Source organism: Lissotriton vulgaris, chromosome 3_1, assembly GCF_964263255.1.
Source record: "Lissotriton vulgaris chromosome 3_1, aLisVul1.2, whole genome shotgun sequence".
NCBI lineage: Eukaryota > Metazoa > Chordata > Amphibia > Caudata > Salamandridae > Lissotriton > Lissotriton vulgaris.
Window position 1 is genome coordinate 61,047,436 of NC_141689.1, and position 144,179 is coordinate 61,191,614.

Consider the following 144,179-nt stretch of genomic DNA (forward strand, 5'->3'; position numbering starts at 1 on the left):
ACATCCCACTGTTCCCTATGGAATCTTCTTCGATACCGATATGCACACTGGGGGCTGGGTCCGAGGGAAAAGGCGTGGGCCAGAGATCTTTAATAGGACAGGCTTCCTCATGTTGGGGCCTTACGCAAGAAGGTTGGTTGGTCTCTAGTCAGTCTAGTTCACCTAACGCTGATTGGGGGTCGAACTGATTCCTCGGGTGTATTGTCTCATGGTTGTCGAAGAAATGGTCTGGAGTTGTAAGATAAGGACCTGGCCCACCAACTGGGCTACCATTGTACCTCTGTGGGCCAGAGTCTCCGCTATAATTTGATTTGCCGTGATCAGCCGCGACAATCCAAACACCCACAATGGCCGCAGGAATCCGTGCAGACCAAAAAAACTGCTGAAATCCAGCTGAGTGGCTGTCCGCTGGAACAGCAATCCGCCGAAACAGAAGCGGAGGCAGAGACCGCACACTGTATCCAGCCCCTCAGCAGCGAAGTCGGTGAAACAAATCGACCAGCCACCAACCGCTCCCACTCTCCCAATCAGTCCGCAGTATTCGCCACCTGAACAGGGACCGAAGGAGAGGAGCGCGTTGGTGCAGGTTGTCTTTTCACTTTGTTTTGAAAGCGCCACAACAGGTATCATAACCCATGCTTCTTTAATGTTGCTGTCTTGTTAGCTCTTTTTCGTTTCTGTGCAGTTCACAAATTATTGTTTAGTACATGACAGATAGAGAGAATTGTGTGTTTTGTGTGGGTTGCTAACCATAATTTCAGTGGTTTTGTATAATTGATCAGAAACATAAATTCATTGTTAACTGTTTGGTTGATTAATATTTTCATTCATAACTTTTGACACCTACGATAGATCTGTACTCAATTTTGCAAAATCTTGGCAAATTCAGCTAAGGTTGGGATATAAAGTTTTGTGCAGAAAGGTCCAAGAGAAAAAATGTTAAAGGGAGAGAAACAAAATTTGTTTTCCCATTTATCTTCAAAGAAAATTTGCTCCTGCCTAGAGGCCAAATCATTGATTTTCAAAATTGGAACAAAAATAGATTGCTACTTCTTTTGGTGTAACTCCATTCAGTACAATTTGAGGAATTAGCATTTTACAACATTCACAGAGCAGGCTTTAAATATTTAAGCAAGACAAAATTATCCTCTGCTAGAGTGTGTTTTTTTTATTCATGCTTTGTTTCCACACGTAAGTTGAAAAATACGCAGCCAACGTGTTTTCCCAGTACACGCCTTCTTCAGAGTTGTAAAGATGCCATAAATTCATATATAAATACATAGAAATAGTGACTTGGATTTAAACATAACACCATTCCAAAACAACCCACATAATTTTTTTAAAGGAGAGAATAAAAACATTAAAGTCTTCCAGACGGCATTATTAAAATATTACTGCACAACAAATACATATTCACAAACAGCAACCAAAATGCATACCATACAGACCAGAGACTATTTTAGATTGAAAGTTCTTCCTTTCTCTGGTTCTTGGCATGAAGCTAGGAATAATCATACTTTTTGCTTATTTTTCCTTATGGTGACCTTCATTTTAGAGAAGATCGGCTATCTGAATAATTAGGTGGTGATGTTGAACTGAAACATGAATAAAAAAAATACTCTAGTGAGGATCATTTTGTCTTGCTTATACTGGTCTATACAGTTACCTTGTTTAAACTTATGATTTTAGTTGCACCTTAAATATATATAAACAATTCTTATGTTCGACTAAATGGTGGATGGTCTTAAGAGATGACCAACCGTCTAGTTCCTTACACACAGTTTTTACATCAAGTAGTACAACATTGAGTCCCATGGCTGCTAGAATATGTTCAGTTTAAATGTTTAACACTTCGTCATCTTGGACATTTAGGATCCTCAGACCCTCCAAAATGCCAGAATTTAAAACAATAAGGGGATCCCTTTGGAGAAAGGAGCTAGTTCTTATGTTGTTTCTTGGATCCAAAACCAGACTTGGTACTGTAGATCCAAGCAATCACATTGACTGCTGCAAGAAAAACATGTATCTTTCTCCGGCCACTTGAGGATGTCCCCACATGGCACACACATTATAAAAATAAAAAGGTGTATATGGGAGCAGAGTGAGTACACCCTGACCCCTATGCCTAAATAGGGGGCAATGAAAGAGTGCCCCTTCAAAGGACAGTAAAAAATGTTGACTTGTGCAAACCTCTGTACCTGTTTGTGGAACTTCAATACTAGAGGCATGGCTAGCAACCAACATGGTAGCTTTGGGCCAACTCTCCTGGGGGTGATCGCCAGCCTGATGCCCATAATTAATTTCCCAGGATGACAGCCATAGGCCTGGGTATTGAGAGACGTGGAAGGAGACCAGGGGTGGCAGTCCCCACTTTGAGATGGTGCCTGGGATGAGGTGGGACAGCTGCCTACTTCCCCCGTGTGATGCATCCACAACTGGTGCCGGAACTCCTGGTGCCAGACACCAGGCCTGAGTTCTTTTCAGCAGAGGTATTGGTCAGGCAGCATCCTCAAGCTTTGTGGTGGGATGTGACAGAGGGGACACAGAGCCCACACCTGGAGGCTGAGACAGCAGACTTCGAGAAAGGTGCAGTCCATGGGTCCTAAGGACTGGACAAAACATATCTAACTACATATCAGGTTTGGGTCTGCAATTTTAGCTTGGGATGGGGGAGCTCCTTCACTGAGGCTGCTTCTACAGTTGGGAGGGCCACCTTGACTATTTGCTCACTGAAAGTCCTCCTCCATACTGGATGTTAGGCATCAGGGACTGGCACAACGGTAGGACCCTGCACGGATCCAACGGTCCCCTTTTTCCTGGGTGTGCGCTCGTCCTGAGTAGATGCAGTGGGGAGAGCCAGGACGAGTCGCCTTGCTAGATGCCCGACTGGATCATACAGATGTCGGTGGAGCACACGACTGAACCCCCGAGACAATTGACATTCTCTGGGGAAGTTACTGGAAAGAGGGGTGGGAAGCTGACAAGGACGGGAGAGTATAAACAACGAATGCTGAACACTCTGAAAATGGGAATGACCACATATGACACCTCCTTGGTGACAATTTTGAAGGAACTTACAGAGAATAACCTGTCAATTAGTGCAATGAACCCCACCATCTTGATAAATTCAGCCAAGTTGCTGTCCTTGAGGGGAGACATCAATGGCATTCAGGCTAGAATATCTAACGTGGAACATAGGCTGACAGGTATAGACACCAGGCAGAAATATATACCGGACTGGGGTCCAGGCTTGTGGTTACTCTGCAGGAAAACCATAAACTTGGAGGACAGAAGTTGCTGGAATAATGTCAGAATATCAAGGCTCCCACAGGGATTGAAAACGGCAATATGATGTGCTTCCTGGGTGTTGGACCCGGCCCTTTGGGCAGGTTCACCCCTAGACTTTTTGCTTTTTCCTAGCCTGTTTCTGGAACCTGGTGTTGGTGATTCTAGGCCTCTGCGCACTTTTTTCACTGTGGTACAGTGTAAAGTGCTGGAGCTCTCTGTATGAAGGGTGAGTGGCCTGCCCTCCCATAGGAATGAATGGGGAATATGTATGCCCATGGTAGATTCCTGATGCGTGGGGAGTGCAGGGTCGAGTTTGATATGTGTGAACTCGTGAGAATGAATGCTGCAAAATGATGTATGCAGCATGACTGTGTCTAGTCTAGAAGTACCACTTTTGGAAGTTGGCATAATTGTGTAAGTTGGTGCTAGCGTGTGATTGGCTGGTGAGTCTGCCCAGGAGTGCCTGGACCTGCCGGTGGATGGACTGTCCGGTTTGAGTAGGACAGGGTCTGCAGGGTCTGCAAGGCCCCAGAGGAGGGGGTCTGAGTTAGCCCTGGATGAAAGGCCCCTCTGCTGTCAGGGATGGGAGGAAAGAGCGTCTGGTGGTGCCGGGCCATGCCTGTCGCCCACCCTGCTAGCTCTCCTTCCTGACGGCCCACTGTCACCTCTGGCCCTGAAGCTGTCAGGAAGACGAAAACCAGAAACATTCCAGCACTCAGGGTCCCTTGCACGAAGTACTTCAAAGGCATTCCTGGGTATAAGAAGGAGCTGTGTCTCCCTCCAACTTGTTCTTGTTCTAGCTCTTGTGGCTGACTTGGATCTACCAGGGGTGGGCGCTGCCCAGCCCCTGGGTGCCTGGATTCCTGGACTCCTGGGGGACCCTTCTGCCCTGCCTGGGCTGAAGGGGGGACTTGGCTTTGCCCCTGGGGAAGCTCTGGGACCTTGGCAGCATGGAGAAGCTGCCTTTTCCTGGGGGAGAGCGCTGGAGTTGGTTCCTAGCGCCTGGAGGCGCTGTGCTTCGCCTTGAGCGCCTGGGAGCGCTCTGCCTGCTGTCTAGCGCTTTGGAGCGCTTCATTTCCCCCAAGCGCTTGAGGGCGCGTTTTCTGGACTTCCTAGCGCTTAGGAGCGCTTTCATGCTCGTTTATAGTGCTGGACGCGCTGAGGAGTCCTGTCCGTATTTACTTCATTAATTACGAGTGCCCACCTCGATCTGGCGCGGAGAGAAACCAACCACGAAGGGGCCGCGACCGGATTGGCTGAGACCCGAGGAGAGGCGCGCCCTGATTGGCCGCTGGCCCGGAGAGTCGCGCTCCGGTTGGTCGAGACGCCTGCAGAGGCTCTGGCGTCATTGGGGGCTCGCCGAAGGAGCCGCGATGGGATTGGCCCATCGCTCGTGACCCAGGGAAGACGAGGCGGCGAGAGAGAAAGGTGGAGGCCGGCTAACAGGACTCCCGTGTGCCGAGGGAGCCCTGCAGCGAGAGAAGAGACTGCCCCGGGAGCCTGGCTGGCTCCACTCTGCGTCCCGGTCCCGAGACGGGGGACCGGGCCAAGCGAGGAGAGTCTGCGAGGAGCAGGAGCTCCTCCGTTGCCGCCGAGCCCCGCCCCCGCCGCGCAGGAGACCCGGTGAGTCTGGGCGGAGGGCTGGGCAGAGTGGGGAAGAAGAGAGGCGCCGGGACACGTTGTCGGTGTTCGCGCCTAGTGCCATCGCGAAGCCGTGAAGGCTTCAAGGGCGGCCCCGGTTGGCAGTGGGTCGCCCCAACGTCCACGGAGCCCGGAGAGGCTCCCCGCCTCATGTGGTATTCAGAGCCCTGAGAGGCTCTGGGGGGCATTTTTAGAAGTTAGAGTCCCCCGTGGGGGACTCCACCGTGAACGACGCAGAATCAGGGCGATTGGCAGAGGGTCGCCCCACCGTGGCAAAGCCTGGAGAAGGCCCTGAGGGGGCATTTCTTTGTCCAGAGTCCGACGAGGCTCATGGGAGCACCAGTGTTTTAAGAGCCTGTGTGGCTCCAACGGTTGGCATCATTGCTTTAGAGCCTCTGTGGCTCCAACGTCTGGGGCATGTGCTATGCCCAGAGCCTGTGTGGCTCCAGCAGTGGCGCAGTTGGCGCATAAGGGCCAGTGAGGGCCCTGGCGCAGTTTTATTGTTCTCCAGGTGCCCAGCACTTAGTGGGCACCTGCTACGTTTAGGCTTTTTGGTACTTTGAGACTGGCGCTGCATGGCAGCGCACCCTGACACTGAGACTCAGGGCGTCTGAGCCCCAACAAGGCCATTGGCCTAGGGACTGCCACAGGTGGTGGCTTATGTGAGTTTGCGCAATGGTATGGTTATTGCACCTCTGAATGTGATCTTTTGCATCATGTGTTATTCCTGCACCTCTGAAGGTTTTTAGGCCTCATGTGATATTTGCGCTATGGTATTACTCTTGACACCTCTGAATGTTTTAGGCATTATGTGTCTTTCTCTTCTTGCGCTGCACCTCTGAATGTTTAGTCATCATGTGTCTTCTTGCGCTGCACCCCTGAATGTATTTTGATTGCATCATGTGCTCTGTCCTGAACACCGCTGAATGTGTAGGTCTATACATCATGTGTTTTCTTTCTTTACTACTCCTCTGAATGCATATTCATGCATCATGAGTAGTGTGTCCTGATTTATACCCCTAAGTGGATTTCATCCTTAGGTGGTTGTTCTTTCTAGTACAGGTGGTCCTAGTGAGGTCCTGGGTACCTGCGTGACATGCTCCTAAGGTGTTTAGAGTTGCGTGGTGGGTACTTACCTGTCCCCAGTAGTTACTGGATGTGATTCATAACTGTTACTTTGTGCTACAGTGATTTTATACTCTTTTAGTCTAAGTTCTGATAGTATTTCATTACTACTAAAGTGCTGATTGTGACAGTGGCCCTTGTGGCCCTGTCTTGTGAATAATCCCATGTGAATATTGCCCGTGCCAATTGGCACCATGTATATGTGTGATTTTATCTGATGTGCTTTTACAATACAAAAGGTATTTTTATAATAACCTTGTGTGGAGTCTCTTTTGTGGTGTACCTAGTATGTTGTTGCTATTGTGCGCTGACGCAAATGCTTTACACATTGCCTTCGAGTTTAGCCTAGACTGCTCGTGCCAAGCTACCAAGGGGGTGAGCAGGGGTTATCTTGACGTGTGACTTCCTTGCCCTGACTAGATTGGTGGTTTCTGCCTGGCTTTGGCGTCAGCCTTAGCCTACCAGAAATAGCCAGTTCTAACACTGGGACATTTTCTCCAAACACTTCTTACTGTGAATTGTAACCTACCCCTCATGTTTAAAAGTGCCCATAGGGTCAGATCGCATGGTCCCCCTCCTCAGATTGCCCATGTCAAGTTCTCTCCCTATGCCTTTGGCAGCAACTTGTCCGGAGGATCTTAGATGCAGATAAGAAGCACAGCCCATATCCCCATGAGAATGGCTAAATCGTTATCACACCGGATTTCTCATATGACACTAATAAGACGAGGAATTATTTTTTGATGCTCAGACTATGCTTTGAGAAGATTGAATTGAAGTTGGGATTTTTGGAACCAGTGCTGATACTGATGTTCCATGGCAGTAGAGCCTGTAAATATATGGACCCGGAAGAACTGGAGAAATGGTTTGACACCCTAGACCATTTAGATGCAAAAGAGTTGAAGGTTGCGTCCTCTGGCATCTCCCCCATTGGTCAGGAGGCTCACCGGGGAGACTCTCCTGGGGATGCATGAGAGGAACAATATCGACTGGAGGAGTTAACAGGGAAATGGGGCATCTTTTAAATCCTGATTCAGGGTTCTCAATACACATGACCGAGACTCCACCGAGCAATGGACGTATTGGACGCCTGCATGCTTCATGCTAATAAAAGTATTTCTGTTCCTGCCGTTTCTATCCCTGTGGGAGTAGCCATTTAGGTGTTTCCTCCATGTTGTTTGCTCCTTCGTTTTGGAGGGGAGCAGGATACTCTCCCTCTGATTTGCTTTCCAACGGCAGGCGATCTTACTTACCAGTGCGTGATTCTACAGGAAATTCATGCCTTCTAACCCCAACTGTACAAATCAGACCCTCCCGCAGATCCATTGGAAGAGGGTAGATTATTTGATGCACTGCTCCTTCTGCGCTTGTCTGCAGACCTAGTGGCCATGTCAGGTGATGTCGTTACAGAGGAAGACGTATTTAAATATACTTAAGGTTCTGGGGGAGAATGGTTTCCCAGGCAAATATTATAAAACAAATAAATCGCTGTTTTTTTCTCCCTGTGTCAGGTCTTCCAGGAATCGATGGCGGCAGGTTCTCAACCAGCAGATTTTTCACAGCCAGAGTATTGCTCATACCCAAACAGGGAAGAGACTCTCTGGACTGCGCTTATTATAAGCCCATCATCCTTAATGGAGACGCCAAGATTTTGCCAAAGGTACTGTTTATCTTAAGAAATGCATTGCCACCCTAATACAACCCAATGTGGGTTGTGCCTGGGAGGTCCTCACTTACGGCTCCTAGCAGATCTTATCTGGCAGGTGCAGGACAATGGGGACAAGACGGTGCTCATCTCCCTGGAACCTGTAAAGGCATTTGACAGGAAGGAGTGTGGTTACCTTCTATGCACCATGGAGCAGATGGGGCTTAGGAAGAAGTTGTTTGGCTGGACAAATTGTATGTACCAAACCTTGGAAGCAGTGGTAATATCTGGGGCCTATACATCACCCTGGTTCCCAGTGGAACAGGGCACCAGGCAAGGGTTTCCACTTTACCCTCTCTTATTCCTTTCGACATTCAAACCACTAGCTATAGCTTTTAGAGGATATCAGATTTCCGGGATAAGATCAGCGGCAGGAGATCTTAGGGTGTTTTTTTACATGGAAAATATTCTTCTGATACTGTCTAGGCCCGATGTTCAGCGGAATGGTTGGTGGCTCTGATCAAACAGTTCTTGACGTTTTCAGGATATCGGATTAACTGGCCAAATGTGAAGCCTTTCCCCTGATGTGAGCTGCTACCCCTGTGACACTGGAGACCCTGCCCTTTAAATTGACACACAAACAATTTAAGTTCTTGGTAACATTGGTCAACCAGAGCCTAGATAACAAATAGCAGGCAATTTGAAATGGTGGGATTAGTTGAATCTGTCCCTATGGTGGAGAGTGCAGATGGTGAAGATGAATACTGCATCCCAGATGTAACTATATTTTTTGGATGCTGCCTCTCCCATTTCCTGGTACTCATCTGCTACAAATTGACAGAAATATATGTGCATTTGTATGCGGGGAGGAAAGGCCCTGGCTATGCAGCTCGAAGTTATATACCACTTCACAAGCGCAAAGTCTCCACCTGCCAAATGCAGAATGTTACCTGCTGTCTATCAGGTTGATCATTCAGTGTACATGTTGAAAACATTCAAGAAATCAGCTACTGGGGTTGAAAGGGATTTAATGATATGCTACACTGGAGCAGAGGGGGTACAAATGAGGGTGAACTGCATTATACAATCTTTGAAACTGGCCTGGGAAAAGGCACACACATTGGTGAAGGGCTCAGCCATGTTGCATGAGGGAGCTACCCTATGGAGTAACACAGCCCTTCAGGTGGGAAAGATCTGGAGAAGACGTAATATTACAACAGTGGCTGATGTGTTACTACATGCCTTCTGTGAATACCTAAAGTCTTAAAGTTAGGATTTTTCTCAGTTTAGGAGTAGTAAAGTTAGGACTCCTAACTTTAGGACTCCTAAACTGAGAAAAATCCTAACTTTAAGACTTGGTATTCACAGAAGGCATTTAGGAGTCCTAAAGTTATGAGTCCTAACTTTACTACTCCTAAACTGAGAAAAATCCTAACTTTAAGACTTTCGGTATTCACAGAAGGCATTTAGGAGTCCTAAAGCTAGGAGTACTAACTTTACTACTCCTAAACTGAGAAAAATCCTAACTTTAAGACTTTCGGTATTCACAGAAGGCATTTAGGAGGCCTAAAGTTAGGACTCCTAACTTCGGTGAATATCGAAATGAGTAAGTGCCTTCTGTGAATACCAAAATGAGTAAGTGCCTTCTGTGAATACCAACATGGTAGTAAGTTTAGGATTTTGTCTTAAGTTAGTTCTGTGAATCGGGCCTGTGGACTCCTGACTACACAGTCCTGGAAATACACCCAGCTGCAAAGCACTTTGAGGGAAGCATTTTTTAGGGCGCTGTGTGTGATAGCATTTTCCCCCAGATATACCTACATGCACATGTGGAAGAATTGTGGGGCACTATTTCTGGGATCAATACCCTATTAATAGACCATGTATGTTGCTCAGAGAGTGGCAGAGGTGGTGGGAAAACCGATTAGATGTCGCATTTGAGGATAATGCTTGGGATGAGCTAATAGCTGATAATACTTGGGGTCTTGAGAGATTCAAAACAAAAGTTTAGCCACTTCAATATTTTGCACTGATGGCACTGGAACCTGGAGAAGCTCGCTAGGGCAAAAATGTGTTCAACATTATGGTGCTGGTGGTACAGGGCAGAGGGAGTGGACATTGGTCATATCCTATGGGTGTATTGAGAATAACTGGTGAAAGGGCTAAAACATTCCAGGGGTGGAATTGAGTGGGCGGATTCCATTTCAGGATTGGATATCCATTTTGCATGATTTCTCCCAATTACCCACCCTAAATCAATCAATCAATCAGCATTTTTATAGTGCAGCACTGTCACCCCCCAGGGATACCTTGGCACTGTGGTGCCACGCTACGATCTAAGAGCCTGTTCTTGATTTGTTCCTGAAGTCCTCAGGGACAGTGCTGTTCGAAGATGGAGGAGTATGTCATTCCAGGTCTTAGCGGAGATGTAGGAGAAGGAGCGGCCCTTGCTGCATCTGTGACAGATGTGTGGGGGGTGCAAAAGGGTTAGTAAAGAGGAACACAAGTGTCTTGCGGGTAGGTGGAATTTCAGTCATTGGATGATATAGGCTGATCCTTGATCATGCAGAGTTTTGCAGGATCTTGAACTGGCATCTCTTCAGGATGGGAGCCAGTGGAGCTTTCTGAGGTGGTGGGTAGTATAGGTCTATTTGGGAAGGTCCAAGTTGAGTCTGGCAGCAGCATTCTGTATGGTTTGGAGTCTTATAAGAAGCATGGTGGAGATGCTGGCATAGAGAGCATGCTGTAGTCATGGTGGCTGGTGACTAGAGTCTGAGTGACAATCTTTATGGAGTTAATTGAAATCCATCTGAAAATGCTGTGGAGCATATGAAGGGTGTGGAAACTGCTTTTACTTATTGTTTCATGTAAAGTTCTCTGTTGAGGACGATGCCTAGGTTGCATGCATGGTCTGTGTGTGTGGGGGTGTTCGTCAAAGTTTTGCTGGCCACCGGCTGTGGTCCTTTATGGTTGTGTTCTTACTGAAGATCAGTACTTCTGTCTTGTCGGAGTTGATTTTAAGGCAGTTGTCTCTCATCCAGTTGGCTACATAGGTCATGGCATCGCAGAAGTTGATTCTGGTGGTGGCAGGGTTTTCGGTGAGCAAAAGGATGAGTTGAGTGTTGTCTCCATAGGAAATTATGTTGAGGCTGTAGGATCTGATGATGTCTGCAAGGGGGGTCATGTTGGGTGTTGAACAAGGTGGGGATGAGGGATGATCCTTGGGGCACGCTGCATTTGTCCTTAGGTTCAGAGGTGAAAGGAGGCAGCTAGATGCTCTGTGTGCATTCTGTGAGGAAAGAGGCAATCCACTTGAGGGCGTTTCGCTGAATGCCATTGTTGTAGAGTATGTTGATTAGACTGTGATGGGAAACAATGTCAAAATCAGCAGAGAGGTTGAGGAGCATAGTCTCTCTTCGGTCGAGGAGGGTTCTGATGTCATCTGTGACAAGGATCAGGGCGATCTCAGTGCTGTGGTTGGCAGCGAATCCTGATTGGGAGGTGTCAAGTAGGTGGTTTTGTTCCAGGTATTCAGTAAACTGTTTGTTGATGGCCTTCTCAGGTACTTTGGCCGGATAGGGGAGCAAGGACTTCTGTCAATAATTTTTTAATTTGCTGGATTTCGGCGAAGGGTTTCTTTTGGAGGGGTCTGACTCCATATGTCTGGGAAGGCTGTTGAGGTGATGGAGGTGTTGATGACGCAGATGATGATGTTGTATTCCATGCTGATAGGGTCGGTTCAGAGGTTGGTGGGTGTCCTTGAGTGAATAGATAATATATAACATAATGGCTCTAATGGTCTGAGTGGTGAGAGGAGACCAATTAGTGATCATTCGGCTGGTGTGCACTGATTGGCCAAGGCTGTTGAAGTTGAGAGCCGTGGATTGGGGGTTGCAATTGCATATAAAATAGAGCGTTTTCACCCTTAACAATAAAGTACAGCGCCTTTTATGATGCACATAGCTTGACTAGTCCAATTCGCTTCTCATGAAGCAGCCATATAATTTAAGCGCAGCTCTCTGCACTTAACCATGATAAAACCTTAAGGTCCGAATAAATCCAATTCTCTACAGCAAGCTTTGTAGCTGCGTAGCTGTATCTCTGTGGGGGGGGGGGGGGTGCTCGCACTAGAGTGCTGAAGCATTTTCTTCCTTAGTAACTTTTCTGCTGCATACAGGAATTTTATAGGTTTGAAGATCGCCAGCAGCTGAGCATTGTTCAGAAGATAGTTAACAGTCCCTGGAATTGTCCGTAGACCTTCGTAATCTGCAATTGGCAGAGGAATCTTCTGCGGTTCCCGAGAAGAACAAGTCAAATGCAGAGCTGGTGCAAGCCACATAGACAACATATTTTAGCATCAGATGGATGTGCCCATTGAGGTAGAAAATCTAATGATGAAAAATAGCTCATCCGAAGTTGACAGAATGTCACTTTGTAATATTGCGAGAAAGGTTCAATTTTTGAAGACCTCTTCTGGTGGAGCTGGCCAGCTCTACGGCAGCTTGTTCTCTTCTAGTGAAAGCCAGATAATCTGAGGTAATGGACCCGATTTTGACCTTTCTATTCAAAGCTGCTTTAAACTGTAAATGCAGTAGACTCACAGATCTGCAGCTTCTCTGATCTCCAGAGCAAGGACCTGAGCCCAATCTTTTGAATGACGTTAGTTATAGGCAAGAGGGACTTCCATACATATAGGATTTTTTTGTGTTCCAGATTCTGCTGCACCCGCTGAGTGCAAAAACTTTACAATACAGGCTTTCTTGATATTCAGTTGATAGCTTAATGCAATTTCCCTCCTGAACTGTGGAGGGGACGTGTTGAATGGCAATGTAAACAGTGATCTAAATACTGCACTCTGAACAATTTAGAAAATGTCCAAATTCTCTGGCAAAGCCACTATCCGTATGCAAGTGTGGTAAATCAGTTTGGCAGAGACTAATTTCAGCTGTGTCTCAAAGGAGGACTGTTTTGTACTTTTAAAGATTGTTCAAAAAGCAAATTGTAAGTATGCCAATTTCAGTTTTAATGAGTTTAGATGTAGTGAGTGCCCTCCCTTGTTGTCCAACCAGAAGCCCAGATATTTGTATTTATTTGAAATATTCAGACAATGGTTATTAAGGTGCCAAAGGCCTCATTTTATCTTTTTCTGTCCAAAGATCAGAATGTTGTTTTTTCATGGTTAATTGTCATGCTTTTTGAGTGACAACGAGGCAATGATTATGTAAAACATCTAACAGCCTTTAAAGCCCAATCAGGGTTTGACTTAGGAGAAGGAGATCGCCCACGTAAAGAAGCAAGGTGATATGTTGATCTGCTAATTTTGGAGCATGGATGATTCCTAGTTTTAATGCAGGTACCAGGTTACTCATAAACAGATTAAAAAGTGCTGGTGCTAATACCCACCCCCGCTTGACACCTTGTTTCAGTCTTATCTTATCAGAGTCTGCTCCATGGGATCCCAGTTTTACTCTGGCCCATATGTTAGAAAAAAGCAAATAAAAGGAGATGATGGGTGGAGCAAACCACCGTGAATTAAGTAAGTGCCGCTAACTAGCTACAGCTTTCTCAGACCCTTTCCTGGATCTGTAGTCTTCTATGTTTTTTCCTTTTAGCCCCCTGGTCGTCAACTGCACGTCTAACTCATAGCCACTCCAAGCGGTTAGCACCCACTCACATTACTTTGCTGGCCTCTACCTATTTAATTTATATCACTTGCCTTGGCCAGTCATCTCAGTAAGTTTTAATTAAATGGCACAATTCATTTTCTTGAAAAAACACAAGCACAGTATTTGCTTGAAACACTGCGTGCACTTCAGATAAATTATCTACAAAATTAGTGGTCACTTATTCTCAATTTTTCCAACGAAAACCAGCAATTTTGTCAAAGAATACTCATACCACAATGGCTTCAAACAAATGACATATTTGTTGAAAATAATTCCATATGGTACACAGTGCTTTTTCATTAAACTCCTGTTTCACCATTTTTGATCAGTTTTAACTCTGCCGAACAGGATACCAGTTGTTCGTGTTCCGTTCTGTATTCCTCTGATTTATCGAGTGGCCCCCGAAGAAGGGACAACTCGTCCCGAAATGCATTGGGCTGCACACCCTTGAGCTGCATTTCTACAACATATAATTTGTATTTGGAAAACATGGAACATGGATTACCCCTAGGTCCCTCCTGTCCTCGTCCCCTTCATACTAAAATGTGAGATTAACCATTTCCAAGACAGAAAAAAGAAAGCAGGAATGCTGGTACGCCCCTCCCTATAGGGAGTACATAAGGATACAGTACCCAGCATGCCTCCTGTTCTTTTTTCTGTCTCCCGACAGTTTTTCTGCGTGAATCCAGGAGCCGGTTGGCTCCTGGGGCTTACCTGTTGCTGGGCTTTGGGTTGGGCTGTTCTTATGGGATTTCTCCCCCTGCCGGACTAGGGGAGTTTTCCTTTGGGCGCTTCCTGGCTGCTGCTGTTTTCTTCATCTGGATTGCTGCTGTTTCCTGGGATGGTGCGGGGCGTGTCTGGTCCGCGTTTCCGTGCTGCTGGGCTTTTCCGGAGATGCGGCTGTGCTTTGCTGTTGCTCCGGTGGTGCGGCGGCCCCTGTGTGGCTGGGTCGCTTCCTTTCGGAGTGTGCCTGACTTCCTTTGTTTGGGGCAGGCTTCGGGGATGATCGGCTGGCAGCAATTTCGTGGCAGTGTTTGCCAGCCCTTCCTGTAAGTACCGCGTAGCGGTTTTCTTTCTCTTTTATATGCTGTTTCTTCGTGTTTCATTCCCTGCATTTTGTTATTGCTGTGGCTGTTATACGAGGTGCTGCTGCTTGGGCTCGTGCTGTGTTCCTGTCTTTTCCTGGGTCCCTCGTTGACAGGCTTGCTTGCTGGCTTGCCTGGGGTTCGGCTCCTGCGGGTATCCTGCTGGGCTTGTTGGTTCTTCAGCCCTGTGTTGAGCTTCCTGAACTGGTTTCTCTTCGCTCTTCGCTCTTCCAGGGTTACAGCTTGTTTCTCTTTCCATCATGGGGAAGCATACCGAGAAGATCAGGCATGTGGTGGAGTCTTCCTCTTCTTCTTCTTCCTCATCCTCAATAAATCTTTCAATACATTTCTGGATTGCTGTTTTGCTGTGTCCTGGTGGTTTGTTGTTTGATGATGGCCGGTTACTGCTTGGGTATTCTCACATTTTAGTATGAAGGGGACAAGGACAGGAGGGACCTAGGGGTAATGTCCTATTACTTACCGGTAATCTTCATTACTCCGGTCCCGTTGTCCTCGTCCTCTTCATACCATCCCTCCCTTCCTCCCGGGCTTTCCGGCCCTCATCTTGGGCTTGGTGGTTCAGGAGGCATGCTGGGTACTGTACCCTTATGTACTCCCTATAGGGAGAGGGAGGGGCGCACCAGCATTCCTGCTTTCTTTTTTCTTTCTTGGAGATGGTTAATCTCACATTTTAGTATGAAGGGGACGAGGACAACGGGACCCGGAGTAATGAAGATTACCGGTAAGTAATAGGACATACACTGTCATAATATGTATAATGTAACATCATTGTAACCATTGTAATTTGTGATGATTACCATATGAAATTCTTTTCAACAAATATGTCATTTGTTTGAAGCCATTGTGGTATGAGCATTCTTTGACAAAATTGCTGGTTTTCATGACCACTAATTGTGTAGGTAATTTATCTGTAGTGCATGCAGTGTTTCAAGCAAATACTGTGCTTGTGGTTTGTTCAAGTATTTTTTGTGGGATGGGCAGCCTACAGATCTCTGCATAGCACACTATCTATGTTTAGTCTCTTTCTTGAATTTTTAAATTAGCAGGTTTAGACTGCTGTTTAAATTTTGGAGTGCACCATACACCCCTACTTGCTCAACAATTCCTTTTCTGCCTGTCCTTTATGTGATTCCTTTGATTCATTTTCGTGATTCCTCTTGTTATTTCCTGCTACATTGATTAACTACTACTATTGTGTAAATTGGACACCCTCGCAATTCTTCTTATTGTGCCTATTGCACTTTTACTCAATTAGTTTCAAATGAATTATTTATTTAAGCCTGAACCAGTCATAGGATGTTACAACCTTTGTTGTTCCATGATTAGCTCTACTGTAATTTGGTTTCTTGACTGGGTTCACATCAGCATCACTTAATTTAAATAACATGGAGCTAGGGACCATAAGCTAATTTAATATAATTTACCATTTTTATAGATTCATCTTGCTCACAAATTTCCTGATGATGATCTCTACTCAGTGAGATCAAAACGCTGTCGACCCCCTACAACAAGAGATTCCCTGTATTGTTAGAAAATGATTTGTTGGGTTTCTCTGCCTTATGTTGTCAATGCAATATATTTTTTAAGTCACCTTCACCCACCACATCACACTTGCTGTCAGTTTTTTGTGAGCACTTGAACTATTTTTATATTGCAAAAAATATCTAATAAAACATGTGTTGCGTAACTCCTTTGTGTCCCTACTAGTAACTGGCTTGCTGCTCCTTCTGGCATTAGTTACCCCATATGCCTACTTAACTACAGGAATATTGTTTAACACCTTTCTAATGCAACTGTACATGTCTATTTGGACTTTATTGGCCACTTAGTAACCTTTGTTTTCATAAACATATGACTTACCCCTGGTTCTAGTGTTTGGGTCCCCTTGTCTTTCTTACAACACAAGCATACTAAGGGCCACAAGATTATCAACAGTGCCAGACATTTTTATGAAGTCAGTTTAATTTAAAGGCACTGCCCATTCTTCTAGACCTTCCAGCAGGAGCGGCCTCAACATACAGCAGTGAGATATGACGATAGCTGCCCGGGAAGGATACTGGGTCTATTTTCTAAATAGGATGTAGAATCAAACCGTGCCAGGAAGTTGGAATAGATTCTCTAATTATACAGCAGCTCCACAGATCTTCTAGTGTTCTAGACCACAAATCAATGTCATATTTGTCAATCGAAGCTGGCATGCCATTGTGGCCTTGGGCACAGTCAGCTCTGCTTTTCCGAATTTATGTTGTTATTCTTTTAGTCTTAAAAGTTGTTGTATATTGGCAAAGTTTTGCATCTATTTCCGCAGAATTCTATTGTTCGGTCTGTTGTTAATCAATCTCTGTATTGTCAGGCAGATTACCTGTGACTTTGTGTAGATCAGTGACATATTTTGTCCAGTTCTCTGCAGCACAATGTTTCCATTTATCATTGTTGTATCTAATCCCCAATTCAGACGGTTTACTATAATCCAGAAGCATTTTGATTTTGTGTTTCTGCATGCCAGAAATAGTTCAGCGTGGAATGATACCTTGTACTTTTGTTCAGCTTGCTAAATTAGTTTTTTATACTGGCTACACAAAATATCTACTTCACCAAGCAGAATGGAGCTTGATCATTGTTTGAGGAAACGTAACTTCTTACTCAATGTTCTCTTCTGTCAAATTGATTGACCAGAACGTGTAATCCACACTCCTGATCTTTTTGGGTAGTAATGAGTTGGACAAGTGGGTAGGTCTTCTGTTAAACGTTCATTTAATGCTCTCAACAACATGGCCTCCAATGCTGCTAACAGAGTACGCCCAAGAGGGTCTATTCTTTGTGGCCTTGTGAACTCGGATTTAATCAGCCATTGAGTGTCCGCTAATTTTTCTGCAATACTATGAAGAAGGTTCTGTAGCAGATTTAGATTAAAATCTCTGGTTAGGAGAAGGTGGGCATTTACGTGTTTCACCTTGATGTCAGCCATCAGCTGCTCTAATTTCTTCACCCTTTCATACTTCCCAGGAGAAGTTGGATGTAGATACATATTCATAAAAAATACATTGCACTTTATGGAATTGCGTTGACAGTTTTTGATTTTAATGCATAGAAAATCTTTATGGCCAGTAGCATGCTCGGTAGCAGCGAAGTCTTAGCGAGGCTTCCCATTGCATTGCCCTTTGTGTGCGATCTGGTTGCAGGTGAGTAGAACTTACAGTAGCCCTTTATTGGTGTGTCTGTCTCTCTCCAAGACTCTTGAATGCATGTAATGTCATGTGAGGTTAAAAAAGATATTGCCTCAGAGTCATTTTGAAGATTTTCCAATCCTGCAACATTCCAGGACCCTAAGGTCATTGATGGCAGCTTGATTGTATTTCCTGATTCGGGCTTAATTTGGTTTCCACGATGCATGTCAGAGAGGTTTCAAGATGGCCAAGGTTGGTGCAAGCCGGACCCAATCCTCATAAGATTTTTCTGCAAGAGATGCAGTGAGTATGCACTGCGTTCCGGTCTCATTGTTCGTGGAGATCATGATTAATGATTGCAAATTGAATATTGATTGGTGCAAGTGATCAAAGAGGGCCTGCTGAATTTCCTAAGAGTGACTCTAGTTTATGAGCAAGTTCAATGCCTAGCTGTAGATAACCGCTTTCATGATTTAGGGAGGGCCGAATGGGGTCTGCTTCGCATTCATTCTTTAAAAGAGCTCATGGGTAGCGTGCCGTTTTAGGGATATGTTTTTTTGGCTTCAATCATTTTTTTTGTTTTATTTGAGGTATCCCTAGCTGAATCCTGATTGTAATTAAAATTGCCCCCAAATATTTTTATCGGACCCACCACTCCGCTCATCAAGTCATTAATTTTAATAATACTTTTAGAATCTTCTACTGTCAGCACATAATGATAAACGAGATTACAGATGTAACCATTTACCCTGGCTGTAATCCATATCTAACTAATAAAAGTCCCTCTGGACCTGTATAATGTCCCAGTCTAACCCTTGCCCCAGATAGATTGCCACACCCCTCACAGCCAGCCCAGCAAAAGCAAAATATGCCATAGTTCTGAGCGATTTATAATTTTGGGAAATTAGAGTTGAAATGGGTGTCTTGAAGAAATAATATTTGAGGTGCAAAAGCGGTAAGCCACCTAAGTAAAGCCCCATATTTTTTGCTATTCGCAACGCCATTTATATTGACTGAGATGATACGTACTTCTACCCCCTATTAAATAGGCAAAAAAAGATTGTTTTCCCTGCCATTTCTTCTTTTTTCCCCAGGAATACTATCCTAACTATGATTCTGCTTTTTTTTCTTAATATCCCTGCCCCCCTCCACCAACCCCACATTGACCCTCCCCATTTGGAGGGGAATAGCCCACTGTACCCGTCTGAATCTCCCCATCAGAGCACCAGAGTAGACCCTCCTACTGGATGCCATGTTGGAATACCCAGAGGGAGGAACTCACCCCACCTCGCACACAAAAAAGATACTAATCTATTTCTCCGGCTTTAACCCTTTCGATGCTGATGACGAGCTCAGCTCGTCATCACCCACGGGTGTCGTGTGCTGATGACGAGCTGAGCTCGTCATAGTGCCACTAAAATGGCATTTTCCAGCACTGGGGGGGAAAACGCCCAGCAGCGATGTGGTTAATTCAGTCTTTTCTCAATGTTTCCCTTTCTCCTCTATTTCTACCCCTTCCATCTCCTACCCTTCTCCTCTCTTTCACTTAAACTCCCGAAGTAGAAATAGCACCCTGGGCCTTAGATAGAGGAGATTCACAAATTCCTTTTGGGCCGTGCAACTGCAGAAGACATATCTGAAAATATTTGACAACATGATACTATGATTGAAGAACATTTTGAATGACCTGAGGTGACTTGTATGAGACAAATCAAAACAAAGTCATGGGGAATTCCCAGGTTGCTGAAGGTTTGGTGTGTCGAAAGAACTCGTTGTGCTCTCTAGGAATCTAAGGAAGTAGTCTTGCAGTATTTGGGCTGCGTGGGCTATGACTGAATATGGGTAAGATTCGTATGCCTTCATTAGGACATGATTTATCATAAATGCATAAGGGCATGAATCAGGAATATTTAATTAGGGTCATAGACACATTCACAACAGTGCCTTAAATATCTATTTTTTTGGGATTTCAGCAAGCCAAACCTGCGAGAATGTAACTATAGGTAAGTGTATGGTATTTACGGTACCATGAAGATCATGGTGCGATAAACACCAAAATCCGCATGTTATTCCCCATAAACTTGCAAAAAATGCAATTTATCACACCCAATAAGTAATGTATGCCAATGTATTGTTATTTCCTTGGTGTGTAAAAACAGGGCCTATGTATTCTGCTCGCTCTGTTTTTATTCTTGTAGGATTTGGAGCTACACAACCCTCGTTGCCTCCTTTCCTGCTGTAGCTGGAGACAAAGCAACACTCTAGCGTTGCTCACTGGTTAGAGGCGGCAGACCCGAGAGCAGAGGACGGCCCGGGACCAGGGTTCAATTCCCGACGCGGCAGGGTTGTGGACCAGGGTCAGCGGACTCGATAATTCTCACCTCGGTGCCTACTCTAACCAGGGATCACACTTGGCAACTCTGGGCATTAGCTTGCCTCATCTCCACAACGGCCCCCCACATACGCAGGGGATGCCTGGTTTCACCTTGGAGATACCCAGTAGGGCCCATCTCACAGGGAAAGCCAGGACGGGTTCCCCAGCGGTCTACTGCGCAGAGATACTCCTTCGGGAGTCAATTCTAGCGCATTACAAACCCACAACTAACTAGCTGTTCCCACCGAAGTTTTGTTGCTCTGTTTCTTCACAGCTGGTAGCTTCCTACCTCCCTCAGGGCTGACTGGCCTCTTGAGTGTGCTTGCGACACATGTTTGAGTGAGTGTCCTCGGACACTATGGCCAAGACCTTCGAGGTCTCAGTCACAATACGTGCCATGGACATTCTTTAATACGGCTCTCAAGCAAAAAGTTAGGGTCAGTCAGGAGATTATGGAAAGGTGCAAGGCATCCCTCTGCTAGCACTTTAAAGAACACTGGTGCCAGCCTTCAGCTCTGTGATGTGTAAGAAATATTATTAAATGATGAATCACTTGTTTTTAAAACCTCACGTAACCCTAATCAGGTGCCAGGGTAGACATCACAAAGCTCAATAGTGTGACAGGGAGAACAAGCCACAGGTCATTGTCTAAAAACCTTTTATGGCATCAGCAGACAAGATAATATCACCTCTCATCTCATACCTGCTGTGTTCATGGGTGAAGCAGCAGTGTTTACTTTCCATGTACATTGCATTAGTGAGTGATTCATTTGCAGAATTCTACCTTTTTGTTCACACAGATTGCAGCCAAAGAGGCAGGTGGTGCTGTTGTGATACTAAATAAGATGCATGCCCAGAGCACAAGCCAGGTGCCTGCCAAAGCCATCAGACAGATGACTCTGGCGGTCAGTTGAAAGGCCTTCTCCTTCTCCACACTCAGCAGTTTAGCACTAACTCTATGTTCACGTGGGAAGAAAAAACAGATGATATGAGGATTTTTTAGGGCAGCAAAAAATGGTTTGGATGAAAATGCTGCAGCTAATATTTAATTGATCTAAGTAACAATCCATCATTTGGAGCTCATGTGCGTCTTTACAGAAGGGACCCATCTATATCACTGTTGATCTCTGTGGAGAGGAGGGCTGCAGCCTTAGTTGCTAGGCCATGCATCACCAAACTTGGACCAGGGGCAAGCGTATGCTTACTGTGACCATGCGTACAAGATGCAGTGCGCCACTCACTTTTGACGAGCACTATCTGTGCACTTGTTTGATTACACTTGCATTAAGGATACATTGCTGTCTGAAAATTATTGCTTTTCCTACTATATGATCAATGCAGACCGCAATAATCATTCGTAGTGTTCTTTCCCTTCTTTTGTTCCTTTTTCGCAAAAAAAAGATGCATAGAAGGAGGAAGTCCATTGAGGAGAAGGCTGGAGAAAGAACAAAGAAAAGATTAAATGTAGGAGTAAAACACAAACATGAAATGGAAGGTGCACACAATTAGAGTCCAAAAGAAAGTAATGTATTAAATATCTTCTTCTTTATTTAATAGTTTTCATCAGACATAGGCACAGCCAACGCGTTTCGTTCCATTTGCCTTTAAGGAACTTCGTCAGGGCGAATCAGTATAGTTCGGAGCTGTCACACTTATCGGACAGAACCGTGACAGATGTCAGGTTCTCGATCCGATGATATTTAAAGTTGAACTTTTGCCCCACACTCCGGGACGCCGCAAGAAACAGGAATACGGAACACGAGCACCCTATTACAGGTGCTCGGTGGTTATTGCCACGTACACCGTGCTACATTGCAGACTGGTGTCGGTTACGCCTTCACAATACGCCCATCCCGGAGAACAAAATTACGAGGACCATAGGGAAATTCCCCTGGGAACTACTAGACTTCCAGTGGGGCAAAAGTTCAACTTTAAATATCATCGGATCGAGAACCTGACATCTGTCAATCTCGGTGAAATTCGAATATAACTTTAGGACACCAACTGGGCTGACTCATTTTCACCTAGTGTGGACATCGTCTTTACAAATCTGAAGGTCATATGACTCCGACCAACAATTGGTAGCTTCTGTTTAATCCTCACGGTTCTGTCCGATAAGTGTGACAGCTCCGAACTATACTGATTCGCCCTGACGAAGTTCCTTAAAGGCAAATGGAACGAAACGCGTTGGCTGTGCCTATGTCTGATGAAAACTATTAAATAAAGAAGAAGATATTTAATACATTACTTTCTTTTGGACTCTAATTGTGTGCACCTTCCATTTCATGTTTGTTTATCTCTGATCTATACACCTATTGGTAGCAGGTGTAGGAAGAAGTTTGCACCATCCAGAATTTAGAACGACAAGATCTGAAGTGCTTGACCTGGTCTGCTGCCTTGGTCTTTTGGAATTTTTTAGGAGTAAAACAATCAAGATATATAGAATAATTGTGAGGAACATATTGAGGGACAATAACAGAATCTGAACTCAAATGAAATAAACAGAACGTAATATAAAACAAAAAAGTTTCAACAAAAAACTCCATAAAAGAGGATGGAAGAAAAAAAAAGACTTGCACCTATCATCCACTAAACAAGCTTTTTTCTGTGAGATTTTATAAAGTGAGACATAACACCTGACATGGGTTCTGGCATAACGCATGGATTCAAAAAAACAACAAACATTTGGTTGGGATGGTGCACAAGTGGCACATACAAAGAAAAGTCTTAAGGTCCTGGAAACATCATCCTCGGAACAGAGGACAAGAGCATATCTGTAAACAGGCCCCATGCTATGAGGCTGCCTTTGACCAGTCCTGGCTTTTCATTCAGAATTTGAAGGGATTATAAAAGGGAATATCTGAAACTCTGAAGGATAAGAATAAGACACAAGCTAAACAAGGGAGCGAGTTGGATTGAACTGCGTTCTGAACAATAGACAGAAAGAAACAGGGTAATGCCTCTACAAGAAAAAAAAACTAGAACATGTACAAATGTGCAGTACGATAAAAAGGAGGAAGGTGTAAGAGTTGATTTTGATTTGGTAAAATGTGTGCTGAATATTTTGAACATTTCTGCACTAACACGAAAACACTGCACCTTTGAAATGTGTTGAACAATTGGACCCTACATGAGACTCAACTCCATATTGTTTTACAGTGCAGAAATGATGTGTAATTGTATTTCTCATTCCGATATTACAAGTAATGAGTGATGATGTTCTGTGTTGACAAGCTGTTCTTGAAGAACTCCTCCAGAGAAAGCCTTTTGCCACATCCAAAGCTCTTCTTGCCATTCATACTGTGGATTTATTTATTACAACACTTCCATCTTTTCTGTAACTAGATTTGTACTGCCGCATTCGATGACATTAGGTTAGAACTGGGTACATTTATTGGGTACATTTAATTTCAGTTAGGGGATAGTGCTAGACTGATGACAATATGTGACGTATAATTCGGAAATGTGATTTATTTAGCTTTCCTCACTTTATGGTCACTATGCCATTTTCGTTGACTTCTGTAAGTAATTTGTCTGTAAAAGCTGGAATATTTGGAGGTGAGTCACTCTGGTTGGTCCTAACTCTATAAGAACAGAAGTGTGTCAGTCTCTTCATTGATTTTGACTTAGAAATTCTTTTGCTTTTTGGTGAGACTCAACTTCATGTCAGACTTTACTGGAACTGATTCCCCCTTATGCTAATTCCCTACACTGATTTACTGTTCATTCAGACTAACATTATGTTTGCTTTCTGTATTGATCCTTAATTTAACCCCTCCCCTGCTGATGACGGAACCGCTCCGTCATCAGCTACAGTTGAGCTGTGCTGATGACAGAGCGGTTCCGTCATGGCCCAGCCGCCGCGCCTGCGCGGCGCTGATTTCGCGCCTGCGCGGGCGTTCTAATGAGCGGGGCGGGTCATGACGGAACCGCTCCGTCACCAGCATAGCTCAACCGCGGCTGGTGACGGAGCGGCTCCGTCACCAGCATGCGGCCGCCATGCGGCCGCCCCGCCCCTTTAGCGCTGCGGCGGAATAGCCGCCGCAGCGAAGGAGTTAAAAAAATTAACGTTATGTTCTGTAAATTCACTTGAATCCATACATTTTGATACAAAGCCCTTTTACTGACTATGCTCATTTGTTTGCTGTTAGAACCTCAAGAACATATGATGTAATGTGACCAGTGTGTTTCTCTTTGGGAGAGTAGTTGGCCAAACGGCTAGGCAGGTCAACCTCGAATCTGGGGAACCGGGTTCGAGTTTCGGCAATGACGCTGAACATCCTGTGATTCTGTGCAAATCACTTAATCTCCCTGTGCCTAACAAAAATGAATGTGTCCTCATGTAACGCAACTGGTGCTATGTAAAGCGCTCTGATACCCAACAACTTCAGGTCAAGTTTGTGCTATATAAAACTCCGTAAACAAAAAACACCATCTCTGTTCCTTTCTGTGTGCTTTATCTTAGATCATCTGATAAGATAGCATCAACAAAGGCAGCAGGGCACTAGAAGGCAGATTAAAAATGGACAAGCTGGCTAAATAATATTGTGCTCTGACCGGGGAAAGTAATTTATCTGTAATGCAAAGGAGATCACAGTACGGCTAGGGTCAGTTATTCCAGCAGCCTTGTGGGAGACACCAGATAGAAGAAGAACTCCAAGTAAAACCTTGTAAATTAACAAGCTCTAGGAAACACTGGCAACCTCTGGTATTGAGAACTATGATTAGCATATAGATGTAAGCAAGGACAAAGAGACCAGAGCAAGAGCAATAACATTTATAAAAAAGAAAAGGCATTGGGAAAGGTAGGGATAGCTTATAACAAACATGGAATGGTGAAATACGAATGGGATATAAAAAGAGTAAGCTAACCTAATTCACCAGGCTAACCTCGGAGGACCTGGCTTGGCAGTTCGGGCTGGACTGTTCCCATGGGGCACAGAGTCAAGACTGATTTGCATATGGCTGGGTTCAAACTGGAATGGCATGGTGAGCAAAAAACGATGTATTTAGGCCCAGATCGCTGTAGTGGGGTGAATGTATGACCTTGTTCTGCATTCTGTCCATCAACTGTTGTTTTTGCATTTGTCACCCCGAGTGGGATGGGTATGCTCAGACGTGAGTCCTGTGCTCTCCATGCCACTGGAATCAAGCTATCCTGGCTGATGAGGGCTAAAAGCCTAAAACCAGTCCTAGGATGCTTGTTTTCAGTCCAGGGAGCACTTGGCTTGGCAGTTCGGGCTGGACTGTTCCCATGGGGCACAGGGTCAGGACTGATTTGCATATCACTGGGTTCAAACTGGAATGGCATGGTGAGCACAAAACAATGGATTTAGGCCCAGATCTCTGTACTGGGGTGAATGTATGACATTGTTCTGCATTCTGTCCATCAACTGTTGTTTTTGCATTCGTCACCTCGAGTGGGGATCACCTCGAGTGGGGAGTGTATGCTCAGACGTGAGTCCCTTGCTCTCCATGGCACTGGAATCAAGCTATCATGGCTGATGAGGGCTGAAAGCCCGAAACCGGTCCTAGGATACTTGTTTCCAGTCCGGGAGGATCTGGCTTGGCAGTTCGGGCTGGACTGTTCCCATGGGGCACAGGGTCAGGACTGATTTGCATATGGCTGGGTTCAAACTGGAATGGCATGGTGAGCAAAAAAACAATGAATTTAGGCCCGATCTCTGTACTGGGGTGAATGTATGACATTGTTCAGTATTCTGTCCATCAACTGTTGTTTTTGCATTTGTCACCCCGAGTGGGACGGGTATGCTCAGACGTGAGTCCCGTGCTCTCCATGCCACTGGAATCAAGCTTACCCTGGCTGACGAGGGCTGAAATCCCGAAACCATTCCTAGGATGCTTGCTTCCAGTCCAGGGAGGACCTGGCTTGGCAGTTCGGGCTGAAATGTTCCCATGGGGCACAGGGTCAGGACTTATTTGCATATCGCTGGGTTCAAACTGGAATGGCATGGTGAGCAAAAAAACGATGGATTTAGCCCAGATCTCTGTACTGGGGTGAATGTATGACATTGTTCTGCATTCTGTCCATCAACTGTTGTTTTTGCATTAGTCACCTCGAGTGAGACGGGTATGCTCAGACGTGAGTCCTGTGCTCTACATGTCACTGTAATCAAGCTATCCTGGCTGACGAGGGCTGTTAGCCCGAAACCGGTCCTAGGATGCTTGTTTCCAGTCCAGGGAGGACCTGGCTTGGCAGTTCGGGCTGGACTGTTCCCATGGGGCACAAGGTCAGGACTGATTTGCATATGGCTGGGTTCAAACTGGAATGGCATGGTGAGCAAAAAAACGATGGATTTAGGCCCGATCTCTGTACTGGGGTGAATGTATGACATTGTTTTTCATTCTGTCCATCAATTGTTGTTTTTGTATTTGTCACCCCGAGTGGGACGGGTATGCTCAGACAGGAGTCCTGTCCTCTCCATGCCACTGGAATCAAGCTATCCTGGCTGATGAGGGCTGAACTCCCGAAACTGGTCCTATGATGCTTGTTTCCAGTCCAGGGAAGACCTGGCTTAGCAATTCGGGCTGGACTGTTCCCATGGGGTACAGGGTCAGGACTGATTTGCATATAGCTGGGTCCAAACTGGAATGGCATGATGAGCAAAAAAACGCATGGATTTAGGTCCTGATCTCTGTATTAGGGTGAATGTATTACATGGTTCTGCATTCTGTCCATCAACTGTTTTTCTTGCATTGGTCACCCCGAGTGGGACGGGTATGCTCAGATGTGAGTCCCGTGCTCTCCATGCCACTGGAATCAAGGTATCATGGCTGATGAGGGCTGAAAGCCTGAAACTGGTCCTAGGATGTCTGTTTCCAGTCCAGGGAGGACCTGGTTTGGCAGTTCGGGCTGGACTGTTCCCTTGGGGCACAGGGTCAAGACTGATTTGCATATGGCTGGGTTCAAACTGGAATGGCATAGTGAGCAAAAAAACGATGGACTTAGGCTCAGATCTCTGTACTGGGATGACTGTATGACATTGTTCTGCATTCTGTCCATCAAGTGTTGTTTTTGCTCCTGCAAGTTCTCAGTCAGTTCCCTATACCCAATACCCACAACACCTAAGCCAACAGCACCCCATGCACTCACACTCACAAAAAACAGCCACCCATTCACGCTCATACACACCAAACACCACCCACACATCATGCCACATTCTCATGCATGTTTGCAAAAACCCACTCACTCACCAGACACGACACATAGATATGGGATGTACTACATGACCATGCTCAAGAGCTGCTGTTTCTCACTGAAACAGGGGTAAACCCAACCTCTGCACAGGACATCACTACAGCTAACCCTGCTGGCTACAAGAATGCCAGGTAAGACTGTCATCACAAGCCTACAGCTTGAGTCACCATCACATTCAAAGATATCATCAGCTGCACCACCTACACGGACACAAAACCAGCTACATTCACATTCAAGATACACACCATAGCCAACTCCTCCCTGGGCAAAACCCTCATATACAGACCACTGGGACCCTGCACCAATTTCAACAGGGATATCACAGACTTCGTTACACCCCTTGCCATGAATGCCAGCACCTTCCTCCTCATGAGACTTAAACTTAATGGCCTTTCTAGAAAACCTTGCAAACATTGCCATCATCCAGCATGCTACCAAACTCACCCTCTCTGCCAGGCAGCTTTTGGATCCAATTTTCCCCTCAATCAGAAACATCATTGTCAGCAACTATGACCTAGACAGACCACATCCTTGTCAGTTTCAGCATACCCATTCCGCACTATCCCAGGCCTCCCTTCACCGGAACCATCTGCTGCTGCAAGAAAAAAGCATTACAGAAGGAAAATGGGCTTTCACCCCCTGCGCGCACCAGGCTAAGCACACCAGGAACTTGCCAAAAGCCACCAAGAACCTCAAAAGCTGGATCACTGCAAGCACAGGCATCCTGTCTCCCCTCAAACTCAACTCAATGCCAAGAGATCAATCACAGGGCACTTAGTATAGAGAGGAACTCACACCATAGCAAGCAAGTGGAGCACAAATGAAGAACATGTAAAGATATCATAGATGAAATCATCTTCAAATCAGCTGTAAGAAACTACAACCAGAAGAGATAGAACACCAATCACAGGGGCCGCATGTATCAACCAATTTAGCCTTCCCAAAGGGACCCATTTGCAGAATCGGACCATTTGCGAATGCAAAAAAGGCTATTTACATGTAACTGACCCTATTTCTTGATTCAGTAACCTGTTACCGAATCAATTGTTCTTTTTGCTTTTGTCACCCCGAGGGGGACGGGTATGCTCAGACGTGGTCCCAGTCTCTCCAAGACAATGGAGTCATGCTATCCTGGCTTATGAGGGCTGAAAGCCTGTAATCGGCCTTAGGATTCTTGTTCACAGTCCAGGGAGGACCTGGCCTGGCAGTTCGGGCTGGACTGTTATCATTGGGTGCAGGGTCAAGACTGATTTGCATATGGCTGGGTCCAAACTGGAATGGCATGGTGAGCAAACAAACGATGGCTTTAGGCCCAGATCCCTGTACTGGGTTGAATGTATGACATTGTTCTGCATTCTGTCCATCAATTGTTCTTTTTGCATTTGTCACCCTGGGTGGGCAGGAATGCCCAGACGTGGGTCCTGTACCCTCCATGCCACTGGAGTCAAGCTATCCTGGCTGATGAGGGCTGAAAGCCTGAAACCGGTCCTATGATGCTTGTTTCAAGTCCAGGGAGGACCTGGCCTGGCAGTTTGGGATGGACTGTTCCTATTAGGTGCAGGGTCAAGACTGATTTGCATATGGCTGGGTCCAAACTGGAATGGCATGGTGAACAAAAAACGATGGATTGAGGCCCAGATCTCTGTACTGGGGTGAATGTATGACATATTTCTGCATTCTGTCAAGCAATTGTTTTTTTGGGTGTGTGGGTTTATGAACCCATAGAGAGAATGCAGGCAAACGAGAATACCCCCAAATTCACAGGTATTTGAGGTATGTGTTAAAGGACTGTCTAAATGTAAGTAATGATAGCCCCATCCCATGTTTGGCCCGGTAGGAATACTCTTTCTAACTTAGACTTAAGAATACTTTTTGATTCTCCAGACAGTATTGGACCACAAACAAAAGCTGTGGTAAAGCAAAAATTCCGCTTGTATAATGGTGAGAGCTTTAGACTTTGTTTCATTATTGAATTACATACCAACCTCTACCACTTCTGGAATGGAGCCCTATTTAAAATGGATAATAAATCCAGAAAATAGATTTTAGTTAACAAGGTTAAGATAAAATACAATCCATTTATTAGTTTTTTGTCCTTGCACTGGATAATGGTTTGCATCTCTACCATGATACTTTTTGCACTCAAAACACTACACATTTTATGGTATTTGGCAATTGAGAACTGCACTTTGAGATGTTTTTTTTAAAGGCCAACACTGTACATTTCACATTTTACCAAGAAGTGATGAATTTTCAAAAATGTTTATCTTCTCCAGAATATGTTTTGCTGTTCTTACTTATATTTCTGCTGCTATCAAATTGCAAAGGAGAAATCCTTTATGAAATAGGAAATTTTCTTGAGCCTGTTGACTGGATGTATTTTATGGTAATTTTTAAGATCAAATAAAGATTATTGAAACAAAATGCCATTGCATTGATGGGTATTGTTATCGTCATGCGGGCACAGGTTATGGCATACATTGATGTTGTATTTATTGGTATTGCCATTGTCGAGCCTGCACATCTCATGGTATTCATTAATATCGTATTCACCCATTCTTACAATACTAAATCAGTCTATCTGGGCCTCCCAGCCACCTTCTTATGCAAGCTGCAGGTGATTCAAAATGAGGCAGCCAACATCATCTGCAAACCTCCATGACATGCCCATGCTTCCCCCAGCTTGAAAAATCTTTACTGATTGTCTATTAAGTTGAGAGTCCAATTCAATGTTGGCTGTCTGGCATTTAAAGCATTTAAAGCAACCAACAAGTTTACCATATACACTCCATGTCATGGTCTGGGATCACAGAACACTGTTTTCCCTGGCATTCCTCATTTTTCAATTCAGAGAAATTTGTAGGGAGGGGAGTTTTTCTGTCTTTGACCCTACCTCATGGAAGCGCTTTCTCAAACTGTTCAGGCAGAAACATACTCCCTTAGGTTTAGGAGATTATTTGTATCCTGATTATTTAATCAGGGCTTTGAATAATCTTGGACCTTTGTGATCATTTCCCCTCCCCAGTAAGAGTCCAGCACCATGAACTTTTGAGTGCAGAAGCGCTTCTCAATTTCCACATAACTCAACATAACATAAATAATGAAATGAAATGAATGAAATGAAAATAAATTTATAACGCGCAGAACTCAGCCCAATGGGCATCAAGGCGCCTAACATAATATATTGCATAACCATACACTGATTAATAATAGGCTTTCCCAAAATACCAGGTCTTGAAAGCTCTCTTAAAGAGGGGCAGGGATGAAAGAGCCTTGAGCTCGCAGGGGAGAGCATTCCATAGTCGGGGGCCACTGATGCAAAAGCTCTACCTCCCCATCTTGTCTTTTTAGTGCGGGGGATAACAAGGAGATTCAGTTGAGATGATCTGAGACATCTGCTGGGTATATAATTAGAAAGCAGAGATCCCAGTCCATCGGCCGGTCCTGCTGTAAGGGCCTTATGGACTAGGCAAGTAATTTTAAAAGAAATGCGTTGCTCAATGGGTAACCAATGAAGATTCTTCCTGGCTAACGTGGCGGAGGCGGAGCAAGGGAGGTCCAGAACAAATCTCGCTGCTGCATTCTGTGTTACTTGCAGGCGATGTACCAGTCCCTTGTTAATCTCAGTGTATAGCGCATTGCAATAATCTAAGCGAGATCCAACCAATGCTACCACTGTTTGTTTTCTTGCCTGCGGGGATAAGTAGTGAGCTATTCTGCGAAGGATTTTTAGAACTCCCCAGCAGTTAGCTACAGTTCTATTGATCTCTAGGTTCATGGCCAGCTCGATGTCAAAGATAACCCCCAGGTTTCTTGCTGACTGTGAAGGGGTCAGGCAGGTTCCCAGTGATGACGGCCACCATTCACTCGACCAGGCGTCCCTGTCCTTTCCGAATATCAGCACCTCGGTCTTGCGCCATTCAGCTTCAAGGAATTGACCGTCATCCAATCGGCAACTGATTGCATGCAACTCCTGAAGCTGAACGCTGTGGTGCTGACAGACCGCGACAGGGACACCATGATCTGAGTGTCGTCTGCATACGACACTACCTCCATCCCCTGAGATCTTACTAGTCTAGCAAGTGGGGCCACATAGATGTTGAATAGGGTCGGACTTAAAGCCGACCCTTGTGGCACCCCACATTGCAAAGACTTTACAGGGGAGAGGTATTTGCCCATTTGGACCCTCTGCTCACTAAGCTCCAGGAAGGAGGATAGAAGGTTAAGGGCGGGCCCCTCCACCCCCAGCTCCCTCAGTCGAGATGTTAAGACTGAGGGAGAAAGGGTGTCGAATGCAGCGGTCAGATCCAATAAGACCAACATCGTGGTCTATCCTTTGTCTACATTCATCCTGATGTTGTTGGTCACAACAGTGAGTGCAGACTCAGTGCTGTGTAGTTTTCTGAACCCATGTTGAGTCTGATCAAGGAATCCAGAGGAGTCCAGGAAGGTAGACAGATGATGGTTCAGGTGCATCTCGAGCATTTTGGCTGGGGCAGGTAGTAGAGAAATAGGTCTAAAGTTTTTTAGCACTGCAGGATCCAAAGAGGGTTTCTTAAGTAATGGCCTGACGATGGCCCTCTTCCAAGCCGAGGGGAATACCCTGTGCTCTAAAGCACTATTCATGACCTCCAAGATATGGGGAAGGAAGGTGTCCCTGCATTCCTTCAGAGTTTTAAGCGGACATGGATCCAAGGGAGAGGAGGTCTCTTCTCTGCTTTCTTATTCAAACTCTTAAATATACATTGGTGGAATACAAATGAGGACACAAGAAATTAAAAAAAAGTTGGTAGAATCGAAAATCAAGGAATGATTGAATTACAGTGTAAAAGAAACTAGTACTAAATTGTTCAATATCTCTTATAATTGATTTAAATGAAGGTCATAAATAATTTATATTTTTGGGGTTTAAATGTGCACACACATATTAAATGTGCATCATTGAGTTAATATCTAAGTTGTCCTGTTTAGGCTTGTATTTCACCATGATGCATAAATGCTGATTTCAATTTCAGCTAACTAGACATTTTTTGCAGGTATTCACAAGTTATAGAATAGATACATTAGTGCAATGGAGATAGAGACAAGTCTGAATAGAAGACCTTGACAAAGGAACATGGGGAACCAGAGGGTCAACTGAAAGTAAATGTAACCAAGTGATGTGTATGTGAGAAACTGATGTTGTTCCCATGTTTATTGTGTGACTTTTCCTCAATGTGACCATCTGCTACCTGAAAAACAGACTGAAACATTGGACACATGATGATACGTACAAAGGGGGTGTTACCTAGTGGACTTTATATGTTATAATATAGTGTTCACCTCGTCAGATTTGAGCAGCAGAACCACTTTTCTCAGAGATGCTGAAGGAGGTCTATTTAGAACTTACTCTGCCTTTTAGAGGTTTTGACCTCAATGCCTATGTGATCCCTACCTAAGTGTGGCATAGGCTAACACTTTTCTCTTGACCAGACTTCTTAAATGCTCACACCTTTAGATTTACTTTTACTTGCTTGATTCATATTTCATTTATGAAAATTCCCTTATTTTGTAGACTTTTTAGATTAACAGAACCATCCTCTTTGCCTGGACCTTAATAGCTGTGATTCTAGATTTACCAATGCACTGACAACAAAAACTAGGAATTTACTCTGAGCATCAATTACTTTTATAAAAAAAATGTAAACGCAGTTAGATTATTTCTTGTCTGCTTAATTATGGTGCCCTTAAACTTCTTCAGGAGGATTCTGTTGTTATAGTGTATCTTTATAGAATGGTGCTGTGAATAGTGTATTTGAACTTAATTTTGAATTTGTAATAAACCTACTTCACCAAGCCTACCTGTGCCTGGTCCTCATTGTATAGCCAAATGACTTGCACTGTTAATTCCATTAGGATTGATATAAATGCTAACTCCCATCACCTTTCAGTCGTAGAGAAAGGTCTGTTGGAGGACCAAGCAAGTGGCCCCAGAAAAGGCTGTATCAGTTCCATAACATATACCTTTTTCCAACATGGTCATATATATAGATTGCTATTGTATTTCTGTCTATTTTTATGTAGATTTTAATGTTGACTATAAATTTGCTCTTGGTACATGGGAACTTCATTCTTGATAAAACAATGCTGTTTCCTGTGGTTCAGGAACTAAAATTACATCCTTCTTCTCACAGAGCACAACGGGATTAGTGTGCTGTAGACATTACTGTTTACACTGTGTTAGACAGTGTTGTTTGAGAAAGGGTTCCTTATCAAATTATGGGTCCAACAGAAATGATGTAAATTCTCTATGTTTTAAAAATCTCCCTGGAAGACATCAATATACCTGGCCCTTTTAGAAATTCATGAAACATACATCCAGGTAAATAAGTATTGCATTATATGTCTCACTGGACAATGAGGCAAGAAGCAAAAATGTATCAGTAGGTGTTTTATTTCCATCATTATAAAATTATTACATTTATCAATCAAAATGTGCTAGTGAATATATAATTACACACAGTGAGAGAACTGTTGGACCCTGCCCATGCATAATAATAACAATTTCCTGCCAAGGTGTTCCTATTTTAATGGTTATAGCAGGTCTGAGCCATCTGCTTTTTCTTATTCTTAAGAACCAGAGAAATTCAGACCCTAATCACAATTCAAAGGTTCATTTATTTCACACATTTATAATTTATTGTAGAATAAGGTTATGTACATCGGAAAGAAAGTGTAAAGGATAAATGTGTAGGGGACTACATTTCTGCAAATCAAGGGCACTGATACCCTCTTTAAGGAATGCATGATTCCCAGAAACATTTTCTATGCAGCAGACATTGTATAAGAGCCTTGCGTCATATAAAGATCTAAAAGACACCATTAATGTAAAGATTAGTTTGACACACTTTGCAGGTTGGACATAGACAGAAACATCACTGATAGTGATATAACTGAAATGGTAGAGAGTGGAACACGTACTTTAACTATGTTTAGTTCAGATGGAATAGCCTTGTGAACAGTAGACACTGATATGTGTATGCAGAGATGTTTGTTTGAAGTAGCCTTGTCATTTGACAAACAGATCAGATCTCTCATATATATCTTATATTCCCTTTTTCACTGTGACAACATACAGTGTTCACAAATCTGAATCAGTGCTGGCGTATATTGGTAAATGTAGCTGTCTCATTGAATTTTAAATGCTGCGAAATACCCCCTTTCTAAGCTCATCGCGTCTCCTGGGCCCACATGCCAGAAAAAAATAAAATATTTTTATATACCTTAATATAGGCTGCTATAAATGAAGGACTTTGCTGCAGTAACAAATGATGGACAGAATGCTAAATAAATCATTCACCCCCAGCCAAGAGAACTGGGTTAAATCAATCTATTGTTCTTTTGGTCACTACACACCCCAGTTTGGACCCAGCCATATGCAAATCAGTCTTGACCCTGATCCTCATGGGAACAGTCCAGGACGAACTGCAAAGTCAGGTCCTCCCTGGACTGAAAACAAGCATCCTGGGACGGTTTTCAGGGTGTCACCGCTGTTCATCCAGGCTAGCTTGAATCCAGTGGCACAGCAAGCAAGGGACCCACTTCTGGGCATACCCATATCACTTAGGTCAAACATTGCTGTGGCAACAAATGATGGATGGAATGCTGATTAAATCAAACATTCACCCCCAGTCACCCTAAGTGGCTAAAGGTATGCCCAGGCATGGGTCCCTTGCTTGCTGTGCCAATGGATTCAAGTTAGCCTGGCTCATGAGGGGTGATACCCTGAAACCAGTTCCAAGATGCTTGTTTCTGTTCCAGGGAGAACCAGGCCCGGCAGTTCGGGCTGGACTGTTCCCATGAGGAGCATAGTCAAGACTGATTTGCATATGGCTGGGTCCAAACTGGGGTAGCTTAGTCATTCTTCAGATGTGATAGTTATATTGACTGAAACTGAATAGTAATATGAGTGCTTGCTATATGTTATGGGTGAGTTCATTTAATTGTATCCTATGCCCTTGTAGTGGGTCTCCGATCTGTGGTCTGGAAGACCATTCCAATCAGGTTGTGACCCACTTTAAGCATAAGGTCTATGGGAACACCATCAATAATATGGCTTTTAATAATGACTTTCCTCTTTGCCAGTGAGTGAGGCCTGGCTGCCTCAATTCTGTATCCAACTTTTAGAGGAGGTGGCAGCCGCCGTAATAATGATGTTATGTATATTTTTATAAGATTATAATTTTTTAATTTCAGAATGTCGAATTACACCTAATTGTCCGAGTAGTCATAATCCCTTCATTCTTATTTGCAACCATCAGCCGTTAATACTAAATAAGGCTCCAGAGGCATCCCCTATTTCCTTTTTGGCAAATAGCTGTCTTCGTATTAAGTGGGACTCTGTTAATCCATCACAGTTTTTAATGTCTTTAGTGTTGAAAAATCTAGACCAAATAAACAAGTGTTTATTAATTGACAAATCGTCAAGTTTTTCTAAAATATCTCATACAATCTCCTCAGCACTAACTTTGAAAGGCAATCTGTGTACACCTCTCCCACACAACTGGTTTAATGTAGCCTGTTCCAAATCCTGGAAGGTGTTGAGGCTGGCCTTAAAATCTTAGCTGAGAAATCGAGGGAATATTAAGTCAGCCTGATTGCTTTATAGCGCTACCCTTAGAGAGAACACATTTGAACTTGCATGATAAGCAAGGGTTCTAGACTTTTCTGGGAGGTAGTCAATTGTTTTATGTTTATATTGGGCCCTGAATCCAAGGTTGAATGCTTAATTCCAGCCAAAACGTGTGTTTCTCATTTTTCTCGAGTATTTACCTGCCAGAGACCAGTTCGACACAGAACCTAGCCCCTTAGGAACAAATAATGAATGATAGGGAGAGGGCCCTTGAGTTTATCTTCACCATCTGGGTTCACAATGTAGCTTTAGCCATTAGAAGGAGCAAAAGTGGCAAAGATCCTTGCCCTGATAGTGTTCCTGCAAAAAATTTTCAAAAGAAAATGTAGATTTATGGGCCCTTCTGATCATGAATGTATTCTGTGCTGCAATAACTGGACCTCTCATACCCACTTGGAAGGAAGCGGTTATCATTCCCTTCTTCAAGAAATTGAATAGATCCAGTCCCATCTGTTATCATCCAATATCTTTGTTGGACTCAACAATGAAGGTTCTAGGCAGGGTTCTTTGGCGAGATTGAAGGAATGAGCGGAGACAAATAGCATTATTTCAGACCTCCAGTACGGATTCACATAAGGGACCGGAACTATAATTCTGTGTTTCAATCTATTCCTTTTAATTGGTAAATATGTTCAAGCTAAAAACGCGGCATTGAACTTTGATTTTTTGGACTTGCCAAGTGCTTTTGACACCGTAAACTGCTCTAAACTATGGGATATTTTAGAAACTTTTTGGATGGTAAAACCATTAGTCATCCTCCTACGTTAATTACACTGGGACACCTTGGTAAGGATTCGCTATTTTCCCACTGGTGACTGCACATCTGCCATAAACTGTTGTGAGTGAGTTCAACAAGGCTATATTTTAGCTCCATTTTTTTTTACATAAACGGTCTTCAGGGATACCTTCTCCACAAGATATAAGATACTATGAGGGCGGAGAACAACCACATCCCCACACTACTTTATGCCAACAATGCATCTTTATAGCTAGGAATACAAATGGTTTCAGTGGCTGTTGGATGGTTTAATGGAGTTTCTGACCTCCCTAGACTTAAAAGTTGACCAGTAAAAATCCTTTACCTTAATCTCTGTGCCAAAAAGTACTATTTGAAAAAAATATTATATATAGGGTTCCCAAGTTTTAAAGGTGGACAATTTGAACTATTTTGTTCTACGATTTGATTCCAAGCATAAGTGGGCACCTGTGCTGTCCATAAAAGCACTTTATCAAGAGCCATTGAAGAGATTTTTGGCTTTGAATCATCATTGGGGCATAGACCAGTGAAAGAGATGATGACTTTGTTCCAATCTAAATGTGTCTCAGGAGCCTCTTATGGGGTGCAGGTGTGGGTTACTGTAATAGCAACAACGTTCAGAAACAATAAAACTGTTTTTGCACAGATTATTATCAGTTCCGAGTGGCACAGTAACTTTTTTGCTTCAAGAGTTGGATCCACTTTTGCTTTGGGTGAAAATATGTTAATCAAGTCAGTTTGTTCTAACTAGCAGTACAATTAGCGATTGCATGGCCCTTGATAAGGTTGTTCACATCCTGTGGCTATCCTATGTTTAGAGTACTCTTCTAAATGTGGGGGTTCCAGCATTGAATAATGATCCTGAACTATTAGGCCCCGTGGTGAAAGCTAGGATGGGGCCCTTTTTATCTACCATTGTCAGTGCTCTCACCGAGCTAATGCTTTATGTATGGCCTTTCTGGATGCATATTTTATTCTAGCGCATTGTTATGGGCTAGAGCTTTATTTATTGTTTGTTGATAACCATCAATTTAGACTTTACCGTACCAGGTTAGGATTGAGTTCTCAACATATTTCTTGCTTTCCCTCAACGTCCCCTTGGTAACCTTTCAGATCAAACTACAATGCACTTTATGCTTTTTTGATCTCTTTATAAATCATCCCTGTTTTTAGTGCCAATTTTATGCCACACAAATTTTAATTCATAAATATTGGGATTTGAGTATCTCCAGCAGTTAGTCCCAGGTAATACATGATGTGCAGTTATTAAATTTATCGGAAGCATACTTAGTATTAGGAAAAGATATTCTTGAGTTTCAGCAAGACTACTTGTGGCCTATATGTATGAAATGTTTTTGCCTTTTTTCATTTTCATTTGTAGGCTTTGTGGCATTTTAATGTGCAGGGTTCTATCATGAATTTTATGTGTTTTACTTGTCTTATTGATTAATTGTTGGTAAATTGTTTATAGGAAAACAGTTTGATTGATGAACTTTTATAGCATTACCTTGCAGAATAAAGAATGATTGATTGGACTGGTATCCCTTCTGAAGATTAACTGGAGTAAGCGGCCACTAGGGATCCAAACTTATTTGTGGGGTTATTGGAATGATAGCCTCATAATATATTGCAATCGAGGATTCCAATGATTCAAAACATTATTAACTAATGAATAATGGTGGAGACAGCTCCAAAGTACTATGGCAAGAACCAAAACCCCTGCTATTTACCCCTGCTATCTTGCTGACCCTCAAAAGGTCAGTTTTGAGCGGTCAGTTTGTTCTTACTCTCTGGAGAGAGAAGCCATTCCCCCACTCCCATGCAAAATAGTCCACTGATGAAATGTAGCGTTTGACCTGGTTACAGGTTCAATTTTATGAGATTGAGCAGGAAAGCAAAGTCTTAAAGGAGATTGTATACTTACATTGATTATGATCAACACTCACTGGTGGACCTAAGGGTTTTGAAAAAACACTTAAGGCAGATGTCAACCCAAAAGGAAGGACTGAAAGTGGTAATGATGAGATCCCACTGAAAACCTTTGTGGGGCCCTATTATACATAGGACACAATTAGCCTCTTTGTGCAATAGCGCACCTTCAAACAGGTGTGCCATTGTCAAACAGGGAAAGTCCGACCAATTAGGTTTAATACACTGCCCTCATGGCATCCCCAAACTCGTGCTGCCCTGGGGGCAGCGTTTTTCCGTGAAATACGGAGCGGCAAACAGATGTTTGTTTGAAGTAGCCTTGTCATTTGACAAACAGATCAGATCTCTCATATATATCTTATATTCTCTTTTTCACTGTGACAGCATACAGTGTTCACAAATCTGAATCAGTGCTGGCGTATATTGGTAAATGTAGCGGTCTCATTCAATTTTAAATGCTGCGAAATACCCCCTTTCTAAGCTCATCGCGTCTCCTGGGCCCACATGCCAGAAAAAAATAAAATATTTTTATATACCTTAATATAGGCTGCTATAAATGATGGACATTGCTGCAGCAACAAATGATGGACAGAATGCAAAATAAATCATTCACCCCCAGCCAAGAGAACTGGGTTAAATCTATTGTTCTTTTGGTCACTACACACCCCAGTTTGGCCCAGCCATATGCAAATCAGTCTTGACCCTGATCCTCATGGGAACAGTCCAGGACGAACTGCAAAGTCAGGTCCTCCGTTGGACTGAAAACAAGCATCCTGGGACTGTTTTCAGGGTGTCACCGCTGTTCATCCAGGCTAGCTTGAATCCAGTGCAAGGGACCCACTTCTGGGCATACCGATACCACTTAAGTCAAACATTGCTGTGGCAAGAAATGATGGATGGAATGCTGATTAAATCAAACATTCACCCCCAGTCACTGTAAGTGGCTAAAGGTATGCCCAGGCCTGGGTCCCTTGCTTGCTTTGCCAATGGATTCAAGCTAGCCTGGCTCATGAGGGGTGATACCCTGAAACCAGTTCCAAGATGCTTGTTTCGGTTCCAGGGAGAACCAGGCCCGGCAGTTCGGGCTGGACTGTTCCCATGAGGAGCATAGTCAAGACTGATTTGCATATGGCTGGGTCCAAACTGGGGTAGCTTAGTCATTCTTCAGATGTGATAGTTATATTGACTGAAACTGAATAGTAATATGAGTGCTTGCTATATGTTATGGGTGAGTTCATTTAATTGTATCCTATGCCCTTGTAGTGGGTCTCCGATCTGTGGTCTGGAAGACCATTCCAATCAGGTTGTGACCCACTTTAAGCATAAGGTCTATGGGAACGCCATCAATAATATGGCTTTTAACAATGACTTTCCTCTTTGCCAGTGAGTGAGGCCTGGCTGCCTCAATTCTGTATCCAACTTTTAGAGGAGATGGCAGCCGTCGTAATAATGATGTTATGTACATTTTTATAAGATTATAATTTTTTTATTTCAGAATGTCGAATTACACCTAATTGTCCAAGTAGTCATAATCCCCTCATTCTTATTTGCAACCATCAGCCGTTAAGACTAAATAAAGCTCCAGAGGCATCCCCTATTTCCTTTTTGGCAAAAAGCAGTCTTCGTATTAAGTGGGACTCTGTTAATCCATCACAGTTTTTAATGTCTTTAGTGTTGAAAAATCTAGACCAAATAAACAAGTGTTTATTAATTGACAAATCCTCAAGTTTTTCTGCAATATCTCATGCAATCTCCTCAAAACTAACTTTGAAAGGCAATCTGTGTACACCTCTCCCACACAACTGGTTTAATGTAGCCTGTTCCAAATTCTGGAAGGTGTTGAGGCTGGCCTTAAAATCTTAGCTGAGAAATCAGGGGAATATTAAGTCAGCCTGATTGCTTTATAGCGCTACCCTTAGAGAGAACACATTTGAACTTGCATGATAAGCAAGGGTTCTAGACTTTTCTGGGTGGTAGTCAATTGTTCTATGTTTATATTGGGCCCTGAATCCAAGGTTGAATGCTTAATTCCAGCCAAAACGTGGGTTTCTCATTTTTCTCAAGTATTTACCTGCCAGAGTAAGTTCGACACAGAACCCAGCCCCTTAGGAAGAAATAATGACTGGTAGGGAGAGTGCTTGAGATTATCTTCACCATCTGGGTTCACAATGTAGCTTTAGCCATTAGAAGGAGCAACAGTGGCAAAGATCCATGCCCTAATAGTGTTCCTGCTGATATTTTTATGGGCCCTTCTGGTCATGAATGTATTCTGTGCTGCAATAACTGGACCTCTCATACCCACTTGGAAGGAAGCGGTTATCATTCCCTTCTTCAAGAAATTGAATAGATCCAGTCCCATCTGTTATCATCCAATATCTTTGTTGGACTCAACAATGAAGGTTCTAGGCAGGGTTCTTTGGCGACATTGAAGGAATGAGCGGAGACAAATAGCAATATTTCAGACCTCCAGTACGGATTCACATAAGGGACTGGAACTATAATTCAATGTTTCAATCTATTCCTTTTAATTGGTAAATATGTTCAAGCTAAAAACGCTGCATTGAACTTTGATTTTTTGGATTTGCCAAGTGCTTTTGACACCGTAAACTGCTCTAAACTATGGGATATTTTAGAAACTTTGGGGATGGTAAAACCATTAGTCATCCTCCTATGTTAATTACACTGGGACACCTTGGTAATGATTCGCTATTTTCCAACTGGTGACTGCACATCTGCCATAAACTGTTGTGAGTGAGTTCAACAAGGCTGTATTTTATGAGGGCGGAGAACAACCACATCCCCACACTACTTTATGCCGACAATGCATCTTTATAGCTAGGAATACAAATGGTTTCAGTGGCTGTTGGATGGTTTAATGGAGTTTCTGACCTCCCTAGACTTAAAAGTTGACCAGTAAAAATCCTTTACCTTAATCTCTGTGCCCAAAAGTACTATTTGAAAAAAATATTATATATAGGGTTCCCAAGTTTTAAAGGTGGACAATTTGAACTATTTCATTCTACGATTTGATTCCAAGCATAAGTGGGCACCTGTGCTGTCCATAAAAGCACTTTATCAAGAGCCATTGAAGAGATTTTTGGCTTTGCATCATCATTGGGGCATAGACCAGTGAAAGAGATGATGACTTTGTTCCAATCTAAATGTGTCTCAGGAGCCTCTTATGGGGTGCAGGTGTGGGTTACTGTAATAGCAACAACGTTCAGAAACGATAAAACTGTTTTTGTACAGATTATTATCAGTTCCGAGTGGCACAGTAACTTTTTTGCTTCAAGAGTTGGATCCACTTTTGCTTTGGGTGAAAATATGTTAATCAAGTCAGTTTTTTCTAACTAGCAGTACAATTAGCGATTGCACGGCCCTTGATAAGGTTGTTCACATCCTGTGGCTATCCTATGTTTAGAGTACTCTTCTAAATTTGGGGGTTCCAGCATTGAATAGTAATCCTGAACTATTAGGCCCCGTGGTGCAAGCTAGGATGGGGCCCTTTTTATCTACCATTGTCAGTGCTCTCACCGAGCTAATGCTTTATGGATGGCCTTTCTGGATACATATTTTATTCTAGCGCATTGTTATGGGCTAGAGCTTTATTTATTGTTTGTTGATAACCATCAATTTAGACTTTACCATACCAGGTTATGATTGAGTTCTCAACATATTTCTTGCTTTCCCTCAACGTCCCCTTGGTAACCTTTCAGATCAAACTACAATGCACTTTATGCTTTTTTGATCTCTTTATAAATCATCCCTGTTTTTAGTGCCAATTTTATGCCACACAAATTTTAATTCATAAATATTGGGATTTGAGTATCTCCAGCAGTTAGTCTCAGGTAATACATGATGTGCAGTTATTAAATTTATCGGAAGCATACTTAGTATTAGGAAAAGATATTCTTGAGTTTCAGCAAGACTACTTGTGGCCTATATGTATGAAATGTTTTTGCCTTTTTTCATTTTCATTTGTAGGCTTTGTGGCATTTTAATGTGCAGGGTTCTATCATGAATTTTATGTGTTTTACTTGTCTTATTGATTAATTGTTGTTAAATTGTTTATAGGAAAACAGTTTGATTGATGAACTTTTATAGCATTACCTTGCAGAATAAAGAATGATTGATTGGACTGGTATCCCTTCTGAAGATTAACTGGAGTAAGCGGCCACTAGGGATCCAAACTTATTTGTGGGGTTATTGGAAACATAGCCTCATAATATATTGCAATCGAGGATTCCAATGATTCAAAACATTATTAACTAATGAATAATGGTGGAGACAGCTCCAAAGTACTATGGCAAGAACCAAAACCCCTGCTATTTACCCCTGCTATCTTGCTGACCCTCAAAAGGTCAGTTTTGAGCGGTCAGTTTGTTCTTACTCTCTGGAGAGAGAAGCCATTCCCCCACTCCCATGCAAAATAGTCCACTGATGAAATGTAGCGTTTGACCTGGTTACAGGTTCAATTTTATGAGATTGAGCAGGAAAGCAAAGTCTTAAAGGAGATTGTATACTTCTGTGACATCTTTCTCCACCTTTGAAAAAGAAGAACTAATTAACCAGATATTAAGAAAGGGGTATAAATGGACACATTGATTATGATCAACACTCACTGGTGGACCTAAGGGTTTTGAAAAAACACTTAAGGCAGAGGTCAACCCAAAAGGAAGGACTGAAAGTGGTAATGATGAGATCCCACTGAAAACCTTTGTGGGGCCCTATTATACATAGGACACAATTAGCCTCTTTGTGCAATAGCGCACCTTCAAACAGGTGTGCCATTGTCAAACAGGGAAAGTCCGACCAATTAGGTTTAATACACTGCCCTCATGGCATTCCCAAACTCGTGCTGCCCTGGGGGCAGCGTTTTTCCGTGAAATACGGAGCGGCAGCATATTTCACAGTGCAGGCAGCACTGTCCTGCACTTTAAAGAAGGGAGAGGGACCCCCTTGCAGGCTGATGCAGTGAGTGACTGCACCTGGTGGCAAGGAGATGTCTGGGGGGGGGTCATAGAACCTCCTTGACCCCCCTCCAGGGGGCTCCCAAAAGGACATTGTTGGACTTGGCCCTTTTCCTACAATATTTTTTTGCTTTTTGCCCCCCTAATTTGTGATGTCTCCCCCATGGTGAAGGTTACCGAATAGGCCATGTGTGGTGTGAGACGCCATGTTAATGTTAAATGTAATACAATGGTGTGTACATTTATTTTCCCCCATTGTAGACATGTACCCTGGTGAAATGCTGCATTTGTGTTTTGCATTTAAAATGGCTGCCAAGGCTATGCGTTGTGCCACCTGACTGCAGGAGGTTAGCAGTCTAGTTGTTAGGTACCCAGCCACCCCTGCATTTGGAGGGAAAGCCTGGCACCCAGGGTGCTCTACTCCTCCCCATGAGCCAGTTAGAACTAGTTTGCCTCTCTGAGGTGGGTTAGCGGTCTAGTTGTCTGGTACCCAGCAATCCCAGCATTTTGAGGGACCTTCTCGAAGCTTCCAGCCTTTCTGGTGTAGGGAGAGCAGTAGAGATGTGATGTGTAGAGACAGAGCAGGGACTGGAATGTGAGGGGACCTGCTGCCAGGGGATACCGCCACTTGGGCCTGTGTGCTGGACCCTGCACCCATCCAGAACCCCCCTACTGCCCCAGGGCTTGTGAAGCATCACTTCAGGAGTTCAGGCTGCCGTGTGGGAGGAGGGCCACGCTGCAGGGGGGATGGTGAAAGCCTACCACCCTGTTTTGATGATGCCCCCACTACCTGCTGATCTGGCCCAGTAGTGCCTACTGCTCTGTCCCCAGGGCCCCTAAAGAAGGAGGGCCCCTCTAGGTCCCTGGAGCTGCCGGTACCTTGCACCACGCCAGCGCTGCTAAGGTTTCATGCCAATGTTAATATTTTTATTTCAGCCATGGACTCACGGACTTAACCTTTCCTTGACCAGAGGGAGGGCTCCCAATCCATACCCCTGGAGGTTGATTACCCCGATGAAGAGGAAGAAGTGTATAGAGCGGTGACGCCAGTAGCTGATGAGGACACCATAGATAGGGAGTCCCACACTGGGTCCATCCTTTTCCCGGTCCCCAGAAGAGTGGGTAGACAGAAGGGAAGAAAGGGAGCATCGGCTGGCTCTGGCGAAGCTTAGGCATGCCAAGGAGTTAGCGCAGCTGTGGGTGGAAGAGCAGAGGCTAGAGATGGAGATGGTCCTAGCACAAGAGAGGATGATGGAGAGACTAGCTCAGGTGGGTACGTTGTCCCCTGGGAGTGGTTGTTTTTTTGGTCTGGATTCACCGGTGAGGGTGGGATCCAGTGGTGGCAGCGAGAATGGTTCCAGTGCAGGGAGTCCCACTTCCAGAGCCCAGGAGACGGCGCCTGATTCCCAGGAAAAGGGGGACGGGTTAGTGTTCAGGGGCAGGGGAAAGCTGTCCCACCAGTCCTGGAAGGAGTTTGCGGAGGATTGTTGGACTGCATTGGAAGAGTGGTTGGTGGATCGCACAGTGGATGATGGGGAAGGGTTGTTCCAGGTAGTCATCAAGGAGCGCCTGCTACGCAGTTGTTTTCCCCAGTTGCGGCACCACCTGCTGCAGTGTAGGTTCTCAGACCCCAGGGAACCTGCACGGGAGGCAGACCTCTGGGTAAGTGCCAGAGAGTCTGAGAGGGCATTGGGGAGTGATCCAGAAGGGAGTGGTGCAGGGATCTTTCGACCCAGCGAGGCGTGAGAGGTGAGGAGTAGCCCAGCTAGATCCCAGGATAGTGAGAGGGTTGTAGGTCCTCACATCCCATCTACAGGAGGGAGTGAGACAGGGAGGAGTCCCGAGGTGCCCCAACCGCAGTCACAGGGCCTGGAGAGTTCTTTAAGGGAACCCCAGGTTGGGAGCCTAGGCTGTCCCGATGTGCCTTCCAGTGAAGGGGATCCCCTTGTGTCAGAAGAACCCGGAGTATCTGTAATCGGAGCTCCAGAGGTTCGGGGGTCTGACCAGTCGTGGGGTTTAGATCCTGGACTGGGGTTCCAGGTTCAGGGGTTGCCTGACCTGGAGGGTGGGGTACCTGTAATCAAGGTCCCTACCGGTTTGACTCCCAGGGGTACTTCTCCAGGTAGGAGGGTGCAGAACTCTGGGAGGGGGTGCAGAGGGAGGAAGGTCTCTCCTCTGTCACCGGCTAAGCCCGGGTTGGGTGGCCAGGGACAGGGGTTGCCTGCCCTGGCGGGTGGTGCGACTGTAAACAGTGTCCCCCCGGAATTGACTCTCAGGGGTACTACTCCAGTTAGGAGGGTGTGGAACTCTGGGAGGGGGTGCAGGGGGAGGAAAGACTCACCTCTGTCACCGGTTCAGCCTGAGGGTTTCGACTACAGGTTGAGGAGAGAGTGGTTGTCTGAGGGTGTCTCGCGTAGGAGAAGAGGGCAGGAGCCCAGAAGGAGAGGTAGGGGGAGGAGAGCCTCCCCCCTGGTGGCTGGTCAGCCTGAGGGTTCGGACCCCAGGTGGGGAGACCAGTGGCAGTTTGGTAGTAGGAGAGTGGTCAAAGGGTACTACGGGCCAGAGGCTAAAGCCTCCCACTCTGTGAGAGAACGAGGGCCAGAGACTTCTGGATGGCCTAGAGGCCAGTCCTGGCCACATCCCACTAGAGAACACCAGTGGGGTGGTTTGGTTGGTAAAGGGAGGGTTGAGAGTGTGAACCATCGGGTTCCAGAATGGAGAAGAAACTGCAGGTGCTTCTGTAGTTGCGGGCCTGCGTCCACCTTTTTCCATCCCAAGCAGGAAAGCCCATCAAGGCAATGATTGGTCTACCCTGGATTTTGGCTGGGGGGGGGGGGGTTATGTTGGAGTTGGCCCTTTTCCTCCAAAAGTTTTCGCTTTTCGCCCCCCTAATTTGAGATGTCTCCCCCATGGTGAAGGTTACCAAATAGGCCATGTGTGGTGTGAGACGCCATGGTAATGTTAAATGCAATGCAATGGTGTGTACATTTATTTTCCCCCATTGTGAACATGTACCCTGGTGAAATGCTGCATTTGTGTTTTGCATTTAAAATGGCTGCCAAGGCTATGCATTGTGCCACCTGACTGCAGGAGGTTAGCAGTCTAGTTGTTAGGTACCCAGCTACCCCTGCATTTGGAAGGAAAGTCTGGCACCCAGGGTGCTCTACTCCTCCCCCTGAGCCAGTTAAAACTAGTTTGCCTGTCTGAGGTGGGTTAGCGGTCTAGATGTCTGGTACCCAGCAATCCCAGCATTTTGAGGGACCTTCTAGAAGCTTCCAGCCTTTCTGGTATAGGGAGAGCAGTAGAGATGTGATGTGCAGAGACAGAGCAGGGACACAAATGTGAGGGGACCAGCTGCCAGGGGATACCGCCACTTGGGCCTGTGTGCTGGACCCTGCACCGATCCAGAACCCCCCTACTGTCCCCAGGGCTTGTGAAGCCCCACTTCAGGAGTTCAGGCTGCCATGTGGGAGGAGGGCCACACTGCAGTGGGGATGGTGAAAGCCTACTACCCTGTTTTGATGATGCCCCCACTACCTGCTGACCTGGCCCAGTAGTGCCTACTGCTCTGTCCCCAGGGCCCCTAAAGAAGGAGGGCCCCTCTAGGTCCCTGGAGCTACCGGGACCTTGCACCCCACCAGCGCTGTGCAAAGAAGCGCTGAGAAGGGATGGAGCATCTTGGACCCCACCACCCAGGAGGTGAGGAGTGTTACCCTGGCGTTTGCTGCAGGGACTGTCTGCCCCCCTTTCACTGTGCGCTGAAAGTGTTGGACCTGGATGAGGCTCTGCGTGCCGAACCGCTATAATCCCGGAAGTGCTGTGCTGCAGAAGCCCTGGGTAGTCCTAAACTGCCTGAACTGTACTGCCCGCTGTGTGTGCCCGCAAAGCGCCGCTTCAATCAAGCGCTGGACTGTTGGAATCGCTGCCTGGCCCTGGAAAAGTGCTGCCTGCTAAGCCCTGCGATCTAGAAGTGTTGTATATGTAGCTGTGCTGAGGAGGAGCGCTGCCCAGCTGGAAGAGGCTGCTTTTGTGTTCCTAAGCGCTACCGCGCCAGATTCTGTCGCCTCTCCGCCTTGTAAATAGGGCAGGAGCCTACCCCCCCTCCGCTCGGGGAGCAGTGTCTGCATCTGTCTGGTGAGGCCTCGAGGCACATTGTCGGTGCCTGCCTCCCACCCTACTGCCCAGGAAACCCGGAGCGAGGAGCAGAAGTGTGGAGACATTGCCAAGAGCCCGGTGAGTGTGGGGCTCAAACAGACTGTGTTGGGGGGTGTATCGGGGCATATTGTCGGTGCCCAACCCCCAGTGCCAGCATTCCGTGGTGAACTGCCGCCCCCAGGAACAGTATTGTTCCCAAGGTGCCCCGCCTGGCAGCGGGCACCTGCAACGTTGGGCCAGTAGACCCAGGACAGAGTCTCGGAGGTGTGGGCCCCGGGTGGTTCAGGGACCTGCGTTGTGCCTGCAGTAGTGAGTTACCTGATTTCAGGCCAATAGGGGAAGTCAGGCTATCGAAGTTTAGCTGCAGATGGTCCTGCCTCATGTGTGATGTAGGAAGGTGGATATCTGACTATGGTTGCCCCCAACTGTTTGCCTGGTGTTTTGCTGGTTTTTCAACTTAGTTGACCTGGGACCCTGTTATTCAGGACCCCAGGCCCACTGCTCTCTCTGTAAAATGGATTCCATGTACTTAGGTGCATTTACCAATTAGTACTGGGCCACCTTATCAGTCCCTGTACAGCATACCTTAGGTATCCAGGGCATAGGTGTACCCAGGGCCGACCAGGGGCTGCAGCATGTATTATGCCACCCCTGGCTGGCCATCCAAATCTGACACAACTGGCTGCACGACAGCTGGGGCAAGGTGGTGTAATCACCCTTTGCTTTAGATATAGTATTCCTATATCTAACCCTAAAATGGACACAAGTATTCCTATCAGTCCCTCCTATGGCAGGCCTTATCAATCCTGAAGGCAGAGTGCTTGGAATTATGTGAGATGGTGCTCTGGCATGAGCTGATCCCGGTTGCAGCTTGCGGAACCAAGTCCTAATAGCTAATGGTTTATAAATATAAATTTTATGGTCAAGAAATGTTCCCTAACGTGTACCCCACCGTCTCCATGTACGAGCTTAAAGTGCATGTAACTTCCCTCCTGTGCCAGCTATGAAGACGCAAACACATTTGCGTCCAACGTTAACATGTCCTCTTTCAGATCCACCCTGAATGGGTTGAATATTCCGTTCCTAAATATGCCTTGCCACCGTCTTTGTATGGTGCACTTTCATGTGTTCCTGGCTCTGTGCGAGTTAGGCCCTGTTTTCTGTCATCAAGCCTCTTTCCAAAAGCATCTCTGCCTCCTGAAACTGCAAGGTGGGATGCCCCCACCCGTGAACTCTGTCCTACTCCCTGCGAGGCGAGCGGCGCCTGGCTCAGCCTGTCTGCCTGCCAAAGACAGTATTTTTCCTTCATGCTATCAGTATAACCAAGCTTAGCCTCCCGAAAACACATTCCAGTCCAGCAGAATAGATAAACAAACCCCGGCGGCAGAGCAAAGGGCCCGGCCTCTCTGTCTCCATGCAAGTAATTCATAGCTCCCGTTTCCATGGTAGGCCCATACCCCCTCGCTTTACCCACAGACACGTAGGCACATGTGCACGCACTCATAGTCAGTATAGGATAGCCTCTGTCCGAGAGACCTTTTCCTTCTAGATAATATGGTTCCCAAACATCAGATACCAGATATGATATAGGAACGAGTTGATCTGACATGCCAGACTTCTGTCTCTTTCCTCTAGTGTAAATGTAAAGTCCCCTGCACCCTCCAACATTCGTCAATCACACGTCATGCAGCTGCGCGCGCATCCTAGCTACCGATTTCTGCTGACTCTGCACCATTCTGTCATAGAGCCACCCATTTCTGACACTTACATGTGACGTTTCTAGAACACACCTCTGTGCACGTCTTAGTTCACGCCTTCTGATTACGTATTGTTAACACGTGTGTATTCTTATCTTGTTTCTCTCAGCTGTTACGCCTTCTGCATTGACTTCTATTGTGTATATTAAGTATAAAAGTAATGTAATGTCAATAAAGTATGCTCTATCCCTTCCTGCACCCCAGTGGTGTCAGGAACCCGATATCCGGTACCAGAACCATTCCTTTTTAGGGAATAAAACCCCTAAGAACTCTAACACCACGGACTCTGCGTCTTTCTTTCCGATTGAGTTATTTTTGTTTAAGTACTTACCTTTATAGAAATTAGGACGGTAAATCAAATATTTACCACATTATTTTGGCGCCCGAACAGGGACCCCTCCCCCACCCCACGCGCCGGTTGGTGCGTTGCAGCCTTGGCCCCCTGCCACAGTCGAGACGGACACTACGCGTACCCGCAGGATTTCCTGTATCTCCCTCAGGCCTACGGAGGTGACGGAGACTGCGATCAGCACCCAGACGAGGCGGTGAGGAGTGCGGAGGATCCCGACCAGAGCCTAGCCGAAAGAAGCAAGGTCCGAGGTGTCAAGAGGCCCACCAGTTCCGAAGTATTCACGTATTGAGTTGAGTCGAGTCCAGTCCAGTCCAGTCCAGTCGAGTTTTCCGAGGCCTTCTGTTCCGTGCTTCCCGGTGAGTACCGTTGCTGGGGACGCATCTAGACGGGTGCATTATTATGTATCCGGTAAAGACGGGTTTGGGTACACAAACACGGTCTGCACTGTTTTAGACAGTGTATCTGTGCTGTTTAGCAGTTCATCAAGTATTAAAGTTCCTGCACTGTTTTAGACAGTGTATCTGTGCTGTTTAGCAGTACATCAAGTATTAAAGTTCCTGCACTGTTCTCGACAGTGTATCTGTGCTGTTTAGCAGTACATCTAGTATCAAGGGTAGTCATACGTGTTCAAAATGTTTGATGTGATAAATGTCGTGGTATGAGTGGACTGTTTTGTGTACATTATTGTGTTTTTGTGTAACTAGCTGTGTTCAGAAGTAAGTAACAAATATCGAGTATCCAGCACTAAGTAACAAGATGCCGTTTTTCAATAAGTTAAGACAGATAGGAACTAGGAAAGGGATGCTAGAGGAAGAAATTCCTATCCCCCCTAGGGACACTCCTGGAAATTTTATGTACCATAAGCATGGCTTAGATGCCATACTGTACCTAGATTTATGGGCCGATTATACTAAGCACCTAGAAGAAAGACACAGATGGCCCGTTACAGGAACTTGGGATGCCGAGTGCATCCTGAAAGTAGAAGAAGCGCTATGGAAAAAGAAAGCCAGACAATCTCAGAAAGACGCCATAGAATTTTGGCGTAAAGAATCACATAAACGTGCCGAAAAAGCCCTCCGAAAAGAAGACAGACATAGAGAAGAGTCGGATAAAGTCCGAGAAAACGAATTAGTTAATGAAGGGATCCGAGTAAAAGCAGAACAAGTAGACCGCATGCGAAACAATCTTGTAAATGGCATGTACTTAGTGACCGAGGGTTCGCCTGAAGCCACTTCAGAAATACCGAAAGATCTGCCACCACCATTGGTTCCAACTAAAGTAAATCACAGGACTACAAAGGACATATTCCTTGCTTCCTATCTAGATGATGTAGCTCCCGCTTACACCAATCCACCTGCCCAGGTACCGCCTGCTAACGGTGACGGAGGAGGCAACCCACTCCAAGACAATGTCCCGCCCTTACCACAACAAAGTTCACCCGCCCGAAATCCTGTTCCACCTGTTCCTCCACCACTTCCTACACCTAAGATAAATACCCTGAATCCGTTTGGGCCTGACCCTGGAAAAAACACCAGTTCAGTTACTTACACAGACCCCACAGACAAGTCATGCTCAAGCCTCCGCCTCTGGAGGTGCGACAGGAGGTCACCAGACCCCGCCACAACCACATAGGTTAAACATAAGGGACATATTAAAGAACCGTACACCCCGAACCTCAAATTTCGACATGCTTAAAGAACCCCTTCCAGTTTGCAGATACGATCCAGTACCCGGTAAAGACGATAGGATGTTATTAGCATCTCTACGCTTACGAAAAGTTACAGATTACTTAGTGTTGTTCCCAGGAATGACTGAACACCTAGATAGAATATACAATTTTATCCAGACTGGGGAAGATCCTGACAGTATTAAAGAGGCCCTGGCTCACCAGAAAGCTGACACTCAAGGTTGAATATTACGCTTCTTCATAAACTGTCTAATAAGAGAACGAGACAGGCCTGGGGTAGACCAGGACGAGATGGATGCACTAAACAAATGGGGCCAGAACATAGCCGAGGGAAAACACGATAAACAGAATTGTATAGCAAGTATGTACAAAAAGATCAGGAAAGAAGTAATAGAGATACACGAAAGAAAGAAACAAGAAAGGGAAGCAGATAACAACCGGCTTGATTCCTCCGAGGAGGACGACCCAGAGGAATCCGAACAACAACCTAAAGAAATGATAGCGTACGTGGGTAAGGGAAATTACCTTAGGAAAGGTATTCGCCCAGAAAGCAAGAGAGTTTTTCTTTCCGGCCTATCAAAACCGAATTCTTCTGAATATCTGTTTCAAGATACCGATAAAATGCTTCAGGAACGAATGGGGTACCATGTACTCAATTCTATGGATGAACAAGAACTAGCCCGGTCAGCAGTACTATGGGCTGACAATCCTAGCATATACAATGACGATACAGTAGCACAGACATTTCTGAACCTTTCCCCAGACGAACAGAAATTAGCTGGTATATACATGATTCAGCATCTTCTCACGTTATACAGAAATCAACACTCGGACCCAGGTCCCTTACCTGATACATTAGAAGCACTACTTATGAATAGATGGAGAGGCTTAAGTACCAAGTTGATTCAAATAATTCTAGAGCAACGGCACAGATATAACGCTTTCTTAGGCCCTCAACATGTTTCAGCTCCGCCCCCAGAAAGAAGAATGTTTCATTTGGAGCATTTTGACAGACAGAATCCTTTACGAGAAGTACACCCAGTTATGGGTGCCGATAATACCCTGAAACGTGTGTATGTGTACACACCTTTGACAAAGTTAGAATTGTTAGAGATGAAGAAACTAGTACCCTGTCACGATAAAGACCCTGCAGGTTTTCACCGAGAACTTAAGGATATGTTACTCATGGGAGATTACACATATACGGATATTATGAAATTTTTAAAAGTACTGTTGCCCACTGGCATCTATGAGAAACTCAAAGAAAAAGAATGGGAGGTGGGAGATAAAAAGATTATATGGACAGAAATAGAAGACGAAGAAAAAATCCGTACTCCAGGGCTAGGCCTTGGGGAAAAAGCTAAAGCATTACCAGGATTAATAGTACAGGTTTTGCCAAGATTATTGACAACTAAAAAGGAAGACTGGGACGCGATCTCAGCCTGTAAACAGAAACACGATGAAGATACTAGTGACTTTTATTCAAGATTCGAGAAATGTTTCATTATTAATAGTGGCCTGAAACCAAGCAGCGAGTCATACCCACACCTGTTTGTAAGTAAATTAGTAGAGAATTCCCTAACCCAGGTTAAGAATCGGGTATATAAAGTCGAGAGTACATGGCAGGCAAATACGCCATCTCAGATGTTGCAAATGTTACAATATCATCAGAACAGAATTAGGGAAGAACAAGAACATGAACAGAGACGTATGAAAGACACGAAAATGGAAATACTAGTTGCCCAGTCAGTCCCAGCTGACGGTCAGAAAAAGGGTGGGACGCAGACAAATAATTCAGCAGCTCCTGTTAAAGGGACATGCAACTATTGCAAGCAGCCAGGCTATGTAAATGAATGTCCAGTCCTGAAACACAATATAGCGACAGGTAAAACTAAAGAAAGACCGCGTCAGCCTAGACAAGACCAGGTCCAGCCACAGATTTCACAGAACATACAGCCTATGCATGCTTCATCACACACCGCCCAGACCGTAGCGGTATCACAGCCACAGCCCATTGCCGCGACTTAGCAAGTTTCACAGCAAATGTACCAGTATGCCCAATCTGATTATCCCGATTATCAGCGATACACATGAAACAGCCTAGAGAGGGAGGTTGGCTTGCCTCTTATTGAGATTCCTGTAGATCAAGAGGGTCCTTATGTACATAGTCGAGTATTGGGAAAAGACAGAAAGTTTTTAATTGACACAGGGGCAAGCCGCACAACAATCAGCCATAATGAAGTCCCAGGGGCACCCCTCTCAGGCTCACAGAATGTTTCCCTTGGTTTTTCAGGACAGCCTATTGTAAATGAAGTGTCAGAACCCGTCCCCCTAGCAGTAGGTCCACTATCACGTGTTACAGACTTGTTACTCACGAAATCATGTCCAGAAAACTTGTTAGGAATAAAGACGCTGAAGGCTCTAGGAGCTGTGATATGTTGTTCTCCGGAAGGAGTTAGACTTTTTCTGCGTGACTTCAAGGGTCACTATGTATTTCGAGAGTTTGATGTCAGATTGAAAAATGTACCGAAACACCTGTGGGCACAAGGCCACACCGATGTAGGTTGCATGCACATTACACCATACCGTGTTACACTCAAACCAGGAGTTGTTTTACCCCGAATCAGACAATACAAGTTACCACCCGATGCTGTCGTGGCTTTACTGGAAATCATTGAAGAGCTCATTGCCCAAGGAGTGGTCGTAGAAACCGACTCCAATATCTGTAATTCCCCTATCATTCCGATTCTTAAACGTACTGATCCCAATGCACCGCCAGTATATCGGCTGGTGATTGATTTACGAGAACTGAATAAATGCATTGTTCCACAGTACCCTGTGGTTCCCGACATCTCATCCTTATTGACTGCTATTGATTCAGAAGCGACGTTCTTTACTGTAATTGACCTCAAGAACGCCTTCTTCAGTGTGCCCATTGATCCAGAGAGCCAATATCTCTTCGGATTCCGTTTAAATGGACGAAGTTTCAAATTTTCACGCGCACCTCAAGGATTCACAGAAAGCCCCAGCATCTACAGCCAAGCACTAAAAAGACAACTTGATTGTATCCAAATGCCAGTTAACACTGCCTTATTGCAGTACGTCGATGATCTGTTGATCACCGCACGAAGCGAACCCGAATGTGAACAAGCATCACTGATAGTTTTACATTTTCTGGCCGACAAGGGACACAAGGTGTCTCCTTCAAAGCTACAATTCTGTGTTCAGCAAGTTGTGTACTTGGGTCACTTGCTGTCCAAAGTGGGGAGACAGCTCACTCCTGACCGCATCCAGTTAATTATAAATATGCCACAACCCCAGACACAAAAGGAAGTGCGGGCCTTTATAGGCCTCACCTCGTACTGCAGACAATGGATTCCCCAGTATGCATTTCTAGCTAAACCACTCATTCAGTTGACAACACAGGAGGCAGCGACTTCAACTGCCCTTCCTTGGACTCAGGAACATACACAGGCTTTTGAGGAATTAAAGAAAGCTTTATGTCAAGCACCAGTTTTAGCGACACCATGTTACAGCAAACCTTTTACACTTTTTGTCACCGAACGTGAAGGTACAGCGTTGTCTGTCCTCACACAAGACCAAGCAGGTTCACATAAGCCTTGCGCTTATTTTTCGAGTACATTGGATTCAGTAGCCCAGGCACTCCCGGCGTGCTTAAAGTCAGTTGCAGCGACAGCCCTAGCAATCAGACAAAGCGATTCAATTGTATTAGGACATCCATTGACAGTACAAGTTCCACATTCTGTAGAGGTCCTTCTAAACCGAACCCAGACTCAACACTTGACTATAGCCCGACTGACAGGTTATGAATTGACGCTATTCCAGCCACACATAGAAATCAGACGCTGTAGCATCCTAAATCCCGCAACATTGTTACCCTCAATTATAACAGATCCAGCTCCGCATGATTGTATAGAGATCATTAATGCAGTAACAAAGCCCCGACCAGACTTAACAGATGTTGCACTGACAAACCCAGACCTGACACTTTATGTGGACGGTTCATGCATGAGAACAAGTACAGGAGAATTAGTGGCCGCGTATGCAGTGACCACTGAAACTGAAGTCAAAGAAACACATCGTATTAACACACTGTCCGCTCAAGCAGCAGAGCTTGTCGCTCTGACCCGAGCCTGTATACTAGCCAAGAACAGAAATGTTAACATATACACTGATTCACGTTATGCTTTCGGAGTCGTACACGACTTCGGAATGTTATGGCAAGAACGAGGTTTCTTGACTTCTCACGGAGCCAAGATTCAACACGGTCCCCTCATTCAAGCACTGTTAGAAGCAATACATCTGCCTTCAGGCATATCCATCATGAAGTGTAAAGCACATACTAAAGTTACTGACTCTGTTTCCCAGGGTAACGACCTGGCAGACCAAACAGCAAAACATACCGCATTGACTCACACCCAGGCAACTGATGTGACAAAGGCAATAGTACCGACACATTGTATGGCAGTTAGGGATCCCACACTAGATGTAATCGATATTCAGACACATGCCACTTCAGATGAAATTAAGAAATGGACTGAACTAGGAGGGGTCCAGACAGATCAGGGATGGATGACGAAGGGAAAATCTACATGGTTTCTCCCCGACTCTATGGTTCAAGTCATAATAAATACAGCACATAGTCCAGCACATCTGGGAGAAAAAGCCATGTTAGACAGTTTACAGAATCTCTGGTACAACAAACATTTACGAGCAGCAGCAAAACAGAAAGTGCGTACTTGCATGATCTGTTGTCAGTTCAATCCAGGTAAAAGCGTCCCTGTAGAGCAAGGTGGATTTCATCCTCCCGATCACCCTTTTGAAGTCCTCCAGATGGATTATATCCAGATGGAACGTTGTCGAGGATTCAAGTACGTCCTCGTAATTGTTTGTGCACTTTCCCGTTGGACAGAAGCATATCCAGTACCAGACTACACTGCCCCGACCACTGCCAAGCAGCTGGTTCGAGAATTCTTCCCACGGTACGGCTTGCCTCGTATCGTGTACTCAGATAACGGACAGCCATTCTCGTCCGAGCTCATGAAGCAGGTCTCACTCCTGTTAGGATACCAGTGGAAATTCCATTGTGTCCGACATCCCGAGGCAGCTTGCCTTGTAGAAAGACATAACCAGACACTGAAGACCCGTCTTGCTAAAGTTTGTAAAGAAAAAGGGGTCGACTGGATAGTCGCCCTGCCAGTTGCATTGTTCTATATGAGGATGGTTCCTCATTCGAGATCAGGGCTATCCCCGTATGAGGTGGTCTTCGGCAGGCCACCAAATATGTGGGGGACGCCCATGCCTAAGAAAATAACCGATGTTGATTGTAATATGCTGACAGATTACCTTGCCTCCTTGATGTCTGCACTCCAATCATGTCGTTCACAGGTTGCCGCAGCTTTTCCCGACAACACTGATGTAAAGCCACACGATGTCCGCCCCGGTGATACTGTGCTGATACGAAATTTCGACAGGAGGAGTCCGCTGGAGCCCCGTTGGCAGGAGCCGAAGCTCGTCCTTCTAACCACGAGGACCGCGATCAAGGTGGAGGGCAGAAAAGGGTGGATACATACAAGCCACGTCAAAAAATGTAATGAACTGCTGCTGCCAGAAACTGACTCTTCCACCCCCTCAAAGGACTGCCCAGATTCTAGTGACTTTAAACCTCCCATGGTAGAGAAAACTCCGCAAGAAGAATACAAGTTGAAATTACGGTCTAGCAAGTCAGACAGTTTAATTGTTTAAGTCCTCCCCTAGGTGAATCGGTTAAATAGTCTCTGACATGTATCCCCTAGACCCCAATAGAGAGAGAGATAGAGAGAAACAGATCAAGAAGCAACGCTACTGCAAATCTCTAAAAAGTTACTGTATTGTCACCTTATGGATTATGTTTTCCTTAAGTCTTACGATTATTGTCACCAGTATACTTCTGCATATATACTTTCCTATTGCTACACGTGCACATTCTTCTTCTAATGACACTGCCGAGCATTCTTTTAGCGAGTTACCTCTTCATGAATTGTCCTACCGACTTGCGCTGCGCAACAATACATTCATTAGTATGTTACACCACTCGCATCAGACCAGCAACGCTACAAATTGTTGGATATGTGGCCGACTCCCTCCCTACCAGAAATACAAAGGAGTTCTGCCCCTCTTCCCGTACCCGTTCACACACAATGGTTCATGTGGAGCCTGGTTTAGTTTGATTAATGCCTTAGATTCGAATTCCGTAGTTTATCAGGGTAACTGGGTATGGGGAAACCTGAACACAGTTCTGCATAGAGTATGTTATCCTGACAAAGAGGGAGTCCCCAAAAGAACAGGAACTGATCTAGAAAATGAAGTATATGGATTAGGAAATTTTACACTCAACCTCATGATTCTGAATGTTGAATCTGAAACCGAACCAGACTTGCCCACTATGTCAGTACTACCAGTCAAAGGTGAATTATGTATTAGAAAGAAGGGTTCAATACACCTGGGTCATAGTAAATGTACTACCGTGATCGAATTTAGTGATAAGGGCAAGTCCACATTCAAAGCTACACGTCATTCCTATTTCATTTGTGGTCAGACAGCATACATACGTTTGCCTCTAGATTGGGATGGGACCTGTTACATTGGATTCTTACTGCCACCTGTTTTCCTAGCTCCACCAGATTATCATAGAAATTCCCGTCTAGTTCACAGACCCAAAAGAGATCTCCCAATTGTCGACTATACGGAAACGGCATGGGAAAAATTCACAGATTTCAACAAAGGTTTCTTTCCCTACTTAGGGGCTATCTTTAATAGTAAGTCTATACACCACTTGACCAGAACTCTCGAAGCAGTAGTGAAAGAGACCACTTCCGCCCTAGATAACTTGACTGAGGAACAGTCTGCTATGAGACTTGTCGTTCTTCAAAATCGTCTTGTTATTGACGTCATACTAGCCGATCGCGGAGGAGCCTGTAAGGTCCTCGGGTCAGCTTGTTGCGTTTTCATCCCAGATAATGCTCCGTCCGTATATAAGGCTATTACCCGTCTCCATAAGATAGCTAGTCAGATACATCAGAATCCAGGCACTTGGACTTGGTCCGGTTGGCTCTGGACTACCATATCAGCTTGGGGTTGGAAAATACTGTCACTTCTTGGAACTATTCTACTTATAGTATTCAGTTGCTGTCTATGTTTACAATGTGGGCCGGCGATTTGCGGCTTGTGCGCCACATCCTGCACTCCCCATTCAAGTCAACGTTCTAAATCCCATGTGAAAAAAGATGAGCAGATGATGCTAACTACTCAAATAAATAGATTAATGACGATTGATATATCATGAAGGGTCCGTAGGGAACAAGGAGGGAATGAGGAAATATAAATTTTATGGTCAAGAAATGTTCCCTAACGTGTACCCCACCGTCTCCATGTACGAGCTTAAAGTGCATGTAACTTCCCTCCTGTGCCAGCTATGAAGACGCAAACACATTTGCGTCCAACGTTAACATGTCCTCTTTCAGATCCACCCTGAATGGGTTGAATATTCCGTTCCTAAATATGCCTTGCCACCGTCTTTGTATGGTGCACTTTCATGTGTTCCTGGCTCTGTGCGAGTTAGGCCCTGTTTTCTGTCATCAAGCCTCTTTCCAAAAGCATCTCTGCCTCCTGAAACTGCAAGGTGGGATGCCCCCACCCGTGAACTCTGTCCTACTCCCTGCGAGGCGAGCGGAGCCTGGCTCGGCCTGTCTGCCTGCCAAAGACAGTATTTTTCCTTCATGCTATCAGTATAACCAAGCTTAGCCTCCCGAAAACACATTCCAGTCCAGCAGAATAGATAAACAAACCCCGGCTGCAGAGCAAAGGGCCCGGCCTCTCTGTCTCCATGCAAGTAATTCATAGCTCCCGTTTCCATGGTAGGCCCATACCCCCTCGCTTTACCCACAGACACGTAGGCACATGTGCACGCACTCATAGTCAGTATAGGATAGCCTCTGTCCGAGAGACCTTTTCCTTCTAGATAATATGGTTCCCAAACATCAGATACCAGATATGATATAGGAACGAGTTGATCTGACATGCCGGACTTCTGTCTCTTTCCTCTAGTGTAAATGTCAAGTCCCCTGCACCCTCCAACTTTACGTCAATCACACGTCATGCAGCTGCGCGCGCATCCTAGCTACCGATTTCTGCTGACTCTGCACCATTCTGTCATAGAGCCACCCATTTCTGACACTTACATGTGACGTTTCTAGAACACACCTCTGTGCACGTCTTAGTTCACGCCTTCTGATTACGTATTGTTAACACGTGTGTATTCTTATCTTGTTTCTCTCAGCTGTTACGCCTTCTGCATTGACTTCTATTGTGTATATTAAGTATAAAAGTAATGTAATGTCAATAAAGTATGCTCTATCCCTTCCTGCACCCCAGTGGTGTCAGGAACCCGATATCCGGTACCAGAACCATTCCTTTTTAAGGAATAAAACCCCTAAGAACTCTAACACCACGGACTCTGCGTCTTTCTTTCCGATTGAGTTATTTTTGTTTAAGTACTTACCTTTATAGAAATTAGGACGGTACCATATACTCTTAAGTACATTATATCCTCGCGGTTATTTGCCAACTTTGGTATCGCTTTATCAAAACATGTCGAGTAAGGTGTCATACGAATTGGAATACTAACCCCTCGCCAATTCTGGCGATGGGGTTAGCATTCCACCCTTCTAGAGGGACACGACATGTATGTAACTGAGAACCCCGGTTAAAGCTAACTCGAGCAGCGTGGCCACGGCGGCGAGCGGAATGGCGGCTCCGCAGTGAAGCTCCTCCGAGCGGGCGCCCTGTAACGGCACACGGAGATGCAGACCGGTGTTCTTGAACGCTCCTTAAGCCTGTAAATGCCTCCGGACGACAGCGGACCACAGTAGAGCCATTTCCGAGCCGCTGGAGCGGCCGGACGCAGAGAGCATGGCGGAGGGGTCCTGAAGCCTCCGGGCGTCGGCGCCATCTTCCCTCTGCACTGGAGCGCCGGGTGAGTCCCGCTCTGCCTTAGCGGCCGCGGCTCCCTCCCCCTTCGGTAAAGCTCCCTTGCTGGGTTGTTGTGGGTGCCGCTGCCGCTGCGCGGTTCCTGCTCCCCGGGTTCCCTGATCCCTGGCTGCGGTCGAGGCCTTCGGCCCGGGCGTGTGAGGGAGCCGGGGCCTGGGGTTTGGGCTCGCGCGGCTCGGGGGGTGCCTGCGGGGCCTTGGTGGGGGGGGGAGGGTCGCGCGGCTGCTGGGGCGCTGGGAGCCTTATTCGGCACTGCCCGGTGGCACCGCTGTGCATCCGTGTTTCACGCTACTAAGCTGTCTCGAGGAGCTCGAACATATGTACCCGGTGCACACCCACGACTAAGGTGGCGACGCGCTGCACGTGGTGCCTGCTTAGAAGCGATCCGTTGCCCTACCTGTGACTGACCTGCGCCTCCTTGCACTCTCTCTCCTGATCTGGGCCCACACTACTTGCCTGCTGCAGTTGCCTGGGTGGGGGTTATACCCGACCACCTGCACTACAATTGATCCCTGCTCTCCGCCATTGTCGCTGCGTTTGCGACCCCGCCACACTGCTGCAGCCATGGGGAAGAAAGACCCGGCCCAGAGGACACTTAACTTTGACAAACCCCCACCGCCTGCTGCGGATCCCCCTCCGGGCGCGGCATCGGGTGCACAGGGAGCACCAGATACTGGCGACGCAACGTCCATGATGGCCGCCATGATGGGGGAGATGCGCGCCGGCTTTAAGGCGCTGGACACTCGCTTTGATAGTTTGGAAAAGAAACTGGCTGACATCGGCTCCACGGTGCAGGCTCCCGACCGGTGACTGGACCTAGCGGAATCAAGGGTATCTGATTTGGAGGACGGGTCATCCAAGGCTCTGAAGAGGCTGGAGCGGGTCGAGAAAATTCTCAAAGACGTGGCCATCAAGAATGAGGATTTGGAAGCGCGGAGCCGGTGCAATAATATCCGTATCCTTGGCGTGGCGGAGACAACAGCCACGGGCCGATTCGACACCTTTGTGGAGAAGCTCCTCATTGAACTGTTTGGCAAAGACACCTTCACGACAGGCTTCGTGGTAGAAAGGGCTCACAGGACTTTGGGGCCTAAGCCGAACCCGGGACTGCCTCCTCGTCCCATCATCGCCAGGATCATGAACTTTCGAGACCGCGACGCCGCCCTCCGGGCTGCACGGGTAATGGGAGAGGTGCAGTGGCAAGGGAGTAAGCTGCCCTTTTTCCCGGACTACACTTTGATGGTGCAGGAGGCGCGTCGGAAGTGCACCAGTGTTAAGGCGGCTCTCCGCAATCTCGGCCTCAAATACAGCATGATGTACCCTGCCCGGCTCAAAGTGGACGTTCATGGCAGGTTCCGTATCTTTGACTCTCCAGCTATCGCTCAAGACTTCTGCCGCTCCTACAAACAGGGGTCGGGTTCGGCCTCTGGCTCTAGGCCTACATCTCCGCAGCAGCCGGACACACAAGCTAGCGCAGATTTATTTGCTGACTCTGGCCGAGGCTGATCACCTGTGACACTCCAGCTGGGGTTTTCTGTTTGTTAACCGGGGTGTGTTGTTTTATCCGGATTTCCATGCTTGCTAATATCTCCAATTTTGTGCTTTTGGGTTGCCCGCTTGGGGGATGGCGTTGCCTCCCCCCATGGCGTATGCCTACGTGTTTTGCTCTTTTTTCTGGGGCGTATTACGCTTCAATTTGCAGAAATGTTCTGAAGCTTTGTATTACTGTTCATTGTTCTTCTGCACTGTTGCTCGAAACCTAGTTGGGTTCTGCCTCTCTTGGGGTGCGAGGAGGCTGGGTTGCGGGTGGGGGGGGAAATGTGTGTGTTCTTTCTGGTCCCCCTTTATTTTCTTTTTATTATTATTATTGTCTTTTGCTTGCGAGGCACATATTGTTGGTTGGTTACATCACTGTTTCTTGCTCGCGCTTTTTGATCTGACACCATGGCCCGGGTAGGCTTACAGGTTGGACCATCGGGGCTGACACTGATGACATGGAATGTTAGCGGGCTGAATTCCACCCGTAAAAGGAAACAGGTACTGCAATACGTTGAGAGGCATAAGACAGATGTCCTTTTGATACAAGAGACCCACATGACTCAGGCGGACACGTCATCCTTTGCTAGGGGCTGGGGTTCTCACAGAGTATTTTCTTGCTACAGCAGGTATGCGCGCGGGGTAGCAATTTTGATACATAAGCGGATTCCTTTTGTCTTTTTACATAGCAAAGCGGACAGCGAAGGAAGATATGCAATGTTATCTGGACAGCTGTATGGCCATAAAATTGCTTTTGTGGTAGTCTATGGTCCGAATGTCGACTCCCCAACCTGTTTTGAGGACCTGTACCTCTCCCTTTTACACTCTGACATAGACATGCTGGCGATGGGGGGTGATTTCAACATGCTGATGGACGCTGGTAGGGATAGTATGTCCCCCTCCCCTGATCGCAAACCACTCACCCGCGCAGCGGTGGCGTCCATATGCTCCCATTTCTCACTTCTGGACATTGAGGCCAAACTACACTCTACCTCGCCTGTTTTCACACATCACTCTGGCTACCACAATCCCAGCACCAGAATAGATTACTGGCTACTTTCTCCGGGATTAGCGGGTTGGGTCACGGACCATTGCACTCTTCCCCGCACCCTTTCAGACCATTCCCCCGTTGTCCTGTTCCTTGCAGTTCCTTGATTGGGTGGCTACGAACGGCAGTGGAGGTTCCCTGGGAGGGCTTTAACAGACCCGGTATTTGCAGAGGGGGTGCGTGCTGCGATAGAGGACTATTTTGAACTGAATACTGGATCGGTGACCACCTGGGCCACACTATGGGAGGGGTTCAAGGCTACCATAAGAGGGATATGCATCACTAAACATGTTGGGGCGCTACGAGAAATCCGTGCCACTCTGTCTCGCCTGGAGAAGGAGTTGTTGGCTGTCGAGCATGAGATCCTTACTAATCCCTCCCCGGGCCACGAGGCACATCGCCTCGAACTGCTCCTGGAGTTCAGAGACACGGCAGACAAGGAATTGAAGTATTCAGGCAAGTACCACGCGGCACGCCAGTAAGGTGAGGGCGATCGGCCAGGTAGATTGCTGGCTCAGCTCTTGCGCCCTCCCCGTCAAGCGACGTACATTACTGAGATAACTGATGCGCAAGGTAATCGCCAAGTCACTACCCCCGCCATTTGCGGTACCTTTTTGGCCTACTATCGGCAACTTTACTCATCTGCCCTTACGGCGGAGTGTCACGACCCAGGGCCATACATTAATGAGATCGCAATGGTGTACCTAGAGAGATACATGCAGGATTTTTTGGCCCATCCCATCACGCCGGAATTGATCACGGAAGCGATCAACTCCTTGAAAGGGCCCTCAGCTCCTGGCCTTGATGGCTTCACGGCTGATTTTTATCAAGAATACAAGGAAGAACTAGTGCCCATTCTTATGGAAGTGTACGCCGAGGCCTTAGACTCTGGCATTCTTCCTCCGACTCTTCGCGAAGCGGTCATAGTTCTGTTGCCCAAACCAGGATGCGACCCCACGGTCTGCAGCTCCTATCGCCCACTTTCGCTTCTCAACCTGGACTATAAGATCTTGGCCAAAGCGTTGGCGATGCGGTTAGCGTTGCTGGTCAACACCATTATATCTCCGGCTCAATCAGGCTTTGTACCCCAGCGGTCAACATCACTGAACCTACGCACGATTTTTTCGGTTCTCCATAGAATCGATCCAGCCACCCCTGCTGCCGCGGTCTTTTTGGACACCGAAAAGGCTTTCGATACGCTGGAATGGCCCTTTTTTCTTGATGTGATGCACAGGATGGGCATGCCCGCGATGTTTGTCGCGACAGTGGAACTGCTGTACACTGCTCCCGCAGCCCGCATTCGCATAAACGGCACCATATCCGACAAATTTACTCTATCCAGAGGTACCCGTCAGGGATGCCCCTTGTCTCCCTTGCTTTTTATTTTGGCAATGGATCCCCTGGTGCGACACTTACAGGAAAAACATCTCCACAGAGGGCTGCAGTTCCGCACGGGCCCTCTATTGGTCTCGCTCTATGCGGACGACATGGTCTTATATGTCCGCACTCAGGAGACCAATCTGCGACCCCTGCTATTTGAGATTGAACGCTTTGGTTAATACTCTGGCCTTAGGGTCAATTGGCACAAGTCACAGTTATTTCCCCTCACCCCCGCCACCACGCAATGGCCCTGCTCCCTCCCACTGGAGTGGTGTTAGGACTCTGTTAAATATCTGGGGATACACATACACCTTGATACCGTGTCCATTATTCGCTTAAACTATGGCCGAGCTCTTGATTTTCTGGAGGATAACACTGACAGATGGCTGCGTCTCCCTTTGTCAATGGCTGGGTGCATCGCTATTGTAAAGATGGTTGTTCTCCCCCGGCTTTTGTACCTCTTCAACAATATTCCAATTCCTCTTGCCAAGGTTTTTTTAACGCAATTACGCACTGCATTGCTGAGATTGGTATGGGGGCAAACGCCCACGACTGGCTTGGCGCACGCTAACACTACCGTACGAGCGGGGCGGCTTTGGGGTCCCGGATTTACACCTTTACTACCTGGCCGCCCAGTGCTCCTCTTGGTATTATCCTGATGCCAGGATTCCGCACTTGAGGCCTGAAGCTGACGCGGCGCTCCCGGTGAGCCTTGTGATGGTTCTTCCTAAGGGTCTCCCCCGTGAAAAACAGGACATACTCCCACTCACCACAACGACTTGGGCCTGGGACAAACTTCGGCGCTTGCTTCGCATAGATGCACTGTACTCCTCCGCCCTCCCATTGCCCAACTCCCACTGGCTCCCCATAATGGGCGAAACAGTGGTCTGTAGAACGCTGGCGAAGTTCCAGTTACACACGATTGGTGACCTGTTCCCCAATGGCCACGTATTCACTATCACTGAAGATCCCCGATTTGCAGACCGCACTTTCATGGACACATTCGTTCTTACAAGAATGCGAGCGATGCTGAGAGCTACCTTCGTCACATTTCCTCTCCCGCCTGAAGATACTCCGGCCCTTACACACATCATACAGAACACATCAGGGGCCCACATGGTGTCCAAACTTTACAAACTGTGCTTGCTTTCACTTCCCTCATCAGACGAAGCGGTCCGTACCGCTTTGGAGCTAGATCCAGGCACGCAGATCTCAGACGATCAGTGGGAAGCGTGCTGTGCCATGACCCGGGAGGTCTCCATGAATGCCAGACACTAGCTTATACATTTTAAATTTCTCCGTAGACTGTACCACACACCGGCGCTTTCACATAAGATCGACCCCACCAGACCCCACACCTGTCCTAAATGTGGCGCCCCCCAGGCTGACTTTGCACACCTTTCCTGGACCTGCCCCAAATTATACACCTACTGGGTTGAGATACACAGAACACTGGGTGAAATACTGACACTATCACTGACTGTCACGCCTGAGATTGCACTGCTGGGGTATGTGTCCAATTTCCCTCGAAAAACCCGCAGATTGGCTTCCATTTGCTTCCTGCTGGCCAAGAGAGAAGTGGCGCTGCTTTGGTGCTTGCGACGCGCTCCCACGGTTGCGTCGTGGCTTAGGAGCGTAGCATACTGCAATATGAACAGCGTGGAATATTCGGAACAGCTTCCGACCTCCTCCCGCCCCGTGGATATCTGGGGCACTTATCGCCATTATATAACTGAAAAGGCGAAGATAGCGCCCTCTCAATCCTTACATCCCAACACTCCGACCGGGGTGGGTTAGTTTGTGTGCTCTCCCTACTTGCACCCGCTTTGAGATTGCCCTCGAGGCGGCACACCTATTTTCCTTGTGAATGATGACCTGATTCAGGTGGGCAGGTGGTTCTTCTCCTTTCCTGGCACTGGAGCATATTCTTGCTGGGGCTGTGGGCAGTGGTGGGGTACGGATCCGGCCCGTTGTTTGTTCTGTCCCCTGACACTTGTGTTGGCTCTTGCTGGGTGCTTGTACCCTTACAGGATGGTGCCGGTCATCATCGCTTTTTGTATTGCCCTAGGATGGTTGTCACCGATAGTTATTTATTTATTTATTTATTTTATTTTTATTGTACTTATATTGCGCGCAGCTACCTGCAGTGGGTTTCCCGGCGCCAGGGACAGACTGAAGGAGAAAACAAGCCATTGCTGAGAGAAAAAGGGAAACAGAACAAAAGAACTTAGAACAGCAGAGTCTTCAGTTTTTTGCGGAAAACCAGAAGACTAGTTTCTGTTTTTAGCGCCAACGGGAGAGCATTCCACATCTTGGGACCCAGATATGCGAATGACCGGCCTCCCATTTTTGCCAGTCGGATTCTAGAAATCACAAGATTGCCATTATTGGATGACCTGAGGGAGCGGCCAGGCTGATATGGCTGGGCAAGATTGTGCAGGTAGATGGGAGCAGAACCCTGATGTATCTTAAATAGGAAGCACAAAGTTTTGAAGACCACACGATCAGAAATTTTTAACCAGTGAAGGTCACGCAAAGCCTGCATTGCAGACGTTCTCCGTGGAACATTGCGCAGCAGGCGAACAGCTGAGTTCTGTACGACCTGGAGTTTATTGATGGTGGCTTTATCTGCTCCTAGATAAAGCACGTTGCCGTAGTCGATACGGGACATCACAAGGGCCTGTACGACAGTTCTTCGAGTGGACTCAGGCAACATCCATATGATCTTCTGCAACCAGCGTAGAGTATTGAAACAGATTGCAGCGACCTTAGTTGCCTGCTGCCTCATCGAGAGTTTATCGTCGATCAGGACACCGAGGTTACGGGCAACAGGCACGAGGGTAGGCAGCAGACCCATATCACTGGGCCAGTGTCTAGAACCCCACAGATCTTTATGTTTGCCTAGAACGATCACCTCGGTCTTGTCTCCGTTGAGCTTCAATAGATGCGTTTGCATCCAAGCTGCAACATGAGAGAGGCCAATTTTAAGGGCAGAAGTGTCCTGAACCCTGCTGCTTGACAAAGAAAACACAATCTGCGTGTCGTCTGCATATGAGTATATAGACAGACCGGCGTCCTCTACAATGAAAGCAAGTGGTCTGATGTAAATATTGAACAACAGAGGGCTCAATATAGACCCTTGAGGGACGCCATAACCAGAAGAGTGAATCGCAGATTCAGCTTTGTTTGAGAAAACCTGAAAGGTGTGCTCATTGAGAAATGAGGCCACCCAGGCAAGCGCTGATCCAACAACACCAAGGGAGCAGAGAGACTCCAATAAGATGGAATGGGACACGGTATCGAAAGCATGTTATGTGCATTGTCTTATTAACTGACTTAAGCTGCTGTTCTCGCAAGATACCCCGTATGATTTCTGTTGTTTTTACACCTTTTTCTGTTATTTACGTGCATTTTGATTTACAGTGCATCCACACCTGTTGCCTTATTAGAAAAATAACACTACTGTATACATATTATCCCGCTATGCAATCTTACTGTACAGTTGCATGTTCAATTTGTATTGTTGATACCGCCACTTGCTCTTTCAGTGTACAAGATGTGTATCGAATTGCTGTCAATGTAGATTGCCTTACTGATCTCAATAAAGTGTTTACAAAAACAAAAAAAGCTAACTCGAGCCTCAGCATCACAAAATGGATGCTGCCACCACAGACACAAGTCTGACCTCATGCTGGCGGGAGTCCTTCCAGCGAGGAGAGCTTGGACAAAGGGTTTCCTGTCAGGGACGGTGCTAGCACCATCCTAGACAGGGTTTTGTGTATCCCAGTTAGGCAGGGCTGAGAGGAAGGTGACTGCAAGTGGCACCCCGGTGCTCACTGTGCATATGCCGGCTTGAACCAGTTCCAGGGGCACACCAGCCCCTGTGCTGGGGAAAGTCCGGACAAGGGAGAGGGGTGTAACCACCCCCCTCCTGGTCCCACCCATGGGCAGGACCTAGTCGCGTGCCAGCCCCCTTTTTTTTAGAATAAAGGTAGGAGCGGGCCCCCTTCCCAAATTAGATCATTCTGAATCTTGAACTACTTTCCACGAAAGGAACTCTTGACTTTTTCTGAAGACTCTCCCTTGTGGCTAAGGAGTAGCCACCCTGCACCCACAGGCACCATCTAAGCATTGCGGTTTGCTGTAAGTCCATCCTCCGGATAAAGACTGCCCAGCTCCACGAGACCCGGATTCCCTGGCATCTCTGACCTCTACCTACATCATCAGCCCAGCTGAGATTCGTGGGTGTGACGAGACCTGAAGGGACCGGCCATCTTCAAAACTGCACGACGCTTAACCAGCACAACCGCCGAGGGATCCTGGAGTGAGTGCTTTGGAGTTTGAGAAGCCCTAACCCTGAGCAGCTCCAGCACCGAAGTCCAGCCCCCCAGCATCCACGAGATCTGCGTGGGGCCCTTCTGCTCTTTGCTGCTCACCGCGTTGTCCGGTCACTTGCCTGCTGGCTAGTGACCCTCCTGACGACGTACCACGACGATTGCATCGCTGGTCTGGTTGCTCCAGACTGGCCCTTGCTCCCTTCCAAAAGAGGAGCACCCCAGACCCTCCTGGTCCACACCAGACGCCATCTTGACTCGACCGCGTGGGCTTGACTTTGCCAAGGTTTGTTGCCCCAGTCCTGTGTCCAGCATCGCCAACAGCAGATACCTTCGTGGGACAGCTCGCACCTCCAGCCTGGTCGCCGACAACGCCTCCTAGCCCGTGTGACTGCAGAGTCCAGCATCGCCCACTCACCTGGTCGAGGTGACTTCATCCGGTGCCATCCTGGTGCCCACCTAATCACTGGCTAGTGATTAAGAACTGAGTCCCCTCTACTTTCAGGTCATCTCCATCATCGATCCAGGCTTGGATCACTCCGAACATCTTCACTGGTCGCCTGCCAGCAACTTCTTCTTTCAGGCTCCATAGACTACAACGAGGATTCCCGATGTCTTTTGAACCCTATGCAGCTGAAGCCCCTGGGCTAGGTAACCCGAGCATTTTGGTGCTCCAACGTAGGTTCACTATCTAAGTGTCCAGATCCTTTTTTGTTTTCAGTCTATCTAGTCGGATTCGTCCGATAACACTAACTTTACGAATACTAGCATCCATAGACTTTGTCCCGCATCCCGCGTGAGAGTGCACACTCTGCATCCGATCTCCCTAGGCCTCCTGCTCCTAACTGTAGGGTTCAGTAGTGTAGTCCTAGCGATCCTGAAGCCTCTGGATCTTGTTACTTACCTGCTAGTATTTCGCATTCCACTTTTAGTGTATATGGTTTTTCGTGCCCCTCGGGCATTTGTGTAAATTGTGCGACTTAAAGTATTTTCGTAAGAGTTTTGTTGTGTGCTTAGCTCCCTGACTCATAAAGAGATCAGGGTAGACTTGTTATAAATAAATATCCTTTTATTTTCATAACAACTTGTGTGGTGTCCTTTCACTTGGTGTTCAAGGGGTATATGTGATGGTATACCAGCTGGCTTAACACGCCCTCTAGAGTTTAGCCTAAAGACTGCTCTTGTCCATGCTACTAGGATAGCTGGTCTATAAGGTTGACTTACAACCAATCATCAATAAGGGTCGTTTGGTATGATACACAGTGATCACTAGAATAGTGAGCACTATATATCAGGCCAACTTCTCACATTGGTGAGCAGCGGTTGGGATTTGAGCTTGCTGTTGTTTTACCACACGTATCCTAAGAATATCATTTGAAAGATCACATAAGTACCAAGGTACATATAACTTAGCTTAGAATACTCTGAGTTCTACTGAACCAGCTGTTGTAGTGTAACAGGGCTTAGCACACCCTGACTACAACTCTTAGCAAGGGATCAGTAGGCAAACAAATAGTATAGGTAAGTGCACCACTTACACCTCACTAGAAGCATGTCTAATCACGAAGAGTCTTCAGAGACTCCCCTTGTGGTTATTGACCCTCCACAGGTCATGTCAAGATATGCAGCTCTTAGCTCCGAGGAGATGAGACAACTGTGTACCTCCAGGAAGCTAAAACAGGGTTCTAACCCTACCATCCCATTTATGATAGGTCTCTTAGAGACTTATGATGCCAGAAGGGCCTCTAACACAGGCCCCTCTAATCCAGATGGGAGCATGCCCCCCTTAGAGGGAACCCTTGGGGACCCTGACCTCAACCTCAATGGAACAGGAAGTGAAGAGGAGGAAGAGGATCAGGAGTTGTCAGGGGATGAGGCAGACAAAGGTCAGGTAGTAGTCAGAAGGCTCACCAGGACCAACTTAAGTATGCATGAGAATGGAACTGGGGACCCCCCGGCCCACTCTCAGGCAGGCTTAACATTGGGAGTAGACGAGTTAGGTCTCATTCCAGAGGCTCTAACAGATATATTCGTACCAATGGCTCTCAGGCATCTTCTCACAGAGGGATGACATCCCCTCAGAGAAGAGAGCATGAAGCTAAGATGAGGGAAGTCAATCTGAGGATTGAAAGGGAAGAACTTGCCCTTGCCAATGAGAGACTTGCCTTTGCTAGAGAGCAGAAATTGAGTGGGGCAGACCCCACTGGTGGCAGCATTATCCCTAGAGATAAGCACAGGAGTTTTGATACTAGACACCTGAGTAAAATAGTGCCCCCCCTTTAAACAAATGGATGACATACACAAATGGATGACTGCTTTGGAGAGGGCCTGCACTGTCCAGTGCATCCCCCAGAGTCAGTGGGCAGCTATTCTGTGGCTCTCCTTTGAAGTTAAAGGTAGAGATAAGCTCCTCACTACTAGAGCTGAGGATGCTAACAATTACCAAGTCCTGAAGAATACACTGGTTGATGGGTTTGGCTTAACAACTGAGCAGTACAGGTTGCTGTTCAGAGACACCCAGAAAACTCAGTCTCAGGATTGGGCTGACTTTGTTGATTGTGCCACTAAGGCTCTAGAAGGCTGGCTATTGGGTAGTAAAGTTACTGACTTCACAGGATTGTATAATCTTATTATGAGAGAGCAAGTCTTAAATAATTGTCAGAACCAGTTATTACACCAGCACCTGGTAGACTCTGATCTGACCTCTCCACAAGAATTGGGTAAGAGGACAGACAAATGGGTCAGAACCAGGATTAGGCCTAAGAACCAGGGTGGTGACCAAAATAAAGAATCAACCAAGCCTCAAGAGAAGGGTGGGAATAAATCTTCTGATCAAACCACAGGGCCCCAAAAATCCTCTGAAAAGGGTGGGTCCCAAAATCCTTCCAATACCCAAAAGAAACCTTATTGTCATACCTGCAAACAGGTAGGCCATTACAAAACTGACAGCAGTTGCCCAAAGGCCAACAACAATAAGGAGAACATACCCCCAAGTAACACTCCCAAGCCTCCTGTTACTACTAGTAGTAATCCCCCAGGTGGTGGGAGTGCCCCCAAGAATTTGGGTGCATTTACTTTGGGAGTTCCTGGGGACTCTGGCCTAACCAGGTCCCCTGACTTAGATACTCTTGTCTGTGAGACTGGCATGGGGTTTGCCAACTTCACAGCTTGTCCCAACACTTTGGACAAGTACAGACAGGAGCCCCTCATCAATGGTTCAAAAGTTGAGGCCTATAGAGATACAGGGGCTAGCATCACCACGGTGACTGAGAGCCTAGTCCCCTCAAGGCAACTTATACCTGGAGCCACATACTAGGTAACCAACATTGATAGAGTGCAGAGAGATCATCCCATAGCAGTGGTAAATCTCAGCTGGGGAGGTGTCACTGGCCCCAAGAGAGTGGCAGCGTCATCAAACTTGCCTGTAGATTGACTACTGTGGAATGATTTAGAGATCTCAGTCTGAGCTGAGGTAGAGCAAGAAACCCATTTTAAAATGGTGAACCTCCATGGTAAGGTTAGTGGGGCAGTGATAGCCACAGCCCCAGTCCAAGATGTCCTCCCTGAACAGGTCAGGAGGGCTGTGCCAGTCACAGCCCAATCTCAGACAGATTCCTTCCCTGAACAGGTTGGCAAGGCTGTGATGGTCACAGCCCATACCCAAACTGAGTCCCTTCCTGAAAAGGTTGGTGGAGTTGTGATGGCCGCAGCTCAAACTCAGACAGATAATAGTGTTGTGATGCCTGAAACTATGGATCACTCCACTCAGACAGAGAGCATTGAGGAGGAAGAGAAATCTCCCTCCCACCAGACTTTAGTAAAAGGATCAGCCTCCTCAGGGAACTGATCTGACCCCTTGTGAAGAAACTGCCCCAGAGGTAGTCAGGCCTAGCATGGCAGAACCCCTGATGTCAGTGGACCCTTCCAAGGTGGGACCCAGTCTGGAGCAGGTAACCTCCCCCTCTCTACGCTGCCTCAATCAGCCCAGGGCTGTAAAGGTAAGGGAGGCTAGTGGTGGACCCCAAAGGGCCCCCTGTCCCAAAGAACTCCCCAATCAGCAGATTAAGGGCACTGAAGCTAGTTGTCCTATCCAAGTGAAAATTAAACAAACTCCTGAGGGATCCCCCTTAAAATTAGCTAGGGACCTCCCACAGATGGACACTGTTTGGCACAGCCAAACCTGGGGCCTAAAAACCCCAAACCTGACCTGTCCCTCCAGTAAGCCAAACAGAGGGACCCAGCCTCCAGCTTTAGGTAGCCAGAGGTTGACCCTGAGAGCTCACAGCAACTCAGTCCTGGAAAGAAAGGCACATATGGTGGATAGTGATTGGAGGAAGTTGAGCCCAACATTAGTGGAGTCTCACTTCAGTACTCCATCTCAGCACCAGCCTTTTACTTTGCCAAAACACACCACAGGTAGAGATTCCCTATGGTGGAGACCCTCAGATATCCTTAGGGTGAGGGATTGCTTAGTGGACCATGATATAGGGGGTAACCATGCCAGTGCATATACCACCTCATATGGCCACTCAGGCAATATAGGCTTACCTGGTCAAGGATAGCCTTATCTCCTTTCATTGGGGGGGGGGAGGGGGGGTTATGTAGGAAGGTGGATATCTGACTATGGTTGCCCCCAACTTTTTGCCTGGTGTTTTGCTTGTTTTTCCACTTAGTTGACCTGGGACCCTGCTGTTCAGGACCCCAGGCCCACTGCTCTCTCTGTAAAATGGATTCCATGTACTTAGGTGCATTTACCAATTGGTACTGGGCCACCTTATGAGTCCCTGTACAGCATACCTTAGGTATCCAGGGCATAGGTGTACCCAGGGCCTACCAGGGGCTGCAGCATGTATTATGCCACCCCTGGCTGGCCATCCAAATCTGACACAACTGGCTGCACGACAGCTGGGGCAAGGTGGTGTAATCACCCTTTGCTTTAGATATAGTATTCCTATATCTAACCCTAAAATGGACACATGTATTCCTATCAGTCACTCCTATGGCAGGCCTTATCAATCCTGAAGGCAGAGTGCGTGGAATTATATGAGATGGTGCTCCGGCATGAGCTGAGCCCGGTTGCAGCTTGCGGAACCAAGTCCTAATAGCTGTTCCATGATAACGCGTACCATATACTCTTAAGTGCATTATAATCCTCACGGTTATTTGCCAACTTTGGTATTACTTTATCAAAACATGTCGAGTAAGGTGTCATACGAATTGGAATACTAACCCCTCGCCAATTCTGGCGACGGGGTTAGCATTCCACCCTTCTAGAGGGACACGACATGTATGTAACTGAGAACCCCGGTTAAAGCTAACTCGAGCCTCAGCATCACAAAATGGATGCTGCCACCACAGACACAAGTCTGACCTCCTGCTGCTGGGAGTCCTTCCAGCGAGGAGAGCTTGGACAAAGGGTTTCCTGTCAGGGGCAGTGCTAGCACCATCCCAGATAGGCTTTTGTGTATCCCAGGTAGGCAGGGCTGAGAGGAAGGTGACTGCAAGTGGCACCCCTGAAAGAGGAGCATCCCGGACCCTCCTGGCCCACTCCAGACGCCATCTTGCCTCGACCGCGTGGGCTTGACTTTGACAAGGTTTGTTGCCCCAATCCTGGGTCCAGCATCGCCGACAGCAGATACCTTCGTGGGACAGCTCGCACCTCCAGCCTGGTCGCCGACAACGCCTCCTAGCCCGTGTGACTGCAGAGTCCAGCGTCGCCCACTCACCTGGTCGAGGTGACTTCATCCGGTGCCATCCTGGGTCCCACCTAATCACTGGCTAGTGATTAAGAACTGAGTCCCCTCTGCTTTCAGGTCGTCTCCATCATCGATCCAGGCTTGGATCACTCCGAACATCTTCACTGGTCGCCTGCCAGCAACTTCTTCTTTCAGGCTCCATAGACTACAAGGAGGATTCCCGACGTCTTTTGAACCCTATGCAGCCGCAGCCCCTGGGCTAGGTAACCCGAGCATTTTGGTGCTCCAACGTAGGTTCACTATCTGAGTGTCCAGATCCTTTTTCGTTTTCAGTCTATCTAGTCGGATTCGTCCGATAACACTAACTTTACGAATACTAGCATCCATAGACTTTGTCCCGCATCCTGCGTGAGAGTGCACACTCTGCACCCGATCTCCCTAGGCCTCCTGCTCCTAACTGTAGGGTTCAGTAGTGTAGTCCTAGCGATCCTGAAGCCTCTGGATCTTGTTACTTACCTGCTAGCATTTCGCATTCCACTTTTAGTGTATATGGTTTTTCGTGCCCCTCGGGCATTTGTGTAAATTGTGCGACTTAAAGTATTTTCGTAATAGTTTTGTTGTTTGCTTAGCTCCCTGACTCATAAAGAGATCAGGGTAGACTTGTTATAAATAAATATCCTTTTATTTTCATAACAACTTGTGTGGTGTCCTTTCACTTGGTGTTCAGGGGTATATGTGATGGTATAACAGCTGGCTTAACACGCCCTCTAGAGTTTAGCCTAAAGACTGCTCTTGTCCATGCTACTAGGATAGCTAGTCTATAAGGTTGACTTACAACCAATCATCAATAAGGGTAGTTTGGTATGATACACAGTGATCACTAGAATAGTGAGCACTATAGATCAGGCCAACTTCTCACATGTGATACCACTGTAGAGAGGGGGATGCCGGTCTTGGGTGCCTAGTGTTTTTATTTCACCGGGAGGTGCTTTTGAGCCCCTATTCGGTTAAGGCTGGGTGCTTAGGTCACTGCACCCCTACTCATGACTATTTGAGCCAATGTGGATGTGTGCTCTGCCATTCTTATGAGCACCGTGATTCCTGCCCAAGGATAAGGCTCCTGCCTGACGTCCAGAGGTCCCTCTACTGAGGTTGTAGGCCCGATGTCAATGGTTTGCACCTAATGTTTTATTGGAGGGTGTACTTACCGGCCCGGGGTGCTCCCAAGAGTTATGGAGGTCCCTGGTTTAAGGTGCTTTTAGGCCTGACAGGTTACAGATTTACCTCCCATGCTCAATGTTATGTTGATGCATGTTATGCTATGCCGTCCTACCTAATGTGTATCTTATGTCTAACGCTTGAGTTTACGCTCACAGTTTACTTCTAGGTGAGGCCAAGGATTAAGGCTGGAGTTGGTCCTGCGATATTGACCTTGGGTTTCAGCATTAGTATTTCTTTCCCTCAAGTATTCTACTAAGGTTTCATGCCAATGATAATATTTTTATTTCAGCCATGGACTCACAGACTTAACCTTTTATTCTTTCCCCCCTTTTCTTGTAAATAATCCCCCTGATATACTTTGCTCTGGCGCCAGTGGGCACCCGTTGTGATTACTGCTGGTATTGTGTTTTACCTTTGCAGGTTGGAGATAATATAAACCTTATTCTTTTTCCAACCAGAAGCGGTGTTGTGTCTGTTTTGTGGTGTGCCTGGTGTGTCGTCAGTGGGTACTGCGTGAATGCTTTACACTCTGAAGTTTGGCCTGCCCGCTCTGCTCCATGCTACCCCCTGTGGAATTGGTAACCCCATTTCTAACAGACATGCACTGTCAGTGCAACTCCTGAGAGCTTCTTTACCTCTGCACTCGTGTTCATAATACAGCGCGGGTGCACAGGTGAAAATATTCTCCCCCCACCCCAATGCAAATGAGGGAATGCCGTCTTGAGGTACCCCTCGCATAACATGTGCACCAATGTTATCTGTATTACAGAAGGGGCCGGCTCCCCACCTGCTCCCAAGCCGCACCTGGACACACCCATGGACCCTTCACATGCAACTCCTGGAAGTTTGACAGCACAAAAACCAATTCCTCACCCACTAACACCATACATAGACTCGACGCCAGGCACCTAAAATGCATCCTACTCAACACCCGATCGGTCCACAGCCACGCCATCAACCTTTGGAATCTACTTGACACCATCTCTCCAGACGTCGCCTTCCTAACAGAAACTTGGATGAACGCCTCTTCAGCCACAGACATCACCATAGCCATCCCGGAAGGCTACAAAATCATCAGAAAAGATCGCATCAACCAAACAGGAGGAGGCATCGCCATTGTCCACAAGAACTCCATCCGCATCTCAACCAGCTCGGACGTCAACCTCTCTAGCGCCGAACACCTTCACTTCCAGATCCACACCGACCCCAAGGCCACACTCAGAGGCACACTCCTCTACAGGCCACCAGGACCCCGTGCACAATTCACTGAAGACATCACTGACTTTATCACCCAACATGCCCTCTCCTCCGAGGACTACATCCTATTGGGAGACCTCAATTTTCACCTGGAAAAGAGCAACGACAACAACACCACCACCCTTCTGGACAATCTCGCCAACCTCGGACTCAAACAACTTGTTAATACCCCCACACACCTCACAGGACACACTCTCGACCCTATCTTCACCTCCAGCAAACACATCTCCTTCACTCACACCACAACTCTCCATTGGACTGATCACAGCTGCATTCACTTTGTTTACAATAAGACCACAACCCACAACCATCCTCAACCTACCCTGCGAAGAAATTGGAACAAAACCACCATCGACCAGATCTCCACATCGCTCCTTCAAAACCCCCCTGCCCACTCATCGAACCCCAACCAAACAGCCATTAACCTCACCCATTGGCTAACCAACACCGCCGACAACCTTGCACCTTTGAAAAAACGTCAAATGAAACTAGGCAGTAAACACGCCCCCTGGTTCAACGAGAACCTCAAGAAATCCAAGAAACTTTGTCGTTCTCTTGAGAAGGCCTGGAAAAAAGATCCAAACACCAACACCAAGGACGCCTTCAAAAACGCCACCCGCATACACCACCAATTGATCCGAACTGCCAAGAAAACCACATTCAAAGACCGACTAGACAAAAACGCCCACAACAGCAAGGAATTATTCAACATCGTCAAAGAGTTTACCAACCCCACTGCCAACTCCAACGACATCACCCCCTCTCAAACCTTTTGCGACTCCCTAGCTTCGTTCTTCCACGACAAAATCGCTGACATCCACAACAGCTTCAACAACCTACCCGAACACCAACTCACCCAACCCTCTACCGTACCTTCACCCCCCCTGAACACCCTCAATGACTGGAACCCAATCTCCACTGAGGACACCATCCGCCTGATGAACTCCATCCATTCAGGATCCCCCACAGACCCCTGCCCTCACCATATCTTCAACAAAGCAGACTCCATCATAGCACCTCACCTCCGAGACGTCATCAACTGCTCCCTCAACTCAGGCACCTTCCCAGAAAGCTGGAAACACGCCGAACTCAGCGCCCTTCTGAAAAAACCCACAGCTGACCCCACCGAACTCAAAAACTACCGCCCCATCTCGCTCCTTCCATTCCCGGCCAAAGTCATCGAGAAAGCTGTCAACAACCAGCTCGCCGCCTTCCTCGAAGCCAACAAATCCCTCGACTCCTCACAGTCCGGTTTCCGAGCCAAACACAGTACTCAGACCGCACTCATCGCAGCAACAGACGACATCCGAACTCTACTGGACAACGGAGACACAGTCGCCCTCATCCTCCTCGACCTCTCCGCAGCCTTCGACACAGTTTGTCATAACAACCTGTTACAAAGACTCAGAAACATCGGAATCCAAGGAAAAGCACTAGAATGGATCACCTCATTCCTTGCCGGAAGAACCCAGAGAGTACGCCTCCCACCATTCAAGTCAGAGGCCACTGAAGTCATTTGCGGCGTACCACAAGGATCTTCACTCAGCCCCACCCTCTTCAACGTATACATGAGCGCCCTCGCAACCATCGCACGCCAACACAACCTCAACATCATCTCCTACGCTGATGACACTCAACTGATCCTCTCACTCACCAAAGACCCTAACATCGCCAAAACCAATCTACATGAAGGAATGAAAGAGGTTGCGGAATGGATGAAGCAAAGCCGTCTGAAACTGAATTCAGACAAAACAGAAGTCCTTATCTTAGGTACCTCCCCCTCCGCCTGGGACGACTCTTGGTGGCCAGAGGCCCTTGGAAAAGCACCATTCCGACGGATCACGCACGGAACCTAGGTGTCATCCTGGATTCCTCACTCTCGATGACCAAACAAGTCAACGCTGTCTCTTCATCTTGCTTCAACATTCTTCGCATGCTCAAAAAAACATTCCGATGGATCCCCACCGAAACTAGAAAAACGGTCACCCACGCACTGGTTACAAGCCGCCTGGACTACGGAAACACCCTATACGCCGGTACCACCGCAAAAGTTCAGAAAAAACTCCAACGCATCCAGAACGCATCAGCCAGACTCATATTAGACATCCCGCGTAAAGAACACATTTCTGGTCACCTGAAAAACCTCCACTGGCTCCCCGTAAATAAGAGGATAACGTTCCGCTTCCTCACCCACGCACACAAAGCCCTTTACGAACTTGGACCCGAATGCCTCAATACACGTCTTTCCTTCTTCACCCCCCCCCCGCCAGCTTCGCTCTTCCAACCAAGCCCTCGCTGCTGTTCCCCGCGTCAACAAAACCACCATGGGAGGAAGATCGTTCTCCTACCTCGCGGCCAAAACCTGGAACTCACTTCCCTTGCACCTTCGCCTCACTCAAAACCACCCAGCATTCAGAAAGCAACTTAAAACTTGGATATTCGAGCAGTAACTCCCCACCCATCCCCAAGCGCCTTGAGACCCTCTGGGTATGTAGCGCGCTATACAAATTTATTGACTTGACTTGACTTGACTTGACTTTGTAATACCAAATGCCGTGGGGATGCTCAAAGCGGGCGCAAATGTACCTTGCGCCTCAGGACACTACTCTTCAGGCTCTAGTGTGCTGGAAAGTTTGGGACAAACTGATAATAATTCAGCATATCTATAAACGTCATATATTCTTCCTGTTTCAACAATGGAAAAATGCTCTGTAATGTTGTCATCTTGAAAGTCTATTGCTCTAGAAACTTGTTGAATCCTTTGAGGTCTAAACCTGGGTAAAAATTATTCAAAGGGATTTTGCACGAAGAAAGAAATAGAGTAATAATATCCTTGGCCCTGCTTTTTGAGGAGGATTAAGTGCTGCTTTGAGAAGCAATTTGTGGAATCTATACAACAGAGATTGCTGCTTTTGTGGATCTCTTAGGAGAGGAGTTCTCTTATAACACATAGAAGGAATTTTTAGGAGCTCTAGGCAGTACCCTTCTGTTGCCAATTTCACTGCGCATAGATCTGGGATTTACAGTTTTCAAATGCCCTTGATAAAAAAGCAGAAATCTCTCCACTGTAAGGCCCTGCCAATGGTCATGGTTCTGGAGGGTTGGATTTGTTGGGTAGGTACCAGGGTGCTGGAACCGGGTCTTTTCAGGAATTGGTGCCCCCGGCCGCAATCCCCTTCTCAAAAGGGCTGTGAGAGCTCTGTGGCACCATCAAGAGGAAAAGCTTACACCAGAAGCCTCTACCCCTGGGGAAGAACTTGACTGTAGTCACAGGAGGCTTCTGTTCAACTGCCCTCTTTTTCATTTCCTCTAGTTGCGAACTGAAGAGCTTGGAACTAGTATGAATGGCAACTTCAGTAACACTCATTAGTACAATACATCTGCTTTCGAGCCCTCATCCAGAGGTGACAACGAGTCGAAACCGCTGCCCCTGAAGCTGCTGCTGAGGCACATCAATTATCAACGGCAAATCAAATAATAAATCTGTTGCTCCATAAGACTCAGTCCCTATAAAGCATGTGCTCGACTGAAAAGACCGATACAGCAAGTCCCGGTCAGGAATTCCGTTTGCCGATGTCCTGCTTGCTGGAGCAAGGTGTTGAGGACAAGCAGAATACTGCTGTAAAGCGCACAAAAAGTTACACTATGCATATGATCTTAAATGAATAAACTTACTTGCACCAGCTAGGCAGTCAGGCTGCAGAAAGAAAATAAAAGGAAGTGATGTTATGGCCCCTCCCTTCTGTAGTGGTGGACATGTTGGGAGCAAGTTTCTGCTTAGCAAGAAAATAGGTTCAAATGGACAGAGATAAAATCTTGCATGAAAGATGTTATCCAGGGAAGATGGACGAGGATGCTTTGTGGATTGCACTTGATACACTGGGGTTCGCTGGTAACAAAGTAAATCTCCCTCTTCTTTGTGTTGACCAATTATTCCTGTGAGTGCTGGAAAGAGACATGGTGAGGATTAGGGACACAGGGGTATCTATTTATTTCCACAAAGCCCCCTGGCTTTACTACATCCCTTTCCTATGATGGGAAGTTATGTTAGTCTATTAAAATGAAAGTCTTGAATAATTTATTTTGCATATTTCATAATATATGTCATATGCATTGTCTTGCTTTCCTATATATAAAATATTTCAGGGACGCCTCAAGAAACACATATCACCCTTTCCGCCATCTTGTGTTAGAAGAAATCTCCCAGCCTTGTTTCTACATAAGAATATCGCAGGTGCATTTTTTACCACTAGGTTCGCCGACATGAATGATACAACATGACTGCTCAGATTCTTAAGACTATTTATGTAGGGTGGGTGTAACTGGTGTATTTCTCACTTTTGTAATTACTCATAATTACCACAAAATTACTCGTACTTATGCTTAATTGTATTAGAGGCATAATCCATAATTTAGAGCTATTTTCGTAGTGTAAAATGCCACCTTGGATTTAATATGGCTCGAGGATGCATTTTGCTTCAAGAAAACAGGACTAAATGATACAGGACATGAACAGCAGTGGCATATTGGTAGTTTACTACAATTTACTTTACAGGAGTGGACAAACAGCCCACAAGACACCAGAAAAATAATAGAAAATGAATGTGTAAAGGTGATCCGGCCTTGCATAAAGTGATACCCTTACGCTAAAAAATAGGAATTCAATATTTATGCCACCGTGGGAGGCAGATTGGGAGGTTTTGCTCCGCCGGTGCTTCACTTTTAGTATTGTAAAAAGTGATGCACCGGTGGCACAAGGGGCTTTTAAATAAGCCTCTGGGAATTTAATTAACACAGTATAAACAAAGGGGTGAGGGCAGCCCACTCTGGCATAGTACAATTCCCTTATCCAAAAGAGGGCCTTGTAGTCTTTATGATCCTCCATGAAGGCAAATCGGGGATTTGTACCCAATCTGCACCCTGCTGGGCTAGCAGAAAGCCCACTAAAGACCAGGGTAACTGTAAGAGAAAAAACAAGGTGACAGTGGCAAAACTTAGCATAGGGTCATTACCCATGTCAAAAGATGCAACACAGTCTTTCTTTCCTGTGAGGTGGATGTAGAACTTGCACCTCCAGGGGTATGGAGAGAAAGCCACCTTGAAACCATGGATTTCAAAATGGTGTCAAAACATAAAAGGATGTAGGGTACCTGCCATTGGGGCATATTCCCGATTCACAAGTGGCCATAAAATCTTTATCTTGTTCCCGTAGGGCAGATAGGAGATTTGTTCTGGTTGGAGAGGTTACCTGCAAATAGTGCCTCACAGGGTAGAAAGCCCACTAGACACCAGTGATGTTACATTTGGGAAAACAAGGCGTTAGAGACATCCCTGGCATTCGAACGTGGCCTACCCCAAAAAGTGCATTTATGTTGTTTTGCCTCATGGGGATAGATATGGCGTTTAACCTCGCTTTGCCACACAGGCAAATGAAGAATTAAGCACAGTGAATCAGAAGAAGAAAATTCTTTTAATGAAATGATGAGGAGGGGGTCTGCCTAATCCTGACATCAAGTCACCTCCTCATCCCCAGAGCCTCAACAATTTTCTGCTCCCCAGCAGTCCCCATCCCTATGGCAAGGAGAGGAAATGTTTATTCTTATCACCTCTGTTGGTGCATATGGACTAGTAGATGGGATGAATCATTCCAATTGCCATGCTAAATGGCTGCACTATTCAATCTCTGTGTTACCCATTAGGAATTCTTTGGGTACCCACAGATTCTGTATCTTTCCCTCACAGATATGCGAGGAACATTTTAGTTTTTAGCTAATGTTTGAGGCATCTTAAGGCTTTTCTGTAAGAGAACTTTGTGAGATGCATGCAAGTCACATCAACGTAGACCCCCCCACCACCCTTGACTCCTCACATATCTGGTTTATGGAAATGCCTGGGTTTGGCAATGGTCCACCCCTAACCAAAAATCCACAGCTATCCATAGTGCAAAAAAAGTGCTGATATTGAATGGAAACTGTTAGAACTGGCTATTTCTGGTAGGCTAAGGCTGATGCCAAAGCCAGGCAGAAACCACCATTCTAGTCAGGGCAAGGGAGTCACACGCCAAGATAACCCCTGCTCACCCCCTGGTAGCTTGGCACGAGCAGTACGGCTAAACTCGGAGGCAACAACATACTAGGCACAACACAAAAGGAACTCAACACAAGGTTATTTATAAAATACCTGTTGTATTGTAAAAACACATCAGATAGTATCACGCGATATACATGGTGCCAACTGGCACGGGCAATATTCACAAGGGATTATGTACAGGACAGGGCCACATTGGCCACTTTCAGAATCAACACTTTTGGAAATAGAATAAGTATAGCACAAGATAACAGTTATAAATCACATCCAGTAACTACTGGGAACAGGTAAGTACCACCTACGCAACCCTAACCACCTTAGGAGAATGTCACGCAGGGAACCAGGACCTTACTAGGACCACCTGTACTAAAAAGAACAACCACCTAAGTATCACACAGCCTTTAGGGGTATAAGCACAACACATTACACATGATGCATGAAAACACATTCAGCGGTGTAGTAAAGGGAAACACATGATGCCTAAAAACATTCAGAGGTGTAGGACAAGGGAAACACATGATGCATAAACCTACACATTCAGCGGTGTTCAGAACAAAGCACATGATGCAATAAAATACATTCAGAGGTGCAGCGCAAGAAGACACATGATGCCTAAAACATTCAGAGGTGCAGCGCAGGGAAAAGGAAGACACATGATGCCTAAAAACATTCAGAGGTGCCAGAACAATACAATAGCGCAAAAATCACATGATGCCTAAAAACATTCAGAGGTGCAGGAATAACACATGATGCAAGAAAACACATTTAGAGGTGCAATAACCAAACAATTGCGCAAAACTTACATTAGGCAAATACCATCACATAGATAAAAACATTGTGCCTAAATAAAATCACATACCAGCACCCATCCAATAAAGGGACTAAAATAGCCCTGTGTCCAGAATGTCAGGGCGCGCTGCCATGCAGCGTCAGTCAGGGGTGCGCCACTGGAGCAAAACCTAAACGTTGCAGGTGCCCACTACTTGCTGGGCACCTGAGAAAATCACAAGACCTAAACGGTGCAGCTGCCCACTAATTGTTGGGCAGCTGTGAATCATCAAAAACGGCGACAGGGCCCTCACCGACCCTTTGGCGCAAACTGCGCCAACTGTTGGAGCCTACATAGGCTCTGACCTAACTATCGTTGGAGCCACAGAGTCTCTAAAAACAACGGTGTCCCCCAAGCCTCTCTGGGCTCTAAACATCATGGGGCAGGGAGCCTCTCAGGGCTTTAAAAACAATGGCAGCCTGAGCCTCGCTGGGCTCGTGAAACAATAATATGGGCAGGGAGCCTCGGGGCTCCACTCAACAAATGTGGCCCGTCGTTGGAGTCCCTCCTGGACTCAAACACAGAAATGCCCCCGGAGCCCTCTCAGGACCTGTGCACACAGATGTGGGCATTGGAGCCTCAGGCTCCGCTGAAACGTTGGGGTGGCCCACTGCCAGCTGGGGCCGCCCTACCTCTGCTCTCGCCCCATGTCCCACTCTCCGGCGCCAACAGCAGCCGCACCGAGCCCCCCCAGCCCTTCCGACTCACCGGGCTGTCTCCTGGGCGGGGCTCCTAGGGGCGGCGGCCACTCTGCTGGGCGGCGGCTCTCCTTCATTCTCGAGGCTCCCTCAGCACACAGGAGCCCCGCAAGCACCACCAGCCTTCCTTCCTGGTGACGCGGCCAGCCTTTCCGGTCTCCCTCTCCACACGGGAGACCGGCAACGAACACCAAAGCAGGCTTCCCCCGGGCAGAGGGAAGCGGAAGTGACCGCCTCGAGGCCCCACCCACATCACCGAAGAATCTGCCTGGCTTCCTGCGCTGAGGGCTGTCAATGGCAGCGCGGCCCTTGGCAGGGAGGCGGGCCCAGCTCCTCTCTCTCGATCTCCGGGCCAGCGGCTGTGAAATCAACACGAGGCAATGCCGGGTGGGCACCGGCTTCAGATAACTAAATAAAAACGGGGTGGCACCCGTAAATTAACTAAATAAACAGAAAATAAAAGCGCTACCAAGCGCTAGAGGACCAACAAGGTCCCAGTGGAAATAAAAGTGCTCCCAGGCACTTAGTGCAGGGATAAAGCGCTCCCAGCGCTAAAGGCACACAAAGTCCTGCAAAGTCCTTCGGGGTCCAGGACCTCAATAGTCCAGGGCATAAGGTGGAGCCCAGCAGCTCCCAGAGCAGGAAAGTCCATCAGGGGTGCAGGGGCTGGCTAGGGCCCAGGGATTCCCCTGGGCCCAAGCAGCAGCACGCCCCAGGCAAGATTCAAGTCCAAAAACAAGAACAAATTGGAAGGGGACACAGCCCCTTTTTATACAGAGAAAAGTCTTTGAAGTCTTTGTGCAGGCAGTGTGAGAACCAGCTAGAACTGGTTATAGGGAACTCTCTTCAGTGTCAGGGACAGAGGTGACAGTCGCCCAGCGGGAGGTGGAGCCAGCATTGTGGTCAGGCAGGCACAGCCCTAGTCACTTCCAGGTGCCATCTCCTCCCACTTCCCTGGCAGCAGATGCAGCCTTTCATCCACGGGCTGACTCAGACACCCTCCTGGGGCTCCCCAGCCCCTGCCATCCTCAAACCAGACAGTCAATCCACAAGCAGGCCCAGGCACTCCTGGGCCAGGCTCACCAGCCAATCACACGCCAGACACAAATTACACAAATATGCCAACCTCTAAAAGTGGCACTTCTAGACTAGACACAATCATGCCACATATACCATTACACAGCATTCAATCTCACGAGTTCGCACATATCAAACTCGCCCCTGCACTCCCCACACATCAGGAACTACCATGGGCACACATATTCCCCATTCATTCCTATGGGAGGGCAGGTCACTCACCACACATACACAGAGAGCTCAAGCACTTTACACTGTACCACAGTGAAAAAGTGCGCAGAGGCCTAAAATCACCAACACCAGGTCACAGAAATAGGCTAGGAAAAAGCAAAAAGTCTCGGGGTGAACCTGCCTAAAGGGCCGGGTCCAACACAACCCCCTTCCAGCCAAAACGCAGGGTAGACCAATCACTCCACTGATGGGCTTCCTTGCTTTGGGCAACAAAACACGGACACGGACCCGCACGGCAGGAACACCCTCCGGTTTTTCACCACTCTGAACTCACCTGGTTACCTCCAAACCAGAACTCTCTGACCCAACTAGGATATCCCACTGGTACTCCCTAGTCATCCACAGCCAGGACCAGGCTCTAGGCCATCCAAATATCACAGGTGCTGTCCACTTCACAGAGTGGGGGGCAGTAACCCCTGGCACACAATAGCCATTCTCCACTCTCCCTCTCAGTGTAGCTACAACTACCACTGATCCAACAACCTAGGGTCCACACCCCCAGGCACACCAGAGGTCACGGGCAAGAATGCCCCACCCTACTTCTACTACTGGGTTTCCGCACCCTCACAGAGAAGCACTCACCAGAACACAATTCTCCTACCAGATCAGGACCTCACTCCATCACTGCTCTACCACCTGGAAACTATTTCACTTCTGAGGTACAAAGCACACAGCACAGTCCCTCTTAGAGCAGGTGGGGGGACACAGCACACAGCAAAGTCCCCTTTCAAGCAGGTGGGGGGACACAGCACACAGCAAAGTCCCATTTCCTCTACCTTAGTGGAAACAACAAACTGCAGGTGAGCCCCAGATCACACAGCAAGGGCAGCCCCCTCAGTCTCTTCAGCTGATCCACTTTGGTAGAGATTCCTCGTGACCTGGAAGCTTCCTAATATCCCAACCTAGGATCTAAACCCTCAGGTTGCACCGGGGTCAGAAGTACACCGTCCCTCTGCACCCCCTTCCAGAGTTCTGCACCCTCCCACCATGGAGCGGTACCCCTAGAAGCCAAACACCAGGACCGCCGGAGTTCTGGTTACAGACACTCCCCATCCTCCAGACACAGGAAGATCCTCCTCAAATGACCTGTATGTACAGCCTAGGCCCCTGACCTGGCGCTCCCTTAGGGAACCCTCCAGGCCCTGAGATAGGGTTTCGGGCCAACGTGGGACACACCATCCCACACTCACTCCGCCTCCACTGAGACAGGGCGTGAGCCCCTACACCCCTACCATCCTACTGGTACCTAGCTGGGTTACACATGAACCTCTTCCCCTACACAGGATCATCGGATACACAAGCCACTATTTTTAGAATCACTTCCTAATGCCTCTGCAAGACATCTAGCCAGACGTCCACCTTCCTGTCCAATGCCTCTGCAGGACCTCCTGCACACCACCAGAGGTACACCTCACGTGCAAGCTCCTTAAAAAAAAAAACTTACACCAACTCCTCCAGTTCAAGACACCACTCATCCACACACTCCCCCTCCAGACTGGTGAGACAGTTCCTCACTGCCTCTGACTCTCAACCTGTACCCCTCTTACTGAGCACCAGGCACCGTACTCTGGGAACTGGGAATGGGACTTCACGCACACTGAACACATTTAAGCTTCCACCACTGGATCCTACCATACTGTGGAATCCAGACACACACACTACACTCAGGTGATAACCCCCCTCCTGAGCTAGTCATTCCTCCTCCACACTCCCTCTCTTCCATCTACCCACACAGGGACAGGAACAGGGATGGGCACTGGACCCAGCAAGGGATTCCTAATCTATGGGAACCTCCCCCTCTACTGGCGTCCTGCCCTGTCAATTTCTCTCATCTGCCACTAACATAAAGCTCAGAAACACATTTGATAATGACACTCTTGAGGAAAAACAAAAATCAAAAACAATAATCCCAAACATGTGACTATCTGAAAAAAATTGCAGAGTTTTGTAATGTAGCCAGTTGTCGCTGTGGCACTGCGCAAACACAAGTCCAAATCCGCACCGCTGACCAACAATGTTAGAACTGGCTATTTCTGGTAGGCTAAGGCTGCTGCCAAAGCCAGGCAGAAACCACCATTCTAGTCAGAGCAAGGGAGTCACACGCCAAGATAACCCCTGCTCACCCCCTGGTAGCTTGGAACGAGCAGCAAGGCTAAACTCGGAGGCAATGTGTAAAGCATTTGCGCCAGCACACAACAGCAACAACATACTAGGCACACCACAAAAGGAACTCCACACAAGGTTATTTATAAAATAACTTTTGTATTGTAAAAACACATCAGATAGTATCACACGATATACATGGTGCCAACTGGCACGGGCAATATTCACAAGGGATTATGTACAGGACTGGGCCACATGGGCCACTGTCAGAATCAACACTTTTGGAAATAGAATAAGTATAGCACAAGATAACAGTTATAAATCACATCCAGTAACTACTAGGAACAGGTAAGTACCACCTACACAACCCTAACCACCTTAGGAGAATGTCATGCAGGGAACCAGGACCTTACTAGGACCACCTGTACTAAAAAGAACAACCACCTAAGTATCACACAGCCTTTAGGGGTATAAGCACAACACATTACACATGATGCATGAAAACACATTCAGCGGTGTAGTAAAGGGAAACACATGATGCCTAAAAACATTCAGAGGTGTAAGACAAGGGAAACACATGATGCATAAACCTACACATTCAGCGGTGTTCAGAACAAAGCACATGATGCAATAAAATACATTCAGAGGTGCAGCGCAAGAAGACACATGATGCCTAAAACATTCAGAGGTGCAGCGCAGGGAAAAGGAAGACACATGATGCCTAAAAACATTCAGAGGTGCCAGAACAATACAATAGCGCAAAAATCACATGATGCCTAAAATCATTCAGAGGTGCAGGAATAACACATGATGCAAGAAAACACATTCAGAGGTGCAATAACCATACAATTGCGCAAAACTTACATTAGGCAAATACCATCACATAGATGAAAACATTGCGCCTAAATAAAATCACATACCAGCCCCCATCCAATAAAGGGACTGAAAGAGCCCTGTGTCCAGAATGTCAGGGCGCGCTGCCATGCAGCGTCAGTCAGGGGTGCGCCACTGGCGCAAAACCTAAACATTGCAGGTGCCCACTACTTGCTGGGCACCTGAGAAAATCACAAGACCTAAACGGTGCAGCTGCCCACTAATTGCTGGGCAGCTGTGAATCATCAAAAACTGCGACAGGGCCCTCACCGACCCTTTGGCGCAAACTGCACCAACTGTTGGAGCCACACAGGCTCTGAAGCACTCGTGCCCCCGTTGAAGCCTACACAGGCTCTGACCTAACACAACAGTTGGAGCCACACAGGCTCTAAAAGCACCGGTGTTCTCCAAGCCTCACTGGGCTCTAAACATCATGGGGCAGGGAGCCTTTCAGGGCTTTAAAAACAATGGCAGCCTGAGCCTCGCTGGGCTCGTGAAACAATAATATGGGCAGGGAGCCTCGGGGCTCTACTCAACAAATGTGGCCCGTCGTTGGAGTCCCTCCTGGACTCATAAACACAGAAATGCACCCGAGCCCTCTCAGGACTCGTGCACACAGATATGGGCATTGGAGCCTCAGGCTCCGCTGAAACATTGGGGCGGCCCACTGCCAGCTGGGGCCGCCCTACCTCTGCTCTCGCCCCATGTGCCACTCTCCGGCACCAACAGCAGCCGCACCGAGCCCCCCCCCCAGCCCATCCGACTCACCGGACTGTCTCCTGGGCGGGGCTCCTCCAGGCGGTGGCCTCTCTGCTGGGCGGCGGCTCTCCTTCGTTCTTGGGGCTCCCTCAGCACACGGGAGCCCCGCAAGCACCACCAGCCTTCCTTCCTCGTGCCGCGGCCAGCCTTTCCGGTCTCCCTCTCCACACAGGAGACCGGCAACGAACACCAAAGCAGGCTTCCCCCGGGCAGGGGGAAGCGGAAGTGACCGCCTCGAAGCCCCGCCCACGTCACCGAAGAATCTGCCTGGCTTCCTGCGCTGAGGGCTGCCAATGGCAGCGCGGCCCTTGGCAGGGAGGCGGGCGCAGCTCCTCTCTCTCGATCTCTGGGCCAGCGGCTGTGAAATCAACACGAGGCAATGCCGGGTGGGCACCGGCTTCAAATAATTAAATAAAAACGGGGTGGCACCCGTAAATTAACTAAATAAACAGAAAATAAAAGCGCTACCAAGCGCTAGAGGACCAACAAGGTCCCAGTGGAAATAAAAGCGATCCCAGGCGCTTAGTGCAGGGATAAAGCGCTCCCAGCGCTAAAGGCACACAAAGTCCTGCAAAGTCCTTCAGGGGTCCAGGACCTCAATAGTCCAGGGCATAAGGTGGAGCCCAGCAGCTCCCAGAGCAGGAAAGTCCATCAGGGGTCCAGGTGCTGGGCAGGGCCCAGCAGCAAGCAGCAGCACGCCCCTGGCAAGATTCAAGTCCAAAAACAAGAACAAATTGGAAGGGGACACAGCCCCTTCTTGTACAGAGAAAAGTCTTTGAAGTCTTTGTGCAGGCAGTGTGAGAACCAGCTAGAACTGGTTATAGAGAACTCTCTTCAGTGTCAGGGACAGAGGTGACAGTCGCCCAGCGGGAGGTGGAGCCAGCATTGTGGTCAGGCAGGCACTGCCCTAGTCACTCCCAGGTGCCATCTCCTCCCACTTCCCTGGCAGCAGATGCAGCCTTTCATCCACGGGCTGACTCAGACAACCTCCTGGGGCTCCCCAGCCCCTGCCATCCTCAAACCAGACAGTCAATCCACAAGCAGGCCCAGGCACTCCTGGGCCAGGCTCACCAGCCAATCACACGCCAGACACAAATTACACAAATATGCCAACTTCTAAAAGTGGCACTTCTAGACTAGACACAATCATGCCGCATATACCATTACGCAGCATTCAATCTCACGAGTTTGCACATATCAAACTCGCCCCTGCACTCCCCACACATCAGGAACTACCATGGGCACACATATTCCCCATTCATTCCAATGGGAGGGCAGGTCACTCACCACACATACACAGAGAGCTCAAGCACTTTACACTGTACCACAGTGAAAAAGTGCGCAGAGGCCTAAAATCACCAACACCAGGTCACAGAATTAGGTTAGGAAAAAGCAAAAAGTCTCGGGGTGAACCTGCCTAAAGGGCCGGGTCCAACAGAAACATTTTCACTCCCCATGTTGCGTTTTGTAGAGAGGTACCATCTTTTAGTGTGAAATATATGGGATTGCCCATTGGGGCTTTATTCAAAACTGTGATGCTATGTATTTAACAACATTCCTGTTATGTACAATTTTAAGAGGAATGCTCATGCAATACTTCAAAGCAACCCACTAGTGTTTCATGAATTGCCTTTTTTAGTTATATTGTGCAGAGAAAAGAAATAAGGAGTTGACTGCCACAATTGTACATTTAGCAATATAGCAAGAAGTCTGTTTTCAGCGGTTAGTATGATTTCCCAATATATGTTGTGTAAATATGAGAACAAAATGGCAACTCGCTGATTGTGATCAAGTCTGTAGGTCGTGACAAAGATGTGCTTATATGCAAACACATCGATGTTATTTCTTCCGCTTTGTGAAGAAAATTCTTTTCACTGGAAACTATTCTAGAGTGCAATGGCTTTCTTCAATCTTGAGGTAGTAGATTCCATATATATATATTCACTTAAAAAGCAAAGGCTACAGGGATGTTATAGTGGGGAAATACAATGAAAAAACCTTAGCAATTCATTGAAAATAATTATTGCTAACAATGTCGTTATAGTTAGGTTCACATTTCACTTTTACAAAACCAGAGAAATTCAGCAGTTATAAATACCTCAGATAACTATAATGTCATTTGAGATGTTATCAGTGATGTCACTGACCATGTCATGACTGATGTAATATGTGAGGTCACAGGTTGTGCATTGCTGGGGTTAAGCTATAGTTAGCTCAGGTAACTATAACTGCTGAATTTTCAAGACAGCAGCTAAAAATTGTGGCAATCAAGTTTTGAAACTTTTGCAAAGATCCGTCAAACAACACCAAAGTTATTAACAAATGAAAAAATGCTCTTCCTAGGGAGACTACTTCCTAACTATAACTACCTGCCAGCGACCACCAGTAGGTAATATATATACATGGGTATATATATATATATATATATATCTAGATATCTAGATATCTAGATAGATAGATAGATAGATAGATATATAGATAGATAGATAGATAGATAGATAGATAGATAGATAGATAGATAGATATATGGATAGATAGATATAGATATGTGTGTGTGTGTGCATATATATGTGTATACAATTTCAATCAATGTGAAAGCTTATTATGCCTTCCAATGCTCTTTGCCAATATAATATTGAATCAAGAATAATCATATATTGATCAACAAGACATTGACATATCTCCTCTACCCGTATACTAATTCAAGATGAGTTTGAGAACCCTTGCACTAAAAGAGAAAATTGTGAATTGAAAAGCTTCATACATGATTCATTTTCAGATTATTTTAAGATTGTTATTATTTTTGTGGTTATCAATAAATAGGTGATAATAAACTCTGCTGCCTTGCTGAATATCAACATTTGCAGTGGAATCTTCTACTACAACGAAATGGCCTGTTTTTTATGTTAAGCACTTGAAAACAACCTGTTTCACATGATTTGTATATTAAAACAAGAAACATGGCACCGATCATACTGACATTGGGAAATGGCGTAACAGCCAAAACATGTTTGTCGTTAACATACTAAATTACTGAGAAACAATCCTCGTGAGTGTGCAAGCATTCTTCTCTCCCCTTCAGGAAATTCTGTCCATTGCTTGTCAGACCACCCTCTGCCAAACGACATATGTGTATATAAGTATACACATTTGTATGTGTAGGTAGATATATATATATATATATATATATATATATATATATATATATATATATATATATATATATATATATATATATATATATATATATATATATATATTAGAGCTGTGAAAAATCAAGATTTATCGTATGCCACAGCAAAACACCTTCTAACATGCCAGGATGGAGACCGGAGCAAGATGAATTATTTTGCAATAGATACAGTTGAACAACATGAAAGAATGGGAGACCAACGTAAAAACTGAGACAACTGGAATCAAAATACATAATACGACTACGAGCAAAAAGCCCCAGAGGCATGAACTTTGATGAAGAACTTTATGTTCACTTAGAATAAAATGAAGCCACCAAGCCCTAGTGACAAACAATTTGCAAAATATCGAAATGGATAAAAATTGGGGGATAGGGTACTATACCCAAAATACCATCAGAAATACTGAAAAGAACTTTAGGTTTATTTTCTTTAAACATGAATTTCCCTCATTGTACATATCCATTTTCCTTTAAAATCAATGGTTTGAGAGAGTTATGAAATACAAAAAATGTAATGGCGTATTTTCAATTGGAAATGGGTTATTGTCTAACAAAGGTGAACTGTTGTAAATAACTAAAAACTACGTATCCCAGAATTCATGGGAATAGTAGAAACTGAAAAGAGTATAAACAGTTGCAGTAAAGTAGTAGCACCTACAGTGAGCAAGGCCCTAAGGCTGAAACACATTGGTGTTAGACTGGGCACTGAAAAAAGTCAAAAAAACGTGGAGTTGCTGAGTGCGGCGTCTTTTGTGGAAAAATTGACTCTGGCCATTGGTCTGGCCCGACGTCGGCACCCGCTGTGGAGCGATCCTGCTAAAGACCACATTGCAGTAAATAGGATTACAGCAGGAAGCGCCCGTTTATGAAAAAACGCCATTCGAACATATCAAACGAACACTGAGTAGGCACTGAAACCCGTGCAGGGTCGAGCGCTGAAGGATGGGGCAGAGAGAGCCACCTGTACAGGAGCCTCCTCTCCGGGTAAGTGCCTACAGTTTGGTGACTGTTAATTTGTGGAAACTGAATGGTAATCGAAGCGTCTTGTCTGTGGGAAAAACTATAAACTGAATATCGCGGGAAAATTTAACTGAGCAATATTTTATCTCATACCACAAAAGAAACAGCTCCGCAAGTTACAAATTGGAAAATAGAAACATTGTGTCTTTTGTCCGCTTGCTAAGCTCACAACGTGTCTTTGGTCACACTCCTTGGGGCTACCTGCGAGGTTTGGATATATATAATATATTACCTACTGGCGGTCGCCAGTAGGTAGTTATAGTTAGGATTTTTTTCAATGTTAATCTCAAAATTCTATTTGGAATAACTTTGGCACCGGTTGACGAATCTGCAAGAAAATTTCCTCAAAATGGCCTCTTTGAGTTCCGGTCCTTCCCTGAAAGTTTGGGGGGGATGCGTCAAGCGGGGGCCGAGATAAAAGGGGGGTCTCAAAACACGTTTTCCCCATGGTAATTTCCATAGGGCGGTCGACCTCACCTTTAGCCCGAACGGCTGAATGGATTTCCACCAATCATGGCAAAATTGTAGGGACTGGTAGCCCGATGTGCCTTTGCTATGTCTCAAGATATGTGATCCAGTGGATTTTGAGTAATTTAGGTTCAAAAAAATATATATATCTGTAAGCGCGCCCCGGTACGCGCTCCGGGGAGCTCTCTGGGCGCGCTACGCGACTTGCGCACGGAAAGCTGATTGGCTTTCGGGTGTCTGTAAACATTCCAAACGGTCTGGAGCGGCCGCCATCTTGTGTCTCGGTATGATCGAGACACAAGAGGTGGCCAAAACAAAGGGGGAAAAGACCATTAGGGGGCAGAGTAGACCCCCCTGACCCCCTAGGTTTCATGTGGGGGCTATAAAAGGGCCCCGCGGGGCAAAAAAAAAAAATATTTTTTTTTTCGATTTGCGCGGGGGGGAGCGCCCGGTACGCGCACCAGGGAGCGCACCAGGGAGAAAAGAGAATGGCAGAGTTTTAAAATGTAAGTCATTTTATATAAATGGGAGGTAGTTCTGAAAAGAACTGTTTTTTTTATTCTTTCTGCTGTTTTATATTTTTTTTGGGGGGGTTTTACATTTTTTGTCTTTTTTTGGTTTTTCTGAATATTTTTTGTTTTTTTTGTATTTTTTAAAGGGAGAAACAAAAAACAGGCATTTCAAAAGGGCTCAACAGGAGAAAAAAAAAAGTGCAACAAATTAATATTTCCTTTGGCACTTGTGGTTTTCCCAAGCACCATTAATAAGAGTGATGCATTGCTCACCATAGCAAATCGTTTGACCACAAAATTTACAAACCATTTTAAAATTTGAAAAGTTAGTTTGTATGATGGAGCATGTCTCCCTAACTTCCGGTCCTGATGGGGTGGAAACAGTAGTTTGGGAGGTGCTGGCAGAAGATTGGACAGGGTTTTTGGCCAGTTCCCTGACCTCTGCCCTAGAATAGTTATTGGGATGCTTTCTAAGCATATGCCTGATCATTGTGTGGTTGCCGAAGGAGTATTTCTTGTTGGAATTCCCCCTTGACAGCTCCTGATGACAGATTAGGCAGGTTGCTTTAGGTGCATTTACATTTTTTTTGTCACTCGGGATAGAAAAAAATTGCCATATGATGTGCTCTTTTGGCTTGTAGGTTATGTTGTCCTCTCGGACGAATCTACTCTCCTCTTCGTCCTCATCCTCCTCCTGTTCTTGATCTCCACCACTGTGAAGTTGTGGAGGTCCTTGTGGTGGTGGTGGTGGTCCAGAAGATCCAGCAGCTGCAGCTAATGTAGCCATTTTCGACAGATATAAGTAAAGGTCTTCCTCTCTCAAAGCAAAAAGGTAGAATAAGGAAAAAAGGTGTGGGCTTTCATCATTTGGAAAACAAAATATCCTGAACCAATGAAAAGTGTTTATTTTAGGTCACATGACCAGGGGTTTCATCATTATGAAACCAAAACTGTTATGAACCAATGAAAAGTGTTATTTTTAGGTCATATGACCCGATGCGCTTACGCACCCGGGTCGCGTCACGTAAGCGCGTCGGAAGATTACGTTGCGCAATCGTATTCGCTCGAGTGCTTCCAGGTGCGCTTACGCCGTGCGTATCACGCTGACGCGGCTACACGATACGTCACGATCATGTTTTCGTTCGCCAAAATGGGGCTTACGGGACGCTCCCCGGGGCGTGCTCTGGGGCGCTTCATAATAGTACGCTTTCCGTTGCGCTCCGATGCAAAAAAACACTAAAAACAACAAATTAATATTTCCTTTGGCACTTGTGGTTTTCCCAAGCACGATTAATAAGAGTGATGCATTGCTCACCATAGCAAATCGTTTGACCACAAAATTTACAAACCATTTTAAAATTTGAAAAGTTAGTTTGTATGATGGAGCATGTCTCCCTAACTTCCGGTCCTGATGGGGTGGAAACAGTAGTTTGGGAGGTGCTGGCAGAAGATTGGACAGGGTTTTTGGCCAGTTCCCTGACCTCTGCCCTAGAATAGTTATTGGGATGCTTTCTAAGCATATGCCTGATCATTGTGTGGTTGCCGAAGGAGTATTTCTTGTTGGGATTCCCCCTTGACAGCTCCTGATGACAGATTAGGCAGGTTGCTTTAGGTGCATTTACATTTTTTTTGTCACTCGGGATAGAAAAAAATTGCCATATGATGTGCTCTTTTGGCTTGTAGGTTATGTTGTCCTCTCGGACGAATCTACTCTCCTCTTCGTCCTCATCCTCCTCCTGTTCTTGATCTCCACCACTGTGAAGTTGTGGAGGTCCTTGTGGTGGTGGTGGTGGTCCAGAAGATCCAGCAGCTGCAGCTAATGTAGCCATTTTCGACAGATATAAGTAAAGGTCTTCCTCTCTCAAAGCAAAAAGGTAGAATAAGGAAAAAAGGTGTGGGCTTTCATCATTTGGAAAACAAAATATCCTGAACCAATGAAAAGTGTTTATTTTAGGTCACATGACCAGGGGTTTCATCATTATGAAACCAAAACTGTTATGAACCAATGAAAAGTGTTATTTTTAGGTCATATGACCCTATGCGCTTACGCACCCGGGTCGCGTCACGTAAGCGCGTCGGAAGATTACGTTGCGCAATCGTATTCGCTCGAGTGCTTCCAGGTGCGCTTACGCCGTGCGTATCACGCTGACGCGGCTACACGATACGTCACGATCATGTTTTCGTTCGCCAAAATGGGGCTTACGGGACGCTCCCCGGGGCGTGCTCTGGGGCGCTTCATAATAGTACGCTTTCCGTTGCGCTCCGATGCAAAAAAACACTAAAAAAATTAAAAATATACAAAAAAAAAATTGCAAAATTGAAGGGACTGGTAGCCTGATGTGCCTTTGCTATGTCTCAAGATATATGCTCAAGTGGTTTTTAAGAAAATTAACTTAAAAAAATATATATTGGGACACATTGGGCTATATATATGTTAGAGCCCAAATGTAGCCCAAATGTAGCCCAATGTAGACCAATGTAGACCAATGTACTTATAAAGTGAGACTTATAGTTAGGAATTAGCATTTAAAAAATCTATTAAATTCAATGTAAAAACCATAGGTTTCACACCAGTTATAGTTAGGAATTAGCATTAAAAAAAACCTATGAAATTCACTGAAAAAAACAGGTTTCACACCAGTTATAGTTAGGAATTAGCATTTAAAAAACCTATTAAATTCACTGAAAAAACCATAGGTTTCACACCAGTTAAAGTTACCTGGAAATTTTACTGACATAAAACCATTGAAATTCCCACGTTATAGTTAGTTGGACTCACTATAACTTGCGCGTGCAATGCACTGCTGATGACGTCACATATTACATCACTCATGACATGGTCAGTGACATCACTCATGACATCACTGATGATACCATCCTTGTCACAGAGTGACAGACCTCCTTTCACTATAATGTAACCCTTGAAACACATATTCAAAAATACAAACTAACATTTTCGAAACAATGCAGATACCCATACCAGTTACAACAACCAAATCTATAATTCTGACCATTTCCGTGCTTCAGCAGCTGGAGCCCTCATCTCTGCTTGTTGTTATGGACCTTTTGAATGCCTCCTTGCAGGAAACTACTGTCCCACCAGACTGGAAACCTGCCATGGTGCTCCTTCTCCTCAAAGAGGCCAATGCTGACCCCGATTTATCTTCCAACTATCGGCCCATTTCGCTGTTGCCAGCCTTTTCTCAAATCTTAGAGAACCATATCCACGCACAGCTCTCTAATTTTGTTGAAACCCAGGGGTTTCTTCATCCCTCGCAATCTGGCTATGGAGCTGGTTTCTCAATGGAAACTACCCTGTTGGGGGTAATGGAAAGACTGCGCTGTCATCTGGATGCTGGAGACACAGTGGCCATCATTTTGCTGGACTTAAGCGCAGCATTTGACAGAGTGTCTCACACTATGTTAGTTAAAATTTTAAGATGATTAGGCATATGTGGCTTAGCTTTAAACGGGCTAACTTTTTTTCTTACTAATCCTACATTTCAAGTCTTCTCCCCAACAGCTAGTTCCGATATTCTCTTATAACCCCATGGGGTACCTCAGGGCTCCATTCTTAGCCATTTACTCTTCAACCTATCCGTCAGACCTCTAGCTGATGTTGTGGAAGATGCTGGGCTGTCCCTGTTTTCTTATGCAGATGACTCCAATATAATTTCTCTCTCTCTCCATGAAGAGTACGGTCGGGCCATTGCCCCTTCAGCTGGGCCTCAGCAAAATCGCATCATGGATGCAATTAAATCACCTCAAACTCAACGGTGATAAAACCGAGGTTTTGATACATGGGAAAAATAAGGATCTCCGGGGCCCTCAACACTGGCCCTGTGAGATGGGTACACTTCCTTTACCTTCCTGTCAAGTTCGCAACTTGGGCGCCATCGTTGATTACTCGCTCAGCATGCATCATCAAGCTGTCAAGGTAGCTGCCACATGCTTTACCATTCTGAAGTGGCTAAAAAAGATCATCTGGATGCTACCAGAGTCCACCCAGAGAACAGTAGTCCAGGCATTTATCACCTCAAGGCAGGACTACGGCAATGTTGTCTACCTGGGATCAAACAAGGAGGTGACACATAGGTTTCAGATGGTTCAGAACTCCGCCGCAAGATTACTTTGCCAGGTTCCGAGAGCCACCTCTATCTCTGGCCATTTACAAGACTTGCATTGTTTCAGGGTGGAGAATCGAATCAAGTTCAAAGCCCTGAGCTACATGTTTGAAATTAAAATAGGGGTTGCCCCTCTGTATTTGCAATCTCTGGTCCGTCCATATGTCTCTTCGAGATCTCCACTCATCCACTCAAGGGAAATTCTAAAATTAGACTATCTCATATGAAGGAAACAAGCTACCGGGGACCAGTTTCTGGCATTTCAGCCGTCTTCGGCCCGGCTTGCTTGAATCCTGATGGTGCAATGAGCAAGGGACTCACATCTGAGTATACCCTTCCACGCTTATGGTGGACAAAAATGATTCAGGAATCGTTTTTGGCCACTATAGTTGTGGCAGGGTATACTCAGACATGAGTCCCTTTCTCACTGCACCATCAGGATTCAAGCAAGCCGGGCCGAAGACGTCTGAAATGCCAGAAACCGGTCCCCGGTAGCTTGTCTCCTTTCTGGTGAAGAATTGGCATTGTAGTTTAGTCTGCCCTGTTCCCATGATGCACTGGGCCAGGGACAGACTGATTTGCATATAGCCAGGTTCTGAGCTGGGATGGTGCAGTGAGATAAATAACGGTGATGGATCAAGCCCTGATCTTTGGACTGGGTAAGAGTGGTCTGCTTAATTCAGACACTCTGTTCATCACCACCCCCTTTTCTGAACAGTTTTTAAAGTGACCGTGCCAATATTCAAAGTGCTTCTTAAGAAACAAGGGGGACCCAGCGGGTAGCTATGGACCATGGGTATCAGTTACGCTTTAGGAGACAAAGGTCCTTAGCATTTATGAAAGTAAAGAGCAATTATTATATAGACCACAATAGGCTGCTATATATTTATCTTCCTTGCCCAGCCAGACAGGGAATTTATTTATCAGAAGATAAAAGATAATCGTTTACAATACATTTCTACAGCAATAGTACATTGCAGTAAGACACACTCCTGTGCCGTACCGGGAGGAAAAGAAAAATAGAAAAGAGTGAAAGGGGTGTTTCAGGCAAAGGAAAAGAGCAGGCGGGGTACTGTTGCGAATCAAGAGTTTAACAGTATCGCCTGGAGTAGTACATACAACTTAAAATACAAATTGTTTTAATGTATGGCCACTCATAGGTGTCGACGTTTCGATCCCTCGCTCAATTATTAAATGGGATCATCTTCAGGACTTAAATAATAGTTTTGCCTGGGTTATGAGCGCCTCTTAATGGAGCTGTCGAGTTGCGAAGCTGCCAGCGTCACGGGGGCTTTTGGATAATGCAAAATGATGAGTTTGAATTCCTTGGGCTTGGTAGTTGAGGCCCGTGGAGTGCTTCCAGTTAAGACTTTCTCACGGCTTTGCTTGTTGCCGTGTGCAGGACCCGTGGGCGGTGTAAATGCGATCCTTGTGAGGATTATTGCTCTGAATGGAGATCAATACAAAATTGGGCGGGGAGGGCTTGATGGCCGTCGCCGCGGTGCGGTCACTGCCGTGAATGATCCGCAAGTTTTTTTGGATGCAGCCGTGGTGAATGCCGGCGTCCCAGATCCTACTGCTGGGACACCGGCATACAGTTTTTAAAGTGACCGTGCCAATATTCAAAGTGCATCATGGGACAGTACTTGCAGTAGACACAGATAAAATAATAGTACTAAAATTCTCAATATATAATAGTAGCCTCCAGACTTGTAATACAATGAGTTTGTAAGTAGCCTGAATATGTAATGAAGCAATTTATATATTCACTGAAAGAAACATAGGTTTCAGGTGTGTTTTAGTTAGCTGGGCATTTCACTCATACAACACCATTGAAATTCCTCTGTTATAGTTAGTTGTACTAACTGTAGCTCTCGTGCCCGCAATCCACTGGTGATGATGTCACATATTACATCATTCATGACATGGTAAGTGACATTACTGATGACATCACTGATGACATATCAAATGACATCACTGATGACATCACTCATGACATCATCCACGTGACAATCTGATACACCTCATCATACACTAGTATAACCTTTCATCACTCACTGTAAAATACAGAGTACCATATTTGAAATAATTGACACAGCAATACAAGTATCTAAAAACCCACTCAGTGATTCCTAGATCTACACACACATCTAATCAATTACCTAGGCCTGGGTGCGCAACAGAGGGAGTAGATGGGGTGCAGCAGACTGGATTAAAAAAAGGCGAAGCAGCGATTTAGGCGTACGCAGTCCTATATACCGTATCTTATTGCATTTGTATTTTTTCCTATAGCAGGACAGTTTTTATAGTCGGTCAAACGTCTGTCGCTCGTGATGATTGAAACCACATGTATCACTGCCCACCACTTGTTTTCTATAACTGGATGGAAAACATTACTACCCTGATAATACTTCATAAATCGAAGCCCATTAAACAAGTTGGAACTGTACAAATAGTTGTAGTGACACACATCGGAGGCAAAAAGGTGAGCTACGAAGATTTTCTCCAGTATCAACACTACCTCTCCTGCTCCATCTATTACTTTCTCTCTCCCACACTTCCAAAGTTGTTTTTTCTCTGTTTCTCTCCCTCTCTCTCCCATTGTTTCTCCTTTCAAGTTATGAACGCTGCTGTCCACTCTGCAGATAAATAAATCAAGGCTCAATTTAATACAGTCTGCAGTATAGAACCAAAGCAGAATACAAGGTGTGAGCTCTGCTAAAAACAGTGTTTGCAAAAGGTAAGCAGAGCGGCCTAGATACACAATGCCTCCAATTAAACGCGCTGCAAATAAACAATATTGTCCTGCATAATGACGTGATCTCTCACCTAATTCCGTCTCATCTCTGAATCATTTTAAAGACCTGCTGGACCATACTGTAGATCTGAACCAGTAGGAACTTCCCTACAGACACCTCTTCAGAGCGAGTCTGTGAGAGGGGTGGGATGTATCAGGCACACTGCACATATTGCCAAGTGTTATGTTAATTTGTGATCTTTGACCTCATTCAGTCACATCTCTGTCTCATTTTAAATACCATCTATACCATAAGATAGGCCTAAGCCTACAAGCAGCGCAGCCCTACAGACTCCTGTTGAGGGTGATTCTGTGGGAGGGGTAGGGTACACTACCCTGAGTGTGCATGTGAGAAAAATTGATCTTGCCTTTCGTAAAGATGTAATCTCTCACCTCATTCAATCACATAGATCTAATTTTAAAGACTCATTTTCATTTTTGTTTTGCAGGTTACCTATGCTCCTACCATTGGAGTCCATCTCACATTTTGTTCATTATACTGGTATGATAAAGTTACGTTTCTATTTATTTATTTTTGTTTTAATAAAAGTTAATTAAAAAAAACTGAGTGTATTCGTCCTCTTTTTCTGACAACATTTCACTAATATTTAGAGTGATAATCATATGCTTAGAGAAGATTTAAAAATCAAAAGTAGAAATGATGTTTATAACTAGAAGTATAATACTGAGGCTAACTCTTTACCATCTCTTTACCAGAGTCTGTAGCTGCGATTAACAGTTACTATGGAACATTTTAAAAAGTCCAGGACACTTGCTGTTTGGATTACCAACATTGTGTGGTGAACTTGTGACCTGTGTGCTCAGTTAAGTGTTCCATGAACTGTTACTATTGTAACAGGCAGTAAGCAGTTTGGGGGTAGGGTTGAAAGGTACTGGCTGTACAGAATCCGTTATATTTACCCAGGATTCTCTACATGACAGAGGGGAAAGCAAACTGAGACAGCAGAACACTATGTATATTACGAGCAAAAGAAGTACACAACTCTTCGAATTAACCTCAAGAGAGGGCTCGAGGAATAGCCACTGACGTTACAAATCCCCATGTACAATGTGCCTACTCTGTACTCAACAATTGGCAATTCTTTATCGATCACAATCACACACTGTTGCTTCACGATCCGCAGTGTGCACTTCATTAAATACTTTTTTTTAACATTTATTTTTATTGGTATTTTCAATGTAATTAACATAGGACATACAATGTCCAACATTTGGGCATTTCTGCCACATACAACTGAACTGCATTACAACACTCCTTATCCAGTAGGGTACTTCCTTACATACATATTATGTCACATATATAACAGTCTACTTCAGTCTTATTCCACTTGCTCTTCTAATCCTGATAGATAATCCACTAGATAATGCCAATAGTCCTTAGGTCGTGCTCGTGGTGGCAACTCTTCCTCATATAATTTGAAAGTGTCCTTGCAGTATACCATATCACACACCCACTGCTTTATTCGTGGCTTTTTCTTACCGCCCCAACACATCGCTATATTCGGTTTAGCCAATAGCAGTGCCAGTACACAAAATGTACGTTTCCTCGCTTTAACATTCCGTAAGAGACTTAGCAGGCATGTCCGTATAGTACACTATATCTCTATACCCACCATCTTACTCAGCATATCTGTGACCTCCACCCAAAATTGAGCCACCTCCCTACAATACCATGCCATATGTATAAAATTTGCATCTTCCACTCTGCATCTTTGACATCTGGAATCTTCTCGCAGACCGTATTTGTGTAGGCGTTGAGGTGTAGGGTATGTGTGATGTAAGTATCTAATGTGTATACGCTTTAGGTTCCCGTTTGGGTAGTATTCCAGTAATTGTGCCTGCTGCCCCCCATTCCTCCTCTGTTAGGGGCGTTTCCAAACACGAATTCCATTTCTGAATCGCCTTACTTGCAGTGTCTCCTATTTCAGCTTGTAACGCCGTGCACAGTCTAGATACTAGGTGCCCAGGGTTAGGTGAAGTGATAATCAACTGCAGTGTCAGTAGAGTGTCTGGTTCTGCTGGGTAGGTGGGATAGTGTGCCCTTAGTGCACACTGTAGTCTATAGTACGTACATTTAAATAGCGATTATTTATTTTGTATATAGTCCAGGTCTTTTCATTTTTGATACAGATCTCCCATTGTGTCAAACCCCACTTGTTTAAGTAAGTCCATGCCCACCTTCTCTTGTGTAACCGAGAGTGCTGGGTGATAATGGAGAGGCATTTCTGGTGCGTATATTGGTTGCTTACCCACTTTTTTTGCTATCAAGTGCCAAGCTGCTGATGTAGCATCTACTGTATTAATATCCTTTTTATGTAATGGTGGCCTTACGTGTACCAGCACTGCATCCAGTGGTATAGGGAGGGCGTCTCCCTCCTCCATCGCTACGTGTGTGAGGTAAGGAATGGGGTGGTATCAATATTGCGCATATTGTGCTTGCGCACATAAGTAGTACAGTAGAAAATCCGGGACTTTGAATCCCCCTTTCACGTATGGTAAAGTTAGAGTGTGGAGGTCTATTCTAGCTGTCTTTCCCGCCCAAATTAACTTTAAGGTTGCCGATGTTATCGCCTGGAACACTGGTTTCGGTGGCTTTATCGAAATATTGTTGAACAGATATAGTAATTTCGGTAATAGCACCATTTTCACTATTGCTATCCGATCTGCCATAGATAATGGCAATTTTATCCAACGCTCTATTTTCTGCTACAGTTCAGTCAATACTCTTCCGTAATTTGTGCGAATCACCTCCTCCGGGTCTCTATGGAACCACACACCCAGGTATCGCGCTGGGCCCATTTGCCATTCTAGGGGGTAATCTAGTTGGAAGGGAAGAGTTGTATCAGTAATGGGAATGATCGTGGATTTCGCCCAGTTGATATTTAGCCCAGAGTGATATCCAAATTTAACGAATTCCCTCAAGAGTGGGTTTAAGTTTTCTTTCGGGTCTCTCACATATAGCAGCACATCATCTGCATATAGCGAGATGTGAAGTGGCTGTTGGGGGAACTGCAGTGCCGAGTGTTTATACTCCTGTCTTATTTTACAGGCTAGTGGTTCTATTGTTATGGCAATTAAAAGTGGGGAGAGTGGGCACCCCTGCTGTGTGCCTCTTCCTATCTTTATTGGTTCTAAGACGTATTTGTTGACCCTGATCCGTGCTACAGGATTAGTATACAGGAGCGCCACTCATTGCAATAACATTGGTGGGAACCCCATTCTACTCAGTATTGTGCGCAGATATACCCATGCAATGGTGTCAAACGCTTTTGCAGCATTCAGCAGTACCGCTGCTGCTTTCGTTTCAGGGGTTAAATAGTGTGCCAGTGCAAACAAGGTTCTCGTATTGTGGGAGGTCAATCTAGTGGGAATAAACCCTGATTGATCCGGAAGAATCAGTTTCGTCATTAAAATGTGCAGTCTCGTCGCCAGGATTTTAGATAGTATTTTGGTGTCAACATTTATAAGAGATAGTGGTCGATATGAGTCACATCTCTCTGGGTCCTTGTCCGGCTTCAACAGGGCTATAATCCTAGCCTCTCGCAGGGAGGCCGGCAGTGTACCTTTCTCATGTGCATCTCCTAGCATAGCTACCACGTGAGGGGCCAGCAAGTCCACAAAGGCTTTATAAAATTCCCCTGTGAATCCGTCCGGACCTGTCGTGTCATGTCTCAATACTCCATTTTCATCCCCTACCGCTTCTACCACCGGTGGTGGCTTCTGCACACACATTTTTGCTGCTAGTGTGGCCCCTGGTCTCCCTGCCTCCCTGTATGTCCTTGCTATCTGCCGTTTGTGTATGTAATTTAGTTCAGTTTCTGCATGTTTTTGATATTCTATCAGCTCGAGTCTAATTTTACCCAATGTGGCTGGGTCTTTCGTCTCAGCAAATTCTAGATCTAGTCTCCTAATGTCAGCCTCTTTCTTCTCCAATTGCTGTCTCAGGTCTTTTAAAATACCAGCGTTAGTGCTAATACAGACCCCTCTGATCGTGGCCTTAAAGGCCTCCCAAAGTAAACCTGCGTGGTCTGTTGTAGCCTCGTTAAATTCCAAATACTCCTTTATTGCTTTACTGATCGTGTCTCGGTAACACGTGTCTTGTAGTGCTTTCACGTTGAAGCCCCAGCTAAATGGTGGGGGCATATAGTGAGGCAACGTAATCGTGAGCAGCACCGGGTTATGATCGGAAAGTGTCCTTGGTAGGTGAGTGACATCTTCCATCCAATGTAACACTTCTGATGATCCAATCCAGTAATCTAATCGCGACCAACTGTTAAACGCCGCCGTTGTGTGTGTAGCCTCTTGTTTATTTGGATTTTTTATTCGCCATAGATCTACCAGATGCCTATCTAGCATTGTGTCCTGTAGTGTTTGCAACGCTTTTTTATGTGTGCGAATCTTTTGATCTGTCAACATCTACATTCAGAGCCATGTTAAAGTCTCCTTCCCATAATACCGGTACATCTGGCAGTTCAGTTAGTTTCATCCAGATAGTGCTAAAGAATGGAGGGTCGTCTACATTTGGAACATATACGTTTAGCAGGTTAATCCTATGTGTCCCCTTAGGACGCCTGTGACAATGATGAGTCTCCCTTCACTGTCTGTGTATACTTGTTCTATTTTGAAATGTAACCCCCTACGTATCAATATGAGTACTCCCCTCGAATATGAAGAGTAGGCCGCACTATATGAGGCTTCCGCCCACCTATTACCAATGCGTGTCTGTGGATCTACGTGCGTCTCTTGGAGATATGCTATGTCTACATGCATTCGTGTTAGGTATGCCATTACCTGTCTAATTTTCTTGGGGTTTTTTAAGCCCCGTAAATTCCAAGTTATCACTCTTAATCTACTTGCACGCTTATCCTCCATCATAGCGGAACAGTAGTACTAGTATTTTCAAACTGTTCGTGCTAAAAGTGAGTCCAACCGCCCTATGGAAAACTCAATGTTAAAAACACGTTTAGGGATCCCCCTTTTTTCTCAGCCCCCGCTTGACGAAACCCCCCCCAACTTTCAGTGGACGCTCAGAAACAAAATGTGCCATTTTCCTGAAAATTTCAGCCAATTCCGTCCATCAACGCCAAAGTTATTCAACATAGAATTTTCAGAAATCCCTATTCAAAAAAATCCTAACTATATATACCTACTGGCGACCGCCAGTAGGTAATATATATATATATATATATATATATATATATATATATAATAGGTATATATAGTTAGGATTTTTTTGAATAGGGATTTCTGAAAATTCTATATTGAATAACTTTGGCGTTGATGGACGGAATTGGGTGAAATTTTCAGGAAAATGGCACATTTTGTTTCTGAGCGTCCCCTTAAAGTTTGGGGGGGGTTTTGTCAAGCGGGGGCCGAGAAAAAAGGGGGGTCCCAAAACGTGTTTTTAACATTGAGTTTTCCATAGGGCGGTTGGACTCACTTTTAGCACGAACGTCTGAATGGATTTCCACAAAACTTGGCAAAATTGTAGGGACTGGTAGCCCGATGTGCCTTTGCTATGTCTCAAGATATATGCTCCAGTGGTTTTTACGAAAATTAACTTTGAAAAATATATATTGGGCTGCATTGGGCTATATATATGTTAGAGCCCAAATGTAGCCCAATGTAGCCCAAAGATGGCCACCAGAGACAACAAAGCCCAAATATAGCCCAAATATCAGCCAGATGTAGCCCAACTATAGCCCAGTGACAGAATGTCCCAGAGTGTTCGAAAGAAAAACTAGAGCGCTAACAGTCTTACTTATGACAAAAGTATGGCACACCTGAAGTCATCTTGATTGGAATAAAGTGTTAACACTTAAAACATTTAATTTGCAAAGGAACAAAATGAGGGGTTTCATTTTGCCATAGAAATGTTATATATTACCTACTGGCGGTAGGTTTGAAAAATATATATTGGGCTACATTGGGCTATATATATGTTAGAGCCCAAATGTAGCCCAATGTAGCCCAATGTAGCCCAAAGATGGCCACCAGAGACAAAAAAAACAAATGTAGCCCAAGTTTCAGCCAGATGTAGCCCAACTATAGCCCAGTTCAGTAAGAACCATCAGAGGTGCAAAAAGAAGCAAGAGGGGTGTACAAAAAGGTAGGAGAGGTACACAAAGAGGCAAGAGAGATAAAGAGACAGGAGGGGTGCAGGAAGAACCAACAGAGGTACATGAAGAGGCAAGAGTGGTACATAAATAGGCAGGAAAGGTGCAGAAAGAGGGAACAGGGGTACAGAAAGAGAAAAGAGGGGTGCAAAAAGAAGCAAGTGAGATATAGAAGGAGGCAACAGAGGTGCAGAAAGACGCAAGAGAGGTGCAGAAACAAGCAAGAGAAGTGCAGAAAGAGGCAAGTGAGGTGCAGTAAGAGGCAGGAGAGGTACAGAAAATGGCAAGACAACAGCACAAAGAGGCAAGAGGGATGTATAAAAGGGAAGAAGGGTGCAGAAAGAAGCAAGATAGGTGTGGAAAGAAGCAAGAGAAGTGCAGAAAGAAGCAAAAGAGGTACACAACTTAGTAAAAACTTTTTCTCTCAATCGTCCCTGGCATAAACTGAATTGGGACCAATTTCTAATCCACCTCTCCTGCCGACCTGGCCGACCCTAATGAGGCCAATTCTGTCTTCTCTAACTGGATTAATCAGCCTTTCGATAGCCTTATCCCAGCCAAACTGTCCATGAATCGTCAATCTAAATCTAAGCCATGGTACAAAACTAAATTAGCTGCCTGACGTAATATCTGTAAAAAGCTGGAGAGAACTTGGAGACAGGAATTTGATCCGACCTCCAAGGATTTCTACCATGCTGCTTTAAGGCGATACCACAGGGTCATCCAAGTTGAGTGTGCAGCATTCTATGCCGAGTAAATCAGCAAAAGCACTAACCCAGCCAAGAACATTTTTTCAAGAGTCTCAGACCTTAAAATCCAGATAGACGTCGCAGGCTCGCTGATTACCTCTGACGGGCAGTGCAATGAGCAGGCAGCCTTCTGAATTAGGAAGGTAGAAGACAGTTACAAAAGCTTCCCTATGGTCCAGTTAGGCCCTTGAGACATTCTGTAACTATACCAATGGTATTCTTGAGGCTTTCCCCCATCACTCAAGATGTTCTACTTACACTTTGTTCCAAAGTTAAGTTGGTCTCGCCTGTTGATCCTCTGAAGTCCGACCTATTCCGGAAAAATTCTTCCCACTATCATACATTCATTGAAACAGGTGAATAATGGGTCCCTTGGAGCAGCGGTTGTGCATACGGCTTGGAAACAGGCCAGGGTAATACCGCTGCTAAAAAACTGTCATTAGACCCCAATAAACCAGAAAGCTTTCGGCCTATCTCCTTGCTACCTTGGATTGCGAAGATTGTGGAGGCCTATGTTAATTCTCTTCTCACGAAATATCTCACTTCTAACCATAGGTTCGACCCTTCTCAAAATGGTTTCCGCCCTGGTGCAAAAGTCGGCACTGATCCTTTTGATCCTGACACCGTGTCCCACACCATTCTGCTAAGTCATCTGGCGGAGGCTGGAGTCACTGGCTCAGCATTGAAGTGGCTGACATCCTTCCTCGTGGACAGGATGTTTCAGGTGATAGCCCTCCCATTCAACTCCAGTACTTTCCCTATAGGTCAAGGGGTTCCACAGGGCTCGTCCCTGAGCCCTCTACTTTTCAATCTTTTATGTTTAGCCTCTGGCCAGAGTAGCTAAGAGCAGAGGGCTGACCATGGACTCTTATGCCAACGGCACACAGTTGGTGGTAGCTCTCTCGAGCGACCCCAAGTGGGACACCATGAAATTTTGGGGTGATCTTGTGGCAGTCGCCGAGTGGATGACCACCAACTATCTCCAGTTGAACGCCAACAAGTCAGAGGTGCTGTTGGTGGGAGGGAACCATGACTGCTGGAACGAGCTCTGTTGGCCAAGGAGTCTGGGCACTTCCCCTGTCCCTAAGCCTGCAGTGAAGAACCTAGGGGTCTGGATGGACGCTTCACTTAACTTTCAGACTCAAACCAAAAAGGTGGTAGGAACCTGCTTTGGTCTGTTGCACGGTCTCAAACACATCCTGGGCTTCTTTGATGCCCCGATGAGGCAGATCATCATCCAGGCTCTGATCATGTCAAGACTCGACTATGCCAGTTAATTGTATCTGTGAGTCAACAAGTCAGAAATACAAAGGCAACAGAGAGTCCAGAATGCGTCCACAAGTCCCCTCGTTGATCTGCGCAGATCCTGCTCAATGACTAGCTCCATTCGCTGTCGCCACTGGTTGCCTGTGGCCAGGTGAATTGAGTTTAAGGCACTGTGTATAGCCTAATAAAATCCAGAAATTGGCTTCTCCGCAAATCTTTACCGACATACTTTCACCCTCACCCCCACGCAATTGCTCCATTCTATGGGACAATGCCTGGTAGTGACCCCGGCGTGAGAAGGGTTTGTGCCAAAGGTCATTCCTTTTGGTACAGAATTGCCATCCTTTGGAATTCCTTGCCAGCCCACATTTGGGGACTCACTAACTACCTCCAATTCAGGAAAGCCATTAAAACATTTATTTTCCCCTCTCTGTAGGCCTTCCTGTGCCTTTCAGTGCGTGGCCATTTTCCTGCTGTTCAGCGCCGGGACGCCTCTTTGCAGGGGCAGTGTCGAGCTTTATATACTCTTAACATAACATAAAATAGCAGAAAGAGGGAAGATGAGTGCAGAAAGAAACAACAGGGGTGCAGAAAGAAGCAAGAGAGTTATATAAATAGGCAATAAAAGTGCAGAAAGAGGCAAGTGAGGTGCAGAAGGAGGGAAGAGAGGTACAGAAAGAGGCAAGATGGATGCAGACATTTGTGAAAGAAGTGCATAAAGAGGCAAGAGCAGTGCAGAAAGACCCAACAAAGGTGCAAAAAGAGGTGAAAGAGGTACAGAAATAAGTAGGAGAGGTGCATAAAGAGGCAAGGCAAGTACATAAAGAGGCAAGAGGGGTGCAGAAAGAAGGAAGAGAAGTGCAGAAAGAAGCAACAGAGGTGCTGAAAGAGGAGTGAAGGGTACAGAAAGAGCAAGAGAAGTATAGAAAGAAGCAACAGAGGTACAGAAAGAGGCAAAAGAGGGGCAGAAACAGGTAGGAAAGGTGCAGAAAGGGAACAAGGGTACAAAAAGAGACAAGAGATGTACAGATAGAGGGAAGTTGGGTACAGAAAGAGGCAAGAGGGGAACAGAAAGAGGCAAGAGGGATGCAGAAATTTGCAATAGAAGTGCAGAAAGAAACAAGAGCAGTACAGAAAGAAACAACAGAGCTGAAAAAATAGGCAGGAGGGGTGCAGAAAAAAGTAGGAGAGGTGCATAAAGAGGCAAGACAAGTACAGAAAGAGGCAGGAGGGGTACAGAAAGAAGGAACAGAGGTGCTGAAAGAGACATGAAGGATGCAGAAAGAGCAAAGTACAGGACGAAGCATCATAGGTACAGAAAGAGGCAGGAGAGGTGCAGAAATAGGAAGGAAAAGTGCAGAAAGGGAACAAGGGTGCAACAAAGGCAAGAGAGGTACTGAAAGAGGGAAGAGGGGTACAGAAAGAGGAAGGAGGGGTGCAGAAAAAAAGCAAGTGAGCTGCAGAAACAGGCAAGAGAACTGCAGAAAGAGGCAAGAGAGTTGCAGACACATGCAAACGCCATGCAGAAATAGGGAACAGGTGTTCAGACAGAGGCAAGAGAGGTGCAGAAAGAGGGAAGAGGGGTACAGAAAGAGGGAACAGAGATGCAGAAATTTACAAAAGAGGTGCATAAAAAAGCAAGAGCAGTGCAGAAAGATCCAACATAGGTGCAAAAAGAGGCAAGAGAGGTGCAGACATAAAAAGGAGAAGTGCACACAGAGGCAAGACAAGAATAGACAGAGACAGGAGGTGTGCAGAAAGAAGGAATAGAAGTGTAGAAAGAAGCATCAGAGGTGCTGAAACAGACACAAAGAGAGTAGAAAGAGGCAAGAAAAGTGCAAAAAGAGGCAAGAGGTGCAAAAAGAAGCAAGTGGGGCACCAAAAGACGCAAGAGAGGTGCAGAAAGAAGAGAGTGTGGTTTAGAAAGAGGTAGGAGAAATAAAGAAAGTGGCACTTGAGGTACAGAAAGAGGCAAGAGATGTACAGAATGTAGCTCAAGAAGTGCAGAAAGAGGCAAGAGAAGTGCAGAAAGAGGCAAGAGAGGTGTAGAAGGAAGAGAGTGAGGTGCAGAATGAGAAATAAAGGTACAGAAAGAGGCAAAGGAGCTGCAGAAACAGGCAATAGAAATGACACAAAGAGGCAAGAGAAGTGTACAAAGAAGAAAGAGAAGTGCAGAAAGAAGCAAGAGCAGTGCTGCAAGAACCAGCAGAGGAGCAGAAAGAGGCATGAGGGGTACAGAAAGAGGCAAGAAAAGTGCAGAAAAAAGCAAAAGAGGTGCCGAAAAAGGCAAGAGAACTGCAGAAAAAGGCAGGAGAGGTGCACAAAGAGGCAAAATGGGTACAGCAAGAGACAAAAGGGGTGCAGAAAGAAGCAAGAGAGGTACAGAAAGAAGCACAACAGAGGTGTTTAAAGAGGCAAGAGGGGTTCAGAAAGAGGCAAGAGAAGTGCATAAAGAAGCAACAGAGGTGCTGAAAGAGGCACGTAGGGTGCAGAAACAGGCAAGAAAGGTACAGAAAGAGAGAACAGAGATGCAGAATGAGGTAAGAGGGATACAGAAATATACAAGAGAGGTGCAGAAAGAAGCAAGAACAGTGCAGAAAGAAGTAAGAGAAGTGCCAGAGTGGTATAAAAAGGGGCGGGCATCGTGCCACCTCTCAGCAATATCACTATGTGGGGCTTACGGGGCTTACTGGATCTACCTGGTGGGCTAGTTGCCCCCCAGGGACTATCAGGAATGAAGGGGACTTAATCCCTCAACTTAAAACACGCCTGGGGTTGTGTTTGCAGAGTAAGGCAGGGAGGGGGCAGGGCCTCCGGCGAGATACCAGCTCTTTTTAACAAAAATATTTTTAGAAGGGTGGCCCCCCTTCTTTTAGTATTTTTTGCGCCCTGGGACCCCATCACCCAGGGCCTGAGCATCTTTTAAAAAAAATATGCAGGAGCCGGCCCTGGGGGGGGTGGCGGTCCCCAGGGCCATCGAGGGGCTCCAGGAGGTGGCTGCACGTCCCCCCTCCCAATGAGTACAAACCCCCAGGGAGGTGATGGTCTGGGGTTTTGGGGGTCCGCGATGCCCCCCTCATTATAGAAGAAATCCCAGGGAGGTGGTGGTCCCTTGAGCTTGGAGGGGCCCACTAGACCCCCTATTAATTAAAAATCCCCATGGAGGTGGTGGTCCTCGGGGCTTGTAGGGGGCATATGAGGCCCCCCATTACTTAAAAAGCCTGCAAGGCCCCCCTCATTAAAGAAGGAAGCCCCGGGGAGGTGGTGGTCCCTAGGTCTTGGGGGGGCCTGTGAGCCCCCCCTCATTAAAGAAGGAAACCCTAGGTAGGTGGTGGTCCCTGGTTCTTGGGGGGCCCATGAGGCCCACCGAGGTCAAATATTTTAAAGGCCGGGAGGTGGCGTTACCCAGGGCAGATTGGGGGAGTTAGAGCCCCCATGCATTTTTAATTCAAGCCAGAGGAGGTGGGGGTCTCCAGGGTCCACAATATTAGGTATTGCCCTCAGGACTTTGCCTACCAGGGGGCTTATAGAAAACAAAGTGCGCGAGCCGGCGCTTCATTTTTGGGGGGGGGGCAGATTCACGCACCGTACATGAATTCAGCTGATTTGTTTTAACAAAAAGAAGCATTTTTTGGCCCTGGCGGTCCTGAGCAGGCCTAGGGGATCAGGGTATTTCTGCTGTGCCCCTTTTTCTTGTTTTTATCTTTTAGATGGCTGCCAACACTTCAAATCTCTAAATACTGAACTTATTTTAAAGTTTTTATGGTGTGTTTTACTTGTATATCTTTTATGATCTCCAACGATCGAAATAAAGATTATTTGAATTGAATTGAATTGAATTGATTTACACCATTTTAAAAAAAGCACACTTTCTAGACCAAAACTTACCTTTTTTGCCAAATTTTGTGTAATTCCATTCAGCAATTCAAGCTGAAACTTTGTCTAAAGTGTCCTTTGTAAATTATTATGGAGAGAACATGTTTTGGGACCCCAAGTTTTCTCTGCCCCCGCTTGACAAATCACCCCGAAACTTTAGTTTTGAAAATTTTGCGAAGATTTGTCAAGCGGCGCCAAAGATATTGGCAAATCAAAAAATGCTTTTCCAATGGAAACTAGATTCTAACTATAACTACCTACTGGCGACCGCTTCAGCACTCACCATTTGACAACGTTAGTGAAACTGACACCATACGCCATCTTATACACATCTCACGATCCTCACATCATGTAAATAAAAACAAACAACAGTTTATGGATAAGAATGAGGTGAAAATACTCTAATAAACATGGTGGACATCTTATAATATTTTTACATTGATGTTATATGTTCACCGGAAAATACCGTTGTTTTTATTCACATGCAGCACAAATTGTGACATGTATAAGATATTGACCATAAGAGTGTCCGTCTTTTTATTCCTGATGAGGAAAGTTTTTCACAGCTTAGCCCATAGAACATGTTGATGAAGTGCTGGCTATCAAAATGCACATATCTTTATATTTTTTTGCATATGTTCCTTTGTTTACTAGTCCCATGGTACTGTTCACAATGTTTGATTTTAAAGTCAGGTGTCCTGTGGTGTAATTGCTTTGTAAACTATAACACAGTTAAATGGCAAAGCAGAAAATAAGCATTACTTGCTAAGGCAATATCACTTGAGGTAAAATATTATGGTCTCTCATATGCTTTTTAAAATGGTTGGAGAAGAGTTGGCCATCTAGAAACCACCTACTGAGTTCTCTATTTTGTTTCAGACAATAGCACCCCATGCAGGGAGGTTCCTCCTTTATATTTCTTTTTTCTGAATATCAGTTTTTGTATTGATTATAAAAAACAGGAGTACAGGTCGCAGATGACAGGGCTGGTTGTGGTCCAGTAATGGGGGCATTCCTTGTCTCTCATGGTATAGGAGGAGGTCCAGATCTTTCCTGGCAGATTTTCCAGGCAGTACAAATGAAACCAGGTGTGGCCCTTGGGAAAATCCAAGAGAACACCAGCCCCCTTGTTTGTCAGGCAGAGCAGTATCCTACCTTGGGATACTGCCCCACCTGGCTAAAGATCAGGCAGTCAATAACATAAGCTGGCTTTGTGTTGAATGTTAGTTCCAAAAGAAAACAAAGACTAAATGGAATTGTTATATGTATAGTTTACCCCAAGATTATACTTTTACTTGATTTTCCTTTGATCAGTCTTCGGCATGAAGAGATGTATACTTGAAAGTATGCAGTGAGTTCAACGCTCATACAAGACACCTCACATTCTGCCTTTATGTCATAGCCCAATGTAAAATCGTAAATAGTGTCAAAGAATTTCTAGCATTTGTGTGGCTGATGACAACATTGGCACCGAGCCTGTAGTAAATTTGACACATCTCAAATTTTAGTAGTTTGTGCAATGCAGCACTGGGGATTTTCACACAACACATGATTGCAGAGATCTTGGTGCCTGCTCTAGTGTTTTAAAAAAGGCAGTTGTGATGTTTATGTCACAATACATAACCATCATTTCAAAAGAGCATTAATGCAACTATTAAAAATACATAGATGCTGAATACATAGAAAGGGTTTATTCGTTTCTACCTAAATGGTGCACTCCTACCCTGAGAGAAGGCTCATTGGCTTGCACATTGAAAGGATGTAATCTCTGGTGGATGTGATGGTATGAGGCATTTCACATCTATTGAATCCCAGGTACATTTTTGTTTTTGAGGAAGGGGTACAGAGATTTTGTGGGGCACATAATAATATCTCCCTAGCATAACAGTACCACTGAACACAATCCTATACCCCCTTTTTAAGAACCCCCAAGGGTGGGGGAATAGAACCAAGAAAAAAATGACCTGGTGTTTTTGAAGATGCACTCTGTTTTAGGTATGGTTGAGATCCATTCTCATTCTTGTTCTTATAAATCAGGGTGGGCTTAGCCATATTCCAGGGAGTACTTTCAATGTTCATCAACACAGTAGGAGCATCAGGGTTAAAGAAACTGTCAGGCCGCCCTCACTCAACAATCTATTAACAAAAAAAGGACCTGACTGATATTGAACAAAACCCCTTATCTTTTAAGACACCAGAGGGGTCTGACACTTTTTTGAAGAACTCCCTCAAAGGTAGAGCTCACTGCCACTAATCCAAGTGTCTATATGTTCAATTTGGAACAATGTCAATACACCACAAAAATCCCTGAGCTTACGACCGTGATTGAATCCTCTCCCTTAGTAAAAACAAAATCATTGGGGACCATTTATACTGAGGATAACAATCCCCGAGTTCACAACCAATAAGAAAATTTACAGATGACGTGAGGATTCGCGTTCACCCTGTGGACACGTGACCGGCTGGCGTGTGGTCCTTGAAGAGAGAGTCTCTGTGACATAACAAATATTGCATGTACCAAAAAAACACATTTTGGGTAAATAGCTTGTCTCATTACCTGCCCTATATCTGAAACATGAGGTCAGGGTACCTCTACCCGGAGGTCTTCAATCTGCGGGGTGCGACCCCCAAGGGGGTTGTGGAGTCCTGGGAAGGGGGTCGCAGATTCTGTCAGAGCGTGCAGTTCCTTTCCAGTTCCTGAAGTAGTGTGGCTCACTGGTTAGAGGCGGCAGACCCGAGAGCAGAGGACGGCCCGGGACCAGGGTTCGATTCCCGACGCGGCAGGTTTCTGGACCAGGGTCAGCGGACTCGATAATTCTCTCGCCTCGGTGCCCACTCTGATCAGCGATCGCACTCGGCAACTCTGGGCATTAGCTTGCCTCATCTTCACTAACGGCCCCACCAGACCGCCGGGGATGCCTGGTCTCACCCTGGAGATACCCACTAAGGGACCATCTCTCAGGGAAGCCAGGAAGGGTTTCGCAGCGGTCGAAGCGCGGAGATACTCCTCCGGGAGTCAATCCTAGCGCTATATAAACCTGCAATTAAATTGAAACACGTGGTTTGCCTTAGTGGCATCGGGCTGATTGAGGGTTCTCAAGGCGGAGGCCTAATTCACACCGAGGGGTGAAAAACAACAGAGCCTCATTACACAAGCAAAAGGTCTTTTAAAGACCTGTGAAGTACTCGGTTGTAGTTTTGTGTGTGTCCATGAAGCTGTTTCAGCCGGGCTCACATACACAAGGTGGATGTTGGGTAGCTGGGGGAGGAGGCCGTAGCCCTTTGTGTTCAATGGACGTTGCGCGCCTGGATCTGTGGGTCCCGCCAGTAAAGCACGTGAAAGGTCCTCTCCCCCCCTCCGACACGTCCCATAAATCATTGGTTCAAGTTCCACGAGCCCTCATACCTGGCGCCTGTGTGGGAGAAATGTACCCGTGATTCTGTTCTTGAAGGTGAGATGTTGTTACAGCCTGTCTGCCCCCCCACCGCCCCCAGCAGGGAGGCACAGAGATGCCCTCCCATGAGAGTGGAAGAAGGAAGAAGACGCAGAGGGATACTGACCCCCCATCCATGAGAGAGGCACAGAGAAGGTGAATGAATGATGGGTCGATGGATGGATGAAATGGTGGATGGATGAATGGAGTATGTATGGATGGAAGGATGAAAGTGTGGATGGATGTATGGATGGAAGGATGTATGGATGGAAGGATGAAAGTGTGGATGGATGAAGGATGGATTGATGGATGTAAGGATGAAATGGTGGATGGATGAATGAAGGATGGATGGATGGATGGGTGAAAAGGTGGGTGGATGAATGGTGGATGGATGGATGAAGGATGGATGGATGAAGGATGGATGTATTATGGAAGGATTAAAGGGTGGATGGATGGATAAAAGGTTGCATGGATGAATGATGGATGGATTTTAAGGCAGCCACCCCCGAAGACTACTGCGTGCACAGACTAGACAGAATAAAAAGAAAAGGTGGCGGTCTAGCCATCATTTATAGGAATTGCTTCAAAGTCAAAATCACCGATCTTAAATACAAGGACTGTGAAGCTTTTTCCTTTTCCATCAGCCTCTTCGGCAATCAGTCATTTGTAGGCACGCTAATCTACCGCCCCCCTGGGTCCAGATCTAAATTCATCAACAACCTTAATAATTTATTCGAGGTTACTGTTGGAGCTCCACAATACACTATATTAGGAGACTTCAATTTCCACCTTGAATCCCCATGCAACACTGATACCACTGCTCTAATCAACGATCTATTAGCAGCCGGATTCCAGCAAATTGTCACCCAGCCCACTCATGAGGCAGGCCATATCTTAGATGGAGTATTCACAAACAACCCTTACATTATGATTTCAGATGTGATCCCCCTTATCTGGACAGATCACTCAGCAGTCTGTTTCTCCATAAAAATTAAATCTCTACCTTCTCTAACCGGATTATCTTCTCCCATCTCTTTTAGAGATTGGAAAAACATCAATACTTCCCATCTTGCTTCTATGCTGACCGAGAGCATCATTACCACCAAATTTAATCCATCACTAGCCTCCAATAACTACCTCAACAGTCTAGACATGGCTTGTTCTAAACTAGCACCATTGAAAACCTCACAACGTAATAGAAAGTCTCCTTCTGCTCCATGGTTCTCGGAATCCCTACGTCTTCAGAGACAACACTGCAGAAATTTGGAAAGACATTGGTGCCGCTACTATAACCCTACAGACAAAATCTTATACAAAAGCGCCCTTTCTAAATATAAAGACCTCATCACGTCTGAAAAAACTATGTATTACACCTCCCAAATCAATCAGGCAAAAAACTCTGCAAGAAAACTGTTTCAAGTGGTCAATCAACTCTCAAATCCTCCGGCCCCTCTTGTGACCTATCTCAAACCCTTTGCAACTCCCTTGCAGATTTCTTTCAGAGAAAAGTCACCTCTATTTTCTCAGCCTTCATTCAAAAATCTCCTTCCACCACTATAACCAATCAATCCTCACCCACATATGCTCCATCCTTTCCTGTATTCAAAGCTGTCACCGAGGAACAAGTCCACCGCTTAATTTGCAGTACCAAATCAGGGTCACCCCAAGATCCTTGCCCCCTGGCTGTTCTTAACCTTATTCCAGAAGCCATCTCCCCTGCTTTGACAAACATTTGCAATGCTATGTTTACTACTGGCTCATATCCCTCAGTCTGGAAAAAGGCTATCATTAAGCCTCTCCTGAAAAAGCCCATCCAGTTATAGACCCATCTCATGTCTCCCCTACCCAGCGAAAGTATTTGAAAAAGCTATGAATATGCAACTCTCGAAATTCATAGACGAAAACAATCTACTGGATGAAACCCAATTTGGGTTTAGGCAGGGACATGGAACTGAAACTGCTTTAATAAAAGCGGCAGATGAAATAAGACTGACTCTGGACAAGGGAGGAGCGGCAGTACTAATACTGCTAGATCTTTCCGCAGCCTTTGACACGGTCGATCATGTCATCTTGATCGACCGTGTCTCAGCAATAGATTTCAGCATAAGGCCAAACAACTTCTTGCCTCCTTCTTGGCCAACCGATCACAGGCAGTCAAAAATGGGCCCTTTCACCTCCCCCACTTTCTCTCTTCCTTGCGGAGTACCACAGGGCTCCTCGGTAAGTCCGACCCTATTCAACATATATGTTTCGGACTTGCCGAGGGTGATTAAGTCTTACGGCATTGCCCTCACGACTTATGCCGACGATACCCAATTGGTGCTATCCATACACAACGACGGAGCGACAATTGCTGCAAACTTCCAAAAAGGAATGCTCGCAATCAGTTCCTGGATGTCATCAAACTGTCTCAAATTAAACTCTGATAAGACAGAGGTGATGACATTTGGGAAGTTGGAACCTACCTGGTCCCCTCGATGGTGGCCTACTGAGATGGGACCTCCTCCACAGCCTGTCACCAAGGTTCGTAACCTTGGAGTTATCTTTGATGACAGACTGACTTTTCACCATCATGTTAACTCCATAGTCTCTTCTTCACCCTGAAGAAAATCAAAAAACTTCTTCCATACCTTCCCATTTCAGCTGGCAAAACCCTAATCAGTACTTTGGTTTTTGCCAAAACAGACTACTGCAATGCCCTCCTTCTTAATGCACAGGAGAGCAGGCTCCAGCTAGTACAGAATGCCTCAGCCAGAATCAGCCAGAATCCTACTGGGCATTCCTAAGTTCACTTCCAGTTCTCCATACATCCAACAGCTGCATTGGCAACCCGTCAGGAGTCGCACAAAATTCAAAGCATTGTGTATCGCCTATAAACCTGTTAACAACTTAGGCCCACAATTCCTCAAGGACTCCCTCTGTCCGCTAGAAAATCTAAGAACACTTCGTTCCTCCTCAGCTCACCTGCTCAAAATTCAACGTACAAAAAAGGTCAATTGGGGCGACAGATGCTTCGTGATATCCACTGCCAGACTCTGGAATGCACTCCCCCTTTCCATTAAAACAGCCTCAACGCTCATTAGCTTCAGGAAGAAATTAAAAACCTGGCTTTTCCCACACTAAATTCTGCCATAGTTACCGCACTGTTTCATTGAGCGCCGAGACACCCCTGGGTAGTTGTGCGCTATAAAAATTGCCAAAAACATAAACATAAACATAAACATGGATGTGTGAAAAGGTGGGTGGATGAATAATGGGTAAATGGATGGATGAAAGGGTGGATGGATGTATGGATGGAAGGAGGAAAGGGTGGATGAAGGATGGATCTATGGATGGAAGGATGAAAGGGTGGACGGATGAAGGATGGATGGAAGAATGGATGTATGGATGGGTAAAAAGGTTGCATGGATGGATGGATGGATGTGTGAACAGGTGGGGGGATGAATGATGGGTGGGTGGATGAAAGGGTGGGTGGATGAAAGGGTGGGTGAATGAATGAAAGGGTGAATGGATGATGGATGTATGGATGGAAGGATGAAAGGGTGGATAGATGAAGGATGGATGTATGGATGGATAAAAGGTTGCATGAATGAATGATGGATGGATGTGTGAAAAGGTGGGTGGGTGGATGGGTGGATGGAAGGGTGGATGGATGTATGGATGGATGTATGGATGGAAGGATGAACGGGTGGATGGATGTGTGAAAGTGTGGATGGATGAATGATGGATGGATGTGATGAGGTCTAACAGGCGTATTTATGGTTGTCGATAGTTGTTGATGAGGAGTACCAGTTTCGGAAGTGGGTCCTTACGCCTAAAAAGGTTTTACAAAGGGGTCTCGGCATCAAAAAGTTTGAAGACCTCTGCTCTACCCTGACCCTTTACACCTCTTTCAGCTTTCAGTTTAAGCCCCCAGGGGCCGTCTCTCATTACAGAATATGGCAGCTGCAACTCTCTTCAGGTTGCGACCAGCTATTCATGGCATTTCTGTTGGCAATTAACTGCAAAATCATCACAAATTATCCGCTGCCACAGATATTACTAAAATTATCTTCTTAACACCTTCCCTAATTCCCCCGCTGTGCTGGGGGAGGGGGAGCGCACACAGTGCTGCAGTGCTCATGACAAGCCCAGCTCGTCATGCAGCACGGTGGCGATGTGCTCATGACAAGCTGAACTCGTCATGACCATGCCTGTTTCTTTAGAACGCTCAGCACAGTGGGGGAATTAGCCCTGCGTGTGAGCGCCGCACATGTCATGACGAGCTCAGCTCATTATGAGCACAGCAGCACTGTGTCTCATGATGAGCTGAGCTCGTCATGAGCATGGTAGGGGTTAAACATGCCAACAACTACTGAACAGATTCACACAACACAACTAAAAGCATGATATGCATTACTAAATCTTCCTTTCTGCCGAATTTGGTGTAATTCTGTTGAGTGCTTTGGGCTACAGCTTTCGAATAAAAAAGGTCCTATGGGAATTACCATGGGAAGCGCACCTTTTTCTTAACCTCCTTTTTTCTCTGCCCCCCTTACAGATCACCCTGAAACATCTCATGGGCAACAAGACCCAACTTTGCACTTTTCAAAGAAAATGTCATTATGATTCATCTACCGGCGCCAAAGTAAAAAAAATGCTTTTTCTATGGAAACATGGTCCTAATTATAACTACTTACTCGCGACTACCAATAGTGCCAGCAATCCTAAACTCACATTTGAAGAATACTCAGACACTACAGTATGCCAAGCAATTCAATTTAATTACTTCTCTGACGTGTTTTGGCATTACGCCTTGTTCACGGTCAAATCACAAAAAGCCAAACACTTCCGTGTTGAAATATAGAAACAATAGTTTAAAAAGAGTTGTGCACAAAACCAGAGCAGCATTGTCTGCCATCTTGCAGCAGACCACCATAACATTAGTTATAATAGTAATACAATGCTTTATATGACAAAGCAGTGTAAACACAGTGTCTTTATGTAAACATATCTAAAATGGATATCATTGAATGTAGTGCTAGTGATAACTTATCAACAATACTCTTGTCATACAAATTTCATGAGCAGCAATTGTGATGATTTGCGTAAAACAAAAATTATATACCCAAATGATCCTATTGCACCACTATATGCAAGTGTGCAAGTATCCAGTGCAAGCAGAAATTATCATGCCTTAAAATTGATGAATAATAGATATAACAATAGATAGTTAATAGCCTATAAAACTGTCTTACGCATGCGTAAAGTTCATGTGAAACAAGAGACCCAGCTGATACTGCCCAAGTGGGCAATTCATGTTCAAGCAGGATATTTACCCAATAAATACACATGCATCTACAAAATGAATTACAATATATATTTATCTAAACAGCATGCTATGGAGTCCAAAAGACTGCTTTTGCCTAAGTGAGCATACCACATAGTTGCATCACAGCCCTAAAAGAGCAAGATTTCTGTGATCATTGAATATAGATGCTTGGACAACTACTCTATATCCCATTAAGTACAGTCATCTACATACAAAATAGAATGGATAAAAATCTATGAAAAGACATTTATGCCTCGTCAGAAAAAAATTCAAAATCACAAAACTGCAAAGTTAACCCTCTCTCTTTAATGCTAATTACCCTACATGTAATGCTAATTCTTCCCTGAAATTCAGGCCCCGCGGGTTTATGGCTTCAAAATCAATGATGTCCCAAGATTCCAACTTGCACAGTTTTTGCTCTTTATTGCCACTTTGTATATCAATTTCTACTGAAGCAATCACAATAATTTGCAGCAGTTTTTCATTCTGCAAATGAGCCAGTGTATAGTGTTTGTCATTATGTCTTACTGACCGCGTATGTTTCAAGACATGTTTGTTCGCCTTATGAATGGTACTGCCAATATACATCCAATTACAAGGACATAATAGACCATATGCACAATATGTCGTGTTACACATTATTATTTTCTTGATCACAAATTCTCTAGTTGTGTTTGGAAATTGGAACATCAAACAATCAGTGCTGCTGCTACATGTCTTACAGTTCTTACACAAAAATAATCCACCCCTACCCCACTCATTGGTGATGCTTCTCTGGGTGGTTATCATATTCTGACTGAGGTTGTCCCTCAGTGATCAACTTTTTCTGAAAGTTATTGGCGTATAAGGATGCAGATGCATGTTTAGCACATCGTCCATTTTTAATATATGCCAATGTTTATTCAAGATAGAATTTAGATGGAATGCCTGATTGGATAATGTGGTAATAAATCTAACATTCCCAGACTCATCCGCAAACTTTTTCTTATGAACTAACTCATTTCTAAAAACCTCATCTACTCTTGTGCTTGCTTGCCATATGATTTTCTTACTACACCCTCTTTTTTGCGATTCCTTAAATGCATTTGCAATTTAAGTAATCGCAAATTTGCAATTACTTAAATTGCGAATTTCCATTTGGGTTGATGCATCTCAAATGTAAAAATACTTTTGCAAAGGGGCAGACTCGCAGAATCTGCCCCTTTGAAACCGGTATTTAGAATTATGCATGTGCCCCTAAATTAGAGGGATGTACACTACTTACACTGAGTAAGCTGCCCCTTCAGGTTCCTTCTTGAATACTCAGTCTCAAGCTTAATAATAAACACTTAAAAACAAATACACTCAACTGATGATGTCATTAGTGATGTGATTTGAGATGACATCAGTGATGTCATGAGTGATGTCACTGACCATGTCATGAGTAATGTAATATATGAGGTCATAAGCAGTGCATTACGGGGGTGTACATTATAGTAAACTCAGGTTACAATAACTGCTGAATTTCACTGGTTTTGTATGAGAGAAATCTGAGCCTAACTATAACGTCCTCATAACCTTTATTTTTGTCTGTGAATTTCCAGCTTTTTTTAATTCTATTTCTTAACTATCCCCTGCATGATAGATCACCCTGAAATTTTCAAGACAGCAGCTTAAGTTAGTGGCAAACTAGTTTTGATAACTTTCACGAAGATCCGTCAAACGATCCAAAGTTATTAGCAAATGAAAAAATGTTCTTCCTATGGAAACAACATCCTAATTATAATAACCTTCTAAGACCCCAAGTGGTTTGCAGAAAGCATTACACCTTTTTAAAAAGTTCTGCACCACTCAGAGTTTTAAAGGAGGAATATTTCTAGATAACCAGTTACTGGAGAATGCTAATACTTTTACCTATCTGGGTGTGTTGTTGCAGAAAGATATGCGATGGAGCTGCCAAATAGATGCCATCACGTCAAAGCTCCGACAGCTGTCAGGTATCCTACACAAAGAGTTCAATGCTTCTCTGACTAAGCCAACTAGCCCAGTTCTACAAATATATGAAAAGAAGGTTGTGAGATCAGTGTTAAAAGGGACAGAACTCCGGGGTCTTGAGAACATGCCCCAGCTCACTGTAGCTGAAAACTGCTTTCTTTGGAACATTACTGCTCTTCCACAAAGCACTCCAACACTGCCTTTGTTGTTAGACCTTGGCCGTAAAGCTCTGGTTGATCTTGCCAGGTTGAACCCTATTCTGTATTGGCGCAGAATCTGGAGCACACCGGAACTACTACCATACGCTGAAGGCCTTAGGGATATGATTAAGGCAGACACTTTTCATTCGTTGGCTTTGTGAAATTAGAGCATTATTGATAAACATGGGCATGCAAGATTTATGGGATAACCCTATGAACAACCCAATTCCATCTAAATAAATTGTAAAAGAAAGATACTGGAATATGGTCAATTATAATACTTATAACAAATGTGAAAGCTCATCCCAATCAGGACTTTTCATAACAGTGAAGCCCTGACCTAAATTGGAGATGTACTGGGATATTATATTCAAACCTTATGACCAGAAGCTGTACTTCCAATTTAGAGTGGGGGCTCTGCCCTTGCGAACCTTCACGGCTAAGAAGGCAAGCAAGGGCGACAGTAAATGCTCTTTTTGCGAGATATGTGAAGAGTCCTATGTTCATGTCCTTTTTGTGTGCCCAGCATATACAGCTCCGCACAAAGCGTGGTTTGCCCCAATATGCAGATTGTTGTCTATCAGAATATGTAGCACTGCAATGAGGATATTGCGTAATGATATTCTCTCTTGTATTGCAATAGCTGTAGCCAAGTATCTGAGCTGGGTATGGGCTTTAAGATCAAGATCTCTCCTAACCAATTGCTCTATTGATGTCTGGCATCCATGTCCGTAGTTTATTCTTTTTAACCAATGTATATTGTTGATTACTTATTGTATTTCTAACTAGGACAATCCAATATTTTATTGAATGCATTATTTTAGTAGTTTAATATGATCTTAACTAAGTGTAAGATTGATTTTTAATCATTAATCTTTTTATTGTATTTTTTAAATCACTGCACTGACATTTTCTGTAACAAAAATGAGTTTTATTAGAGATATTTCGCTTTTATGACATTTATTTGTTGAATAAAGCTTTTTTGGATTGGATTGGATTGGTACTACCTACTGACGACCGCCAGTAGATAATACATATACATAAGTGTGTGTGTGTGTATATATATATATATATATACACTGACGAAGCTAGTAGAGCGAAACGCGTCTGTCTGGGCGAGGGGGGTTTGCAATAAATAACCAGTGTGCTGACCATTTTTGCAACTTGATGAAGTTGTTTTGTGCTGTAATATATATATATATATATATATATATATATATATATATATATATATATTACCTACTGGCGATAGCCAGTAGGTATATATAGTTAGGATTTTTTCTCTATGGAACTTTTGAAAATTCTATGCCTAATAACTTTGGCGTTTGTGGACGGAATTGGCTGAAATTTTCAGGAAAATGGCACATTTTGTTTCTGAACAGCTCCTGGAAATTTGGGGGGGGGGTTTGTCAAGGGGGGGCTGAGAAAAAAGGGGGGTCCCAAAACGCGTTTTTCCCATGTTAATTTCCATAGGGCGGTTGGCCTCACTTTTAGCCCGAACAGCTGAATGGATTTCCACGAAACTTGGCAAATTTGTAGGGACTGTTAGCCCGATGTGCCTTTGCTAGGTCTCAATATATGTGCTTCAGTGATTTTTGAGAAATTAACGTTTAAAACAAGATATATATCTGTAACAGCGCTCCGGGCAGCGCTCCGGTTCGCGAACTTTTCGCGTATCGGAACTTTGCGAAGCGAAGCTGATTGGCTCTCTGGTGTCTGTCAACATTCTAAACAGTCCGGAGCGGCCGCCATCTTGTCTCTCGGTAGGATCGAGAGACAAGAGGAGGCCAAAACAAAGGGGGAAATGAAGGAAAGGGGGCAAGGTAGACCCCTTCTGACCCCCTAGGATTGATGAGGGGGATATTATAGAGCCACGCCGGGCCCAAAAAAAAAAAAAAAAATTCCGATTTTTTCGCCGTAGAGACGCGTCTTGGTACGCGAACCGGGCAGCTAACCGGGCAGCTAACCGGGAAGCTAACCGGCAGCGTAACGGGAGTCTGAGGAGGAGCTGATTGGCTGTCAACATTGTAAACAGTCTGGAGCGGCCGCCATCTTGTCTCTCTGTGGGATCGAGAGACAAGAGGTGGAAAAAAAAAGGTGTAAATGAATGAAAGGGGTAAGGCAGACCCCTCCTGAACCCCTAGGATTGATGAGGGGGCTATTAAAGTTCCCTGGGGGGTGAAAAAAAAATTGCGATTTTTTGCGGTAAAGGTGCTTCCTGGTACGTTAACCGGGCAGCTAACCGGCAGCGTAACGGGAGTCCGACATATTGTGTTTTTTGAACGTTTGTGATATGTGCACGTGTGGATTTTGTCTAATTAAGGTTAAAAAAAAATATATATATCTTTAACCTCATAGCTGCTATTACACATTCCTCCCCAGTGCTGCGCTGTCCATTAGAACTAGTGCTGAATGGACGTTCAATGGTCGTGCGCAGCACTGGGGAGGTAGTGCTGCCGTCGGCCAATGCACCGAGGCAGCACTTAAGGGGTTAAGCGTGTTCTGGCGCGCTTACGTTTTGGGTTTGGTTTGCGCTGCAGAGACGATACGTCACGGTTATGCGATGCATCATGAGGCGTCTCACGGGCTACGTGATACGTCACTTAATAAAGAATATATTTTACAGCTATAGATATTAGCTTTTAAAAAACCAATGAAATTCACAGAAAAAAACATAGGTTATAGACCATATATAGTTAGGAATTAGCATTTACAAAACCTTGAAAATTCACTGAAAAAACCATAGGTTATAGACCATATATAGTTAGGGATTAGCATTTAAAAAACCTTATTTTATTTGCACAAAACCATTGAAATTCCATATATAGTTAGTTGCACTAACTATATATCGCGGACCCGCAATCCACTGCTAATGATGTCACATATTACATCATTCATGACATGGTCAGTGACATCACTGATGACATCACTGATGACATCTCAAATGACATCACTGATGACAACACCCAGTGACTGTATGTTTCTGTAAAGTTAAAATATGTCTTACATATTGAAGAATGAGTGGATGTATAAGTGTCTGGATGAAGGATTTAGTAGGTGCATGACTGACTGTATGAGAGAATGATTAAATGTGTCTCACTGAGTGCATGGGTTAGTGATTAAAGTGTCTTAATTTGGCAATCATTATTTATGTTCTTCTGTAAACTGCTGCATGTTTAAATCAGTAGCTATATCAGTAACTATATGGGTTATTGAATGGTTGCCCAAGTATTTGTATGGGAGACTGAGTATGTGTGGGTGGCTGGGAGGTGTATAACTCTGTGCATAGATGTGTGAGCAGTTGATTCCCTAGGTGTATGGGTTCAAAAGTGCATGTAGAAACAGCTGTATGGACAGTTGACTGTGTGCATGAGTATATTGGTGAGTGAATGGATATCTCAGTTCTACATGTCAAAGTAAGTACATATGTAAAACACACTCCATGTGAGAGTTGACATATATAAATAACTGAACATAAGAGCCAGTGAATGTGAGAGTGGCTGTATGAATCATTGTGAACTTGTATCAAGGGTTGTATAAGAGAGTAAATATGTGTTAGTATATGTTTGAATAAGTAAGGTGTGTATAACTGTATAGTTGAGGAAATGGAGGTGTGATTGATTCTTTGCATGACTGACTAGGTGTGTGAGTAACTCCATGGATGTGTGACAGTCTGTGAGTGCCTGTTTACACTGAGTGTATCTAAGGTTATATTAGAGTCTGAAGATGTATTATCACATAAATGATATCATCAGTGATGTAATCAGTAATGTCAAATGAGATGTCAGTGATGTCATCAGTGATGTCATTTGAGATATCATCAGTGATGTCATCAGTGATGTCATTTGAGATGTCATCAGTGATGTCATCAGTGATGTCACTGACCATGTCATGAATGATGTAATATGTGACATCATTAGCAGTGGATTGCGGGTCCGCGATATATAGTTAGTGCAACTAACTATATATGGAATTTCAATGGTTTTGTGCAAATAAAATAAGGTTTTTTAAATGCTAATCCCTAACTATATATGGTCTATAACCTATGGTTTTTTCAGTGAATTTTCAAGGTTTTGTAAATGCAAATTCCTAACTATATATGGTCTATAACCTATGGTTTTTTCTGTGAATATATATATATATATATATATATATATATATATATATATTTTTTTTTTTTTTCAAAGCAATTGAAATAAATCACCGCACTCTTCTAGGATTTGGTTAAGCTTTTTAATCCATCAAGGAAAAAACTTCCTCACCTACGCGTTTCAAACAGATTACTGTTCTTGCTACAGTGAGCAAGAACAGTAATCTGTTTGAAACGCGTAGGTGAGGAAGTTTTTTCCTTGATGGATTAAAAAGCTTAACCAAATCCTAGAAGAGTGCGGTGATTTATTTCAATTGCTTTGAAAAAGTCTAAACGAGTCTTGTCCTTGACTCGGCATCGGCACCAGCTGAATGGTCGCTCCTTCTCCAGTAAGGGACATTTGCTTCGACATATATATATATATATATATTCACCTAACTTCGTTGCTTCCTCTGCTGATTTCAGGAAAAACGAAACCGGACCCAATCAGGTAGTTTGTCAAGTTTTATTTGTGCAACACAATCACCGTCATGACGTATTTCGGGCCCTTGAGCCCTTGATCACATGATGTAGTTAAACATACCACCATCTTTTAAAGTGCACTCATGAGTCATATGACCACTGGGCCTAAGAACATAAACAACAGACTACCGCCTGATTTCAATAACATTTCCGAGGAGGAGTAAAACAAACTATTTACGCAAACAATGTTGCCTGTAAAAAGATCTACCCCCCAATAAATGACAAAACCCCGCTTTCATAAACCCCATAATGCCACTTTTGTTATGCATATCACTATAAATTCCCTTTGCAATACACCTTAATAATATGTGCAAATATCCGCAAATGAATAAATATAGTAAAATCACAATAAATAAATAATCATATATATACATACCTAAATATACATCATTCATATTATGATTTCATTCAATAGTTGTGCAAATCTGCTACTGTAAGTGCAAAAAACGCATTTGGTAAGTGCAACTGTGCTAATAACAATTGTAAACAATAGGGTTTAGAGACAGCGGTTCAAATACAGCCTATGTGGGCTCTCTATAGATACTTGAAATCGCTGCGTTCCAATTGCCCTTTCAACGTGGAAAAACACTCTATCATGCAATCTTAACGGAGTAAAAGAAAAAGAAAACGAAGAATAAATTTTCCTGTCACCGCTGTGTCTAATAAACCAATAACCACACCATTTTTCTTTCTAAAAAGCAATCTCATGTTTTGATGACTCCCTTTCTCAACATATTAGCCTTCCCCCTACTGAGGTTACTCCACGGGGTTGTTTATAAACATCTTACAGGCCTGGTAAGCTCTTATCACTCATCTTGGTCCGTCATAGGCACGTATGCAAGTCTTAGGTGTCTTGGAGTTTAACTCTATAATATATCTTGTCTCCAATAACCTTAATTGGGCCTCCCTGTCCCCTCCCCTTCGGAGTGGTGGGACCATATCTATTGCAAAGTAGCTAAGGCACCCAAGATCACCTTCGTGACAGGAGTTGATATGTCTAGCCACCGGGTAAGCCTCATCATGGTTCTTGATTGCCCTATGTGCTGGAGTATGCATTTGTGGACCTGCAACTTGGTACTTCCCACATATTGCAGGCCACATGTACACTCCAGCACATATACAACGAACTCAGACTTACAAGTGATTTTCTTGGAGATGGGTTTCGGTGACTCACTGAATGGGGTCATGTATGTTGTTCTACTCTTCCCCAATTTACTTGCCTTACATACGGCACATTTAATGAAACCCTTGCTGATTTTTAGCCAGTCACTGCTGTTGACAACCTCAGGACTACTCTTGACTAACATATCACTCATCGACCTTGCTCGGCTGAATGTAATTGCCGGCTTGTCTGATAGAGTTTTGCCAATGACGGGGTCCCTCTTAACAATGGTCCAGTTCCTACAGATGATATTCTGTAGTTGTTTATGTTGCCAGCTATATGCTGTAATTAGCCTTGGCTGTTCTGGTTCTACATCACCTCTACTTTGGGTCTACCTCAACTCCTCTTCTCGATTTAGGTGACCTGGGTGCTGGTTGGCCTTGGTGATGGCTTTATTCACCACTGACACCGCATATTCCCTTTCAAGAAATCTTTCTTGGCTACTAATCTGGGCTTGGATACATGTCTCCTCCATACTACAAATCCTCCTGATCCTCAGCATCTTCCCGTAGGGGATGCTTCGGATCAGATGGGCCGGATGGTGGCTAGATGTGTGCAGGACTGTGTTTCCTGCTCTGCCCTTCCGGTGCAACCTTGTCTCCATTTTGCCTCTGTCAATGTAGACCTCCACATCTAGGAAGTTTACTACAGACCTACTAATCTGACCAGTAAAATTCAGATTCAAGTTGTTGATATTTATATCTGAGATAAACTTCTCTGCATCCACTTCTGTTCCTCTCCAGATTATGAAGAGGTCGTCAATAAACCTATACCAGGCTATGATGTTATTTGACATGACCTCCTCAAATGTGGTTCTGAGGACCTGCTCCTCCCACAGCTCATTTGCAAGCATCCGTAGCTGGGAGAGAAGCAGGCCTTCATCGCCACTCCTCTTAGCTGCTAAAAGACCTGGTTTTGAAAGAGAAAGTAATTATTGGTGAGACATGCTTGGATCATCTCACTGATCATAACATTGTGGTTTAACATTAGAGCTGGTCTGCTGCGCAGAAAGTGTTCCACTGCTCGTATCCCATCCATATGGTTGATACTAGTGTAAAGAGCAGTAACGTCAAGTGTAATTAACAAATAATCCTTCTCCCAAATTATTGGTCATATCTTCTCCAGAAAATCCCCTGTGTCCCGCAAATATGAAGGCAAGGCTCTCACGTGTTGGGGCGCTAGAGGGCGCACACGCTGAATGGCCGCACTTGAGTGAGGCTCCTGCAGCCTGGACAGACAATCCTGCATTTATCCTGATGAACCAACTCCATACCCGTCTAAGAACACGCACGAGTGCAGAAGATACTACACTTCAGACTCGGTGAAAGTCTGAGAGCTCTCCGACTTGGCAAGCCGGAGTTAGAGGAAGCGGAGATTTGACCGGGAGCTGCGCCGGAGCTGGGCGGAGTGAGTTGCGGGAAACCAAGGTCTACGCTGGACCGCGGCGCCCCACGAGGCGCACAGGCCTCGAGAGGAAGGCCGCCGGGAAAGTGCCCAACTCTCAGCCCTGTGGCAGTGCGGAGAATCAAGAGGCACCGGAACAGGACTTCAAGCTACTGACACCATCTGCGGCGCTTGGCGGGGCGCCTGGACAACAGTCGCCTGTGGTACACGCTAATGGTTGAGGGGGCCTAAGCATTGTGGTGAGACGCGCAGGCTGCGGATGGAATGAAGAGCGGCTATTTAATTAGAAAGGTAGGGCCACACACATGGTCAACGCGAGGTAACAAGTGGCAGACAAGATGGCTGCCATGAACTCAAAATGGATGCCATCAAATGCTAAGATAACGGCAAAACTCAGATGTCTTTCGCTAACGCTCAACTTAATCGCTATCAAATGACAACATAGTGGCCTTTGAGAACTGTTTGGTGCTTTATGCTACCATGGATGGTGCTGATGTTTCTCTAACAAGCTTGCATAGTTATGAATGGTTGGAAAACGGGATGTGTAACCTGTTAGCTAATGAGAAGAAGAGGTCAGGTAATTGGGGTTCAACTGCTTTGTTAAGTTGGGTTTGGGGAAGGGGAGAGGCATGGCCAATGATGCCTCAGTGGGACCAGGTTGGGACTCGGGCCTTGAAATGTTGTGTGACAGGTTTATTAGACTGACAGCTGGAAATATGTTGGGGGTTTCTGCTAATAGCAAGTTGGGGTTGCTTCAGTTGGGGGAGGGAGGGGTATGGGTACTTGAAAAGTCTGTTACAGGTTTGGGTGAAATATCTATCAAAGAGATGCTACATCTAGATCCGGTAGGATTGCAAGATGGTGAAAAGTGGGAGATTGCTCTTGCAGTGCATATTGTACACACATGTATTCATTCACAATACTGCACTGGCATGTACGGTACTAAGGGGCCCAGATTGACTGGCTGTCGTCCTAATGGAGAGGTACAAATCCCAAGTGTCACTATTTATGGAAGCTGGCCCTTGTTGTCTTACCTAACACACTGCATAGTCCCACGAAACCAGCCTGATCATGGGGGACACTGATTTAAACATATTGACATAGAACGTGAGGGGCCCAGGAGACCCGAAGAAAAGGCGCCAAATTCTATCTTACCTGGACCGCCACTCAATACACATAGCCTTTCTCCAAGAAACTCATTTCAAAGCACAGGCTGTTCACACCTTTGACAGCAGGTGGGCGATGCACACTGCCTTCTCCTCCTACTCGACAGACGCTAGAGGTACAGCGATACTAGTAAAGAGGGGCATGCCCTTTGTCATGGCAGGCACCAAAGTGGATACTCAGGAAAGGTATTGTATGATGTGGGGCAGACTAGGACATATTGCGGTCACTTTGGTATGCTGCTATGGCCCCAACATCGATGACCCTCAGTTCTTCACGGACTTATGGGCAGCCATTGTAGGTACGGTCCCACAGCACCTATTCTGGGGGGGAGATTTCAACACTACACTAGACCCGGCTGTGGACAGGTCACACCCGGCCCCTCATCATTACACTAGGGTTAGGACAACACTACTCGTGTCACTCAAAGATCACAATTTTATAGACACCTGGAGACATCTACACATGGACACACGGGAGGGTACACATTTTACGGCACAAGCACGTTCATGGGCGAGGCTCGATTATATATTTATCTCACCTCAGCTCTACGCTGCGCTTGTAAAGGCGCAACACCTCCCTAGAACATACTCTGATCACTAGCCTGTAAAAATTATGTTGAGGTCTGCGGACCTCGGCCCCCCTACAACTGCCTGGCGATTGCAACCCACGATGTTACTTGATACTGTATTTTAGGAAGAACTGCGAAAAGAATGTTTAGATTTTTTCAAGCGAAATAAAGATTCTGTGAATGACGTGGAATCTATTTGGGACGCATTCAAGGTGACTTTGAGGGGGATCTGCATTGCTAAGGGGTCAGGAGTTTTGAAGAGTATAATGACACGACTGACGAAATTAGAGGCTGAGCTCAAAAACCTTGAAGCATCGTTGGGTAATTGTCCTGATGATGCCACTCTCTCAGACATACTTGAAAAATTGACTGAATATACCGATGAAACCGCTAGAGAGTCCAAATTAAGGGGCAAACATTGGATAGCTCGCCGATTTGGCGAAGGTGAAAGGCCAGGGAAGGCTCTGGCTGCTACGATGAAACTAGCGCGACCCCCTAATATTATATTAGAACTTGAAAGCCCAAAGGGTGAGGTGTATAGAGATACCACGCAAATTCTCAACACTTCTGTGGCACATTACAGCGCATTGTACACGTCCACTAGGACTGGTAATCTCCACTTACAGAAATACCTTGACGATGTATCTGGGTTGGCTGAGTGACGCACAGAGGGCATTTCTGAGTGCCCCTTTTGAATTGGATGAGGTATGTGATGCTATTATGCACATGCAGTCGGGTAAAGCTACAGGACTCGATAGGATCCCAATAGAGTTTTATAAAACGTACATTGACTTTATGGCACCGGTGTTACGGGAGGTCTACGAAGATGCACTTTAGGTGGGCCACTTACCCCCATCTATGCATGCAGCACTTATCACATCACTCTTAAAACCCGGGAAACCGGCGAATAGATGCGATTCCTACCGGCCCCTTTCATTGCTTCACTGCGACGTGAAAATACTAGCAAAACTAATCGCTACTCGTATCAATCTCCAGCTTCCTAACTTGATTTTACCCAATCAATCGGGCTTCGTTCCTGGCAGAGCGACGTCACATAACTTACGCACCTTCTTTTCAGTCCTAAACACAGTACACGAAGACCAACCGAAGGCTGCCATTTTCCTTGATGCCACTAAGGCATTAGACTCATTGGAATGGGATTATGTGTTCCAGGTAATGGAGCACATGGGTTTCCCAGCTCTCATGGATCAGGCTATTATACGAAGCTCCACTGGCCAGAGTGCTTATTAATGGCAGGCTTTCCTCTGAATTTTCTATCACAAGAGGCACCAGACAAGGGTGCCCCCTGTCACCGATGCTGTTTGCTATAGCTACAGAACCACTTGCGGCAAAGTTGAGGCAGCATCATAGGGAAAAAGCGCTGAGATGTTTCCAGAGACAAATACTGATATCCATGTATGCAGATGATATTACTTTATATGTGCGAGATCCCAGTGAGAACTTAAATCCAATTCTCAAAGAATTTATTCACTTTGGTAGACTCTCAGGAGTCCAGATCAACTGGGACAAGTCTTGTATTTTTCCACTCACGGCATCCACAGGACAATTTGTGCTGGATTACCCCTTTGCTGGTGCGAGGGAGATTTTCGATACTTGGGTATCCACATAGAAAAAGATCGGGATGAACTATTGAGGGCCAATTATGGCACAACAATGACTCGCATTATAGATAATATTACACGATGTATCACCCTGCCTTTCTCCATGGCGGGTAGAACGTCTCTGATTAAAATGGTGATCCTGCCACAATTACTATATCTATTTTTAAACATTCCCTTCTATCCAGGCAGGTTTTTTTTTTAACAACTCCGAACGGAATTCATCAGATTAGTATGGGGCGGAAAATCGCCTCGGCTCAAATGGGACATCCTCACTAGGCCATACAACCAGGGCAGGGTTGGTTTTCCCGATTTTGAGCTGTATTATCAAGCTGCCCAGGCTCACTCTGCCTTTTTCTGGGTGCGTCAGCCTAGGTACATGCCCCAACTGGCGGTGGAACATTGGTTGGCTCATCCAATCCCCATAGAAGGCGCACTATACGCCTTAGTCCCAGGAAGAGATAAGACGCCCACGACAGTGATGAGCACGGTGACCGCATGGACCCGACTGGCTGCTAAATTGGAGACTAGCATGCTCTACGCGCCGCTATTGCCCCTCGTTTATCATCCAAGCATGCCCCTACTACAGGAGGCAGGTTTTCGTAAGCTGCTCCACAGTATCCACGTCACGACATGGGGCGACCTATATCATGCTGGCACATTCCGATCTATGGAGCATTTATATGAAGGCATACAGCCATCTCCACTTGACGTCTTTCTGTACATTAGGCTACGACAGGGACTTAAAGTGCTTACACCTGACTTCCCTCATGAGCCTCAGACTTTTGCACCGCTGCAACGCATCCTTCAGGATGATACACCCAACAAACTGGTATCGACAATATACAGATCGGTCCACTCACTACTCGACGCCCCACCATTAGCGGCTAGAGCAAAATGGGATCAGGAGCTGGGGGTGCCACTAACGAACAAACAATGGTAATTTTGTCTACAGCAGACAGAACACATTTCCTCTAGCAGCAGATTCAGAATTATACATTATAAATTTGTCCATAGACTGTATTACACTCCAGCCCGAATCTGTATATTTCAACTACGCGCCACTGACAATTTTGACAGGTGTCACGCCCCTGGGGCTGATTTTCTAGACCTGGCATGGGCGTGTGATGCAGTGCAGATATACTGGCGCCAGGTGTTTACAGCTCTGTCCAAAATGATTAATACTGAAGTGGAACCCTCCAGGGGCGGCTCTAGGCTCATGGTGGCCCTGGGCAGGGAGCGTAGGTAGGGGGCCCCGGAAGAGGGGGTCTGGGCGGGGCGGAGCGTGGAGGCCAGTGAAAAGGGGGGTAGGTCAGGGTGTTTGGAAGTGGAACAGAATCCCTGCCAGGGGCCACCACACAAATATGTATCCATCCTCAGAGGAATATTATATAAAGGATATATATTGGCCTGGTGGCCCCTGTGGTTTTGTGGCCCTGTGCAGGTGCACAGCTTGCACATGCCTAAGGCCGCCCCTGAACGCTCCCCTATTCTGGCTCTCCTGGGATACTTAGAGCCCATATAGACGGCTCCGTTGAAATGTTACCTATTAGGAGGGGACGAAGCTGCTGAGGAAGGGATGCCCTCCTAGGTAGACGCTGGGAGATCCTTAATAAGTTACTCTTAGACACACATCTGAGAACACTACATTGAGAATTTGGGTTCGGGGTTCTGGAGAGAGGAATGTGTGATGGATGATTTTGGGGAACGGTGTGGTATTATTGTGCAGTCATACACTAGCTGGATCGCCCTCACGTTGCTTGGAGGCAGGTAATAGGTACTTGTTGCATCTCCTTGTTGAATGCTATACTGCAGAGACTTTTATTTGTAAATATGTGCGGAAGCTACGGGCTGCCTGACATGCAAAATGAACTTGGGATGGGTAAAGTGTGAGACCACCTGATTATTGCACAGTGCAGTTGTGATGAGTCTACATGTGTTCAGTTGCCCTGTTTCTGTACATGCCTTGTTGATTATGGCCTAAAATGTGTACACATGAATGCACCTTTTTTGATGTATTATCGCTCAAAATTTCAAAAATAAAGTTTAAAAAAAAAGGCTCTCACTTGTTCCTGGAGAAAATGATCGATGTAGCGGGAAGTGTTCTCGAATGTCCCCTGTCTGGCCGAAATAATCGGCCTCCCTGGTTGTTTCGCTGGATCTTTGTGCACCTTAGGGATTAGGTAAAATACCAGAATCACAGGGTAATTGGTCTTTAAAAACTTGAATTCATCCATGCTCAACAAACCTCTGCTCTTCCAGGTTAGTAGTTTAGAGTGGAAGTTGTTCCATGCCGTTTTTACCGTTGGCCAATCACTGCAGCCATAGCATTGCCTATAAGTTAAATGTTTCAAGGCCTCTTCCATATACAAACTCCTGGGCCATAGGACGACTTACCACCCTTGTCCGCTTGTCTGATGATAACCTTGTTCTCACTTTGTAATTTCTTCATTAGACTGTTTCTCTAACAAGCTTGCATAGTTATGAATGGTTGGAAAACGGGATGTGTAACCTGTTAGCTAATGAGAAGAAGAGGTCAGGTAATTGGGGTTCAACTGCTTTGTTAAGTTGGGTTTGGGGAAGGGGAGAGGCATGGCCAATGATGCCTCAGTGGGACCAGGTTGGGACTCGGGCCTTGAAATGTTGTGTGACAGGTTTATTAGACTGACAGCTGGAAATATGTTGGGGGTTTCTGCTAATGGCAAGTTGGGGTTGCTTCAGTTGGGGGAGGGAGGGGTATGGGTACTTGAAAAGTCTGTTACAGGTTTGGGTGAAATATCTATCAAAGAGATGCTACATCTAGATCCGGTAGGATTGCAAGATGGTGAAAAGTGGGAGATTGCTCTTGCAGTGCATATTGTACACACATGTATTCATTCACAATACTGCACTGGCATGTACGGTACTAAGGGGCCCAGATTGACTGGCTGTCGTCCTAATGGAGAGGTACAAATCCCAAGTGTCACTATTTATGGAAGCTGGCCCTTGTTGTCTTACCTAACACACTGCATAGTCCCACGAAACCAGCCTGATCATGGGGGACACTGATTTAAACATATTGACATAGAACGTGAGGGGCCCAGGAGACCCGAAGAAAAGGCGCCACATTCTATCTTACCTGGACCGCCACTCAATACACATAGCCTTTCTCCAAGAAACTCATTTCAAAGCACAGGCTGTTCACACCTTTGACAGCAGGTGGGCGATGCACACTGCCTTCTCCTCCTACTCGACAGACGCTAGAGGTACAGCGATACTAGTAAAGAGGGGCATGCCCTTTGTCATGGCAGGCACCAAAGTGGATACTCAGGAAAGGTATTGTATGATGTGGGGCAGACTAGGACATATTGCGGTCACTTTGGTATGCTGCTATGGCCCCAACATCGATGACCCTCAGTTCTTCACGGACTTATGGGCAGCCATTGTAGGTACGGTCCCACAGCACCTATTCTGGGGGGGAGATTTCAACACTACACTAGACCCGGCTGTGGACAGGTCACACCCGGCCCCTCATCATTACACTAGGGTTAGGACAACACTACTCGTGTCACTCAAAGATCACAATTTTATAGACACCTGGAGACATCTACACATGGACACACGGGAGGGTACACATTTTACGGCACAAGCACGTTCATGGGCGAGGCTCGATTATATATTTATCTCACCTCAGCTCTACGCTGCGCTTGTAAAGGCGCAACACCTCCCTAGAACATACTCTGATCACTAGCCTGTAAAAATTACGTTGAGGTCTGCGGACCTCGGCCCCCCTACAACTGCCTGGCGATTGCAACCCACGATGTTACTTGATACTGTATTTTAGGAAGAACTGCGAAAAGAATGTTTAGATTTTTTCAAGCGAAATAAAGATTCTGTGAATGACGTGGAATCTATTTGGGACGCATTCAAGGTGACTTTGAGGGGGATCTGCATTGCTAAGGGGTCAGGAGTTTTGAAGAGTATAATGACACGACTGACGAAATTAGAGGCTGAGCTCAAAAACCTTGAAGCATCGTTGGGTAATTGTCCTGATGATGCCACTCTCTCGGACATACTTGAAAAATTGACTGAATATACCGATGAAACCGCTAGAGAGTCCAAATTAAGGGGCAAACATTGGATAGCTCGCCGATTTGGCGAAGGTGAAAGGCCAGGGAAGGCTCTGGCTGCTACGATGAAACTAGCGCGACCCCCTAATATTATATTAGAACTTGAAAGCCCAAAGGGTGAGGTGTATAGAGATACCACGCAAATTCTCAACACTTTTGTGGCACATTACAGCGCATTGTACACGTCCACTAGGACTGGTAATCTCCACTTACAGAAATACCTTGACGATGTATCTGGGTTGGCTGAGTGATGCACAGAGGGCATTTCTGAGTGCCCCTTTTGAATTGGATGAGGTATGTGATGCTATTATGCACATGCAGTCGGGTAAAGCTACAGGACTCGATAGGATCCCAATAGAGTTTTATAAAACGTACATTGACTTTATGGCACCGGTGTTACGGGAGGTCTACGAAGATGCACTTGAGGTGGGCCACTTACCCCCATCTATGCATGCAGCACTTATCACATCACTCTTAAAACCCGGGAAACCGGCGAATAGATGCGATTCCTACCGGCCCCTTTCATTGCTTCACTGCGACGTGAAAATACTAGCAAAACTAATCGCTACTCGTATCAATCTCCAGCTTCCTAACTTGATTTTACCCAATCAATCGGGCTTCGTTCCTGGCAGAGCGACGTCACATAACTTACGCACCTTCTTTTCAGTCCTAAACACAGTACACGAAGACCAACCGAAGGCTGCCATTTTCCTTGATGCCACTAAGGCATTAGACTCATTGGAATGGGATTATGTGTTCCAGGTAATGGAGCACATGGGTTTCCCAGCTCTCATGGATCAGGCTATTATACGAAGCTCCACTGGCCAGAGTGCTTATTAATGGCAGGCTTTCCTCTGAATTTTCTATCACAAGAGGCACCAGACAAGGGTGCCCCCTGTCACCGATGCTGTTTGCTATAGCTACAGAACCACTTGCGGCAAAGTTGAGGCAGCATCATAGGGAAAAAGCGCTGAGATGTTTCCAGAGACAAATACTGATATCCATGTATGCAGATGATATTACTTTATATGTGCGAGATCCCAGTGAGAACTTAAATCCAATTCTCAAAGAATTTATTCACTTTGGTAGACTCTCAGGAGTCCAGATCAACTGGGACAAGTCTTGTATTTTTCCACTCACGGCATCCACAGGACAATTTGTGCTGGATTACCCCTTTGCTGGTGCGAGGGAGATTTTCGATACTTGGGTATCCACATAGAAAAAGATCGGGATGAACTATTGAGGGCCAATTATGGCACAACAATGACTCGCATTATAGATAATATTACACGATGTATCACCCTGCCTTTCTCCATGGCGGGTAGAACGTCTCTGATTAAAATGGTGATCCTGCCACAATTACTATATCTATTTTTAAACATTCCCTTCTATCCAGGCAGGTTTTTTTTTTAACAACTCCGAACGGAACTCATCAGATTAGTATGGGGCGGAAAATCGCCTCGGCTCAAATGGGACATCCTCACTAGGCCATACAACCAGGGCAGGGTTGGTTTTCCCGATTTTGAGCTGTATTATCAAGCTGCCCAGGCTCACTCTGCCTTTTTCTGGGTGCGTCAGCCTAGGTACATGCCCCAACTGGCGGTGGAACATTGGTTGGCTCATCCAATCCCCATAGAAGGCGCACTATACGCCTTAGTCCCAGGAAGAGATAAGACGCCCACGACAGTGATGAGCACGGTGACCGCATGGACCCGACTGGCTGCTAAATTGGAGACTAGCATGCTCTACGCGCCGCTATTGCCCCTCGTTTATCATCCAAGCATGCCCCTACTACAGGAGGCAGGTTTTCGTAAGCTGCTCCACAGTATCCACATCACGACATGGGGCGACCTATATCATGCTGGCACATTCCGATCTATGGAGCATTTATATGAAGGCATACAGCCATCTCCACTTGACGTCTTTCTGTACATTAGGCTACGACAGGGACTTAAAGTGCTTACACCTGACTTCCCTCATGAGCCTCAGACTTTTGCACCGCTGCAACGCATCCTTCAGGATGATACACCCAACAAACTGGTATCGACAATATACAGATCGGTCCACTCACTACTAGACGCCCCACCATTAGCGGCTAGAGCAAAATGGGATCAGGAGCTGGGGGTGCCACTAATGAACAAACAATGGTAATTTTGTCTACAGCAGACAGAACACATTTCCTCTAGCAGCAGATTCAGAATTATACATTATAAATTTGTCCATAGACTGTATTACACTCCAGCCCGAATCTGTATATTTCAACTACGCGCCACTGACAATTGTGACAGGTGTCACGCCCCTGGGGCTGATTTTCTAGACCTGGCATGGGCGTGTGATGCAGTGCAGATATACTGGCGCCAGGTGTTTACAGCTCTGTCCAAAATGATTAATACTGAAGTGGAACCCTCCAGGGGCGGCTCTAGGCTCATGGTGGCCCTGGGCAGGGAGCGTAGGTAGGGGGCCCCGGAAGAGGGGGTCTGGGCGGGGCGGAGCGTGGAGGCCAGTGAAAAGGGGGGTAGGTCAGGGTGTTTGGAAGTGGAACAGAATCCCTGCCAGGGGCCACCACACAAATATGTATCCATCCTCAGAGGAATATTATATAAAGGATATATATTGGCCTGGTGGCCCCTGTGGTTTTGTGGCCCTGTGCAGGTGCACAGCTTGCACATGCCTAAGGCCGCCCCTGAACGCTCCCCTATTCTGGCTCTCCTGGGATACTTAGAGCCCATATAGACGGCTCCGTTGAAATGTTACCTATTAGGAGGGGACGAAGCTGCTGAGGAAGGGATGCCCTCCTAGGTAGACGCTGGGAGATCCTTAATAAGTTACTCTTAGACACACATCTGAGAACACTACATTGAGAATTTGGGTTCGGGGTTCTGGAGAGAGGAATGTGTGATGGATGATTTTGGGGAACGGTGTGGTATTATTGTGCAGTCATACACTAGCTGGATCGCCCTCACGTTGCTTGGAGGCAGGTAATAGGTACTTGTTGCATCTCCTTGTTGAATGCTATACTGCAGAGACTTTTATTTGTAAATATGTGCGGAAACTACGGGCTGCCTGACATGCAAAATGAACTTGGGATGGGTAAAGTGTGAGACCACCTGATTATTGCACAGTGCAGTTGTGATGAGTCTACATGTGTTCAGTTGCCCTGTTTCTGTACATGCCTTGTTGATTATGGCCTAAAATGTGTACACATGAATGCACCTTTTTTGATGTATTATCGCTCAAAATTTCAAAAATAAAGTTTAAAAAAAAAGGCTCTCACTTGTTCCTGGAGAAAATGATCGATGTAGCGGGAAGTGTTCTCGAATGTCCCCTGTCTGGCCGAAATAATCGGCCTCCCTGGTGGTTTAGCTGGATCTTTGTGCACCTTAGGGATTAGGTAAAATACCAGAATCACAGGGTAATTGGTCTTTAAAAACTTGAATTCATCCATGCTCAACAAACCTCTGCTCTTCCAGGTTAGTAGTTTAGAGTGGAAGTTGTTCCATGCCGTTTTTACCGTTGGCCAATCACTGCAGCCATAGCATTGCCTATAAGTTAAATGTTTCAAGGCCTCTTCCATATACAAACTCCTGGGCCATAGGACGACTTACCACCCTTGTCCGCTTGTCTGATGATAACCTTGTTCTCACTTTGTAATTTCTTCATTAGACTGTTTCTCTAACAAGCTTGCATAGTTATGAATGGTTGGAAAACGGGATGTGTAACCTGTTAGCTAATGAGAAGAAGAGGTCAGGTAATTGGGGTTCAACTGCTTTGTTAAGTTGGGTTTGGGGAAGGGGAGAGGCATGGCCAATGATGCCTCAGTGGGACCAGGTTGGGACTCGGGCCTTGAAATGTTGTGTGACAGGTTTATTAGACTGACAGCTGGAAATATGTTGGGGGTTTCTGCTAATGGCAAGTTGGGGTTGCTTCAGTTGGGGGAGGGAGGGGTATGGGTACTTGAAAAGTCTGTTACAGGTTTGGGTGAAATATCTATCAAAGAGATGCTACATCTAGATCCGGTAGGATTGCAAGATGGTGAAAAGTGGGAGATTGCTCTTGCAGTGCATATTGTACACACATGTATTCATTCACAATACTGCACTGGCATGTACGGTACTAAGGGGCCCAGATTGACTGGCTGTCGTCCTAATGGAGAGGTACAAATCCCAAGTGTCACTATTTATGGAAGCTGGCCCTTGTTGTCTTACCTAACACACTGCATAGTCCCACGAAACCAGCCTGATCATGGGGGACACTGATTTAAACATATTGACATAGAACGTGAGGGGCCCAGGAGACCCGAAGAAAAGGCGCCACATTCTATCTTACCTGGACCGCCACTCAATACACATAGCCTTTCTCCAAGAAACTCATTTCAAAGCACAGGCTGTTCACACCTTTGACAGCAGGTGGGCGATGCACACTGCCTTCTCCTCCTACTCGACAGACGCTAGAGGTACAGCGATACTAGTAAAGAGGGGCATGCCCTTTGTCATGGCAGGCACCAAAGTGGATACTCAGGAAAGGTATTGTATGATGTGGGGCAGACTAGGACATATTGCGGTCACTTTGGTATGCTGCTATGGCCCCAACATCGATGACCCTCAGTTCTTCACGGACTTATGGGCAGCCATTGTAGGTACGGTCCCACAGCACTTATTCTGGGGGGGAGATTTCAACACTACACTAGACCCGGCTGTGGACAGGTCACACCCGGCCCCTCATCATTACACTAGGGTTAGGACAACACTACTCGTGTCACTCAAAGATCACAATTTTATAGACACCTGGAGA